Raw genomic sequence first — 114,391 nt, 5'->3', positions numbered from 1 at the left:
TTTCAAGCAAATTCGAAGGCAGGTTTGCAGATGGGAAAGCAAGGAAGAAAGCTCCGTTCTTGTCCATGTAAAAGGCTGCAGTTGACGAACAAAGCAGTTTCTGCCCAGTTTCGAACTGGGGACCTTTCGCGTGTTAGGCGAACGTGATGACCACGACACTACAGAAACCAGCCGTGGTCGCCGTGGAATTGATGACAATATATACACAATGATTTCGTCAATGTTTGGACCGTAGGGCGAGGTGGAATAAGCTGGGACGACTTTCCCTGCGTAACGGCTGCGATATGATCTTATGGAAGGGTTGTAAACTGAGTATTTCTGTGTTTTACCCAAATTGGGGTGAGTTGAAAACTCGAGAGCATAGGTTTAAGGTGAGTGGGCTGAAAGTGACAAACGACCTGAGGCACATTTCCCACACAGAAGGTTGTGCGTGTATGGAATGAGCTCCCAGAGGAAGTGGAGAAGGCTATTACACTCAGAAAATTGCAAAGGTAATCGGATGAGTTTCTGGACAGGATGGGTTTAGAGGGATTGGGGCCAAATGCTGGTGAACGGGACTTGTTTAATTTTGGTTATGTGGTGAGCATGGATGAGATACACCTAAATATCTGTTTCCACGCCGTGTACCCCCATAACGTCTTGTTGCTAACACTGGCTGTAAAGGATTACTTTTTAGCGGAGTTTTCCATCGCAGTCTGTGGCACAATCGTTTAGTCTGTTCGACTGCTCACGGGAAAGGTAGTATTGTGAAACACTGCAGATACGAACAACTTCCTTAATTTTGCCCCGACTGACCATACTCCGTGAAATTTTCCCAGACCTCAATTGAGGAGTTTTGCTGCTCGAAGTTACCTCAGAAACCCTGTTAACTCGTAATGTGCTGAGCGAATCGCAAAACAGAAAGCATTTTTCACGGAACACAAACAAAACTGGCATGCCGAATGCATTTTCAGACAGAGAGATGCATGAATGCTAAATGTGTCACAGTCCGAGGGCATGAGTCATAAAGTAATCTCACAACTAACAACAGGGCAATTCCAAACTACTCTTTCAAACATACTGCAGCGTTAGTGCACCACCACTTTCCAGACAATGCTGAAAAGAGAGATAGAAAGAACATCATAAGAACGGGCCATAAAAAGTGAATTTCACCATTCACAGTCTCGATTAGATTACCTTTTCCTTCTGATGTCTCCAGGACGGAAATGAAGGAAATGGGAGAAATTCAATAACATATGACACCGAAATTCATTGGAACGATTTTCCCATTGGACAGAAAACCAAATAACGACGAGTCGAGTCACCGCAGAACTTTGTTTCACAACAGCGATGAAATAATAGTCTCCATTCGGTTCCAGTAAAAGCACAAATCGCTTTGGAACAGCAGAGCTGTTTGCGATTTTCCGCGCGGGAGGCGAACGCGATCATGACAGCAGAGACACTTGGACACTTCGGTCAAATAACCATGAGCTGCTAGACATTACTACAATTTCGATTCTTGCTTTGCTAAATGATTTCACACATTGCTCGAAACAGGACGACTCTCACGTTTACACGGAACACGAAACACACCTGACTACAGGGAAAATGCACAAAGCTGAGCAGGCCGTGTTCCACATCAAACCGTGCAGCATTTATTCAGTCACTGTGTCTGTTTTGCAGAAGAAGGGTCCCAAAGAATGTTCTCCACCCTAAAACCAGAGGTCGCATTACAATCCGAGAACGACACATCACATTGTGAACATGCTCTGATTTCTGGGCCGGTTCGAGATGCCACTTTCCGTGCCTTTTACTTTAACCGTGCAATTTGCTGCAGAGATGTTCACTCCTGGACATGAGCCACGTGGATACCAACTGAGTCGGAAACCTGTGCGGGAATCGACGAGAAGCGATTCAATAAATTTTGCTAACTTCCATGGTGCTTATTGGAAATGCAGTTTCTGTTCAAGTCAATCGAAAAGGCAGTTTCTGAACATAGTAACAGAAGTCAAAAGGTAATTACCTCACCCCACCCCCACTCCGGAAGAGGTGCTAACTGCCCTTGAGTGCTTTTTGATCTCGATGTGAAGAGCTCACACGCCTCTGAGTCACCTTCAAGTCTCTGTTTGCGGAGTGAATCACAAAGAAGGACTTTTACCAGAGCTGCAACCGCCTCACTTCCCCACTCGCTCTCCCCTTTTACATTTTCCTGCTCGTCAGTGATTTAAAGAAAACCAAATGGATGCGATGTCATTCTGTAGCCTCTCTGTCGATTCCTCCGTTTCAGTTCCAACATGGCTTAGATCTCGGGGCGCACCTTAATATTAGCGGCGCTATGAAAGCACAAGTTCAAAGGTTCCTCTGAGAGTGTAAATTATTTCATTGCTGTTGCTGATTGAATGAGCCACTAACGTGCGAACTGCCCCAAAATATGATTCAGGAATCTGGTACCAACTCTCGCGCGTTGAATAACGACAGACAGCTTCCAAATGAGGCCTTTCAGAGACGACTTTGGGGTACATTTGACAGACAGACAAGTTCAGGAATCCGTGGTGCGCTGTGACACCAGCGCAGCAGCTTCTTCCCTGCCTTTGAACCGGGCCGCCTGCGCAAGGAATGCAAATGCGGTACTGCTTTTCGTGGAAGGATCAGAACGCGGCAAGGACACTCTCAAACAGAATGGCATATGCATCAGAACCAGGTTGGAGAAAAACTTTATAATGCTTTACACAGTAATTAAATGGAGTTGCCTTACATTTCACTACGAGAGCAGATTCTTTCAAGCAAATTCGAAGGCAGGTTTGCAGATGGGAAAGCAAGGAAGAAAGCTCCGTTCTTGTCCATGTAAAAGGCTGCAGTTGACGAACAAAGCAGTTTCTGCCCAGTTTCGAACTGGGGACCTTTCGCGTGTTAGGCGAACGTGATGACCACGACACTACAGAAACCAGCCGTGGTCGCCGTGGAATTGATGACAATATATACACAATGATTTCGTCAATGTTTGGACCGTAGGGCGAGGTGGAATAAGCTGGGACGACTTTCCCTGCGTAACGGCTGCGATATGATCTTATGGAAGGGTTGTAAACTGAGTATTTCTGTGTTTTACCCAAATTGGGGTGAGTTGAAAACTCGAGAGCATAGGTTTAAGGTGAGTGGGCTGAAATTGACAAACGACCTGAGGCACATTTCCCACACAGAAGGTTGTGCGTGTATGGAATGAGCTCCCAGAGGAAGTGGAGGAGGCTATTACACTCAGAAAATTGCAAAGGTAATCGGATGAGTTTCTGGACAGGATGGGTTTAGAGGGATTGGGGCCAAATGCTGGGGAACGGGACTTGTTTAATTTTGGTTATGTGGTGAGCATGGATGAGATACACCTAAATATCTGTTTCCACGCCGTGTACCCCCATAACGTCTTGTTGCTAACACTGGCTGTAAAGGATTACTTTTTAGCGGAGTTTTCCATCGCAGTCTGTGGCACAATCGTTTAGTCTGTTCGACTGCTCACGGGAAAGGTAGTATTGTGAAACACTGCAGATACGAACAACTTCCTTAATTTTGCCCCGACTGACCATACTCCGTGAAATTTTCCCAGACCTCAATTGAGGAGTTTTGCTGCTCGAAGTTACCTCAGAAACCCTGTTAACTCGTAATGTGCTGAGCGAATCGCAAAACAGAAAGCATTTTTCACGGAACACAAACAAAACTGGCATGCCGAATGCATTTTCAGACAGAGAGATGCATGAATGCTAAATGTGTCACAGTCCGAGGGCATGAGTCATAAAGTAATCTCACAACTAAAAACAGGGCAATTCCAAACTACTCTTTCAAACATACTGCAGCGTTAGTGCACCACCACTTTCCAGACAATGCTGAAAAGAGAGATAGAAAGAACATCATAAGAACGGGCCATAAAAAGTGAATTTCACCATTCACAGTCTAGATTAGATTACCTTTTCCTTCTGATGTCTCCAGGACGGAAATGAAGGAAATGGGAGAAATTCAATAACATATGACACCGAAATTCATTGGAACGATTTTCCCATTGGACAGAAAACCAAATAACGACGAGTCGAGTCACCGCAGGACTTTGTTTCACAACAGCGATGAAATAATAGTCTCCATTCGGTTCCAGTAAAAGCACAAATCGCTTTGGAACAGCAGAGCTGTTTGCGATTTTCCGCGCGGGAGGCGAACGCGATCATGACAGCAGAGACACTTGGACACTTCGGTCAAATAACCATGAGCTGCTAGACATTACTACAATTTCGATTCTTGCTTTGCTAAATGATTTCACACATTGCTCGAAACAGGACGACTCTCACGTTTACACGGAACACGAAACACACCTGACTACAGGGAAAATGCACAAAGCTGAGCAGGCCGTGTTCCACATCAAACCGTGCAGCATTTATTCAGTCACTGTGTCTGTTTTGCAGAAGAAGGGTCCCAAAGAATGTTCTCCACCCTAAAACCAGAGGTCGCATTACAATCCGAGAACGACACATCACATTGTGAGCATGCTCTGATTTCGGGGCCGGTTCGAGATGCCACTTTCCGTGCCTTTTACTTTAACCGTGCAATTTGCTGCAGAGATGTTCACTCCTGGACATGAGCCACGTGGATACCAACTGAGTCGGAAACCTGTGCGGGAATCGACGAGAAGCGATTCAATAAATTTTGCTAACTTCCATGGTGCTTATTGGAAATGCAGTTTCTGTTCAAGTCAATCGAAAAGGCAGTTTCTGAACATAGTAACAGAAGTCAAAAGGTAATTACCTCACCCCACCCCCACTCCGGAAGAGGTGCTAACTGCCCTTGAGTGCTTTTTGATCTCAATGTGAAGAGCTCACACGCCTCTGAGTCACCTTCAAGTCTCTGTTTGCGGAGTGAATCACAAAGAAGGACTTTTACCAGAGCTGCAACCGCCTCACTTCCCCACTCGCTCTCCCCTTTTACATTTTCCTGCTCGTCAGTGATTTAAAGAAAACCAAATGGATGCGATGTCATTCTGTAGCCTCTCTGTCGATTCCTCCGTTTCAGTTCCAACATGGCTTAGATCTCGGGGCGCACCTTAATATTAGCGGCGCTATGAAAGCACAAGTTCAAAGGTTCCTCTGAGAGTGTAAATTATTTCATTGCTGTTGCTGATTGAATGAGCCACTAACGTGCGAACTGCCCCAAAATATGATTCAGGAATCTGGTACCAACTCTCGCGCGTTGAATAACGACAGACAGCTTCCAAATGAGGCCTTTCAGAGACGACTTTGGGGTACATTTGACAGACAGACAAGTTCAGGAATCCGTGGTGCGCTGTGACACCAGCGCAGCAGCTTCTTCCCTGCCTTTGAACCGGGCCGCCTGCGCAAGGAATGCAAATGCGGTACTGCTTTTCGTGGAAGGATCAGAACGCGGCAAGGACACTCTCAAACAGAATGGCATATGCATCAGAACCAGGTTGGAGAAAAACTTTATAATGCTTTACACAGTAATTAAATGGAGTTGCCTCACATTTCACTACGAGAGCAGATTCTTTCAAGCAAATTCGAAGGCAGGTTTGCAGATGGGAAAGCAAGGAAGAAAGCTCCGTTCTTGTCCATGTAAAAGGCTGCAGTTGACGAACAAAGCAGTTTCTGCCCAGTTTCGAACGGGGGAGGTTTCGCGTGTTAGGCGAACGTGATGACCACTACACTACAGAAACCAGCCGTGGTCGCCGTGAAATTGATGACAATATATACACAATGATTTCGTCAATGTTTGGACCGTAGGGCGAGGTGGAATAAGCTGGGACGACTTTCCCTGCGTAACGGCTGCGATATGATCTTATGGAAGGGTTGTAAACTGAGTATTTCTGTGTTTTACCCAAATTGGGGTGAGTTGAAAACTCGAGAGCATAGGTTTAAGGTGAGTGGGCTGAAATTGACAAACGACCTGAGGCACATTTCCCACACAGAAGGTTGTGCGTGAATGGAATGAGCTCCCAGAGGAAGTGGAGGAGGCTATTACACTCAGAAAATTGCAAAGGTAATCGGATGAGTTTCTGGACAGGATGGGTTTAGAGGGATTGGGGCCAAATGCTGGGGAACGGGACTTGTTTAATTTTGGTTATGTGGTGAGCATGGATGAGATACACCTAAATATCTGTTTCCACGCCGTGTACCCCCATAACGTCTTGTTGCTAACACTGGCTTTAAAGGATTACTTTTTAGCGGAGTTTTCCATCGCAGTCTGTGGCACAATCGTTTAGTCTGTTCGACTGCTCACGGGAAAGGTAGTATTGTGAAACACTGCAGATACGAACGACTTCCTTAATTTTGCCCTGACTGACCATACTCCGTGAAATTTTCCCAGACCTCAATTGAGGAGTTTTGCTGCTCGAAGTTACCTCAGAAACCCTGTTAACTCGTAATGTGCTGAGCGAATCGCAAAACAGAAAGCATTTTTCACGGAACACAAACAAAACTGGCATGCCGAATGCATTTTCATACAGAGAGATGCATGAATGCTAAATGTGTCACAGTCCGAGGGCATGAGTCATAAAGTAATCTCACAACTAACAACAGGGCAATTCCAAACTACTCTTTCAAACATACTGCAGCGTTAGTGCACCACCACTTTCCAGACAATGCTGAAAAGAGAGATAGAAAGAACATCATAAGAACGGGCCATAAAAAGTGAATTTCACCATTCACAGTCTCGATTAGATTACCTTTTCCTTCTGATGACTCCAGGACGGAAATGAAGGAAATGGGAGAAATTCAATAACATATGACACCGAAATTCATTGGAACGATTTTCCCATTGGACAGAAAACCAAATAACGACGAGTCGAGTCACCGCAGGACTTTGTTTCACAACAGCGATGAAATAATAGTCTCCATTCGGTTCCAGTAAAAGCACAAATCGCTTTGGAACAGCAGAGCTGTTTGCGATTTTCCGCGCGGGAGGCGAACGCGATCATGACAGCAGAGACACTTGGACACTTCGGTCAAGTGACCATGAGCTGCTAGACATTACTACAATTTCGATTCTTGCTTTGCTAAATGATTTCACACATTGCTAGAAACAGGACGACTTTCACGTTTACACGGAACACGAAACACACCTGACTACAGGGAAAATGCACAAAGCTGAGCAGGCCGTGTTCCACATCAAACCGTGCAGCATTTATTCAGTCACTGTGTCTGTTTTGCAGAAGAAGGGTCCCAAAGAATGTTCTCCACCCTAAAACCGGAGGTCGCATTACAATCCGAGAACGACAGATCACATTGTGAGCATGCTCTGACCTCGGGGCCGGTTCGAGATGCCACTTTCCGTGCCTTTTACTTTAACCGTGCAATTTGCTGCAGAGATGTTCACTCCTGGACATGAGCCACGTGGATACCAACTGAGTCGGAAACCTGTGCGGGAATCGACGAGAAGCGATTCAATAAATTTTGCTAACTTCCATGGTGCTTATTGGAAATGCAGTTTCTGTTCAAGTCAATCGAAAAGGCAGTTTCTGAACATAGTAACAGAAGTCAAAAGGTAATTACCTCACCCCACCCCCACTCCGGAAGAGGTGCTAACTGCCCTTGAGTGCTTTTTGATCTCGATGTGAAGAGCTCACACGCCTCTGAGTCACCTTCAAGTCTCTGTTTGCGGAGTGAATCACAAAGAAGGACTTTTACCAGAGCTGCAACCGCCTCACTTCCCCACTCGCTCTCCCCTTTTACATTTTCCTGCTCGTCAGTGATTTAAAGAAAACCAAATGGATGCGATGTCATTCTGTAGCCTCTCTGTCGATTCCTCCGTTTCAGTTCCAACATGGCTTAGATCTCGGGGCGCACCTTAATATTAGCGGCGCTATGAAAGCACAAGTTCAAAGGTTCCTCTGAGAGTGTAAATTATTTCATTGCTGTTGCTGATTGAATGAGCCACTAACGTGCGAACTGCCCCAAAATATGATTCAGGAATCTGGTACCAACTCTCGCGCGTTGAATAACGACAGACAGCTTCCAAATGAGGCCTTTCAGAGACGACTTTGGGGTACATTTGACAGACAGACAAGTTCAGGAATCCGTGGTGCGCTGTGACACCAGCGCAGCAGCTTCTTCCCTGCCTTTGAACCGGGCCGCCTGCGCAAGGAATGCAAATGCGGTACTGCTTTTCGTGGAAGGATCAGAACGCGGCAAGGACACTCTCAAACAGAATGGCATATGCATCAGAACCAGGTTGGAGAAAAACGTTATAATGCTTTACACAGTAATTAAATGGAGTTGCCTTACATTTCACTACGAGAGCAGATTCTTTCAAGCAAATTCGAAGGCAGGTTTGCAGATGGGAAAGCAAGCAAGAAAGCTCCGTTCTTGTCCATGTAAAAGGCTGCAGTTGACGAACAAAGCAGTTTCTACCCAGTTTCGAACTAGGGACCTTTCGCGTGTTAGGCGAATGTGATGACCACTACACTACAGAAACCAGCCGCGGCCGCCGTGAGATTGATGACAATATATAGACAATGATTTCGTCAATGTTTGGACCGTAGGGCGAGGTGGAATAAGCTGGGACGACTTTCCCTGCGTAACGGCTGCGATATGATCTTATGGAAGGGTTGTAAACTGAGTATTTCTGTGTTTTACCCAAATTGGGGTGAGTTGAAAACTCGAGAGCATAGGTTTAAGGTGAGTGGGCTGAAATTGACAAACGACCTGAGGCACATTTCCCACACAGAAGGTTGTGCGTGTATGGAATGAGCTCCCAGAGGAAGTGGAGAAGGCTATTACACTCAGAAAATTGCAAAGGTAATCGGATGAGTTTCTGGACAGGATGGGTTTAGAGGGATTGGGGCCAAATGCTGGTGAACGGGACTTGTTTAATTTTGGTTATGTGGTGAGCATGGATGAGATACACCTAAATATCTGTTTCCACGCCGTGTACCCCCATAACGTCTTGTTGCTAACACTGGCTGAAAAGGATTACTTTTTAGCGGAGTTTTCCATCGCAGTCTGTGGCACAATCGTTTAGTCTGTTCGACTGCTCACGGGAAAGGTAGTATTGTGAAACACTGCAGATACGAACAACTTCCTTAATTTTGCCCCGACTGACCATACTCCGTGAAATTTTCCCAGACCTCAATTGAGGAGTTTTGCTGCTCGAAGTTACCTCAGAAACCCTGTTAACTCGTAATGTGCTGAGCGAATCGCAAAACAGAAAGCATTTTTCACGGAACACAAACAAAACTGGCATGCCGAATGCATTTTCAGACAGAGAGATGCATGAATGCTAAATGTGTCACAGTCCGAGGGCATGAGTCATAAAGTAATCTCACAACTAACAACAGGGCAATTCCAAACTACTCTTTCAAACATACTGCAGCGTTAGTGCACCACCACTTTCCAGACAATGCTGAAAAGAGAGATAGAAAGAACATCATAAGAACGGGCCATAAAAAGTGAATTTCACCATTCACAGTCTAGATTAGATTACCTTTTCCTTCTGATGTCTCCAGGACGGAAATGAAGGAAATGGGAGAAATTCAATAACATATGACACCGAAATTCATTGGAACGATTTTCCCATTGGACAGAAAACCAAATAACGACGAGTCGAGTCACCGCAGGACTTTGTTTCACAACAGCGATGAAATAATAGTCTCCATTCGGTTCCAGTAAAAGCACAAATCGCTTTGGAACAGCAGAGCTGTTTGCGATTTTCCGCGCGGGAGGCGAACGCGATCATGACAGCAGAGACACTTGGACACTTCGGTCAAATAACCATGAGCTGCTAGACATTACTACAATTTCGATTCTTGCTTTGCTAAATGATTTCACACATTGCTCGAAACAGGACGACTCTCACGTTTACACGGAACACGAAACACACCTGACTACAGGGAAAATGCACAAAGCTGAGCAGGCCGTGTTCCACATCAAACCGTGCAGCATTTATTCAGTCACTGTGTCTGTTTTGCAGAAGAAGGGTCCCAAAGAATGTTCTCCACCCTAAAACCAGAGGTCGCATTACAATCCGAGAACGACACATCACATTGTGAACATGCTCTGATTTCTGGGCCGGTTCGAGATGCCACTTTCCGTGCCTTTTACTTTAACCGTGCAATTTGCTGCAGAGATGTTCACTCCTGGACATGAGCCACGTGGATACCAACTGAGTCGGAAACCTGTGCGGGAATCGACGAGAAGCGATTCAATAAATTTTGCTAACTTCCATGGTGCTTATTGGAAATGCAGTTTCTGTTCAAGTCAATCGAAAAGGCAGTTTCTGAACATAGTAACAGAAGTCAAAAGGTAATTACCTCACCCCACCCCCACTCCGGAAGAGGTGCTAACTGCCCTTGAGTGCTTTTTGATCTCGATGTGAAGAGCTCACACGCCTCTGAGTCACCTTCAAGTCTCTGTTTGCGGAGTGAATCACAAAGAAGGACTTTTACCAGAGCTGCAACCGCCTCACTTCCCCACTCGCTCTCCCCTTTTACATTTTCCTGCTCGTCAGTGATTTAAAGAAAACCAAATGGATGCGATGTCATTCTGTAGCCTCTCTGTCGATTCCTCCGTTTCAGTTCCAACATGGCTTAGATCTCGGGGCGCACCTTAATATTAGCGGCGCTATGAAAGCACACGTTCAAAGGTTCCTCTGAGAGTGTAAATTATTTCATTGCTGTTGCTGATTGAATGAGCCACTAACGTGCGAACTGCCCCAAAATATGATTCAGGAATCTGGTACCAACTCTCGCGCGTTGAATAACGACAGACAGCTTCCAAATGAGGCCTTTCAGAGACGACTTTGGGGTACATTTGACAGACAGACAAGTTCAGGAATCCGTGGTGCGCTGTGACACCAGCGCAGCAGCTTCTTCCCTGCCTTTGAACCGGGCCGCCTGCGCAAGGAATGCAAATGCGGTACTGCTTTTCGTGGAAGGATCAGAACGCGGCAAGGACACTCTCAAACAGAATGGCATATGCATCAGAACCAGGTTGGAGAAAAACTTTATAATGCTTTACACAGTAATTAAATGGAGTTGCCTTACATTTCACTACGAGAGCAGATTCTTTCAAGCAAATTCGAAGGCAGGTTTGCAGATGGGAAAGCAAGGAAGAAAGCTCCGTTCTTGTCCATGTAAAAGGCTGCAGTTGACGAACAAAGCAGTTTCTGCCCAGTTTCGAACTGGGGACCTTTCGCGTGTTAGGCGAACGTGATGACCACTACACTACAGAAACCAGCCGTGGTCGCCGTGAAATTGATGACAATATATACACAATGATTTCGTCAATGTTTGGACCGTAGGGCGAGGTGGAATAAGCTGGGACGACTTTCCCTGCGTAACGGCTGCGATATGATCTTATGGAAGGGTTGTAAACTGAGTATTTCTGTGTTTTACCCAAATTGGGGTGAGTTGAAAACTCGAGAGCATAGGTTTAAGGTGAGTGGGCTGAAAGTGACAAACGACCTGAGGCACATTTCCCACACAGAAGGTTGTGCGTGTATGGAATGAGCTCCCAGAGGAAGTGGAGAAGGCTATTACACTCAGAAAATTGCAAAGGTAATCGGATGAGTTTCTGGACAGGATGGGTTTAGAGGGATTGGGGCCAAATGCTGGTGAACGGGACTTGTTTAATTTTGGTTATGTGGTGAGCATGGATGAGATACACCTAAATATCTGTTTCCACGCCGTGTACCCCCATAACGTCTTGTTGCTAACACTGGCTGTAAAGGATTACTTTTTAGCGGAGTTTTCCATCGCAGTCTGTGGCACAATCGTTTAGTCTGTTCGACTGCTCACGGGAAAGGTAGTATTGTGAAACACTGCAGATACGAACAACTTCCTTAATTTTGCCCCGACTGACCATACTCCGTGAAATTTTCCCAGACCTCAATTGAGGAGTTTTGCTGCTCGAAGTTACCTCAGAAACCCTGTTAACTCGTAATGTGCTGAGCGAATCGCAAAACAGAAAGCATTTTTCACGGAACACAAACAAAACTGGCATGCCGAATGCATTTTCAGACAGAGAGATGCATGAATGCTAAATGTGTCACAGTCCGAGGGCATGAGTCATAAAGTAATCTCACAACTAACAACAGGGCAATTCCAAACTACTCTTTCAAACATACTGCAGCGTTAGTGCACCACCACTTTCCAGACAATGCTGAAAAGAGAGATAGAAAGAACATCATAAGAACGGGCCATAAAAAGTGAATTTCACCATTCACAGTCTCGATTAGATTACCTTTTCCTTCTGATGTCTCCAGGACGGAAATGAAGGAAATGGGAGAAATTCAATAACATATGACACCGAAATTCATTGGAACGATTTTCCCATTGGACAGAAAACCAAATAACGACGAGTCGAGTCACCGCAGGACTTTGTTTCACAACAGCGATGAAATAATAGTCTCCATTCGGTTCCAGTAAAAGCACAAATCGCTTTGGAACAGCAGAGCTGTTTGCGATTTTCCGCGCGGGAGGCGAACGCGATCATGACAGCAGAGACACTTGGACACTTCGGTCAAATAACCATGAGCTGCTAGACATTACTACAATTTCGATTCTTGCTTTGCTAAATGATTTCACACATTGCTCGAAACAGGACGACTCTCACGTTTACACGGAACACGAAACACACCTGACTACAGGGAAAATGCACAAAGCTGAGCAGGCCGTGTTCCACATCAAACCGTGCAGCATTTATTCAGTCACTGTGTCTGTTTTGCAGAAGAAGGGTCCCAAAGAATGTTCTCCACCCTAAAACCAGAGGTCGCATTACAATCCGAGAACGACACATCACATTGTGAACATGCTCTGATTTCTGGGCCGGTTCGAGATGCCACTTTCCGTGCCTTTTACTTTAACCGTGCAATTTGCTGCAGAGATGTTCACTCCTGGACATGAGCCACGTGGATACCAACTGAGTCGGAAACCTGTGCGGGAATCGACGAGAAGCGATTCAATAAATTTTGCTAACTTCCATGGTGCTTATTGGAAATGCAGTTTCTGTTCAAGTCAATCGAAAAGGCAGTTTCTGAACATAGTAACAGAAGTCAAAAGGTAATTACCTCACCCCACCCCCACTCCGGAAGAGGTGCTAACTGCCCTTGAGTGCTTTTTGATCTCGATGTGAAGAGCTCACACGCCTCTGAGTCACCTTCAAGTCTCTGTTTGCGGAGTGAATCACAAAGAAGGACTTTTACCAGAGCTGCAACCGCCTCACTTCCCCACTCGCTCTCCCCTTTTACATTTTCCTGCTCGTCAGTGATTTAAAGAAAACCAAATGGATGCGATGTCATTCTGTAGCCTCTCTGTCGATTCCTCCGTTTCAGTTCCAACATGGCTTAGATCTCGGGGCGCACCTTAATATTAGCGGCGCTATGAAAGCACAAGTTCAAAGGTTCCTCTGAGAGTGTAAATTATTTCATTGCTGTTGCTGATTGAATGAGCCACTAACGTGCGAACTGCCCCAAAATATGATTCAGGAATCTGGTACCAACTCTCGCGCGTTGAATAACGACAGACAGCTTCCAAATGAGGCCTTTCAGAGACGACTTTGGGGTACATTTGACAGACAGACAAGTTCAGGAATCCGTGGTGCGCTGTGACACCAGCGCAGCAGCTTCTTCCCTGCCTTTGAACCGGGCCGCCTGCGCAAGGAATGCAAATGCGGTACTGCTTTTCGTGGAAGGATCAGAACGCGGCAAGGACACTCTCAAACAGAATGGCATATGCATCAGAACCAGGTTGGAGAAAAACTTTATAATGCTTTACACAGTAATTAAATGGAGTTGCCTTACATTTCACTACGAGAGCAGATTCTTTCAAGCAAATTCGAAGGCAGGTTTGCAGATGGGAAAGCAAGGAAGAAAGCTCCGTTCTTGTCCATGTAAAAGGCTGCAGTTGACGAACAAAGCAGTTTCTGCCCAGTTTCGAACTGGGGACCTTTCGCGTGTTAGGCGAACGTGATGACCACTACACTACAGAAACCAGCCGTGGTCGCCGTGAAATTGATGACAATATATACACAATGATTTCGTCAATGTTTGGACCGTAGGGCGAGGTGGAATAAGCTGGGACGACTTTCCCTGCGTAACGGCTGCGATATGATCTTATGGAAGGGTTGTAAACTGAGTATTTCTGTGTTTTACCCAAATTGGGGTGAGTTGAAAACTCGAGAGCATAGGTTTAAGGTGAGTGGGCTGAAATTGACAAACGACCTGAGGCACATTTCCCACACAGAAGGTTGTGCGTGTATGGAATGAGCTCCCAGAGGAAGTGGAGGAGGCTATTACACTCAGAAAATTGCAAAGGTAATCGGATGAGTTTCTGGACAGGATGGGTTTAGAGGGATTGGGGCCAAATGCTGGGGAACGGGACTTGTTTAATTTTGGTTATGTGGTGAGCATGGATGAGATACACCTAAATATCTGTTTCCACGCCGTGTACCCCCATAACGTCTTGTTGCTAACACTGGCTGTAAAGGATTACTTTTTAGCGGAGTTTTCCATCGCAGTCTGTGGCACAATCGTTTAGTCTGTTCGACTGCTCACGGGAAAGGTAGTATTGTGAAACACTGCAGATACGAACAACTTCCTTAATTTTGCCCCGACTGACCATACTCCGTGAAATTTTCCCAGACCTCAATTGAGGAGTTTTGCTGCTCGAAGTTACCTCAGAAACCCTGTTAACTCGTAATGTGCTGAGCGAATCGCAAAACAGAAAGCATTTTTCACGGAACACAAACAAAACTGGCATGCCGAATGCATTTTCAGACAGAGAGATGCATGAATGCTAAATGTGTCACAGTCCGAGGGCATGAGTCATAAAGTAATCTCACAACTAAAAACAGGGCAATTCCAAACTACTCTTTCAAACATACTGCAGCGTTAGTGCACCACCACTTTCCAGACAATGCTGAAAAGAGAGATAGAAAGAACATCATAAGAACGGGCCATAAAAAGTGAATTTCACCATTCACAGTCTAGATTAGATTACCTTTTCCTTCTGATGTCTCCAGGACGGAAATGAAGGAAATGGGAGAAATTCAATAACATATGACACCGAAATTCATTGGAACGATTTTCCCATTGGACAGAAAACCAAATAACGACGAGTCGAGTCACCGCAGGACTTTGTTTCACAACAGCGATGAAATAATAGTCTCCATTCGGTTCCAGTAAAAGCACAAATCGCTTTGGAACAGCAGAGCTGTTTGCGATTTTCCGCGCGGGAGGCGAACGCGATCATGACAGCAGAGACACTTGGACACTTCGGTCAAATAACCATGAGCTGCTAGACATTACTACAATTTCGATTCTTGCTTTGCTAAATGATTTCACACATTGCTCGAAACAGGACGACTCTCACGTTTACACGGAACACGAAACACACCTGACTACAGGGAAAATGCACAAAGCTGAGCAGGCCGTGTTCCACATCAAACCGTGCAGCATTTATTCAGTCACTGTGTCTGTTTTGCAGAAGAAGGGTCCCAAAGAATGTTCTCCACCCTAAAACCAGAGGTCGCATTACAATCCGAGAACGACACATCACATTGTGAGCATGCTCTGATTTCGGGGCCGGTTCGAGATGCCACTTTCCGTGCCTTTTACTTTAACCGTGCAATTTGCTGCAGAGATGTTCACTCCTGGACATGAGCCACGTGGATACCAACTGAGTCGGAAACCTGTGCGGGAATCGACGAGAAGCGATTCAATAAATTTTGCTAACTTCCATGGTGCTTATTGGAAATGCAGTTTCTGTTCAAGTCAATCGAAAAGGCAGTTTCTGAACATAGTAACAGAAGTCAAAAGGTAATTACCTCACCCCACCCCCACTCCGGAAGAGGTGCTAACTGCCCTTGAGTGCTTTTTGATCTCGATGTGAAGAGCTCACACGCCTCTGAGTCACCTTCAAGTCTCTGTTTGCGGAGTGAATCACAAAGAAGGACTTTTACCAGAGCTGCAACCGCCTCACTTCCCCACTCGCTCTCCCCTTTTACATTTTCCTGCTCGTCAGTGATTTAACGAAAACCAAATGGATGCGATGTCATTCTGTAGCCTCTCTGTCGATTCCTCCGTTTCAGTTCCAACATGGCTTAGATCTCGGGGCGCACCTTAATATTAGCGGCGCTATGAAAGCACAAGTTCAAAGGTTCCTCTGAGAGTGTAAATTATTTCATTGCTGTTGCTGATTGAATGAGCCACTAACGTGCGAACTGCCCCAAAATATGATTCAGGAATCTGGTACCAACTCTCGCGCGTTGAATAACGACAGACAGCTTCCAAATGAGGCCTTTCAGAGACGACTTTGGGGTACATTTGACAGACAGACAAGTTCAGGAATCCGTGGTGCGCTGTGACACCAGCGCAGCAGCTTCTTCCCTGCCTTTGAACCGGGCCGCCTGCGCAAGGAATGCAAATGCGGTACTGCTTTTCGTGGAAGGATCAGAACGCGGCAAGGACACTCTCAAACAGAATGGCATATGCATCAGAACCAGGTTGGAGAAAAACTTTATAATGCTTTACACAGTAATTAAATGGAGTTGCCTCACATTTCACTACGAGAGCAGATTCTTTCAAGCAAATTCGAAGGCAGGTTTGCAGATGGGAAAGCAAGGAAGAAAGCTCCGTTCTTGTCCATGTAAAAGGCTGCAGTTGACGAACAAAGCAGTTTCTGCCCAGTTTCGAACTGGGGAGGTTTCGCGTGTTAGGCGAACGTGATGACCACTACACTACAGAAACCAGCCGTGGTCGCCGTGAAATTGATGACAATATATACACAATGATTTCGTCAATGTTTGGACCGTAGGGCGAGGTGGAATAAGCTGGGACGACTTTCCCTGCGTAACGGCTGCGATATGATCTTATGGAAGGGTTGTAAACTGAGTATTTCTGTGTTTTACCCAAATTGGGGTGAGTTGAAAACTCGAGAGCATAGGTTTAAGGTGAGTGGGCTGAAATTGACAAACGACCTGAGGCACATTTCCCACACAGAAGGTTGTGCGTGAATGGAATGAGCTCCCAGAGGAAGTGGAGGAGGCTATTACACTCAGAAAATTGCAAAGGTAATCGGATGAGTTTCTGGACAGGATGGGTTTAGAGGGATTGGGGCCAAATGCTGGGGAACGGGACTTGTTTAATTTTGGTTATGTGGTGAGCATGGATGAGATACACCTAAATATCTGTTTCCACGCCGTGTACCCCCATAACGTCTTGTTGCTAACACTGGCTTTAAAGGATTACTTTTTAGCGGAGTTTTCCATCGCAGTCTGTGGCACAATCGTTTAGTCTGTTCGACTGCTCACGGGAAAGGTAGTATTGTGAAACACTGCAGATACGAACGACTTCCTTAATTTTGCCCTGACTGACCATACTCCGTGAAATTTTCCCAGACCTCAATTGAGGAGTTTTGCTGCTCGAAGTTACCTCAGAAACCCTGTTAACTCGTAATGTGCTGAGCGAATCGCAAAACAGAAAGCATTTTTCACGGAACACAAACAAAACTGGCATGCCGAATGCATTTTCAGACAGAGAGATGCATGAATGCTAAATGTGTCACAGTCCGAGGGCATGAGTCATAAAGTAATCTCACAACTAACAACAGGGCAATTCCAAACTACTCTTTCAAACATACTGCAGCGTTAGTGCACCACCACTTTCCAGACAATGCTGAAAAGAGAGATAGAAAGAACATCATAAGAACGGGCCATAAAAAGTGAATTTCACCATTCACAGTCTCGATTAGATTACCTTTTCCTTCTGATGACTCCAGGACGGAAATGAAGGAAATGGGAGAAATTCAATAACATATGACACCGAAATTCATTGGAACGATTTTCCCATTGGACAGAAAACCAAATAACGACGAGTCGAGTCACCGCAGGACTTTGTTTCACAACAGCGATGAAATAATAGTCTCCATTCGGTTCCAGTAAAAGCACAAATCGCTTTGGAACAGCAGAGCTGTTTGCGATTTTCCGCGCGGGAGGCGAACGCGATCATGACAGCAGAGACACTTGGACACTTCGGTCAAGTGACCATGAGCTGCTAGACATTACTACAATTTCGATTCTTGCTTTGCTAAATGATTTCACACATTGCTCGAAACAGGACGACTTTCACGTTTACACGGAACACGAAACACACCTGACTACAGGGAAAATGCACAAAGCTGAGCAGGCCGTGTTCCACATCAAACCGTGCAGCATTTATTCAGTCACTGTGTCTGTTTTGCAGAAGAAGGGTCCCAAAGAATGTTCTCCACCCTAAAACCGGAGGTCGCATTACAATCCGAGAACGACAGATCACATTGTGAGCATGCTCTGACCTCGGGGCCGGTTCGAGATGCCACTTTCCGTGCCTTTTACTTTAACCGTGCAATTTGCTGCAGAGATGTTCACTCCTGGACATGAGCCACGTGGATACCAACTGAGTCGGAAACCTGTGCGGGAATCGACGAGAAGCGATTCAATAAATTTTGCTAACTTCCATGGTGCTTATTGGAAATGCAGTTTCTGTTCAAGTCAATCGAAAAGGCAGTTTCTGAACATAGTAACAGAAGTCAAAAGGTAATTACCTCACCCCACCCCCACTCCGGAAGAGGTGCTAACTGCCCTTGAGTGCTTTTTGATCTCGATGTGAAGAGCTCACACGCCTCTGAGTCACCTTCAAGTCTCTGTTTGCGGAGTGAATCACAAAGAAGGACTTTTACCAGAGCTGCAACCGCCTCACTTCCCCACTCGCTCTCCCCTTTTACATTTTCCTGCTCGTCAGTGATTTAAAGAAAACCAAATGGATGCGATGTCATTCTGTAGCCTCTCTGTCGATTCCTCCGTTTCAGTTCCAACATGGCTTAGATCTCGGGGCGCACCTTAATATTAGCGGCGCTATGAAAGCACAAGTTCAAAGGTTCCTCTGAGAGTGTAAATTATTTCATTGCTGTTGCTGATTGAATGAGCCACTAACGTGCGAACTGCCCCAAAATATGATTCAGGAATCTGGTACCAACTCTCGCGCGTTGAATAACGACAGACAGCTTCCAAATGAGGCCTTTCAGAGACGACTTTGGGGTACATTTGACAGACAGACAAGTTCAGGAATCCGTGGTGCGCTGTGACACCAGCGCAGCAGCTTCTTCCCTGCCTTTGAACCGGGCCGCCTGCGCAAGGAATGCAAATGCGGTACTGCTTTTCGTGGAAGGATCAGAACGCGGCAAGGACACTCTCAAACAGAATGGCATATGCATCAGAACCAGGTTGGAGAAAAACTTTATAATGCTTTACACAGTAATTAAATGGAGTTGCCTTACATTTCACTACGAGAGCAGATTCTTTCAAGCAAATTCGAAGGCAGGTTTGCAGATGGGAAAGCAAGCAAGAAAGCTCCGTTCTTGTCCATGTAAAAGGCTGCAGTTGACGAACAAAGCAGTTTCTACCCAGTTTCGAACTAGGGACCTTTCGCGTGTTAGGCGAATGTGATGACCACTACACTACAGAAACCAGCCGCGGCCGCCGTGAGATTGATGACAATATATAGACAATGATTTCGTCAATGTTTGGACCGGAGGGCGAGGTGGAATAAGCTGGGACGACTTTCCCTGCAGCGGAACGGCTGCGATATGATCTTATGGAAGGGTTGTAAACTGAGTATTTCTGTGTTTTACCCAAATTGGGGTGAGTTGAAAACTCGAGAGCATAGGTTTAAGGTGAGTGGGCTGAAATTGACAAACGACCTGAGGCACATTTCCCACACAGAAGGTTGTGCGTGTATGGAATGAGCTCCCAGAGGAAGTGGAGAAGGCTATTACACTCAGAAAATTGCAAAGGTAATCGGATGAGTTTCTGGACAGGATGGGTTTAGAGGGATTGGGGCCAAATGCTGGGGAACGGGACTTGTTTAATTTTGGTTATGTGGTGAGCATGGATGAGATACACCTAAATATCTGTTTCCACGCCGTGTACCCCCATAACGTCTTGTTGCTAACACTGGCTGTAAAGGATTACTTTTTAGCGGAGTTTTCCATCGCAGTCTGTGGCACAATCGTTTAGTCTGTTCGACTGCTCACGGGAAAGGTAGTATTGTGAAACACTGCAGATACGAACAACTTCCTTAATTTTGCCCCGACTGACCATACTCCGTGAAATTTTCCCAGACCTCAATTGAGGAGTTTTGCTGCTCGAAGTTACCTCAGAAACCCTGTTAACTCGTAATGTGCTGAGCGAATCGCAAAACAGAAAGCATTTTTCACGGAACACAAACAAAACTGGCATGCCGAATGCATTTTCAGACAGAGAGATGCATGAATGCTAAATGTGTCACAGTCCGAGGGCATGAGTCATAAAGTAATCTCACAACTAACAACAGGGCAATTCCAAACTGCTCTTTCAAACATACTGCAGCGTTAGTGCACCACCACTTTCCAGACAATGCTGAAAAGAGAGATAGAAAGAACATCATAAGAACGGGCCATAAAAAGTGAATTTCACCATTCACAGTCTCGATTAGATTACCTTTTCCTTCTGATGTCTCCAGGACGGAAATGAAGGAAATGGGAGAAATTCAATAACATATGACACCGAAATTCATTGGAACGATTTTCCCATTGGACAGAAAACCAAATAACGACGAGTCGAGTCACCGCAGGACTTTGTTTCACAACGGCGATGAAATAATAGTCTCCATTCGGTTCCAGTAAAAGCACAAATCGCTTTGGAACAGCAGAGCTGTTTGCGATTTTCCGCGCGGGAGGCGAACGCGATCATGACAGCAGAGACACATGGACACTTCGGTCAAATAACCATGAGCTGCTAGACATTACTACAATTTCGATTCTTGCTTTGCTAAATGATTTCACACATTGCTCGAAACAGGACGACTTTCACGTTTACACGGAACACGAAACACACCTGACTACAGGGAAAATGCACAAAGCTGAGCAGGCCGTGTTCCACATCAAACCGTGCAGCATTTATTCAGTCACTGTGTCTGTTTTGCAGAAGAAGGGTCCCAAAGAATGTTCTCCACCCTAAAACCGGAGGTCGCATTACAATCCGAGAACGACAGATCACATTGTGAGCATGCTCTGACCTCGGGGCCGGTTCGAGATGCCACTTTCCGTGCCTTTTACTTTAACCGTGCAATTTGCTGCAGAGATGTTCACTCCTGGACATGAGCCACGTGGATACCAACTGAGTCGGAAACCTGTGCGGGAATCGACGAGAAGCGATTCAATAAATTTTGCTAACTTCCATGGTGCTTATTGGAAATGCAGTTTCTGTTCAAGTCAATCGAAAAGGCAGTTTCTGAACATAGTAACAGAAGTCAAAAGGTACCTCACCCCACCCCCACTCCGGAAGAGGTGCTAACTGCCCTTGAGTGCTTTTTGATCTCGATGTGAAGAGCTCACACGCCTCTGAGTCACCTTCAAGTCTCTGTTTGCGGAGTGAATCACAAAGAAGGACTTTTACCAGAGCTGCAACCGCCTCACTTCCCCACTCGCTCTCCCCGTTTACATTTTCCTTCTCGTCAGTGATTTAAAGAAAACCAAATGGATGCGATGTCATTCTGTAGCCTCTCTGTCGATTCCTCCGTTTCAGTTCCAACATGGCTTAGATCTCGGGGCGCACCTTAATATTAGCGGCGCTATGAAAGCACAAGTTCAAAGGTTCCTCTGAGAGTGTAAATTATTTCATTGCTGTTGCTGATTGAATGAGCCACTAACGTGCGAACTGCCCCAAAATATGATTCAGGAATCTGGTACCAACTCTCGCGCGTTGAATAACGACAGACAGCTTCCAAATGAGGCCTTTCAGAGACGACTTTGGGGTACATTTGACAGACAGACAAGTTCAGGAATCCGTGGTGCGCTGTGACACCAGCGCAGCAGCTTCTTCCCTGCCTTTGAACCGGGCCGCCTGCGCAAGGAATGCAAATGCGGTACTGCTTTTCGTGGAAGGATCAGAACGCGGCAAGGACACTCTCAAACAGAATGGCATATGCATCAGAACCAGGTTGGAGAAAAACTTTATAATGCTTTACACAGTAATTAAATGGAGTTGCCTTACATTTCACTACGAGAGCAGATTCTTTCAAGCAAATTCGAAGGCAGGTTTGCAGATGGGAAAGCAAGCAAGAAAGCTCCGTTCTTGTCCATGTAAAAGGCTGCAGTTGACGAACAAAGCAGTTTCTGCCCAGTTTCGAACTAGGGACCTTTCGCGTGTTAGGCGAACGTGATGACCACTACACTACAGAAACCAGCCGCGGCCGCCGTGAGATTGATGACAATATATAGACAATGATTTCGTCAATGTTTGGACCGTAGGGCGAGGTGGAATAAGCTGGGACGACTTTCCCTGCAGCGGAACGGCTGCGATACGATCTTATGGAAGGGTTGTAAACTGAGTATTTCTGTGTTTTACCCAAATTGGGGTGAGTTGAAAACTCGAGAGCATAGGTTTAAGGTGAGTGGGCTGAAATTGACAAACGACCTGAGGCACATTTCCCACACAGAAGGTTGTGCGTGTATGGAATGAGCTCCCAGAGGAAGTGGAGAAGGCTATTACACTCAGAAAATTGCAAAGGTAATCGGATGAGTTTCTGGACAGGATGGGTTTAGAGGGATTGGGGCCAAATGCTGGGGAACGGGACTTGTTTAATTTTGGTTATGTGGTGAGCATGGATGAGATACACCTAAATATCTGTTTCCACGCCGTGTACCCCCATAACGTCGTGTTGCTAACACCGGCTTTAAAGGATTACTTTTTAGCGGAGTTTTCCATCGCAGTCTGTGGCACAATCGTTTAGTCTGTTCGACTGCTCACGGGAAAGGTAGTATTGTGAAACACTGCAGATACGAACAACTTCCTTAATTTTGCCCCGACTGACCATACTCCGTGAAATTTTCCCAGACCTCAATTGAGGAGTTTTGCTGCTCGAAGTTACCTCAGAAACCCTGTTAACTCGTAATGTGCTGAGCGAATCGCAAAACAGAAAGCATTTTTCACGGAACACAAACAAAACTGGCATGCCGAATGCATTTTCAGACAGAGAGATGCATGAATGCTAAATGTGTCACAGTCCGAGGGCATGAGTCATAAAGTAATCTCACAACTAACAACAGGGCAATTCCAAACTGCTCTTTCAAACATACTGCAGCGTTAGTGCACCACCACTTTCCAGACAATGCTGAAAAGAGAGATAGAAAGAACATCATAAGAACGGGCCATAAAAAGTGAATTTCACCATTCACAGTCTCGATTAGATTACCTTTTCCTTCTGATGTCTCCAGGACGGAAATGAAGGAAATGGGAGAAATTCAATAACATATGACACCGAAATTCATTGGAACGATTTTCCCATTGGACAGAAAACCAAATAACGACGAGTCGAGTCACCGCAGGACTTTGTTTCACAACGGCGATGAAATAATAGTCTCCATTCGGTTCCAGTAAAAGCACAAATCGCTTTGGAACAGCAGAGCTGTTTGCGATTTTCCGCGCGGGAGGCGAACGCGATCATGACAGCAGAGACACTTGGACACTTCGGTCAAATAACCATGAGCTGCTAGACATTACTACAATTTCGATTCTTGCTTTGCTAAATGATTTCACACATTGCTCGAAACAGGACGACTTTCACGTTTACACGGAACACGAAACACACCTGACTACAGGGAAAATGCACAAAGCTGAGCAGGCCGTGTTCCACATCAAACCGTGCAGCATTTATTCAGTCACTGTGTCTGTTTTGCAGAAGAAGGGTCCCAAAGAATGTTCTCCACCCTAAAACCGGAGGTCGCATTACAATCCGAGAACGACAGATCACATTGTGAGCATGCTCTGACCTCGGGGCCGGTTCGAGATGCCACTTTCCGTGCCTTTTACTTTAACCGTGCAATTTGCTGCAGAGATGTTCACTCCTGGACATGAGCCACGTGGATACCAACTGAGTCGGAAACCTGTGCGGGAATCGACGAGAAGCGATTCAATAAATTTTGCTAACTTCCATGGTGCTTATTGGAAATGCAGTTTCTGTTCAAGTCAATCGAAAAGGCAGTTTCTGAACATAGTAACAGAAGTCAAAAGGTAATTACCTCACCCCACCCCCACTCCGGAAGAGGTGCTAACTGCCCTTGAGTGCTTTTTGATCTCGATGTGAAGAGCTCACACGCCTCTGAGTCACCTTCAAGTCTCTGTTTGCGGAGTGAATCACAAAGAAGGACTTTTACCAGAGCTGCAACCGCCTCACTTCCCCACTCGCTCTCCCCTTTTACATTTTCCTGCTCGTCAGTGATTTAAAGAAAACCAAATGGATGCGATGTCATTCTGTAGCCTCTCTGTCGATTCCTCCGTTTCAGTTCCAACATGGCTTAGATCTCGGGGCGCACCTTAATATTAGCGGCGCTATGAAAGCACAAGTTCAAAGGTTCCTCTGAGAGTGTAAATTATTTCATTGCTGTTGCTGATTGAATGAGCCACTAACGTGCGAACTGCCCCAAAATATGATTCAGGAATCTGGTACCAACTCTCGCGCGTTGAATAACGACAGACAGCTTCCAAATGAGGCCTTTCAGAGACGACTTTGGGGTACATTTGACAGACAGACAAGTTCAGGAATCCGTGGTGCGCTGTGACACCAGCGCAGCAGCTTCTTCCCTGCCTTTGAACCGGGCCGCCTGCGCAAGGAATGCAAATGCGGTACTGCTTTTCGTGGAAGGATCAGAACGCGGCAAGGACACTCTCAAACAGAATGGCATATGCATCAGAACCAGGTTGGAGAAAAACTTTATAATGCTTTACACAGTAATTAAATGGAGTTGCCTTACATTTCACTACGAGAGCAGATTCTTTCAAGCAAATTCGAAGGCAGGTTTGCAGATGGGAAAGCAAGCAAGAAAGCTCCGTTCTTGTCCATGTAAAAGGCTGCAGTTGACGAACAAAGCAGTTTCTGCCCAGTTTCGAACTAGGGACCTTTCGCGTGTTAGGCGAACGTGATGACCACTACACTACAGAAACCAGCCGCGGCCGCCATCAGATTGATGACAATATATAGACAATGATTTCGTCAATGTTTGGACCGTAGGGCGAGGTGGAATAAGCTGGGACGACTTTCCCTGCAGCGGAACGGCTGCGATATGATCTTATGGAAGGGTTGTAAACTGAGTATTTCTGTGTTTTACCCAAATTGGGGTGAGTTGAAAACTCGAGAGCATAGGTTTAAGGTGAGTGGGCTGAAATTGACAAACGACCTGAGGCACATTTCCCACACAGAAGGTTGTGCGTGTATGGAATGAGCTCCCAGAGGAAGTGGAGAAGGCTATTACACTCAGAAAATTGCAAAGGTAATCGGATGAGTTTCTGGACAGGATGGGTTTAGAGGGATTGTGGCCAAATGCTGGGGAACGGGACTTGTTTAATTTTGGTTATCTGGTGAGCATGGATGAGATACACCTAAATATCTGTTTCCACGCCGTGTACCCCCATAACGTCGTGTTGCTAACACCGGCTTTAAAGGATTACTTTTTAGCGGAGTTTTCCATCGCAGTCTGTGGCACAATCGTTTAGTCTGTTCGACTGCTCACGGGAAAGGTAGTATTGTGAAACACTGCAGATACGAACAACTTCCTTAATTTTGCCCCGACTGACCATACTCCGTGAAATTTTCCCAGACCTCAATTGAGGAGTTTTGCTGCTCGAAGTTACCTCAGAAACCCTGTTAACTCGTAATGTGCTGAGCGAATCGCAAAACAGAAAGCATTTTTCACGGAACACAAACAAAACTGGCATGCCGAATGCATTTTCAGACAGAGAGATGCATGAATGCTAAATGTGTCACAGTCCGAGGGCATGAGTCATAAAGTAATCTCACAACTAACAACAGGGCAATTCCAAACTGCTCTTTCAAACATACTGCAGCGTTAGTGCACCACCACTTTCCAGACAATGCTGAAAAGAGAGATAGAAAGAACATCATAAGAACGGGCCATAAAAAGTGAATTTCACCATTCACAGTCTCGATTAGATTACCTTTTCCTTCTGATGTCTCCAGGACGGAAATGAAGGAAATGGGAGAAATTCAATAACATATGACACCGAAATTCATTGGAACGATTTTCCCATTGGACAGAAAACCAAATAACGACGAGTCGAGTCACCGCAGGACTTTGTTTCACAACGGCGATGAAATAATAGTCTCCATTCGGTTCCAGTAAAAGCACAAATCGCTTTGGAACAGCAGAGCTGTTTGCGATTTTCCGCGCGGGAGGCGAACGCGATCATGACAGCAGAGACACTTGGACACTTCGGTCAAATAACCATGAGCTGCTAGATATTACTACAATTTCGATTCTTGCTTTGCTAAATGATTTCACACATTGCTCGAAACAGGACGACTTTCACGTTTACACGGAACACGAAACACACCTGACTACAGGGAAAATGCACAAAGCTGAGCAGGCCGTGTTCCACATCAAACCGTGCAGCATTTATTCAGTCACTGTGTCTGTTTTGCAGAAGAAGGGTCCCAAAGAATGTTCTCCACCCTAAAACCGGAGGTCGCATTACAATCCGAGAACGACAGATCACATTGTGAGCATGCTCTGACCTCGGGGCCGGTTCGAGATGCCACTTTCCGTGCCTTTTACTTTAACCGTGCAATTTGCTGCAGAGATGTTCACTCCTGGACATGAGCCACGTGGATACCAACTGAGTCGGAAACCTGTGCGGGAATCGACGAGAAGCGATTCAATAAATTTTGCTAACTTCCATGGTGCTTATTGGAAATGCAGTTTCTGTTCAAGTCAATCGAAAAGGCAGTTTCTGAACATAGTAACAGAAGTCAAAAGGTAATTACCTGACCCCACCCCCACTCCGGAAGAGGTGCTAACTGCCCTTGAGTGCTTTTTGATCTCGATGTGAAGAGCTCACACGCCTCTGAGTCACCTTCAAGTCTCTGTTTGCGGAGTGAATCACAAAGAAGGACTTTTACCAGAGCTGCAACCGCCTCACTTCCCCACTCGCTCTCCCCGTTTACATTTTCCTTCTCGTCAGTGATTTAAAGAAAACCAAATGGATGCGATGTCATTCTGTAGCCTCTCTGTCGATTCCTCCGTTTCAGTTCCAACATGGCTTAGATCTCGGGGCGCACCTTAATATTAGCGGCGCTATGAAAGCACAAGTTCAAAGGTTCCTCTGAGAGTGTAAATTATTTCATTGCTGTTGCTGATTGAATGAGCCACTAACGTGCGAACTGCCCCAAAATATGATTCAGGAATCTGGTACCAACTCTCGCGCGTTGAATAACGACAGACAGCTTCCAAATGAGGCCTTTCAGAGACGACTTTGGGGTACATTTGACAGACAGACAAGTTCAGGAATCCGTGGTGCGCTGTGACACCAGCGCAGCAGCTTCTTCCCTGCCTTTGAACCGGGCCGCCTGCGCAAGGAATGCAAATGCGGTACTGCTTTTCGTGGAAGGATCAGAACGCGGCAAGGACACTCTCAAACAGAATGGCATATGCATCAGAACCAGGTTGGAGAAAAACTTTATAATGCTTTACACAGTAATTAAATTGAGTTGCCTTACATTTCACTACGAGAGCAGATTCTTTCAAGCAAATTCGAAGGCAGGTTTGCAGATGGGAAAGCAAGCAAGAAAGCTCCGTTCTTGTCCATGTAAAAGGCTGCAGTTGACGAACAAAGCAGTTTCTGCCCAGTTTCGAACTAGGGACCTTTCGCGTGTTAGGCGAACGTGATGACCACTACACTACAGAAACCAGCCGCGGCCGCCGTGAGATTGATGACAATATATAGACAATGATTTCGTCAATGTTTGGACCGTAGGGCGAGGTGGAATAAGCTGGGACGACTTTCCCTGCAGCGGAACGGCTGCGATATGATCTTATGGAAGGGTTGTAAACTGAGTATTTCTGTGTTTTACCCAAATTGGGGTGAGTTGAAAACTCGAGAGCATAGGTTTAAGGTGAGTGGGCTGAAATTGACAAACGACCTGAGGCACATTTCCCACACAGAAGGTTGTGCGTGTATGGAATGAGCTCCCAGAGGAAGTGGAGAAGGCTATTACACTCAGAAAATTGCAAAGGTAATCGGATGAGTTTCTGGACAGGATGGGTTTAGAGGGATTGGGGCCAAATGCTGGGGAACGGGACTTGTTTAATTTTGGATATGTGGTGAGCATGGATGAGATACACCTAAATATCTGTTTCCACGCCGTGTACCCCCATAACGTCGTGTTGCTAACACCGGCTTTAAAGGATTACTTTTTAGCGGAGTTTTCCATCGCAGTCTGTGGCACAATCGTTTAGTCTGTTCGACTGCTCACGGGAAAGGTAGTATTGTGAAACACTGCAGATACGAACAACTTCCTTAATTTTGCCCCGACTGACCATACTCCGTGAAATTTTCCCAGACCTCAATTGAGGAGTTTTGCTGCTCGAAGTTACCTCAGAAACCCTGTTAACTCGTAATGTGCTGAGCGAATCGCAAAACAGAAAGCATTTTTCACGGAACACAAACAAAACTGGCATGCCGAATGCATTTTCAGACAGAGAGATGCATGAATGCTAAATGTGTCACAGTCCGAGGGCATGAGTCATAAAGTAATCTCACAACTAACAACAGGGCAATTCCAAACTGCTCTTTCAAACATACTGCAGCGTTAGTGCACCACCACTTTCCAGACAATGCTGAAAAGAGAGATAGAAAGAACATCATAAGAACGGGCCATAAAAAGTGAATTTCACCATTCACAGTCTCGATTAGATTACCTTTTCCTTCTGATGTCTCCAGGACGGAAATGAAGGAAATGGGAGAAATTCAATAACATATGACACCGAAATTCATTGGAACGATTTTCCCATTGGACAGAAAACCAAATAACGACGAGTCGAGTCACCGCAGGACTTTGTTTCACAACGGCGATGAAATAATAGTCTCCATTCGGTTCCAGTAAAAGCACAAATCGCTTTGGAACAGCAGAGCTGTTTGCGATTTTCCGCGCGGGAGGCGAACGCGATCATGACAGCAGAGACACTTGGACACTTCGGTCAAATAACCATGAGCTGCTAGACATTACTACAATTTCGATTCTTGCTTTGCTAAATGATTTCACACATTGCTCGAAACAGGACGACTTTCACGTTTACACGGAACACGAAACACACCTGACTACAGGGAAAATGCACAAAGCTGAGCAGGCCGTGTTCCACATCAAACCGTGCAGCATTTATTCAGTCACTGTGTCTGTTTTGCAGAAGAAGGGTCCCAAAGAATGTTCTCCACCCTAAAACCGGAGGTCGCATTACAATCCGAGAACGACAGATCACATTGTGAGCATGCTCTGACCTCGGGGCCGGTTCGAGATGCCACTTTCCGTGCCTTTTACTTTAACCGTGCAATTTGCTGCAGAGATGTTCACTCCTGGACATGAGCCACGTGGATACCAACTGAGTCGGAAACCTGTGCGGGAATCGACGAGAAGCGATTCAATAAATTTTGCTAACTTCCATGGTGCTTATTGGAAATGCAGTTTCTGTTCAAGTCAATCGAAAAGGCAGTTTCTGAACATAGTAACAGAAGTCAAAAGGTAATTACCTCACCCCACCCCCACTCCGGAAGAGGTGCTAACTGCCCTTGAGTGCTTTTTGATCTCGATGTGAAGAGCTCACACGCCTCTGAGTCACCTTCAAGTCTCTGTTTGCGGAGTGAATCACAAAGAAGGACTTTTACCAGAGCTGCAACCGCCTCACTTCCCCACTCGCTCTCCCCGTTTACATTTTCCTTCTCGTCAGTGATTTAAAGAAAACCAAATGGATGCGATGTCATTCTGTAGCCTCTCTGTCGATTCCTCCGTTTCAGTTCCAACATGGCTTAGATCTCGGGGCGCACCTTAATATTAGCGGCGCTATGAAAGCACAAGTTCAAAGGTTCCTCTGAGAGTGTAAATTATTTCATTGCTGTTGCTGATTGAATGAGCCACTAACGTGCGAACTGCCCCAAAATATGATTCAGGAATCTGGTACCAACTCTCGCGCGTTGAATAACGACAGACAGCTTCCAAATGAGGCCTTTCAGAGACGACTTTGGGGTACATTTGACAGACAGACAAGTTCAGGAATCCGTGGTGCGCTGTGACACCAGCGCAGCAGCTTCTTCCCTGCCTTTGAACCGGGCCGCCTGCGCAAGGAATGCAAATGCGGTACTGCTTTTCGTGGAAGGATCAGAACGCGGCAAGGACACTCTCAAACAGAATGGCATATGCATCAGAACCAGGTTGGAGAAAAACTTTATAATGCTTTACACAGTAATTAAATGGAGTTGCCTTACATTTCACGACGAGAGCATATTCTTTCAAGCAAATTCGAAGGCAGGTTTGCAGATGGGAAAGCAAGCAAGAAAGCTCCGTTCTTGTCCATGTAAAAGGCTGCAGTTGACGAACAAAGCAGTTTCTGCCCAGTTTCGAACTAGGGACCTTTCGCGTGTTAGGCGAACGTGATGACCACTACACTACAGAAACCAGCCGCGGCCGCCGTGAGATTGATGACAATATATAGACAATGATTTCGTCAATGTTTGGACAGTAGGGCGAGGTGGAATAAGCTGGGACGACTTTCCCTGCAGCGGAACGGCTGCGATACGATCTTATGGAAGGGTTGTAAACTGAGTATTTCTGTGTTTTACCCAAATTGGGGTGAGTTGAAAACTCGAGAGCATAGGTTTAAGGTGAGTGGGCTGAAATTGACAAACGACCTGAGGCACATTTCCCACACAGAAGGTTGTGCGTGTATGGAATGAGCTCCCAGAGGAAGTGGAGAAGGCTATTACACTCAGAAAATTGCAAAGGTAATCGGATGAGTTTCTGGACAGGATGGGTTTAGAGTGATTGGGGCCAAATGCTGGGGAACGGGACTTGTTTAATTTTGGTTATGTGGTGAGCATGGATGAGATACACCTAAATATCTGTTTCCACGCCGTGTACCCCCATAACGTCTTGTTGCTAACACTGGCTGTAAAGGATTACTTTTTAGCGGAGTTTTCCATCGCAGTCTGTGGCACAATCGTTTAGTCTGTTCGACTGCTCACGGGAAAGGTAGTATTGTGAAACACTGCAGATACGAACAACTTCCTTAATTTTGCCCCGACTGACCATACTCCGTGAAATTTTCCCAGACCTCAATTGAGGAGTTTTGCTGCTCGAAGTTACCTCAGAAACCCTGTTAACTCGTAATGTGCTGAGCGAATCGCAAAACAGAAAGCATTTTTCACGGAACACAAACAAAACTGGCATGCCGAATGCATGTTCAGACAGAGAGATGCATGAATGCTAAATGTGTCACAGTCCGAGGGCATGAGTCATAAAGTAATCTCACAACTAAAAACAGGGCAATTCCAAACTACTCTTTCAAACATACTGCAGCGTTAGTGCACCACCACTTTCCAGACAATGCTGAAAAGAGAGATAGAAAGAACATCATAAGAACGGGCCATAAAAAGTGAATTTCACCATTCACAGTCTCGATTAGATTACCTTTTCCTTCTGATGACTCCAGGACGGAAATGAAGGAAATGGGAGAAATTCAATAACATATGACACCGAAATTCATTGGAACGATTTTCCCATTGGACAGAAAACCAAATAACGACGAGTCGAGTCACCGCAGGACTTTGTTTCACAACAGCGATGAAATAATAGTCTCCATTCGGTTCCAGTAAAAGCACAAATCGCTTTGGAACAGCAGAGCTGTTTGCGATTTTCCGCGCGGGAGGCGAACGCGATCATGACAGCAGAGACACTTGGACACTTCGGTCAAATAACCATGAGCTGCTAGACATTACTACAATTTCGATTCTTGCTTTGCTAAATGATTTCACACATTGCTCGAAACAGGACGACTTTCACGTTTACACGGAACACGAAACACACCTGACTACAGGGAAAATGCACAAAGCTGAGCAGGCCGTGTTCCACATCAAACCGTGCAGCATTTATTCAGTCACTGTGTCTGTTTTGCAGAAGAAGGGTCCCAAAGAATGTTCTCCACCCTAAAACCGGAGGTCGCATTACAATCCGAGAACGACAGATCACATTGTGAGCATGCTCTGACCTCGGGGCCGGTTCGAGATGCCACTTTCCGTGCCTTTTACTTTAACCGTGCAATTTGCTGCAGAGATGTTCACTCCTGGACATGAGCCACGTGGATACCAACTGAGTCGGAAACCTGTGCGGGAATCGACGAGAAGCGATTCAATAAATTTTGCTAACTTCCATGGTGCTTATTGGAAATGCAGTTTCTGTTCAAGTCAATCGAAAAGGCAGTTTCTGAACATAGTAACAGAAGTCAAAAGGTAATTACCTCACCCCACCCCCACTCCGGAAGAGGTGCTAACTGCCCTTGAGTGCTTTTTGATCTCGATGTGAAGAGCTCACACGCCTCTGAGTCACCTTCAAGTCTCTGTTTGCGGAGTGAATCACAAAGAAGGACTTTTACCAGAGCTGCAACCGCCTCACTTCCCCACTCGCTCTCCCCTTTTACATTTTCCTGCTCGTCAGTGATTTAAAGAAAACCAAATGGATGCGATGTCATTCTGTAGCCTCTCTGTCGATTCCTCCGTTTCAGTTCCAACATGGCTTAGATCTCGGGGCGCACCTTAATATTAGCGGCGCTATGAAAGCACAAGTTCAAAGGTTCCTCTGAGAGTGTAAATTATTTCATTGCTGTTGCTGATTGAATGAGCCACTAACGTGCGAACTGCCCCAAAATATGATTCAGGAATCTGGTACCAACTCTCGCGCGTTGAATAACGACAGACAGCTTCCAAATGAGGCCTTTCAGAGACGACTTTGGGGTACATTTGACAGACAGGCAAGTTCAGGAATCCGTGGTGCGCTGTGACACCAGCGCAGCAGCTTCTTCCCTGCCTTTGAACCGGGCCGCCTGCGCAAGGAATGCAAATGCGGTACTGCTTTTCGTGGAAGGATCAGAACGCGGCAAGGACACTCTCAAACAGAATGGCATATGCATCAGAACCAGGTTGGAGAAAAACTTTATAATGCTTTACACAGTAATTAAATGGAGTTGCCTTACATTTCACGACGAGAGCATATTCTTTCAAGCAAATTCGAAGGCAGGTTTGCAGATGGGAAAGCAAGCAAGAAAGCTCCGTTCTTGTCCATGTAAAAGGCTGCAGTTGACGAACAAAGCAGTTTCTGCCCAGTTTCGAACTAGGGACCTTTCGCGTGTTAGGCGAACGTGATGACCACTACACTACAGAAACCAGCCGCGGCCGCCGTGAGATTGATGACAATATATAGACAATGATTTCGTCAATGTTTGGACAGTAGGGCGAGGTGGAATAAGCTGGGACGACTTTCCCTGCAGCGGAACGGCTGCGATACGATCTTATGGAAGGGTTGTAAACTGAGTATTTCTGTGTTTTACCCAAATTGGGGTGAGTTGAAAACTCGAGAGCATAGGTTTAAGGTGAGTGGGCTGAAATTGACAAACGACCTGAGGCACATTTCCCACACAGAAGGTTGTGCGTGTATGGAATGAGCTCCCAGAGGAAGTGGAGAAGGCTATTACACTCAGAAAATTGCAAAGGTAATCGGATGAGTTTCTGGACAGGATGGGTTTAGAGGGATTGGGGCCAAATGCTGGGGAACGGGACTTGTTTAATTTTGGTTATGTGGTGAGCATGGATGAGATACACCTAAATATCTGTTTCTACGCCGTGTACCCCCATAACGTCTTGTTGCTAACACTGGCTGTAAAGGATTACTTTTTAGCGGAGTTTTCCATCGCAGTCTGTGGCACAATCGTTTAGTCTGTTCGACTGCTCACGGGAAAGGTAGTATTGTGAAACACTGCAGATACGAACAACTTCCTTAATTTTGCCCCGACTGACCATACTCCGTGAAATTTTCCCAGACCTCAATTGAGGAGTTTTGCTGCTCGAAGTTACCTCAGAAACCCTGTTAACTCGTAATGTGCTGAGCGAATCGCAAAACAGAAAGCATTTTTCACGGAACACAAACAAAACTGGCATGCCGAATGCATGTTCAGACAGAGAGATGCATGAATGCTAAATGTGTCACAGTCCGAGGGCATGAGTCATAAAGTAATCTCACAACTAAAAACAGGGCAATTCCAAACTACTCTTTCAAACATACTGCAGCGTTAGTGCACCACCACTTTCCAGACAATGCTGAAAAGAGAGATAGAAAGAACATCATAAGAACGGGCCATAAAAAGTGAATTTCACCATTCACAGTCTCGATTAGATTACCTTTTCCTTCTGATGACTCCAGGACGGAAATGAAGGAAATGGGAGAAATTCAATAACATATGACACCGAAATTCATTGGAACGATTTTCCCATTGGACAGAAAACCAAATAACGACGAGTCGAGTCACCGCAGGACTTTGTTTCACAACAGCGATGAAATAATAGTCTCCATTCGGTTCCAGTAAAAGCACAAATCGCTTTGGAACAGCAGAGCTGTTTGCGATTTTCCGCGCGGGAGGCGAACGCGATCATGACAGCAGAGACACTTGGACACTTCGGTCAAATAACCATGAGCTGCTAGACATTACTACAATTTCGATTCTTGCTTTGCTAAATGATTTCACACATTGCTCGAAACAGGACGACTTTCACGTTTACACGGAACACGAAACACACCTGACTACAGGGAAAATGCACAAAGCTGAGCAGGCCGTGTTCCACATCAAACCGTGCAGCATTTATTCAGTCACTGTGTCTGTTTTGCAGAAGAAGGGTCCCAAAGAATGTTCTCCACCCTAAAACCGGAGGTCGCATTACAATCCGAGAACGACAGATCACATTGTGAGCATGCTCTGACCTCGGGGCCGGTTCGAGATGCCACTTTCCGTGCCTTTTACTTTAACCGTGCAATTTGCTGCAGAGATGTTCACTCCTGGACATGAGCCACGTGGATACCAACTGAGTCGGAAACCTGTGCGGGAATCGACGAGAAGCGATTCAATAAATTTTGCTAACTTCCATGGTGCTTATTGGAAATGCAGTTTCTGTTCAAGTCAATCGAAAAGGCAGTTTCTGAACATAGTAACAGAAGTCAAAAGGTAATTACCTCACCCCACCCCCACTCCGGAAGAGGTGCTAACTGCCCTTGAGTGCTTTTTGATCTCGATGTGAAGAGCTCACACGCCTCTGAGTCACCTTCAAGTCTCTGTTTGCGGAGTGAATCACAAAGAAGGACTTTTACCAGAGCTGCAACCGCCTCACTTCCCCACTCGCTCTCCCCTTTTACATTTTCCTGCTCGTCAGTGATTTAAAGAAAACCAAATGGATGCGATGTCATTCTGTAGCCTCTCTGTCGATTCCTCCGTTTCAGTTCCAACATGGCTTAGATCTCGGGGCGCACCTTAATATTAGCGGCGCTATGAAAGCACAAGTTCAAAGGTTCCTCTGAGAGTGTAAATTATTTCATTGCTGTTGCTGATTGAATGAGCCACTAACGTGCGAACTGCCCCAAAATATGATTCAGGAATCTGGTACCAACTCTCGCGCGTTGAATAACGACAGACAGCTTCCAAATGAGGCCTTTCAGAGACGACTTTGGGGTACATTTGACAGACAGGCAAGTTCAGGAATCCGTGGTGCGCTGTGACACCAGCGCAGCAGCTTCTTCCCTGCCTTTGAACCGGGCCGCCTGCGCAAGGAATGCAAATGCGGTACTGCTTTTCGTGGAAGGATCAGAACGCGGCAAGGACACTCTCAAACAGAATGGCATATGCATCAGAACCAGGTTGGAGAAAAACTTTATAATGCTTTACACAGTAATTAAATGGAGTTGCCTTACATTTCACTACGAGAGCAGATTCTTTCAAGCAAATTCGAAGGCAGGTTTGCAGATGGGAAAGCAAGCAAGAAAGCTCCGTTCTTGTCCATGTAAAAGGCTGCAGTTGACGAACAAAGCAGTTTCTGCCCAGTTTCGAACTAGGGACCTTGCGCGTGTTAGGCGAACGTGATGACCACTACACTACAGAAACCAGCCGCGGCCGCCGTGAGATTGATGACAATATATAGACAATGATTTCGTCAATGTTTGGACCGTAGGGCGAGGTGGAATAAGCTGGGACGACTTTCCCTGCAGCGGAACGGCTGCGATACGATCTTATGGAAGGGTTGTAAACTGAGTATTTCTGTGTTTTACCCAAATTGGGGTGAGTTGAAAACTCGAGAGCATAGGTTTAAGGTGAGTGGGCTGAAAGTGACAAACGACCTGAGGCACATTTCCCACACAGAAGGTTGTGCGTGTATGGAATGAGCTCCCAGAGGAAGTGGAGAAGGCTATTACACTCAGAAAATTGCAAAGGTAATCGGATGAGTTTCTGGACAGGATGGGTTTAGAGGGATTGGGGCCAAATGCTGGGGAACGGGACTTGTTTAATTTTGGTTATGTGGTGAGCATGGATGAGATACACCTAAATATCTGTTTCCACGCCGTGTACCCCCATAACGTCTTGTTGCTAACACTGGCTGTAAAGGATTACTTTTTAGCGGAGTTTTCCATCGCAGTCTGTGGCACAATCGTTTAGTCTGTTCGACTGCTCACGGGAAAGGTAGTATTGTGAAACACTGCAGATACGAACAACTTCCTTAATTTTGCCCCGACTGACCATACTCCGTGAAATTTTCCCAGACCTCAATTGAGGAGTTTTGCTGCTCGAAGTTACCTCAGAAACCCTGTTAACTCGTAATGTGCTGAGCGAATCGCAAAACAGAAAGCATTTTTCACGGAACACAAACAAAACTGGCATGCCGAATGCATTTTCAGACAGAGAGATGCATGAATGCTAAATGTGTCACAGTCCGAGGGCATGAGTCATAAAGTAATCTCACAACTAAAAACAGGGCAATTCCAAACTACTCTTTCAAACATACTGCAGCGTTAGTGCACCACCACTTTCCAGACAATGCTGAAAAGAGAGATAGAAAGAACATCATAAGAACGGGCCATAAAAAGTGAATTTCACCATTCACAGTCTCGATTAGATTACCTTTTCCTTCTGATGACTCCAGGACGGAAATGAAGGAAATGGGAGAAATTCAATAACATATGACACCGAAATTCATTGGAACGATTTTCCCATTGGACAGAAAACCAAATAACGACGAGTCGAGTCACCGCAGGACTTTATTTCACAACAGCGATGAAATAATAGTCTCCATTCGGTTCCAGTAAAAGCACAAATCGCTTTGGAACAGCAGAGCTGTTTGCGATTTTCCGCGCGGGAGGCGAACGCGATCATGACAGCAGAGACACTTGGACACTTCGGTCAAATAACCATGAGCTGCTAGACATTACTACAATTTCGATTCTTGCTTTGCTAAATGATTTCACACATTGCTCGAAACAGGACGACTTTCACGTTTACACGGAACACGAAACACACCTGACTACAGGGAAAATGCACAAAGCTGAGCAGGCCGTGTTCCACATCAAACCGTGCAGCATTTATTCAGTCACTGTGTCTGTTTTGCAGAAGAAGGGTCCCAAAGAATGTTCTCCACCCTAAAACCGGAGGTCGCATTACAATCCGAGAACGACACATCACATTGTGAGCATGCTCTGACCTCGGGGCCGGTTCGAGATGCCACTTTCCGTGCCTTTTACTTTAACCGTGCAATTTGCTGCAGAGATGTTCACTCCTGGACATGAGCCACGTGGATACCAACTGAGTCGGAAACCTGTGCGGGAATCGACGAGAAGCGATTCAATAAATTTTGCTAACTTCCATGGTGCTTATTGGAAATGCAGTTTCTGTTCAAGTCAATCGAAAAGGCAGTTTCTGAACATAGTAACAGAAGTCAAAAGGTAATTACCTCACCCCACCCCCACTCCGGAAGAGGTGCTAACTGCCCTTGAGTGCTTTTTGATCTCGATGTGAAGAGCTCACACGCCTCTGAGTCACCTTCAAGTCTCTGTTTGCGGAGTGAATCACAAAGAAGGACTTTTACCAGAGCTGCAACCGCCTCACTTCCCCACTCGCTCTCCCCTTTTACATTTTCCTGCTCGTCAGTGATTTAAAGAAAACCAAATGGATGCGATGTCATTCTGTAGCCTCTCTGTCGATTCCTCCGTTTCAGTTCCAACATGGCTTAGATCTCGGGGCGCACCTTAATATTAGCGGCGCTATGAAAGCACAAGTTCAAAGGTTCCTCTGAGAGTGTAAATTATTTCATTGCTGTTGCTGATTGAATGAGCCACTAACGTGCGAACTGCCCCAAAATATGATTCAGGAATCTGGTACCAACTCTCGCGCGTTGAATAACGACAGACAGCTTCCAAATGAGGCCTTTCAGAGACGACTTTGGGGTACATTTGACAGACAGGCAAGTTCAGGAATCCGTGGTGCGCTGTGACACCAGCGCAGCAGCTTCTTCCCTGCCTTTGAACCGGGCCGCCTGCGCAAGGAATGCAAATGCGGTACTGCTTTTCGTGGAAGGATCAGAACGCGGCAAGGACACTCTCAAACAGAATGGCATATGCATCAGAACCAGGTTGGAGAAAAACTTTATAATGCTTTACACAGTAATTAAATGGAGTTGCCTTACATTTCACTACGAGAGCAGATTCTTTCAAGCAAATTCGAAGGCAGGTTTGCAGATGGGAAAGCAAGCAAGAAAGCTCCGTTCTTGTCCATGTAAAAGGCTGCAGTTGACGAACAAAGCAGTTTCTGCCCAGTTTCGAACTAGGGACCTTGCGCGTGTTAGGCGAACGTGATGACCACTACACTACAGAAACCAGCCGCGGCCGCCGTGAGATTGATGACAATATATAGACAATGATTTCGTCAATGTTTGGACCGTAGGGCGAGGTGGAATAAGCTGGGACGACTTTCCCTGCAGCGGAACGGCTGCGATACGATCTTATGGAAGGGTTGTAAACTGAGTATTTCTGTGTTTTACCCAAATTGGGGTGAGTTGAAAACTCGAGAGCATAGGTTTAAGGTGAGTGGGCTGAAAGTGACAAACGACCTGAGGCACATTTCCCACACAGAAGGTTGTGCGTGTATGGAATGAGCTCCCAGAGGAAGTGGAGAAGGCTATTACACTCAGAAAATTGCAAAGGTAATCGGATGAGTTTCTGGACAGGATGGGTTTAGAGGGATTGGGGCCAAATGCTGGGGAACGGGACTTGTTTAATTTTGGTTATGTGGTGAGCATGGATGAGATACACCTAAATATCTGTTTCCACGCCGTGTACCCCCATAACGTCTTGTTGCTAACACTGGCTGTAAAGGATTACTTTTTAGCGGAGTTTTCCATCGCAGTCTGTGGCACAATCGTTTAGTCTGTTCGACTGCTCACGGGAAAGGTAGTATTGTGAAACACTGCAGATACGAACAACTTCCTTAATTTTGCCCCGACTGACCATACTCCGTGAAATTTTCCCAGACCTCAATTGAGGAGTTTTGCTGCTCGAAGTTACCTCAGAAACCCTGTTAACTCGTAATGTGCTGAGCGAATCGCAAAACAGAAAGCATTTTTCACGGAACACAAACAAAACTGGCATGCCGAATGCATTTTCAGACAGAGAGATGCATGAATGCTAAATGTGTCACAGTCCGAGGGCATGAGTCATAAAGTAATCTCACAACTAAAAACAGGGCAATTCCAAACTACTCTTTCAAACATACTGCAGCGTTAGTGCACCACCACTTTCCAGACAATGCTGAAAAGAGAGATAGAAAGAACATCATAAGAACGGGCCATAAAAAGTGAATTTCACCATTCACAGTCTCGATTAGATTACCTTTTCCTTCTGATGACTCCAGGACGGAAATGAAGGAAATGGGAGAAATTCAATAACATATGACACCGAAATTCATTGGAACGATTTTCCCATTGGACAGAAAACCAAATAACGACGAGTCGAGTCACCGCAGGACTTTATTTCACAACAGCGATGAAATAATAGTCTCCATTCGGTTCCAGTAAAAGCACAAATCGCTTTGGAACAGCAGAGCTGTTTGCGATTTTCCGCGCGGGAGGCGAACGCGATCATGACAGCAGAGACACTTGGACACTTCGGTCAAATAACCATGAGCTGCTAGACATTACTACAATTTCGATTCTTGCTTTGCTAAATGATTTCACACATTGCTCGAAACAGGACGACTTTCACGTTTACACGGAACACGAAACACACCTGACTACAGGGAAAATGCACAAAGCTGAGCAGGCCGTGTTCCACATCAAACCGTGCAGCATTTATTCAGTCACTGTGTCTGTTTTGCAGAAGAAGGGTCCCAAAGAATGTTCTCCACCCTAAAACCGGAGGTCGCATTACAATCCGAGAACGACACATCACATTGTGAGCATGCTCTGACCTCGGGGCCGGTTCGAGATGCCACTTTCCGTGCCTTTTACTTTAACCGTGCAATTTGCTGCAGAGATGTTCACTCCTGGACATGAGCCACGTGGATACCAACTGAGTCGGAAACCTGTGCGGGAATCGACGAGAAGCGATTCAATAAATTTTGCTAACTTCCATGGTGCTTATTGGAAATGCAGTTTCTGTTCAAGTCAATCGAAAAGGCAGTTTCTGAACATAGTAACAGAAGTCAAAAGGTAATTACCTCACCCCACCCCCACTCCGGAAGAGGTGCTAACTGCCCTTGAGTGCTTTTTGATCTCGATGTGAAGAGCTCACACGCCTCTGAGTCACCTTCAAGTCTCTGTTTGCGGAGTGAATCACAAAGAAGGACTTTTACCAGAGCTGCAACCGCCTCACTTCCCCACTCGCTCTCCCCTTTTACATTTTCCTGCTCGTCAGTGATTTAAAGAAAACCAAATGGATGCGATGTCATTCTGTAGCCTCTCTGTCGATTCCTCCGTTTCAGTTCCAACATGGCTTAGATCTCGGGGCGCACCTTAATATTAGCGGCGCTATGAAAGCACAAGTTCAAAGGTTCCTCTGAGAGTGTAAATTATTTCATTGCTGTTGCTGATTGAATGAGCCACTAACGTGCGAACTGCCCCAAATTATGATTCAGGAATCTGGTACCAACTCTCGCGCGTTGAATAACGACAGACAGCTTCCAAATGAGGCCTTTCAGAGACGACTTTGGGGTACATTTGACAGACAGACAAGTTCAGGAATCCGTGGTGCGCTGTGACACCAGCGCAGCAGCTTCTTCCCTGCCTTTGAACCGGGCCGCCTGCGCAAGGAATGCAAATGCGGTACTGCTTTTCGTGGAAGGATCAGAACGCGGCAAGGACACTCTCAAACAGAATGGCATATGCATCAGAACCAGGTTGGAGAAAAACTTTATAATGCTTTACACAGTAATTAAATGGAGTTGCCTTACATTTCACTACGAGAGCAGATTCTTTCAAGCAAATTCGAAGGCAGGTTTGCAGATGGGAAAGCAAGCAAGAAAGCTCCGTTCTTGTCCATGTAAAAGGCTGCAGTTGACGAACAAAGCAGTTTCTGCCCAGTTTTGAACTGGGGACCTTTCGCGTATTAGGCGAACGTGATAGCCACTACACTACAGAAACCAGCCCTGGTCGCCGTGAAATTGATGACAATATATAGACAATGATTTCGTCAATGTTTGGACCGTAGGGCGAGGTGGAATAAGCTGGGACGACTTTCCCTGCGTAACGGCTGCGATATGATCTTATGGAAGGGTTGTAAACTGAGTATTTCTGTGTTTTACCCAAATTGGGGTGAGTTGAAAACTCGAGAGCATAGGTTTAAGGTGAGTGGGCTGAAATTGACAAACGACCTGAGGCACATTTCCCACACAGAAGGTTGTGCGTGAATGGAATGAGCTCCCAGAGGAAGTGGAGGAGGCTATTACACTCAGAAAATTGCAAAGGTAATCGGATGAGTTTCTGGACAGGATGGGTTTAGAGGGATTGGGGCCAAATGCTGGGGAACGGGACTTGTTTAATTTTGGTTATGTGGTGAGCATGGATGAGATACACCTAAATATCTGTTTCCACGCCGTGTACCCCCATAACGTCTTGTTGCTAACACTGGCTTTAAAGGATTACTTTTTAGCGGAGTTTTCCATCGCAGTCTGTGGCACAATCGTTTAGTCTGTTCGACTGCTCACGGGAAAGGTAGTATTGTGAAACACTGCAGATACGAACAACTTCCTTAATTTTGCCCCGACTGACCATACTCCGTGAAATTTTCCCAGACCTCAATTGAGGAGTTTTGCTGCTCGAAGTTACCTCAGAAACCCTGTTAACTCGTAATGTGCTGAGCGAATCGCAAAACAGAAAGCATTTTTCACGGAACACAAACAAAACTGGCATGCCGAATGCATTTTCAGACAGAGAGATGCATGAATGCTAAATGTTTCACAGTCCGAGGGCATGAGTCATAAAGTAATCTCACAACTAACAACAGGGCAATTCCAAACTACTCTTTCAAACATACTGCAGCGTTAGTGCACCACCACTTTCCAGACAATGCTGAAAAGAGAGATAGAAAGAACATCATAAGAACGGGCCATAAAAAGTGAATTTCACCATTCACAGTCTCGATTAGATTACCTTTTCCTTCTGATGACTCCAGGACGGAAATGAAGGAAATGGGAGAAATTCAATAACATATGACACCGAAATTCATTGGAACGATTTTCCCATTGGACAGAAAACCAAATAACGACGAGTCGAGTCACCGCAGGACTTTGTTTCACAACAGCGATGAAATAATAGTCTCCATTCGGTTCCAGTAAAAGCACAAATCGCTTTGGAACAGCAGAGCTGTTTGCGATTTTCCGCGCGGGAGGCGAACGCGATCATGACAGCAGAGACACTTGGACACTTCGGTCAAATAACCATGAGCTGCTAGACATTACTACAATTTCGATTCTTGCTTTGCTAAATGATTTCACACATTGCTCGAAACAGGACGACTTTCACGTTTACACGGAACACGAAACACACCTGACTACAGGGAAAATGCACAAAGCTGAGCAGGCCGTGTTCCACATCAAACCGTGCAGCATTTATTCAGTCACTGTGTCTGTTTTGCAGAAGAAGGGTCCCAAAGAATGTTCTCCACCCTAAAACCGGAGGTCGCATTACAATCCGAGAACGACACATCACATTGTGAGCATGCTCTGACCTCGGGGCCGGTTCGAGATGCCACTTTCCGTGCCTTTTACTTTAACCGTGCAATTTGCTGCAGAGATGTTCACTCCTGGACATGAGCCACGTGGATACCAACTGAGTCGGAAACCTGTGCGGGAATCGACGAGAAGCGATTCAATAAATTTTGCTAACTTCCATGGTGCTTATTGGAAATGCAGTTTCTGTTCAAGTCAATCGAAAAGGCAGTTTCTGAACATAGTAACAGAAGTCAAAAGGTAATTACCTCACCCCACCCCCACTCCGGAAGAGGTGCTAACTGCCCTTGAGTGCTTTTTGATCTCGATGTGAAGAGCTCACACGCCTCTGAGTCACCTTCAAGTCTCTGTTTGCGGAGTGAATCACAAAGAAGGACTTTTACCAGAGCTGCAACCGCCTCACTTCCCCACTCGCTCTCCCCTTTTACATTTTCCTGCTCGTCAGTGATTTAAAGAAAACCAAATGGATGCGATGTCATTCTGTAGCCTCTCTGTCGATTCCTCCGTTTCAGTTCCAACATGGCTTAGATCTCGGGGCGCACCTTAATATTAGCGGCGCTATGAAAGCACAAGTTCAAAGGTTCCTCTGAGAGTGTAAATTATTTCATTGCTGTTGCTGATTGAATGAGCCACTAACGTGCGAACTGCCCCAAAATATGATTCAGGAATCTGGTACCAACTCTCGCGCGTTGAATAACGACAGACAGCTTCCAAATGAGGCCTTTCAGAGACGACTTTGGGGTACATTTGACAGACAGACAAGTTCAGGAATCCGTGGTGCGCTGTGACACCAGCGCAGCAGCTTCTTCCCTGCCTTTGAACCGGGCCGCCTGCGCAAGGAATGCAAATGCGGTACTGCTTTTCGTGGAAGGATCAGAACGCGGCAAGGACACTCTCAAACAGAATGGCATATGCATCAGAACCAGGTTGGAGAAAAACTTTATAATGCTTTACACAGTAATTAAATGGAGTTGCCTTACATTTCACTACGAGAGCAGATTCTTTCAAGCAAATTCGAAGGCAGGTTTGCAGATGGGAAAGCAAGCAAGAAAGCTCCGTTCTTGTCCATGTAAAAGGCTGCAGTTGACGAACAAAGCAGTTTCTGCCCAGTTTCGAACTAGGGACCTTGCGCGTGTTAGGCGAACGTGATGACCACTACACTACAGAAACCAGCCGCGGCCGCCGTGAGATTGATGACAATATATAGACAATGATTTCGTCAATGTTTGGACCGTCGGGCGAGGTGGAATAAGCTGGGACGACTTTCCCTGCAGCGGAACGGCTGCGATACGATCTTATGGAAGGGTTGTAAACTGAGTATTTCTGTGTTTTACCCAAATTGGGGTGATTTGAAAACTCGAGAGCATAGGTTTAAGTTGATTGGGCTGAAAGTGACAAACGACCTGAGGCACATTTCCCACACAGAAGGTTGTGCGTGTATGGAATGAGCTCCCAGAGGAAGTGGAGAAGGCTATTACACTCAGAAAATTGCAAAGGTAATCGGATGAGTTTCTGGACAGGATGGGTTTAGAGGGATTGGGGCCAAATGCTGGGGAACGGGACTTGTTTAATTTTGGTTATGTGGTGAGCATGGATGAGATACACCTAAATATCTGTTTCCACGCCGTGTACCCCCATAACGTCTTGTTGCTAACACTGGCTGTAAAGGATTACTTTTTAGCGGAGTTTTCCATCGCAGTCTGTGGCACAATCGTTTAGTCTGTTCGACTGCTCACGGGAAAGGTAGTATTGTGAAACACTGCAGATACGAACAACTTCCTTAATTTTGCCCCGACTGACCATACTCCGTGAAATTTTCCCAGACCTCAATTGAGGAGTTTTGCTGCTCGAAGTTACCTCAGAAACCCTGTTAACTCGTAATGTGCTGAGCGAATCGCAAAACAGAAAGCATTTTTCACGGAACACAAACAAAACTGGCATGCCGAATGCATTTTCAGACAGAGAGATGCATGAATGCTAAATGTGTCACAGTCCGAGGGCATGAGTCATAAAGTAATCTCACAACTAAAAACAGGGCAATTCCAAACTACTCTTTCAAACATACTGCAGCGTTAGTGCACCACCACTTTCCAGACAATGCTGAAAAGAGAGATAGAAAGAACATCATAAGAACGGGCCATAAAAAGTGAATTTCACCATTCACAGTCTCGATTAGATTACCTTTTCCTTCTGATGACTCCAGGACGGAAATGAAGGAAATGGGAGAAATTCAATAACATATGACACCGAAATTCATTGGAACGATTTTCCCATTGGACAGAAAACCAAATAACGACGAGTCGAGTCACCGCAGGACTTTGTTTCACAACAGCGATGAAATAATAGTCTCCATTCGGTTCCAGTAAAAGCACAAATCGCTTTGGAACAGCAGAGCTGTTTGCGATTTTCCGCGCGGGAGGCGAACGCGATCATGACAGCAGAGACACTTGGACACTTCGGTCAAATAACCATGAGCTGCTAGACATTACTACAATTTCGATTCTTGCTTTGCTAAATGATTTCACACATTGCTCGAAACAGGACGACTTTCACGTTTACACGGAACACGAAACACACCTGACAACAGGGAAAATGCACAAAGCTGAGCAGGCCGTGTTCCACATCAAACCGTGCAGCATTTATTCAGTCACTGTGTCTGTTTTGCAGAAGAAGGGTCCCAAAGAATGTTCTCCACCCTAATAACGGAGGTCGCATTACAATCCGAGAACGACAGATCACATTGTGAGCATGCTCTGACCTCGGGGCCGGTTCGAGATGCCACTTTCCGTGCCTTTTACTTTAACCGTGCAATTTGCTGCAGAGATGTTCACTCCTGGACATGAGCCACGTGGATACCAACTGAGTCGGAAACCTGTGCGGGAATCGACGAGAAGGGATTCAATAAATTTTGCTAACTTCCATGGTGCTTATTGGAAATGCAGTTTCTGTTCAAGTCAATCGAAAAGGCAGTTTCTGAACATAGTAACAGAAGTCAAAAGGTAATTACCTCACCCCACCCCCACTCCGGAAGAGGTGCTAACTGCCCTTGAGTGCTTTTTGATCTCGATGTGAAGAGCTCACACGCCTCTGAGTCACCTTCAAGTCTCTGTTTGCGGAGTGAATCACAAAGAAGGACTTTTACCAGAGCTGCAACCGCCTCACTTCCCCACTCGCTCTCCCCTTTTACATTTTCCTGCTCGTCAGTGATTTAAAGAAAACCAAATGGATGCGATGTCATTCTGTAGCCTCTCTGTCGATTCCTCCGTTTCAGTTCCAACATGGCTTAGATCTCGGGGCGCACCTTAATATTAGCGGCGCTATGAAAGCACAAGTTCAAAGGTTCCTCTGAGAGTGTAAATTATTTCATTGCTGTTGCTGATTGAATGAGCCACTAACGTGCGAACTGCCCCAAAATATGATTCAGGAATCTGGTACCAACTCTCGCGCGTTGAATAACGACAGACAGCTTCCAAATGAGGCCTTTCAGAGACGACTTTGGGGTACATTTGACAGACAGACAAGTTCAGGAATCCGTGGTGCGCTGTGACACCAGCGCAGCAGCTTCTTCCCTGCCTTTGAACCGGGCCGCCTGCGCAAGGAATGCAAATGCGGTACTGCTTTTCGTGGAAGGATCAGAACGCGGCAAGGACACTCTCAAACAGAATGGCATATGCATCAGAACCAGGTTGGAGAAAAACTTTATAATGCTTTACACAGTAATTAAATGGAGTTGCCTTACATTTCACTACGAGAGCAGATTCTTTCAAGCAAATTCGAAGGCAGGTTTGCAGATGGGAAAGCAAGCAAGAAAGCTCCGTTCTTGTCCATGTAAAAGGCTGCAGTTGACGAACAAAGCAGTTTCTGCCCAGTTTCGAACTAGGAACCTTGCGCGTGTTAGGCGAACGTGATGACCACTACACTACAGAAACCAGCCGCGGCCGCCGTGAGATTGATGACAATATATAGACAATGATTTCGTCAATGTTTGGACCGTAGGGCGAGGTGGAATAAGCTGGGACGACTTTCCCTGCAGCGGAACGGCTGCGATACGATCTTATGGAAGGGTTGTAAACTGAGTATTTCTGTGTTTTACCCAAATTGGGGTGAGTTGAAAACTCGAGAGCATAGGTTTAAGGTGAGTGGGCTGAAAGTGACAAACGACCTGAGGCACATTTCCCACACAGAAGGTTGTGCGTGTATGGAATGAGCTCCCAGAGGAAGTGGAGAAGGCTATTACACTCAGAAAATTGCAAAGGTAATCGGATGAGTTTCTGGACAGGATGGGTTTAGAGGGATTGGGGCCAAATGCTGGGGAACGGGACTTGTTTAATTTTGGTTATGTGGTGAGCATGGATGAGATACACCTAAATATCTGTTTCCACGCCGTGTACCCCCATAACGTCTTGTTGCTAACACTGGCTGTAAAGGATTACTTTTTAGCGGAGTTTTCCATCGCAGTCTGTGGCACAATCGTTTAGTCTGTTCGACTGCTCACGGGAAAGGTAGTATTGTGAAACACTGCAGATACGAACAACTTCCTTAATTTTGCCCCGACTGACCATACTCCGTGAAATTTTCCCAGACCTCAATTGAGGAGTTTTGCTGCTCGAAGTTACCTCAGAAACCCTGTTAACTCGTAATGTGCTGAGCGAATCGCAAAACAGAAAGCATTTTTCACGGAACACAAACAAAACTGGCATGCCGAATGCATTTTCAGACAGAGAGATGCATGAATGCTAAATGTGTCACAGTCCGAGGGCATGAGTCATAAAGTAATCTCACAACTAAAAACAGGGCAATTCCAAACTACTCTTTCAAACATACTGCAGCGTTAGTGCACCACCACTTTCCAGACAATGCTGAAAAGAGAGATAGAAAGAACATCATAAGAACGGGCCATAAAAAGTGAATTTCACCATTCACAGTCTCGATTAGATTACCTTTTCCTTCTGATGACTCCAGGACGGAAATGAAGGAAATGGGAGAAATTCAATAACATATGACACCGAAATTCATTGGAACGATTTTCCCATTGGACAGAAAACCAAATAACGACGAGTCGAGTCACCGCAGGACTTTGTTTCACAACAGCGATGAAATAATAGTCTCCATTCGGTTCCAGTAAAAGCACAAATCGCTTTGGAACAGCAGAGCTGTTTGCGATTTTCCGCGCGGGAGGCGAACGCGATCATGACAGCAGAGACACTTGGACACTTCGGTCAAATAACCATGAGCTGCTAGACATTACTACAATTTCGATTCTTGCTTTGCTAAATGATTTCACACATTGCTCGAAACAGGACGACTTTCACGTTTACACGGAACACGAAACACACCTGACTACAGGGAAAATGCACAAAGCTGAGCAGGCCGTGTTCCACATCAAACCGTGCAGCATTTATTCAGTCACTGTGTCTGTTTTGCAGAAGAAGGGTCCCAAAGAATGTTCTCCACCCTAAAACCGGAGGTCGCATTACAATCCGAGAACGACAGATCACATTGTGAGCATGCTCTGACCTCGGGGCCGGTTCGAGATGCCACTTTCCGTGCCTTTTACTTTAACCGTGCAATTTGCTGCAGAGATGTTCACTCCTGGACATGAGCCACGTGGATACCAACTGAGTCGGAAACCTGTGCGGGAATCGACGAGAAGGGATTCAATAAATTTTGCTAACTTCCATGGTGCTTATTGGAAATGCAGTTTCTGTTCAAGTCAATCGAAAAGGCAGTTTCTGAACATAGTAACAGAAGTCAAAAGGTAATTACCTCACCCCACCCCCACTCCGGAAGAGGTGCTAACTGCCCTTGAGTGCTTTTTGATCTCGATGTGAAGAGCTCACACGCCTCTGAGTCACCTTCAAGTCTCTGTTTGCGGAGTGAATCACAAAGAAGGACTTTTACCAGAGCTGCAACCGCCTCACTTCCCCACTCGCTCTCCCCTTTTACATTTTCCTGCTCGTCAGTGATTTAAAGAAAACCAAATGGATGCGATGTCATTCTGTAGCCTCTCTGTCGATTCCTCCGTTTCAGTTCCAACATGGCTTAGATCTCGGGGCGCACCTTAATATTAGCGGCGCTATGAAAGCACAAGTTCAAAGGTTCCTCTGAGAGTGTAAATTATTTCATTGCTGTTGCTGATTGAATGAGCCACTAACGTGCGAACTGCCCCAAATTATGATTCAGGAATCTGGTACCAACTCTCGCGCGTTGAATAACGACAGACAGCTTCCAAATGAGGCCTTTCAGAGACGACTTTGGGGTACATTTGACAGACAGACAAGTTCAGGAATCCGTGGTGCGCTGTGACACCAGCGCAGCAGCTTCTTCCCTGCCTTTGAACCGGGCCGCCTGCGCAAGGAATGCAAATGCGGTACTGCTTTTCGTGGAAGGATCAGAACGCGGCAAGGACACTCTCAAACAGAATGGCATATGCATCAGAACCAGGTTGGAGAAAAACTTTATAATGCTTTACACAGTAATTAAATGGAGTTGCCTTACATTTCACTACGAGAGCAGATTCTTTCAAGCAAATTCGAAGGCAGGTTTGCAGATGGGAAAGCAAGCAAGAAAGCTCCGTTCTTGTCCATGTAAAAGGCTGCAGTTGACGAACAAAGCAGTTTCTGCCCAGTTTCGAACTGGGGACCTTTCGCGTGTTAGGCGAACGTGATAGCCACTACACTACAGAAACCAGCCGTGGTCGCCGTGAAATTGATGACAATATATACACAATGATTTCGTCAATGTTTGGACCGTAGGGCGAGGTGGAATAAGCTGGGACGACTTTCCCTGCGTAACGGCTGCGATATGATCTTATGGAAGGGTTGTAAACTGAGTATTTCTGTGTTTTACCCAAATTGGGGTGAGTTGAAAACTCGAGAGCATAGGTTTAAGGTGAGTGGGCTGAAAGTGACAAACGACCTGAGGCACATTTCCCACACAGAAGGTTGTGCGTGAATGGAATGAGCTCCCAGAGGAAGTGGAGGAGGCTATTACACTCAGAAAATTGCAAAGGTAATCGGATGAGTTTCTGGACAGGATGGGTTTAGAGGGATTGGGGCCAAATGCTGGGGAACGGGACTTGTTTAATTTTGGTTATGTGGTGAGCATGGATGAGATACACCTAAATATCTGTTTCCACGCCGTGTACCCCCATAACGTCTTGTTGCTAACACTGGCTTTAAAGGATTACTTTTTAGCGGAGTTTTCCATCGCAGTCTGTGGCACAATCGTTTAGTCTGTTCGACTGCTCACGGGAAAGGTAGTATTGTGAAACACTGCAGATACGAACAACTTCCTTAATTTTGCCCCGACTGACCATACTCCGTGAAATTTTCCCAGACCTCAATTGAGGAGTTTTGCTGCTCGAAGTTACCTCAGAAACCCTGTTAACTCGTAATGTGCTGAGCGAATCGCAAAACAGAAAGCATTTTTCACGGAACACAAACAAAACTGGCATGCCGAATGCATTTTCAGACAGAGAGATGCATGAATGCTAAATGTGTCACAGTCCGAGGGCATGAGTCATAAAGTAATCTCACAACTAACAACAGGGCAATTCCAAACTACTCTTTCAAACATACTGCAGCGTTAGTGCACCACCACTTTCCAGACAATGCTGAAAAGAGAGATAGAAAGAACATCATAAGAACGGGCCATAAAAAGTGAATTTCACCATTCACAGTCTCGATTAGATTACCTTTTCCTTCTGATGACTCCAGGACGGAAATGAAGGAAATGGGAGAAATTCAATAACATATGACACCGAAATTCATTGGAACGATTTTCCCATTGGACAGAAAACCAAATAACGACGAGTCGAGTCACCGCAGGACTTTGTTTCACAACAGCGATGAAATAATAGTCTCCATTCGGTTCCAGTAAAAGCACAAATCGCTTTGGAACAGCAGAGCTGTTTGCGATTTTCCGCGCGGGAGGCGAACGCGATCATGACAGCAGAGACACTTGGACACTTGGGTCAAATAACCATGAGCTGCTAGACATTACTACAATTTCGATTCTTGCTTTGCTAAATGATTTCACACATTGCTCGAAACAGGACGACTTTCACGTTTACACGGAACACGAAACACACCTGACTACAGGGAAAATGCACAAAGCTGAGCAGGCCGTGTTCCACATCAAACCGTGCAGCATTTATTCAGTCACTGTGTCTGTTTTGCAGAAGAAGGGTCCCAAAGAATGTTCTCCACCCTAAAACCGGAGGTCGCATTACAATCCGAGAACGACACATCACATTGTGAGCATGCTCTGACCTCGGGGCCGGTTCGAGATGCCACTTTCCGTGCCTTTTACTTTAACCGTGCAATTTGCTGCAGAGATGTTCACTCCTGGACATGAGCCACGTGGATACCAACTGAGTCGGAAACCTGTGCGGGAATCGACGAGAAGGGATTCAATAAATTTTGCTAACTTCCATGGTGCTTATTGGAAATGCAGTTTCTGTTCAAGTCAATCGAAAAGGCAGTTTCTGAACATAGTAACAGAAGTCAAAAGGTAATTACCTCACCCCACCCCCACTCCGGAAGAGGTGCTAACTGCCCTTGAGTGCTTTTTGATCTCGATGTGAAGAGCTCACACGCCTCTGAGTCACCTTCAAGTCTCTGTTTGCGGAGTGAATCACAAAGAAGGACTTTTACCAGAGCTGCAACCGCCTCACTTCCCCACTCGCTCTCCCCTTTTACATTTTCCTGCTCGTCAGTGATTTAAAGAAAACCAAATGGATGCGATGTCATTCTGTAGCCTCTCTGTCGATTCCTCCGTTTCAGTTCCAACATGGCTTAGATCTCGGGGCGCACCTTAATATTAGCGGCGCTATGAAAGCACAAGTTCAAAGGTTCCTCTGAGAGTGTAAATTATTTCATTGCTGTTGCTGATTGAATGAGCCACTAACGTGCGAACTGCCCCAAAATATGATTCAGGAATCTGGTACCAACTCTCGCGCGTTGAATAACGACAGACAGCTTCCAAATGAGGCCTTTCAGAGACGACTTTGGGGTACATTTGACAGACAGACAAGTTCAGGAATCCGTGGTGCGCTGTGACACCAGCGCAGCAGCTTCTTCCCTGCCTTTGAACCGGGCCGCCTGCGCAAGGAATGCAAATGCGGTACTGCTTTTCGTGGAAGGATCAGAACGCGGCAAGGACACTCTCAAACAGAATGGCATATGCATCAGAACCAGGTTGGAGAAAAACTTTATAATGCTTTACACAGTAATTAAATGGAGTTGCCTTACATTTCACTACGAGAGCAGATTCTTTCAAGCAAATTCGAAGGCAGGTTTGCAGATGGGAAAGCAAGCAAGAAAGCTCCGTTCTTGTCCATGTAAAAGGCTGCAGTTGACGAACAAAGCAGTTTCTGCCCAGTTTCGAACTAGGGACCTTTCGCGTGTTAGGCGAACGTGATGACCACTACACTACAGAAACCAGCCGCGGTCGCCGTGAAATTGATGACAATATATAGACAATGATTTCGTCAATGTTTGGACAGTAGGGCGAGGTGGAATAAGCTGGGACGACTTTCCCTGCAGCGGAACGGCTGCGATACGATCTTATGGAAGGGTTGTAAACTGAGTATTTCTGTGTTTTACCCAAATTGGGGTGAGTTGAAAACTCGAGAGCATAGGTTTAAGGTGAGTGGGCTGAAATTGACAAACGACCTGAGGCACATTTCCCACACAGAAGGTTGTGCGTGTATGGAATGAGCTCCCAGAGGAAGTGGAGAAGGCTATTACACTCAGAAAATTGCAAAGGTAATCGGATGAGTTTCTGGACAGGATGGGTTTAGAGGGATTGGGGCCAAATGCTGGGGAACGGGACTTGTTTAATTTTGGTTATGTGGTGAGAATGGATGAGATACACCTAAATATCTGTTTCCACGCCGTGTACCCCCATAACGTCTTGTTGCTAACACTGGCTGTAAAGGATTACTTTTTAGCGGAGTTTTCCATCGCAGTCTGTGGCACAATCGTTTAGTCTGTTCGACTGCTCACGGGAAAGGTAGTATTGTGAAACACTGCAGATACGAACAACTTCCTTAATTTTGCCCCGACTGACCATACTCCGTGAAATTTTCCCAGACCTCAATTGAGGAGTTTTGCTGCTCGAAGTTACCTCAGAAACCCTGTTAACTCGTAATGTGCTGAGCGAATCGCAAAACAGAAAGCATTTTTCACGGAACACAAACAAAACTGGCATGCCGAATGCATGTTCAGACAGAGAGATGCATGAATGCTAAATGTGTCACAGTCCGAGGGCATGAGTCATAAAGTAATCTCACAACTAAAAACAGGGCAATTCCAAACTACTCTTTCAAACATACTGCAGCGTTAGTGCACCACCACTTTCCAGACAATGCTGAAAAGAGAGATAGAAAGAACATCATAAGAACGGGCCATAAAAAGTGAATTTCACCATTCACAGTCTCGATTAGATTACCTTTTCCTTCTGATGACTCCAGGACGGAAATGAAGGAAATGGGAGAAATTCAATAACATATGACACCGAAATTCATTGGAACGATTTTCCCATTGGACAGAAAACCAAATAACGACGAGTCGAGTCACCGCAGGACTTTGTTTCACAACAGCGATGAAATAATAGTCTCCATTCGGTTCCAGTAAAAGCACAAATCGCTTTGGAACAGCAGAGCTGTTTGCGATTTTCCGCGCGGGAGGCGAACGCGATCATGACAGCAGAGACACTTGGACACTTGGGTCAAATAACCATGAGCTGCTAGACATTACTACAATTTCGATTCTTGCTTTGCTAAATGATTTCACACATTGCTCGAAACAGGACGACTTTCACGTTTACACGGAACACGAAACACACCTGACTACAGGGAAAATGCACAAAGCTGAGCAGGCCGTGTTCCACATCAAACCGTGCAGCATTTATTCAGTCACTGTGTCTGTTTTGCAGAAGAAGGGTCCCAAAGAATGTTCTCCACCCTAAAACCGGAGGTCGCATTACAATCCGAGAACGACAGATCACATTGTGAGCATGCTCTGACCTCGGGGCCGGTTCGAGATGCCACTTTCCGTGCCTTTTACTTTAACCGTGCAATTTGCTGCAGAGATGTTCACTCCTGGACATGAGCCACGTGGATACCAACTGAGTCGGAAACCTGTGCGGGAATCGACGAGAAGGGATTCAATAAATTTTGCTAACTTCCATGGTGCTTATTGGAAATGCAGTTTCTGTTCAAGTCAATCGAAAAGGCAGTTTCTGAACATAGTAACAGAAGTCAAAAGGTAATTACCTCACCCCACCCCCACTCCGGAAGAGGTGCTAACTGCCCTTGAGTGCTTTTTGATCTCGATGTGAAGAGCTCACACGCCTCTGAGTCACCTTCAAGTCTCTGTTTGCGGAGTGAATCACAAAGAAGGACTTTTACCAGAGCTGCAACCGCCTCACTTCCCCACTCGCTCTCCCCTTTTACATTTTCCTGCTCGTCAGTGATTTAAAGAAAACCAAATGGATGCGATGTCATTCTGTAGCCTCTCTGTCGATTCCTCCGTTTCAGTTCCAACATGGCTTAGATCTCGGGGCGCACCTTAATATTAGCGGCGCTATGAAAGCACAAGTTCAAAGGTTCCTCTGAGAGTGTAAATTATTTCATTGCTGTTGCTGATTGAATGAGCCACTAACGTGCGAACTGCCCCAAATTATGATTCAGGAATCTGGTACCAACTCTCGCGCGTTGAATAACGACAGACAGCTTCCAAATGAGGCCTTTCAGAGACGACTTTGGGGTACATTTGACAGACAGACAAGTTCAGGAATCCGTGGTGCGCTGTGACACCAGCGCAGCAGCTTCTTCCCTGCCTTTGAACCGGGCCGCCTGCGCAAGGAATGCAAATGCGGTACTGCTTTTCGTGGAAGGATCAGAACGCGGCAAGGACACTCTCAAACAGAATGGCATATGCATCAGAACCAGGTTGGAGAAAAACTTAATAATGCTTTACACAGTAATTAAATGGAGTTGCCTTACATTTCACTACGAGAGCAGATTCTTTCAAGCAAATTCGAAGGCAGGTTTGCAGATGGGAAAGCAAGCAAGAAAGCTCCGTTCTTGTCCATGTAAAAGGCTGCAGATGACGAACAAAGCAGTTTCTGCCCAGTTTCGAACCGGGGACCTTTCGCGTGTTAGGCGAACGTGATAGCCACTACACTACAGAAACCAGCCGTGGTCGCCGTGAAATTGATGACAATATATAGACAATGATTTCGTCAATGTTTGGACCGGAGGGCGAGGTGGAATAAGCTGGGACGACTTTCCCTGCGTAACGGCTGCGATATGATCTTATGGAAGGGTTGTAAACTGAGTATTTCTGTGTTTTACCCAAATTGGGGTGAGTTGAAAACTCGAGAGCATAGGTTTAAGGTGAGTGGGCTGAAATTGACAAACGACCTGAGGCACATTTCCCACACAGAAGGTTGTGCGTGAATGGAATGAGCTCCCAGAGGAAGTGGAGGAGGCTATTACACTCAGAAAATTGCAAAGGTAATCGGATGAGTTTCTGGACAGGATGGGTTTAGAGGGATTGGGGCCAAATGCTGGGGAACGGGACTTGTTTAATTTTGGTTATGTGGTGAGCATGGATGAGATACACCTAAATATCTGTTTCCACGCCGTGTACCCCCATAACGTCTTGTTGCTAACACTGGCTTTAAAGGATTACTTTTTAGCGGAGTTTTCCATCGCAGTCTGTGGCACAATCGTTTAGTCTGTTCGACTGCTCACGGGAAAGGTAGTATTGTGAAACACTGCAGATACGAACAACTTCCTTAATTTTGCCCCGACTGACCATACTCCGTGAAATTTTCCCAGACCTCAATTGAGGAGTTTTGCTGCTCGAAGTTACCTCAGAAACCCTGTTAACTCGTAATGTGCTGAGCGAATCGCAAAACAGAAAGCATTTTTCACGGAACACAAACAAAACTGGCATGCCGAATGCATTTTCAGACAGAGAGATGCATGAATGCTAAATGTGTCACAGTCCGAGGGCATGAGTCATAAAGTAATCTCACAACTAACAACAGGGCAATTCCAAACTACTCTTTCAAACATACTGCAGCGTTAGTGCACCACCACTTTCCAGACAATGCTGAAAAGAGAGATAGAAAGAACATCATAAGAACGGGCCATAAAAAGTGAATTTCACCATTCACAGTCTCGATTAGATTACCTTTTCCTTCTGATGACTCCAGGACGGAAATGAAGGAAATGGGAGAAATTCAATAACATATGACACCGAAATTCATTGGAACGATTTTCCCATTGGACAGAAAACCAAATAACGACGAGTCGAGTCACCGCAGGACTTTGTTTCACAACAGCGATGAAATAATAGTCTCCATTCGGTTCCAGTAAAAGCACAAATCGCTTTGGAACAGCAGAGCTGTTTGCGATTTTCCGCGCGGGAGGCGAACGCGATCATGACAGCAGAGACACTTGGACACTTCGGTCAAATAACCATGAGCTGCCAGACATTACTACAATTTCGATTCTTGCTTTGCTAAATGATTTCACACATTGCTCGAAACAGGACGACTTTCACGTTTACACGGAACACGAAACACACCTGACTACAGGGAAAATGCACAAAGCTGAGCAGGCCGTGTTCCACATCAAACCGTGCAGCATTTATTCAGTCACTGTGTCTGTTTTGCAGAAGAAGGGTCCCAAAGAATGTTCTCCACCCTAAAACCGGAGTCGCATTACAATCCGAGAACGACACATCACATTGTGAGCATGCTCTGACCTCGGGGCCGGTTCGAGATGCCACTTTCCGTGCCTTTTACTTTAACCGTGCAATTTGCTGCAGAGATGTTCACTCCTGGACATGAGCCACGTGGATACCAACTGAGTCGTAAACCTGTGCGGGAATCGACGAGAAGCGATTCAATAAATTTTGCTAACTTCCATGGTGCTTACTGGAAATGCAGTTTCTGTTCAAGTCAATCGAAAAGGCAGTTTCTGAACATAGTAACAGAAGTCAAAAGGTAATTACCTCACCCCACCCCCACTCCGGAAGAGGTGCTAACTGCCCTTGAGTGCTTTTTGATCTCGATGTGAAGAGCTCACACGCCTCTGAGTCACCTTCAAGTCTCTGTTTGCGGAGTGAATCACAAAGAAGGACTTTTACCAGAGCTGCAACCGCCTCACTTCCCCACTCGCTCTCCCCTTTTACATTTTCCTGCTCGTCAGTGATTTAAAGAAAACCAAATGGATGCGATGTCATTCTGTAGCCTCTCTGTCGATTCCTCCGTTTCAGTTCCAACATGGCTTAGATCTCGGGGCGCACCTTAATATTAGCGGCGCTATGAAAGCACAAGTTCAAAGGTTCCTCTGAGAGTGTAAATTATTTCATTGCTGTTGCTGATTGAATGAGCCACTAACGTGCGAACTGCCCCAAAATATGATTCAGGAATCTGGTACCAACTCTCGCGCGTTGAATAACGACAGACAGCTTCCAAATGAGGCCTTTCAGAGACGACTTTGGGGTACATTTGACAGACAGACAAGTTCAGGAATCCGTGGTGCGCTGTGACACCAGCGCAGCAGCTTCTTCCCTGCCTTTGAACCGGGCCGCCTGCGCAAGGAATGCAAATGCGGTACTGCTTTTCGTGGAAGGATCAGAACGCGGCAAGGACACTCTCAAACAGAATGGCATATGCATCAGAACCAGGTTGGAGAAAAACTTTATAATGCTTTACACAGTAATTAAATGGAGTTGCCTTACATTTCACTACGAGAGCAGATTCTTTCAAGCAAATTCGAAGGCAGGTTTGCAGATGGGAAAGCAAGCAAGAAAGCTCCGTTCTTGTCCATGTAAAAGGCTGCAGTTGACGAACAAAGCAGTTTCTGCCCAGTTTCGAACTAGGGACCTTTCGCGTGTTAGGCGAACGTGATGACCACTACACTACAGAAACCAGCCGCGGTCGCCGTGAAATTGATGACAATATATAGACAATGATTTCGTCAATGTTTGGACCGTAGGGCGAGGTGGAATAAGCTGGGACGACTTTCCCTGCAGCGGAACGGCTGCGATATGATCTTATGGAAGGGTTGTAAACTGAGTATTTCTGTGTTTTACCCAAATTGGGGTGAGTTGAAAACTCGAGAGCATAGGTTTAAGGTGAGTGGGCTGAAATTGACAAACGACCTGAGGCACATTTCCCACACAGAAGGTTGTGCGTGTATGGAATGAGCTCCCAGAGGAAGTGGAGGAGGCTATTACACTCAGAAAATTGCAAAGGTAATCGGATGAGTTTCTGGACAGGATGGGTTTAGAGGGATTGGGGCCAAATGCTGGGGAACGGGACTTGTTTAATTTTGGTTATGTGGTGAGCATGGATGAGATACACCTAAATATCTGTTTCCACGCCGTGTACCCCCATAACGTCTTGTTGCTAACACTGGCTGTAAAGGATTACTTTTTAGCGGAGTTTTCCATCGCAGTCTGTGGCACAATCGTTTAGTCTGTTCGACTGCTCACGGGAAAGGTAGTATTGTGAAACACTGCAGATACGAACAACTTCCTTAATTTTGCCCCGACTGACCATACTCCGTGAAATTTTCCCAGACCTCAATTGAGGAGTTTTGCTGCTCGAAGTTACCTCAGAAACCCTGTTAACTCGTAATGTGCTGAGCGAATCGCAAAACAGAAAGCATTTTTCACGGAACACAAACAAAACTGGCATGCCGAATGCATTTTCAGACAGAGAGATGCATGAATGCTAAATGTGTCACAGTCCGAGGGCATGAGTCATAAAGTAATCTCACAACTAAAAACAGGGCAATTCCAAACTACTCTTTCAAACATACTGCAGCGTTAGTGCACCACCACTTTCCAGACAATGCTGAAAAGAGAGATAGAAAGAACATCATAAGAACGGGCCATAAAAAGTGAATTTCACCATTCACAGTCTCGATTAGATTACCTTTTCCTTCTGATGACTCCAGGACGGAAATGAAGGAAATGGGAGAAATTCAATAACATATGACACCGAAATTCATTGGAACGATTTTCCCATTGGACAGAAAACCAAATAACGACGAGTCGAGTCACCGCAGGACTTTGTTTCACAACAGCGATGAAATAATAGTCTCCATTCGGTTCCAGTAAAAGCACAAATCGCTTTGGAACAGCAGAGCTGTTTGCGATTTTCCGCGCGGGAGGCGAACGCGATCATGACAGCAGAGACACTTGGACACTTGGGTCAAATAACCATGAGCTGCTAGACATTACTACAATTTCGATTCTTGCTTTGCTAAATGATTTCACACATTGCTCGAAACAGGACGACTTTCACGTTTACACGGAACACGAAACACACCTGACTACAGGGAAAATGCACAAAGCTGAGCAGGCCGTGTTCCACATCAAACCGTGCAGCATTTATTCAGTCACTGTGTCTGTTTTGCAGAAGAAGGGTCCCAAAGAATGTTCTCCACCCTAAAACCGGAGGTCGCATTACAATCCGAGAACGACAGATCACATTGTGAGCATGCTCTGATTTCGGGGCCGGTTCGAGATGCCACTTTCCGTGCCTTTTACTTTAACCGTGCAATTTGCTGCAGAGATGTTCACTCCTGGACATGAGCCACGTGGATACCAACTGAGTCGGAAACCTGTGCGGGAATCGACGAGAAGGGATTCAATAAATTTTGCTAACTTCCATGGTGCTTATTGGAAATGCAGTTTCTGTTCAAGTCAATCGAAAAGGCAGTTTCTGAACATAGTAACAGAAGTCAAAAGGTAATTACCTCACCCCACCCCCACTCCGGAAGAGGTGCTAACTGCCCTTGAGTGCTTTTTGATCTCGATGTGAAGAGCTCACACGCCTCTGAGTCACCTTCAAGTCTCTGTTTGCGGAGTGAATCACAAAGAAGGACTTTTACCAGAGCTGCAACCGCCTCACTTCCCCACTCGCTCTCCCCTTTTACATTTTCCTGCTCGTCAGTGATTTAAAGAAAACCAAATGGATGCGATGTCATTCTGTAGCCTCTCTGTCGATTCCTCCGTTTCAGTTCCAACATGGCTTAGATCTCGGGGCGCACCTTAATATTAGCGGCGCTATGAAAGCACAAGTTCAAAGGTTCCTCTGAGAGTGTAAATTATTTCATTGCTGTTGCTGATTGAATGAGCCACTAACGTGCGAACTGCCCCAAATTATGATTCAGGAATCTGGTACCAACTCTCGCGCGTTGAATAACGACAGACAGCTTCCAAATGAGGCCTTTCAGAGACGACTTTGGGGTACATTTGACAGACAGACAAGTTCAGGAATCCGTGGTGCGCTGTGACACCAGCGCAGCAGCTTCTTCCCTGCCTTTGAACCGGGCCGCCTGCGCAAGGAATGCAAATGCGGTACTGCTTTTCGTGGAAGGATCAGAACGCGGCAAGGACACTCTCAAACAGAATGGCATATGCATCAGAACCAGGTTGGAGAAAAACTTTATAATGCTTTACACAGTAATTAAATGGAGTTGCCTTACATTTCACTACGAGAGCAGATTCTTTCAAGCAAATTCGAAGGCAGGTTTGCAGATGGGAAAGCAAGCAAGAAAGCTCCGTTCTTGTCCATGTAAAAGGCTGCAGATGACGAACAAAGCAGTTTCTGCCCAGTTTCGAACCGGGGACCTTTCGCGTGTTAGGCGAACGTGATAGCCACTACACTACAGAAACCAGCCGTGGTCGCCGTGAAATTGATGACAATATATAGACAATGATTTCGTCAATGTTTGGACCGGAGGGCGAGGTGGAATAAGCTGGGACGACTTTCCCTGCGTAACGGCTGCGATATGATCTTATGGAAGGGTTGTAAACTGAGTATTTCTGTGTTTTACCCAAATTGGGGTGAGTTGAAAACTCGAGAGCATAGGTTTAAGGTGAGTGGGCTGAAATTGACAAACGACCTGAGGCACATTTCCCACACAGAAGGTTGTGCGTGAATGGAATGAGCTCCCAGAGGAAGTGGAGGAGGCTATTACACTCAGAAAATTGCAAAGGTAATCGGATGAGTTTCTGGACAGGATGGGTTTAGAGGGATTGGGGCCAAATGCTGGGGAACGGGACTTGTTTAATTTTGGTTATGTGGTGAGCATGGATGAGATACACCTAAATATCTGTTTCCACGCCGTGTACCCCCATAACGTCTTGTTGCTAACACTGGCTTTAAAGGATTACTTTTTAGCGGAGTTTTCCATCGCAGTCTGTGGCACAATCGTTTAGTCTGTTCGACTGCTCACGGGAAAGGTAGTATTGTGAAACACTGCAGATACGAACAACTTCCTTAATTTTGCCCCGACTGACCATACTCCGTGAAATTTTCCCAGACCTCAATTGAGGAGTTTTGCTGCTCGAAGTTACCTCAGAAACCCTGTTAACTCGTAATGTGCTGAGCGAATCGCAAAACAGAAAGCATTTTTCACGGAACACAAACAAAACTGGCATGCCGAATGCATTTTCAGACAGAGAGATGCATGAATGCTAAATGTGTCACAGTCCGAGGGCATGAGTCATAAAGTAATCTCACAACTAACAACAGGGCAATTCCAAACTACTCTTTCAAACATACTGCAGCGTTAGTGCACCACCACTTTCCAGACAATGCTGAAAAGAGAGATAGAAAGAACATCATAAGAACGGGCCATAAAAAGTGAATTTCACCATTCACAGTCTCGATTAGATTACCTTTTCCTTCTGATGACTCCAGGACGGAAATGAAGGAAATGGGAGAAATTCAATAACATATGACACCGAAATTCATTGGAACGATTTTCCCATTGGACAGAAAACCAAATAACGACGAGTCGAGTCACCGCAGGACTTTGTTTCACAACAGCGATGAAATAATAGTCTCCATTCGGTTCCAGTAAAAGCACAAATCGCTTTGGAACAGCAGAGCTGTTTGCGATTTTCCGCGCGGGAGGCGAACGCGATCATGACAGCAGAGACACTTGGACACTTCGGTCAAATAACCATGAGCTGCCAGACATTACTACAATTTCGATTCTTGCTTTGCTAAATGATTTCACACATTGCTCGAAACAGGACGACTTTCACGTTTACACGGAACACGAAACACACCTGACTACAGGGAAAATGCACAAAGCTGAGCAGGCCGTGTTCCACATCAAACCGTGCAGCATTTATTCAGTCACTGTGTCTGTTTTGCAGAAGAAGGGTCCCAAAGAATGTTCTCCACCCTAAAACCGGAGTCGCATTACAATCCGAGAACGACACATCACATTGTGAGCATGCTCTGACCTCGGGGCCGGTTCGAGATGCCACTTTCCGTGCCTTTTACTTTAACCGTGCAATTTGCTGCAGAGATGTTCACTCCTGGACATGAGCCACGTGGATACCAACTGAGTCGGAAACCTGTGCGGGAATCGACGAGAAGCGATTCAATAAATTTTGCTAACTTCCATGGTGCTTACTGGAAATGCAGTTTCTGTTCAAGTCAATCGAAAAGGCAGTTTCTGAACATAGTAACAGAAGTCAAAAGGTAATTACCTCACCCCACCCCCACTCCGGAAGAGGTGCTAACTGCCCTTGAGTGCTTTTTGATCTCGATGTGAAGAGCTCACACGCCTCTGAGTCACCTTCAAGTCTCTGTTTGCGGAGTGAATCACAAAGAAGGACTTTTACCAGAGCTGCAACCGCCTCACTTCCCCACTCGCTCTCCCCTTTTACATTTTCCTGCTCGTCAGTGATTTAAAGAAAACCAAATGGATGCGATGTCATTCTGTAGCCTCTCTGTCGATTCCTCCGTTTCAGTTCCAACATGGCTTAGATCTCGGGGCGCACCTTAATATTAGCGGCGCTATGAAAGCACAAGTTCAAAGGTTCCTCTGAGAGTGTAAATTATTTCATTGCTGTTGCTGATTGAATGAGCCACTAACGTGCGAACTGCCCCAAAATATGATTCAGGAATCTGGTACCAACTCTCGCGCGTTGAATAACGACAGACAGCTTCCAAATGAGGCCTTTCAGAGACGACTTTGGGGTACATTTGACAGACAGACAAGTTCAGGAATCCGTGGTGCGCTGTGACACCAGCGCAGCAGCTTCTTCCCTGCCTTTGAACCGGGCCGCCTGCGCAAGGAATGCAAATGCGGTACTGCTTTTCGTGGAAGGATCAGAACGCGGCAAGGACACTCTCAAACAGAATGGCATATGCATCAGAACCAGGTTGGAGAAAAACTTTATAATGCTTTACACAGTAATTAAATGGAGTTGCCTTACATTTCACTACGAGAGCAGATTCTTTCAAGCAAATTCGAAGGCAGGTTTGCAGATGGGAAAGCAAGCAAGAAAGCTCCGTTCTTGTCCATGTAAAAGGCTGCAGTTGACGAACAAAGCAGTTTCTGCCCAGTTTCGAACTAGGGACCTTTCGCGTGTTAGGCGAACGTGATGACCACTACACTACAGAAACCAGCCGCGGTCGCCGTGAAATTGATGACAATATATAGACAATGATTTCGTCAATGTTTGGACCGTAGGGCGAGGTGGAATAAGCTGGGACGACTTTCCCTGCAGCGGAACGGCTGCGATATGATCTTATGGAAGGGTTGTAAACTGAGTATTTCTGTGTTTTACCCAAATTGGGGTGAGTTGAAAACTCGAGAGCATAGGTTTAAGGTGAGTGGGCTGAAATTGACAAACGACCTGAGGCACATTTCCCACACAGAAGGTTGTGCGTGTATGGAATGAGCTCCCAGAGGAAGTGGAGGAGGCTATTACACTCAGAAAATTGCAAAGGTAATCGGATGAGTTTCTGGGCAGGATAGGTTTAGAGGGATTGGGGCCAAATGCTGGGGAACGGGACTTGTTTAATTTTGGTTATGTGGTGAGCATGGATGAGATACACCTAAATATCTGTTTCCACGCCGTGTACCCCCATAACGTCTTGTTGCTAACACTGGCTTTAAAGGATTACTTTTTAGCGGAGTTTTCCATCGCAGTCTGTGGCACAATCGTTTAGTCTGTTCGACTGCTCACGGGAAAGGTAGTACTGTGAAACACTGCAGATACGAACAACTTCCTTAATTTTGCCCCGACTGACCATACTCCGTGAAATTTTCCCAGACCTCAATTGAGGAGTTTTGCTGCTCGAAGTTACCTCAGAAACCCTGTTAACTCGTAATGTGCTGAGCGAATCGCAAAACAGAAAGCATTTTTCACGGAACACAAACAAAACTGGCATGCCGAATGCATTTTCAGACAGAGAGATGCATGAATGCTAAATGTGTCACAGTCCGAGGGCATGAGTCATAAAGTAATCTCACAACTAACAACAGGGCAATTCCAAACTACTCTTTCAAACATACTGCAGCGTTAGTGCACCACCACTTTCCAGACAATGCTGAAAAGAGAGATAGAAAGAACATCATAAGAACGGGCCATAAAAAGTGAATTTCACCATTCACAGTCTCGATTAGATTACCTTTTCCTTCTGATGACTCCAGGACGGAAATGAAGGAAATGGGAGAAATTCAATAACATATGACACCGAAATTCATTGGAACGATTTTCCCATTGGACAGAAAACCAAATAACGACGAGTCGAGTCACCGCAGGACTTTGTTTCACAACAGCGATGAAATAATAGTCTCCATTCGGTTCCAGTAAAAGCACAAATCGCTTTGGAACAGCAGAGCTGTTTGCGATTTTCCGCGCGGGAGGCGAATGCGATCATGACAGCAGAGACACTTGGACACTTCGGTCAAATAACCATGAGCTGCTAGACATTACTACAATTTCGATTATTGCTTTGCTAAATGATTTCACACATTGCTCGAAACAGGACGACTTTCACGTTTACACGGAACACGAAACACACCTGACTACAGGGAAAATGCACAAAGCTGAGCAGGCCGTGTTCCACATCAAACCGTGCAACATTTATTCAGTCACTGTGTCTGTTTTGCAGAAGAAGGGTCCCAAAGAATGTTCTCCACCCTAAAACCGGAGGTCGCATTACAATCCGAGAACGACACATCACATTGTGAGCATGCTCTGACCTCGGGGCCGGTTCGAGATGCCACTTTCCGTGCCTTTTACTTTAACCGTGCAATTTGCTGCAGAGATGTTCACTCCTGGACATGAGCCACGTGGATACCAACTGAGTCGGAAACCTGTGCGGGAATCGACGAGAAGCGATTCAATAAATTTTGCTAACTTCCATGGTGCTTACTGGAAATGCAGTTTCTGTTCAAGTCAATCGAAAAGGCAGTTTCTGAACATAGTAACAGAAGTCAAAAGGTAATTACCTCACCCCACCCCCACTCCGGAAGAGGTGCTAACTGCCCTTGAGTGCTTTTTGATCTCGATGTGAAGAGCTCACACGCCTCTGAGTCACCTTCAAGTCTCTGTTTGCGGAGTGAATCACAAAGAAGGACTTTTACCAGAGCTGCAACCGCCTCACTTCCCCACTCGCTCTCCCCTTTTACATTTTCCTGCTCGTCAGTGATTTAAAGAAAACCAAATGGATGCGATGTCATTCTGTAGCCTCTCTGTCGATTCCTCCGTTTCAGTTCCAACATGGCTTAGATCTCGGGGCGCACCTTAATATTAGCGGCGCTATGAAAGCACAAGTTCAAAGGTTCCTCTGAGAGTGTAAATTATTTCATTGCTGTTGCTGATTGAATGAGCCACTAACGTGCGAACTGCCCCAAAATATGATTCAGGAATCTGGTACCAACTCTCGCGCGTTGAATAACGACAGACAGCTTCCAAATGAGGCCTTTCAGAGACGACTTTGGGGTACATTTGACAGACAGACAAGTTCAGGAATCCGTGGTGCGCTGTGACACCAGCGCAGCAGCTTCTTCCCTGCCTTTGAACCGGGCCGCCTGCGCAAGGAATGCAAATGCGGTACTGCTTTTCGTGGAAGGATCAGAACGCGGCAAGGACACTCTCAAACAGAATGGCATATGCATCAGAACCAGGTTGGAGAAAAACTTTATAATGCTTTACACAGTAATTAAATGGAGTTGCCTTACATTTCACTACGAGAGCATATTCTTTCAAGCAAATTCGAAGGCAGGTTTGCAGATGGGAAAGCAAGCAAGAAAGCTCCGTTCTTGTCCATGTAAAAGGCTGCAGATGACGAACAAAGCAGTTTCTGCCCAGTTTCGAACTAGGGACCTTTCGCGTGTTAGGCGAACGTGATGACCACTTCACTACAGAAACCAGCCGCGGTCGCCGTGAAATTGATGACAATATATAGACAATGATTTCGTCAATGTTTGGACCGTAGGGCGAGGTGGAATAAGCTGGGACGACTTTCCCTGCAGCGGAACGGCTGCGATACGATCTTATGGAAGGGTTGTAAACTGAGTATTTCTGTGTTTTACCCAAATTGGGGTGAGTTGAAAACTCGAGAGCATAGGTTTAAGGTGAGTGGGCTGAAAGTGACAAACGACCTGAGGCACATTTCCCACACAGAAGGTTGTGCGTGTATGGAATGAGCTCCCAGAGGAAGTGGAGAAGGCTATTACACTCAGAAAATTGCAAAGGTAATCGGATGAGTTTCTGGACAGGATGGGTTTAGAGGGATTGGGGCCAAATGCTGGGGAACGGGACTTGTTTAATTTTGGTTATGTGGTGAGCATGGATGAGATACACCTAAATATCTGTTTCCACGCCGTGTACCCCCATAACGTCTTGTTGCTAACACTGGCTGTAAAGGATTACTTTTTAGCGGAGTTTTCCATCGCAGTCTGTGGCACAATCGTTTAGTCTGTTCGACTGCTCACGGGAAAGGTAGTATTGTGAAACACTGCAGATACGAACAACTTCCTTAATTTTGCCCCGACTGACCATACTCCGTGAAATTTTCCCAGACCTCAATTGAGGAGTTTTGCTGCTCGAAGTTACCTCAGAAACCCTGTTAACTCGTAATGTGCTGAGCGAATCGCAAAACAGAAAGCATTTTTCACGGAACACAAACAAAACTGGCATGCCGAATGCATTTTCAGACAGAGAGATGCATGAATGCTAAATGTGTCACAGTCCGAGGGCATGAGTCATAAAGTAATCTCACAACTAAAAACAGGGCAATTCCAAACTACTCTTTCAAACATACTGCAGCGTTAGTGCACCACCACTTTCCAGACAATGCTGAAAAGAGAGATAGAAAGAACATCATAAGAACGGGCCATAAAAAGTGAATTTCACCATTCACAGTCTCGATTAGATTACCTTTTCCTTCTGATGACTCCAGGACGGAAATGAAGGAAATGGGAGAAATTCAATAACATATGACACCGAAATTCATTGGAACGATTTTCCCATTGGACAGAAAACCAAATAACGACGAGTCGAGTCACCGCAGGACTTTGTTTCACAACAGCGATGAAATAATAGTCTCCATTCGGTTCCAGTAAAAGCACAAATCGCTTTGGAACAGCAGAGCTGTTTGCGATTTTCCGCGCGGGAGGCGAACGCGATCATGACAGCAGAGACACTTGGACACTTCGGTCAAATAACCATGAGCTGCTAGACATTACTACAATTTCGATTCTTGCTTTGCTAAATGATTTCACACATTGCTCGAAACAGGACGACTTTCACGTTTACACGGAACACGAATCACACCTGACTACAGGGAAAATGCACAAAGCTGAGCAGGCCGTGTTCCACATCAAACCGTGCAGCATTTATTCAGTCACTGTGTCTGTTTTGCAGAAGAAGGGTCCCAAAGAATGTTCTCCACCCTAAAACCGGAGGTCGCATTACAATCCGAGAACGACAGATCACATTGTGAGCATGCTCTGACCTCGGGGCCGGTTCGAGATGCCACTTTCCGTGCCTTTTACTTTAACCGTGCAATTTGCTGCAGAGATGTTCACTCCTGGACATGAGCCACGTGGATACCAACTGAGTAGGAAACCTGTGCGGGAATCGACGAGAAGGGATTCAATAAATTTTGCTAACTTCCATGGTGCTTACTGGAAATGCAGTTTCTGTTCAAGTCAATCGAAAAGGCAGTTTCAGAACATAGTAACAGAAGTCAAAAGGTAATTACCTCACCCCACCCCCACTCCGGAAGAGGTGCTAACTGCCCTTGAGTGCTTTTTGATCTCGATGTGAAGAGCTCACACGCCTCTGAGTCACCTTCAAGTCTCTGTTTGCGGAGTGAATCACAAAGAAGGACTTTTACCAGAGCTGCAACCGCCTCACTTCCCCACTCGCTCTCCCCTTTTACATTTTCCTGCTCGTCAGTGATTTAAAGAAAACCAAATGGATGCGATGTCATTCTGTAGCCTCTCTGTCGATTCCTCCGTTTCAGTTCCAACATGGCTTAGATCTCGGGGCGCACCTTAATATTAGCGGCGCTATGAAAGCACAAGTTCAAAGGTTCCTCTGAGAGTGTAAATTATTTCATTGCTGTTGCTGATTGAATGAGCCACTAACGTGCGAACTGCCCCAAAATATGATTCAGGAATCTGGTACCAACTCTCGCGCGTTGAATAACGACAGACAGCTTCCAAATGAGGCCTTTCAGAGACGACTTTGGGGTACATTTGACAGACAGACAAGTTCAGGAATCCGTGGTGCGCTGTGACACCAGCGCAGCAGCTTCTTCCCTGCCTTTGAACCGGGCCGCCTGCGCAAGGAATGCAAATGCGGTCCTGCTTTTCGTGGAAGGATCAGAACGCGGCAAGGACACTCTCAAACAGAATGGCATATGCATCAGAACCAGGTTGGAGAAAAACTTTATAATGCTTTACACAGTAATTAAATGGAGTTGCCTTACATTTCACTACGAGAGCAGATTCTTTCAAGCAAATTCGAAGGCAGGTTTGCAGATGGGAAAGCAAGCAAGAAAGCTCCGTTCTTGTCCATGTAAAAGGCTGCAGTTGACGAACAAAGCAGTTTCTGCCCAGTTTCGAACTAGGGACCTTTCGCGTGTTAGGCGAACGTGATGACCACTACACTACAGAAACCAGCCGCGGTCGCCCTGAAATTGATGACAATATATAGACAATGATTTCGTCAATGTTTGGACCGTAGGGCGAGGTGGAATAAGCTGGGACGACTTTCCCTGCAGCGGAACGGCTGCGATATGATCTTATGGAAGGGTTGTAAACTGAGTATTTCTGTGTTTTACCCAAATTGGGGTGAGTTGAAAACTCGAGAGCATAGGTTTAAGGTGAGTGGGCTGAAATTGACAAACGACCTGAGGCACATTTCCCACACAGAAGGTTGTGCGTGTATGGAATGAGCTCCCAGAGGAAGTGGAGGAGGCTATTACACTCAGAAAATTGCAAAGGTTATCGGATGAGTTTCTGGGCAGGATAGGTTTAGAGGGATTGGGGCCAAATGCTGGGGAACGGGACTTGTTTAATTTTGGTTATGTGGTGAGCATGGATGAGATACACCTAAATATCTGTTTCCACGCCGTGTACCCCCATAACGTCTTGTTGCTAACACTGGCTTTAAAGGATTACTTTTTAGCGGAGTTTTCCATCGCAGTCTGTGGCACAATCGTTTAGTCTGTTCGACTGCTCACGGGAAAGGTAGTACTGTGAAACACTGCAGATACGAACAACTTCCTTAATTTTGCCCCGACTGACCATACTCCGTGAAATTTTCCCAGACCTCAATTGAGGAGTTTTGCTGCTCGAAGTTACCTCAGAAACCCTGTTAACTCGTAATGTGCTGAGCGAATCGCAAAACAGAAAGCATTTTTCACGGAACACAAACAAAACTGGCATGCCGAATGCATTTTCAGACAGAGAGATGCATGAATGCTAAATGTGTCACAGTCCGAGGGCATGAGTCATAAAGTAATCTCACAACTAACAACAGGGCAATTCCAAACTACTCTTTCAAACATACTGCAGCGTTAGTGCACCACCACTTTCCAGACAATGCTGAAAAGAGAGATAGAAAGAACATCATAAGAACGGGCCATAAAAAGTGAATTTCACCATTCACAGTCTCGATTAGATTACCTTTTCCTTCTGATGACTCCAGGACAGAAATGAAGGAAATGGGAGAAATTCAATAACATATGACACCGAAATTCATTGGAACGATTTTCCCATTGGACAGAAAACCAAATAACGACGAGTCGAGTCACCGCAGGACTTTGTTTCACAACAGCGATGAAATAATAGTCTCCATTCGGTTCCAGTAAAAGCACAAATCGCTTTGGAACAGCAGAGCTGTTTGCGATTTTCCGCGCGGGAGGCGAATGCGATCATGACAGCAGAGACACTTGGACACTTCGGTCAAATAACCATGAGCTGCTAGACATTACTACAATTTCGATTATTGCTTTGCTAAATGATTTCACACATTGCTCGAAACAGGACGACTTTCACGTTTACACGGAACACGAAACACACCTGACTACAGGGAAAATGCACAAAGCTGAGCAGGCCGTGTTCCACATCAAACCGTGCAGCATTTATTCAGTCACTGTGTCTGTTTTGCAGAAGAAGGGTCCCAAAGAATGTTCTCCACCCTAAAACCGGAGGTCGCATTACAATCCGAGAACGACACATCACATTGTGAGCATGCTCTGACCTCGGGGCCGGTTCGAGATGCCACTTTCCGTGCCTTTTACTTTAACCGTGCAATTTGCTGCAGAGATGTTCACTCCTGGACATGAGCCACGTGGATACCAACTGAGTCGGAAACCTGTGCGGGAATCGACGAGAAGCGATTCAATAAATTTTGCTAACTTCCATGGTGCTTACTGGAAATGCAGTTTCTGTTCAAGTCAATCGAAAAGGCAGTTTCTGAACATAGTAACAGAAGTCAAAAGGTAATTACCTCACCCCACCCCCACTCCGGAAGAGGTGCTAACTGCCCTTGAGTGCTTTTTGATCTCGATGTGAAGAGCTCACACGCCTCTGAGTCACCTTCAAGTCTCTGTTTGCGGAGTGAATCACAAAGAAGGACTTTTACCAGAGCTGCAACCGCCTCACTTCCCCACTCGCTCTCCCCTTTTACATTTTCCTGCTCGTCAGTGATTTAAAGAAAACCAAATGGATGCGATGTCATTCTGTAGCCTCTCTGTCGATTCCTCCGTTTCAGTTCCAACATGGCTTAGATCTCGGGGCGCACCTTAATATTAGCGGCGCTATGAAAGCACAAGTTCAAAGGTTCCTCTGAGAGTGTAAATTATTTCATTGCTGTTGCTGATTGAATGAGCCACTAACGTGCGAACTGCCCCAAAATATGATTCAGGAATCTGGTACCAACTCTCGCGCGTTGAATAACGACAGACAGCTTCCAAATGAGGCCTTTCAGAGACGACTTTGGGGTACATTTGACAGACAGACAAGTTCAGGAATCCGTGGTGCGCTGTGACACCAGCGCAGCAGCTTCTTCCCTGCCTTTGAACCGGGCCGCCTGCGCAAGGAATGCAAATGCGGTACTGCTTTTCGTGGAAGGATCAGAACGCGGCAAGGACACTCTCAAACAGAATGGCATATGCATCAGAACCAGGTTGGAGAAAAACTTTATAATGCTTTACACAGTAATTAAATGGAGTTGCCTTACATTTCACTACGAGAGCAGATTCTTTCAAGCAAATTCGAAGGCAGGTTTGCAGATGGGAAAGCAAGCAAGAAAGCTCCGTTCTTGTCCATGTAAAAGGCTGCAGGTGACGAACAAAGCAGTTTCTGCCCAGTTTCGAACTAGGGACCTTTCGCGTGTTAGGCGAACGTGATGACCACTACACTACAGAAACCAGCCGCGGCCGCCGTGAAATTGATGACAATATATAGACAATGATTTCGTCAATGTTTGGACCGTAGGGCGAGGTGGAATAAGCTGGGACGACTTTCCCTGCAGCGGAACGGCTGCGATATGATCTTATGGAAGGGTTGTAAACTGAGTATTTCTGTGTTTTACCCAAATTGGGGTGAGTTGAAAACTCGAGAGCATAGGTTTAAGGTGAGTGGGCTGAAATTGACAAACGACCTGAGGCACATTTCCCACACAGAAGGTTGTGCGTGTATGGAATGAGCTCCCAGAGGAAGTGGAGGAGGCTATTACACTCAGAAAATTGCAAAGGTAATCGGATGAGTTTCTGGGCAGGATAGGTTTAGAGGGATTGGGGCCAAATGCTGGGGAACGGGACTTGTTTAATTTTGGTTATGTGGTGAGCATGGATGAGATACACCTAAATATCTGTTTCCACGCCGTGTACCCCCATAACGTCTTGTTGCTAACACTGGCTTTAAAGGATTACTTTTTAGCGGAGTTTTCCATCGCAGTCTGTGGCACAATCGTTTAGTCTGTTCGACTGCTCACGGGAAAGGTAGTACTGTGAAACACTGCAGATACGAACACCTTCCTTAATTTTGCCCCGACTGACCATACTCCGTGAAATTTTCCCAGACCTCAATTGAGGAGTTTTGCTGCTCGAAGTTACCTCAGAAACCCTGTTAACTCGTAATGTGCTGAGCGAATCGCAAAACAGAAAGCATTTTTCATGGAACACAAACAAAACTGGCATGCCGAATGCATTTTCAGACAGAGAGATGCATGAATGCTAAATGTGTCACAGTCCGAGGGCATGAGTCATAAAGTAATCTCACAACTAACAACAGGGCAATTCCAAACTACTCTTTCAAACATACTGCAGCGGAAGTGCACCACCACTTTCCAGACAATGCTGAAAAGAGAGATAGAAAGAACATCATAAGAACGGGCCATAAAAAGAGAATTTCACCATTCACAGTCTCGATTAGATTACCTTTTCCTTCTGATGTCTCCAGGACGGAAATGAAGGAAATGGGAGAAATTCAATAACATATGACACCGAAATTCATTGGAACGATTTTCCCATTGGACAGAAAACCAAATAACGACGAGTCGAGTCACCGCAGGACTTTGTTTCACAACAGCGATGAAATAATAGTCTCCATTCGGTTCCAGTAAAAGCACAAATCGCTTTGGAACAGCAGAGCTGTTTGCGATTTTCCGCGCGGGAGGCGAACGCGATCATGACAGCAGAGACACTTGGACACTTCGGTCAAATAACCATGAGCTGCTAGACATTACTACAATTTCGATTCTTGCTTTGCTAAATGATTTCACACATTGCTCGAAACTGGACGACTTTCACGTTTACACGGAACACGAAACACACCTGACTACAGGGAAAATGCACAAAGCTGAGCAGGCCGTGTTCCACATCAAACCGTGCAGCATTTATTCAGTCACTGTGTCTGTTTTGCAGAAGAAGGGTCCCAAAGAATGTTCTCCACCCTAAAACCGGAGGTCGCATTACAATCCGAGAACGACAGATCACATTGTGAGCATGCTCTGACCTCGGGGCCGGTTCGAGACGCCACTTTCCGTGCCTTTTACTTTAACCGTGCAATTTGCTGCAGAGATGTTCACTCCTGGACATGAGCCACGTGGATACCAACTGAGTCGGAAACCTGTGCGGGAATCGACGAGAAGCGATTCAATAAATTTTGCTAACTTCCATGGTGCTTATTGGAAATGCAGTTTCTGTTCAAGTCAATCGAAAAGGCAGTTTCTGAACATAGTAACAGAAGTCAAAAGGTAATTACCTGACCCCACCCCCACTCCGGAAGAGGTGCTAACTGCCCTTGAGTGCTTTTTGATCTCGATGTGAAGAGCTCACACGCCTCTGAGTCACCTTCAAGTCTCTGTTTGCGGAGTGAATCACAAAGAAGGACTTTTACCAGAGCTGCAACCGCCTCACTTCCCCACTCGCTCTCCCCTTTTACATTTTCCTGCTCGTCAGTGATTTAAAGAAAACCAAATGGATGCGATGTCATTCTGTAGCCTCTCTGTCGATTCCTCCGTTTCAGTTCCAACATGGCTTAGATCTCGGGGCGCACCTTAATATTAGCGGCGCTATGAAAGCACAAGTTCAAAGGTTCCTCTGAGAGTGTAAATTATTTCATTGCTGTTGCTGATTGAATGAGCCACTAACGTGCGAACTGCCCCAAAATATGATTCAGGAATCTGGTACCAACTCTCGCGCGTTGAATAACGACAGACAGCTTCCAAATGAGGCCTTTCAGAGACGACTTTGGGGTACATTTGACAGACAGACAAGTTCAGGAATCCGTGGTGCGCTGTGACACCAGCGCAGCAGCTTCTTCCCTGCCTTTGAACCGGGCCGCCTGCGCAAGGAATGCAAATGCGGTACTGCTTTTCGTGGAAGGATCAGAACGCGGCAAGGACACTCTCAAACAGAATGGCATATGCATCAGAACCAGGTTGGAGAAAAACTTTATAATGCTTTACACAGTAATTAAATGGAGTTGCCTTACATTTCACTACGAGAGCAGATTCTTTCAAGCAAATTCGAAGGCAGGTTTGCAGATGGGAAAGCAAGCAAGAAAGCTCCGTTCTTGACCATGTAAAAGGCTGCAGTTGACGAACAAAGCAGTTTCTGCCCAGTTTCGAACTAGGGACCTTTCGCGTGTTAGGCGAACGTGATGACCACTACACTACAGAAACCAGCCGCGGTCGCCGTGAAATTGATGACAATATATAGACAATGATTTCGTCAATGTTTGGACCGTAGGGCGAGTTGGAATAAGCTGGGACGACTTTCCCTGCAGCGGAACGGCTGCGATATGATCTTATGGAAGGGTTGTAAACTGAGTATTTCTGTGTTTTACCCAAATTGGGGTGAGTTGAAAACTCGAGAGCATAGGTTTAAGGTGAGTGGGCTGAAATTGACAAACGACCTGAGGCACATTTCCCACACAGAAGGTTGTGCGTGTATGGAATGAGCTCCCAGAGGAAGTGGAGGAGGCTATTACACTCAGAAAATTGCAAAGGTAATCGGATGAGTTTCTGGACAGGATGGGTATAGAGGGATTGGGGCCAAATGCTGAGGAACGGGACTTGTTTAATTTTGGTTACGTGGTGAGCATGGATGAGATACACCTAAATATCTGTTTCCACGCCGTGTACCCCCATAACGTCTTGTTGCTAACACTGGCTTTAAAGGATTACTTTTTAGCGGAGTTTTCCATCGCTGTCTGTGGCACAATCGTTTAGTCTGTTCGACTGCTCACGGGAAAGGTAGTATTGTGAAACACTGCAGATACGAACAACTTCCTTAATTTTGCCCCGACTGACCATATGAAATTTTCCAACACCTCAATTGAGGAGTTTTGATGCTCGAAGTTACCTCAGAAACCCTGTTAACTCGTAATGTGCTGAGCGAATCGCAAAACAGAAAGCATTTTTCACGGAACACAAACAAAACTGGCATGCCGAATGCATTTTCAGACAGAGAGATGCATGAATGCTAAATGTGTCACAGTCCGAGGGCATGAGTCATAAAGTAATCTCACAACTAACAACAGGGCAATTCCATACTGCTCTTTCAAACATACTGCAGCGTTAGTGCACCACCACTTTCCAGACAATGCTGAAAAGAGAGATAGAAAGAACATCATAAGAACGGGCCATAAAAAGAGAATTTCACCATTCACAGTCTCGATTAGATTACCTTTTCCTTCTGATGTCTCCAGGACGGAAATGAAGGAAATGGGAGAAATTCAATAACATATGACACCGAAATTCATTGGAACGATTTTCCCATTGGACAGAAAACCAAATAACGACGAGTCGAGTCACCGCAGGACTTTGTTTCACAACGGCGATGAAATAATAGTCTCCATTCGGTTCCAGTAAAAGCACAAATCGCTTTGGAACAGCAGAGCTGTTTGCGATTTTCCGCGCGGGAGGCGAACGCGATCATGACAGTAGAGACACTTGGACACTTCGGTCAAATAACCATGAGCTGCTAGACATTACTACAATTTCGATTCTTGCTTTGCTAAATGATTTCACACATTGCTCGAAACAGGACGACTTTCACGTTTACACGGAACACGAAACACACCTGACTACAGGGAAAATGCACAAAGCTGAGCAGGCCGTGTTCCACATCAAACCGTGCAGCATTTATTCAGTCACTGTGTCTGTTTTGCAGAAGAAGGGTCCCAAAGAATGTTCTCCACCCTAAAACCGGAGGTCGCATTACAATCCGAGAACGACACATCACATTGTGAGCATGCTCTGACCTCGGGGCCGGTTCGAGATGCCACTTTCCGTGCCTTTTACTTTATCCGTGGAATTTGCTGCAGAGATGTTCACTCCTGGACATGAGCCACGTGGATACCAACTGAGTCGGAAACCTGTGCGGGAATCGACGAGAAGCGATTCAATAAATTGTGCTAACTTCCATGGTGCTTATTGGAAATGCAGTTTCTGTTCAAGTCAATCGAAAAGGCAGTTTCTGAACATAGTAACAGAAGTCAAAAGGTAATTACCTCACCCCACCCCCACTCCGGAAGAGGTGCTAACTGCCCTTGAGTGCTTTTTGATCTCGATGTGAAGAGCTCACACGCCTCTGAGTCACCTTCAAGTCTCTGTTTGCGGAGTGAATCACAAAGAAGGACTTTTACCAGAGCTGCAACCGCCTCACTTCCCCACTCGCTCTCCCCTTTTACATTTTCCTGCTCGTCAGTGATTTAAAGAAAACCAAATGGATGCGATGTCATTCTGTAGCCTCTCTGTCGATTCCTCCGTTTCAGTTCCAACATGGCTTAGATCTCGGGGCGCACCTTAATATTAGCGGCGCTATGAAAGCACAAGTTCAAAGGTTCCTCTGAGAGTGTAAATTATTTCATTGCTGTTGCTGATTGAATGAGCCACTAACGTGCGAACTGCCCCAAAATATGATTCAGGAATCTGGTACCAACTCTCGCGCGTTGAATAACGACAGACAGCTTCCAAATGAGGCCTTTCAGAGACGACTTTGGGGTACATTTGACAGACAGACAAGTTCAGGAATCCGTGGTGCGCTGTGACACCAGCGCAGCAGCTTCTTCCCTGCCTTTGAACCGGGCCGCCTGCGCAAGGAATGCAAATGCGGTACTGCTTTTCGTGGAAGGATCAGAACGCGGCAAGGACGCTCTCAAACAGAATGGCATATGCATCAGAACCAGGTTGGAGAAAAACTTTATAATGCTTTACACAGTAATTAAATGGAGTTGCCTTACATTTCACTACGAGACCAGATTCTTTCAAGCAAATTCGAAGGCAGGTTTGCAGATGGGAAAGCAAGCAAGAAAGCTCCGTTCTTGACCATGTAAAAGGCTGCAGTTGACGAACAAAGCAGTTTCTGCCCAGTTTCGAACTAGGGACCTTTCGCGTGTTAGGCGAACGTGATGACCACTACACTACAGAAACCAGCCGCGGTCGCCGTGAAATTGATGACAATATATACACAATGATTTCGTCAATGTTTGGACCGTAGGGCGAGTTGGAATAAGCTGGGACGACTTTCCCTGCAGCGGAACGGCTGCGATATGATCTTATGGAAGGGTTGTAAACTGAGTATTTCTGTGTTTTACCCAAATTGGGGTGAGTTGAAAACTCGAGAGCATAGGTTTAAGGTGAGTGGGCTGAAATTGACAAACGACCTGAGGCACATTTCCCACACAGAAGGTTGTGCGTGTATGGAATGAGCTCCCAGAGGAAGTGGAGGAGGCTATTACACTCAGAAAATTGCAAAGGTAATCGGATGAGTTTCTGGGCAGGATAGGTTTAGAGGGATTGGGGCCAAATGCTGGGGAACGGGACTTGTTTAATTTTGGTTATGTGGTGAGCATGGATGAGATACACCTAAATATCTGTTTCCACGCCGTGTACCCCCATAACGTCTTGTTGCTAACACTGGCTTTAAAGGATTACTTTTTAGCGGAGTTTTCCATCGCAGTCTGTGGCACAATCGTTTAGTCTGTTCGACTGCTCACGGGAAAGGTAGTACTGTGAAACACTGCAGATACGAACAACTTCCTTAATTTTGCCCCGACTGACCATACTCCGTGAAATTTTCCCAGACCTCAATTGAGGAGTTTTGCTGCTCGAAGTTACCTCAGAAACCCTGTTAACTCGTAATGTGCTGAGCGAATCGCAAAACAGAAAGCATTTTTCACGGAACACAAACAAAACTGGCATGCCGAATGCATTTTCAGACAGAGAGATGCATGAATGCTAAATGTGTCACAGTCCGAGGGCATGAGTCATAAAGTAATCTCACAACTAACAACAGGGCAATTCCAAACTACTCTTTCAAACATACTGCAGCGTTAGTGCACCACCACTTTCCAGACAATGCTGAAAAGAGAGATAGAAAGAACATCATAAGAACGGGCCATAAAAAGAGAATTTCACCATTCACAGTCTCGATTAGATTACCTTTTCCTTCTGATGTCTCCAGGACGGAAATGAAGGAAATGGGAGAAATTCAATAACATATGACACCGAAATTCATTGGAACGATTTTCCCATTGGACAGAAAACCAAATAACGACGAGTCGAGTCACCGCAGGACTTTGTTTCACAACAGCGATGAAATAATAGTCTCCATTCGGTTCCAGTAAAAGCACAAATCGCTTTGGAACAGCAGAGCTGTTTGCGATTTTCCGCGCGGGAGGCGAACGCGATCATGACAGCAGAGACACTTGGACACTTCGGTCAAATAACCATGAGCTGCTAGACATTACTACAATTTCGATTCTTGCTTTGCTAAATGATTTCACACATTGCTCGAAACAGGACAACTTTCACGTTTACACGGAACACGAAACGCACCTGACTACAGGGAAAATGCACAAAGCTGAGCAGGCCGTGTTCCACATCAAACCGTGCAGCATTTATTCAGTCACTGTGTCTGTTTTGCAGAAGAAGGGTCCCAAAGAATGTTCTCCACCCTAAAACCGGAGGTCGCATTACAATCCGAGAACGACAGATCACATTGTGAGCATGCTCTGACCTCGGGGCCGGTTCGAGACGCCACTTTCCGTGCCTTTTACTTTAACCGTGCAATTTGCTGCAGAGATGTTCACTCCTGGACATGAGCCACGTGGATACCAACTGAGTCGGAAACCTGTGCGGGAATCGACGAGAAGCGATTCAATAAATTTTGCTAACTTCCATGGTGCTTATTGGAAATGCAGTTTCTGTTCAAGTCAATCGAAAAGGCAGTTTCTGAACATAGTAACAGAAGTCAAAAGGTAATTACCTGACCCCACCCCCACTCCGGAAGAGGTGCTAACTGCCCTTGAGTGCTTTTTGATCTCGATGTGAAGAGCTCACACGCCTCTGAGTCACCTTCAAGTCTCTGTTTGCGGAGTGAATCACAAAGAAGGACTTTTACCAGAGCTGCAACCGCCTCACTTCCCCACTCGCTCTCCCCTTTTACATTTTCCTGCTCGTCAGTGATTTAAAGAAAACCAAATGGATGCGATGTCATTCTGTAGCCTCTCTGTCGATTCCTCCGTTTCAGTTCCAACATGGCTTAGATCTCGGGGCGCACCTTAATATTAGCGGCGCTATGAAAGCACAAGTTCAAAGGTTCCTCTGAGAGTGTAAATTATTTCATTGCTGTTGCTGATTGAATGAGCCACTAACGTGCGAACTGCCCCAAAATATGATTCAGGAATCTGGTACCAACTCTCGCGCGTTGAATAACGACAGACAGCTTCCAAATGAGGCCTTTCAGAGACGACTTTGGGGTACATTTGACAGACAGACAAGTTCAGGAATCCGTGGTGCGCTGTGACACCAGCGCAGCAGCTTCTTCCCTGCCTTTGAACCGGGCCGCCTGCGCAAGGAATGCAAATGCGGTACTGCTTTTCGTGGAAGGATCAGAACGCGGCAAGGACACTCTCAAACAGAATGGCATATGCATCAGAACCAGGTTGGAGAAAAACTTTATAATGCTTTACACAGTAATTAAATGGAGTTGCCTTACATTTCACTACGAGAGCAGATTCTTTCAAGCAAATTCGAAGGCAGGTTTGCAGATGGGAAAGCAAGCAAGAAAGCTCCGTTCTTGACCATGTAAAAGGCTGCAGTTGACGAACAAAGCAGTTTCTGCCCAGTTTCGAACTAGGGACCTTTCGCGTGTTAGGCGAACGTGATGACCACTACACTACAGAAACCAGCCGCGGTCGCCGTGAAATTGATGACAATATATAGACAATGATGTCGTCAATGTTTGGACCGTAGGGCGAGTTGGAATAAGCTGGGACGACTTTCCCTGCAGCGGAACGGCTGCGATATGATCTTATGGAAGGGTTGTAAACTGAGTATTTCTGTGTTTTACCCAAATTGGGGTGAGTTGAAAACTCGAGAGCATAGGTTTAAGGTGAGTGGGCTGAAATTGACAAACGACCTGAGGCACATTTCCCACACAGAAGGTTGTGCGTGTATGGAATGAGCTCCCAGAGGAAGTGGAGGAGGCTATTACACTCAGAAAATTGCAAAGGTAATCGGATGAGTTTCTGGACAGGATGGGTTTAGAGGGATTGGGGCCAAATGCTGGGGAACGGGACTTGTTTAATTTTGGTTATGTGGTGAGCATGGATGAGATACACCTAAATATCTGTTTCCACGCCGTGTACCCCCATAACGTCTTGTTGCTAACACTGGCTTTAAAGGATTACTTTTTAGCGGAGTTTTCCATCGCAGTCTGTGGCACAATCGTTTAGTCTGTTCGACTGCTCACGGGAAAGGTAGTACTGTGAAACACTGCAGATACGAACAACTTCCTTAATTTTGCCCCGACTGACCATACTCCGTGAAATTTTCCCAGACCTCAATTGAGGAGTTTTGCTGCTCGAAGTTACCTCAGAAACCCTGTTAACTCGTAATGTGCTGAGCGAATCGCAAAACAGAAAGCATTTTTCACGGAACACAAACAAAACTGGCATGCCGAATGCATTTTCAGACAGAGAGATGCATGAATGCTATATGTGTCACAGTCCGAGGGCATGAGTCATCAAGTAATCTCACAACTAACAACAGGGCAATTCCAAACTACTCTTTCAAACATACTGCAGCGTTAGTGCACCACCACTTTCCAGACAATGCTGAAAAGAGAGATAGAAAGAACATCATAAGAACGGGCCATAAAAAGAGAATTTCACCATTCACAGTCTCGATTAGATTACCTTTTCCTTCTGATGTCTCCAGGACGGAAATGAAGGAAATGGGAGAAATTCAATAACATATGACACCGAAATTCATTGGAACGATTTTCCCATTGGACAGAAAACCAAATAACGACGAGTCGAGTCACCGCAGGACTTTGTTTCACAACAGCGATGAAATAATAGTCTCCATTCGGTTCCAGTAAAAGCACAAATCGCTTTGGAACAGCAGAGCTGTTTGCGATTTTCCGCGCGGGAGGCGAACGCGATCATGACAGCAGAGACACTTGGACACTTCGGTCAAATAACCATGAGCTGCTAGACATTACTACAATTTCGATTCTTGCTTTGCTAAATGATTTCACACATTGCTCGAAACAGGACGACTTTCACGTTTACAGGGAACACGAAACACACCTGACTACAGGGAAAATGCACAAAGCTGAGCAGGCCGTGTTCCACATCAAACCGTGCAGCATTTATTCAGTCACTGTGTCTGTTTTGCAGAAGAAGGGTCCCAAAGAATGTTCTCCACCCTAAAACCGGAGGTCGCATTACAATCCGAGAACGACAGATCACATTGTGAGCATGCTCTGACCTCGGGGCCGGTTCGAGATGCCACTTTCCGTGCCTTTTACTTTAACCGTGCAATTTGCTGCAGAGATGTTCACTCCTGGACATGAGCCACGTGGATACCAACTGAGTCGGAAACCTGTGCGGGAATCGACGAGAAGCGATTCAATAAATTTTGCTAACTTCCATGGTGCTTATTGGAAATGCAGTTTCTGTTCAAGTCAATCGAAAAGGCAGTTTCTGAACATAGTAACAGAAGTCAAAAGGTAATTACCTCACCCCACCCCCACTCCGGAAGAGGTGCTAACTGCCCTTGAGTGCTTTTTGATCTCGATGTGAAGAGCTCACACGCCTCTGAGTCACCTTCAAGTCTCTGTTTGCGGAGTGAATCACAAAGAAGGACTTTTACCAGAGCTGCAACCGCCTCACTTCCCCACTCGCTCTCCCCTTTTACATTTTCCTGCTCGTCAGTGATTTAAAGAAAACCAAATGGATGCGATGTCATTCTGTAGCCTCTCTGTCGATTCCTCCGTTTCAGTTCCAACATGGCTTAGATCTCGGGGCGCACCTTAATATTAGCGGCGCTATGAAAGCACAAGTTCAAAGGTTCCTCTGAGAGTGTAAATTATTTCATTGCTGTTGCTGATTGAATGAGCCACTAACGTGCGAACTGCCCCAAAATATGATTCAGGAATCTGGTACCAACTCTCGCGCGTTGAATAACGACAGACAGCTTCCAAATGAGGCCTTTCAGAGACGACTTTGGGGTACATTTGACAGACAGACAAGTTCAGGAATCCGTGGTGCGCTGTGACACCAGCGCAGCAGCTTCTTCCCTGCCTTTGAACCGGGCCGCCTGCGCAAGGAATGCAAATGCGGTACTGCTTTTCGTGGAAGGATCAGAACGCGGCAAGGACGCTCTCAAACAGAATGGCATATGCATCAGAACCAGGTTGGAGAAAAACTTTATAATGCTTTACACAGTAATTAAATGGAGTTGCCTTACATTTCACTACGAGACCAGATTCTTTCAAGCAAATTCGAAGGCAGGTTTGCAGATGGGAAAGCAAGCAAGAAAGCTCCGTTCTTGACCATGTAAAAGGCTGCAGTTGACGAACAAAGCAGTTTCTGCCCAGTTTCGAACTGGGGACCTTTCGCGTGTTAGGCGAACGTGATGACCACTACACTACAGAAACCAGCCGCGGTCGCCGTGAAATTGATGACAATATATAGACAATGATGTCGTCAATGTTTGGACCGTAGGGCGAGTTGGAATAAGCTGGGACGACTTTCCCTGCAGCGGAACGGCTGCGATATGATCTTATGGAAGGGTTGTAAACTGAGTATTTCTGTGTTTTACCCAAATTGGGGTGAGTTGAAAACTCGAGAGCATAGGTTTAAGGTGAGTGGGCTGAAATTGACAAACGACCTGAGGCACATTTCCCACACAGAAGGTTGTGCGTGTATGGAATGAGCTCCCAGAGGAAGTGGAGGAGGCTATTACACTCAGAAAATTGCAAAGGTAATCGGATGAGTTTCTGGACAGGATGGGTTTAGAGGGATTGGGGCCAAATGCTGGGGAACGGGACTTGTTTAATTTTGGTTATGTGGTGAGCATGGATGAGATACACCTAAATATCTGTTTCCACGCCGTGTACCCCCATAACGTCTTGTTGCTAACACTGGCTTTAAAGGATTACTTTTTAGCGGAGTTTTCCATCGCAGTCTGTGGCACAATCGTTTAGTCTGTTCGACTGCTCACGGGAAAGGTAGTACTGTGAAACACTGCAGATACGAACAACTTCCTTAATTTTGCCCCGACTGACCATACTCCGTGAAATTTTCCCAGACCTCAATTGAGGAGTTTTGCTGCTCGAAGTTACCTCAGAAACCCTGTTAACTCGTAATGTGCTGAGCGAATCGCAAAACAGAAAGCATTTTTCACGGAACACAAACAAAACTGGCATGCCGAATGCATTTTCAGACAGAGAGATGCATGAATGCTATATGTGTCACAGTCCGAGGGCATGAGTCATAAAGTAATCTCACAACTAACAACAGGGCAATTCCAAACTACTCTTTCAAACATACTGCAGCGTTAGTGCACCACCACTTTCCAGACAATGCTGAAAAGAGAGATAGAAAGAACATCATAAGAACGGGCCATAAAAAGAGAATTTCACCATTCACAGTCTCGATTAGATTACCTTTTCCTTCTGATGTCTCCAGGACGGAAATGAAGGAAATGGGAGAAATTCAATAACATATGACACCGAAATTCATTGGAACGATTTTCCCATTGGACAGAAAACCAAATAACGACGAGTCGAGTCACCGCAGGACTTTGTTTCACAACAGCGATGAAATAATAGTCTCCATTCGGTTCCAGTAAAAGCACAAATCGCTTTGGAACAGCAGAGCTGTTTGCGATTTTCCGCGCGGGAGGCGAACGCGATCATGACAGCAGAGACACTTGGACACTTCGGTCAAATAACCATGAGCTGCTAGACATTACTACAATTTCGATTCTTGCTTTGCTAAATGATTTCACACATTGCTCGAAACAGGACGACTTTCACGTTTACACGGAACACGAAACACACCTGACTACAGGGAAAATGCACAAAGCTGAGCAGGCCGTGTTCCACATCAAACCGTGCAGCATTTATTCAGTCACTGTGTCTGTTTTGCAGAAGAAGGGTCCCAAAGAATGTTCTCCACCCTAAAACCGGAGGTCGCATTACAATCCGAGAACGACAGATCACATTGTGAGCATGCTCTGACCTCGGGGCCGGTTCGAGATGCCACTTTCCGTGCCTTTTACTTTAACCGTGCAATTTGCTGCAGAGATGTTCACTCCTGGACATGAGCCACGTGGATACCAACTGAGTCGGAAACCTGTGCGGGAATCGACGAGAAGCGATTCAATAAATTTTGCTAACTTCCATGGTGCTTATTGGAAATGCAGTTTCTGTTCAAGTCAATCGAAAAGGCAGTTTCTGAACATAGTAACAGAAGTCAAAAGGTAATTACCTCACCCCACCCCCACTCCGGAAGAGGTGCTAACTGCCCTTGAGTGCTTTTTGATCTCGATGTGAAGAGCTCACACGCCTCTGAGTCACCTTCAAGTCTCTGTTTGCGGAGTGAATCACAAAGAAGGACTTTTACCAGAGCTGCAACCGCCTCACTTCCCCACTCGCTCTCCCCTTTTACATTTTCCTGCTCGTCAGTGATTTAAAGAAAACCAAATGGATGCGATGTTATTCTGTAGCCTCTCTGTCGATTCCTCCGTTTCAGTTCCAACATGGCTTAGATCTCGGGGCGCACCTTAATATTAGCGGCGCTATGAAAGCACAAGTTCAAAGGTTCCTCTGAGAGTGTAAATTATTTCATTGCTGTTGCTGATTGAATGAGCCACTAACGTGCGAACTGCCCCAAAATATGATTCAGGAATCTGGTACCAACTCTCGCGCGTTGAATAACGACAGACAGCTTCCAAATGAGGCCTTTCAGAGACGACTTTGGGGTACATTTGACAGACAGACAAGTTCAGGAATCCGTGGTGCGCTGTGACACCAGCGCAGCAGCTTCTTCCCTGCCTTTGAACCGGGCCGCCTGCGCAAGGAATGCAAATGCGGTACTGCTTTTCGTGGAAGGATCAGAACGCGGCAAGGACGCTCTCAAACAGAATGGCATATGCATCAGAACCAGGTTGGAGAAAAACTTTATAATGCTTTACACAGTAATTAAATGGAGTTGCCTTACATTTCACTACGAGAGCAGATTCTTTCAAGCAAATTCGAAGGCAGGTTTGCAGATGGGAAAGCAAGCAAGAAAGCTCCGTTCTTGACCATGTAAAAGGCTGCAGTTGACGAACAAAGCAGTTTCTGCCCAGTTTCGAACTAGGGACCTTTCGCGTGTTAGGCGAACGTGATGACCACTACACTACAGAAACCAGCCGCCGTCGCCGTGAAATTGATGACAATATATACACAATGATTTCGTCAATGTTTGGACCGTAGGGCGAGTTGGAATAAGCTGGGACGACTTTCCCTGCAGCGGAACGGCTGCGATATGATCTTATGGAAGGGTTGTAAACTGAGTATTTCTGTGTTTTACCGAAATTGGGGTGAGTTGAAAACTCGAGAGCATAGGTTTAAGGTGAGTGGGCTGAAATTGACAAACGACCTGAGGCACATTTCCCACACAGAAGGTTGTGCGTGTATGGAATGAGCTCCCAGAGGAAGTGGAGGAGGCTATTACACTCAGAAAATTGCAAAGGTAATCGGATGAGTTTCTGGACAGGATGGGTTTAGAGGGATTGGGGCCAAATGCTGGGGAACGGGACTTGTTTAATTTTGGTTATGTGGTGAGCATGGATGAGATACACCTAAATATCTGTTTCCACGCCGTGTACCCCCATAACGTCTTGTTGCTAACACTGGCTTTAAAGGATTACTTTTTAGCGGAGTTTTCCATCGCTGTCTGTGGCACAATCGTTTAGTCTGTTCGACTGCTCACGGGAAAGGTAGTATTGTGAAACACTGCAGATACGAACAACTTCCTTAATTTTGCCCCGACTGACCATATGAAATTTTCCAAGACCTCAATTGAGGAGTTTTGATGCTCGAAGTTACCTCAGAAACCCTGTTAACTCGTAATGTGCTGAGCGAATCGCAAAACAGAAAGCATTTTTCACGGAACACAAACAAAACTGGCATGCCGAATGCATTTTCAGACAGAGAGATGCATGAATGCTAAATGTGTCACAGTCCGAGGGCATGAGTCATAAAGTAATCTCACAACTAACAACAGGGCAATTCCATACTGCTCTTTCAAACATACTGCAGCGTTAGTGCACCACCACTTTCCAGACAATGCTGAAAAGAGAGATAGAAAGAACATCATAAGAACGGGCCATAAAAAGTGAATTTCACCATTCACAGTCTCGATTAGATTACCTTTTCCTTCTGATGTCTCCAGGACGGAAATGAAGGAAATGGGAGAAATTCAATAACATATGACACCGAAATTCATTGGAACGATTTTCCCATTGGACAGAAAACCAAATAACGACGAGTCGAGTCACCGCAGGACTTTGTTTCACAACGGCGATGAAATAATAGTCTCCATTCGGTTCCAGTAAAAGCACAAATCGCTTTGGAACAGCAGAGCTGTTTGCGATTTTCCGCGCGGGAGGCGAACGCGATCATGACAGCAGAGACACTTGGACACTTCGGTCAAATAACCATGAGCTGCTAGACATTACTACAATTTCGATTCTTGCTTTGCTAAATGATTTCACACATTGCTCGAAACAGGACGACTTTCACGTTTACACGGAACACGAAACACACCTGACTACAGGGAAAATGCACAAAGCTGAGCAGGCCGTGTTCCACATCAAACCGTGCAGCATTTATTCAGTCACTGTGTCTGTTTTGCAGAAGAAGGGTCCCAAAGAATGTTCTCCACCCTAAAACCGGAGGTCGCATTACAATCCGAGAACGACACATCACATTGTGATCATGCTCTGACCTCGGGGCCGGTTCGAGATGCCACTTTCCGTGCCTTTTACTTTAACCGTGCAATTTGCTGCAGAGATGTTCACTCCTGGACATGAGCCACGTGGATACCAACTGAGTCGGAAACCTGTGCGGGAATCGACGAGAAGCGATTCAATAAATTGTGCTAACTTCCATGGTGCTTATTGGAAATGCAGTTTCTGTTCAAGTCAATCGAAAAGGCAGTTTCTGAACATAGTAACAGAAGTCAAAAGGTAATTACCTGACCCCACCCCCACTCCGGAAGAGGTGCTAACTGCCCTTGAGTGCTTTTTGATCTCGATGTGAAGAGCTCACACGCCTCTGAGTCACCTTCAAGTCTCTGTTTGCGGAGTGAATCACAAAGAAGGACTTTTACCAGAGCTGCAACCGCCTCACTTCCCCACTCGCTCTCCCCTTTTACATTTTCCTGCTCGTCAGTGATTTAAAGAAAACCAAATGGATGCGATGTCATTCTGTAGCCTCTCTGTCGATTCCTCCGTTTCAGTTCCAACATGGCTTAGATCTCGGGGCGCACCTTAATATTAGCGGCGCTATGAAAGCACAAGTTCAAAGGTTCCTCTGAGAGTGTAAATTATTTCATTGCTGTTGCTGATTGAATGAGCCACTAACGTGCGAACTGCCCCAAAATATGATTCAGGAATCTGGTACCAACTCTCGCGCGTTGAATAACGACAGACAGCTTCCAAATGAGGCCTTTCAGAGACGACATTGGGGTACATTTGACAGACAGACAAGTTCAGGAATCCGTGGTGCGCTGTGACACCAGCGCAGCAGCTTCTTCCCTGCCTTTGAACCGGGCCGCCTGCGCAAGGAATGCAAATGCGGTACTGCTTTTCGTGGAAGGATCAGAACGCGGCAAGGACACTCTCAAACAGAATGGCATATGCATCAGAACCAGGTTGGAGAAAAACTTTATAATGCTTTACACAGTAATTAAATGGAGTTGCCTTACATTTCACTACGAGAGCAGATTCTTTCAAGCAAATTCGAAGGCAGGTTTGCAGATGGGAAAGCAAGCAAGAAAGCTCCGTTCTTGTCCATGTAAAAGGCTGCAGTTGACGAACAAAGCAGTTTCTGCCCAGTTTCGAACTAGGTACCTTTCGCGTGTTAGGCGAACGTGATGACCACTACACTACAGAAACCAGCCGCGGTCGCCGTGAAATTGATGACAATATATAGACAATGATTTCGTCAATGTTTGGACCGTAGGGCGAGGTGGAATAAGCTGGGACGACTTTCCCTGCAGCGGAACGGCTGCGATATGATCTTATGGAAGGGTTGTAAACTGAGTATTTCTGTGTTTTACCCAAATTGGGGTGAGTTGAAAACTCGAGAGCATAGGTTTAAGGTGAGTGGGCTGAAATTGACAAACGACCTGAGGCACATTTCCCACACAGAAGGTTGTGCGTGTATGGAATGAGCTCCCAGAGGAAGTGGAGGAGGCTATTACACTCAGAAAATTGCAAAGGTAATCGGATGAGTTTCTGGACAGGATGGGTTTAGAGGGATTGGGGCCAAATGCTGGGGAACGGGACTTGTTTAATTTTGGTTATGTGGTGAGCATGGATGAGATACACCTAAATATCTGTTTCCACGCCGTGTACCCCCATAACGTCTTGTTGCTAACACTGGCTTTAAAGGATTACTTTTTAGCGGAGTTTTCCATCGCTGTCTGTGGCACAATCGTTTAGTCTGTTCGACTGCTCACGGGAAAGGTAGTATTGTGAAACACTGCAGATACGAACAACTTCCTTAATTTTGCCCCGACTGACCATATGAAATTTTCCAAGACCTCAATTGAGGAGTTTTGATGCTCGAAGTTACCTCAGAAACCCTGTTAACTCGTAATGTGCTGAGCGAATCGCAAAACAGAAAGCATTTTTCACGGAACACAAACAAAACTGGCATGCCGAATGCATTTTCAGACAGAGAGATGCATGAATGCTAAATGTGTCACAGTCCGAGGGCATGAGTCATAAAGTAATCTCACAACTAACAACAGGGCAATTCCGTACTGCTCTTTCAAACATACTGCAGCGTTAGTGCACCACCACTTTCCAGACAATGCTGAAAAGAGAGATAGAAAGAACATCATAAGAACGGGCCATAAAAAGTGAATTTCACCATTCACAGTCTCGATTAGATTACCTTTTCCTTCTGATGTCTCCAGGACGGAAATGAAGGAAATGGGAGAAATTCAATAACATATGACACCGAAATTCATTGGAACGATTTTCCCATTGGACAGAAAACCAAATAACGACGAGTCGAGTCACCGCAGGACTTTGTTTCACAACGGCGATGAAATAATAGTCTCCATTCGGTTCCAGTAAAAGCACAAATCGCTTTGGAACAGCAGAGCTGTTTGCGATTTTCCGCGCGGGAGGCGAACGCGATCATGACAGCAGAGACACTTGGACACTTCGGTCAAATAACCATGAGCTGCTAGACATTACTACAATTTCGATTCTTGCTTTGCTAAATGATTTCACACATTGCTCGAAACAGGACGACTTTCACGTTTACACGGAACACGAAACACACCTGACTACAGGGAAAATGCACAAAGCTGAGCAGGCCGTGTTCCACATCAAACCGTGCAGCATTTATTCAGTCACTGTGTCTGTTTTGCAGAAGAAGGGTCCCAAAGAATGTTCTCCACCCTAAAACCGGAGGTCGCATTACAATCCGAGAACGACACATCACATTGTGAGCATGCTCTGACCTCGGGGCCGGTTCGAGATGCCACTTTCCGTGCCTTTTACTTTAACCGTGCAATTTGCTGCAGAGATGTTCACTCCTGGACATGAGCCACGTGGATACCAACTGAGTCGGAAACCTGTGCGGGAATCGACGAGAAGCGATTCAATAAATTGTGCTAACTTCCATGGTGCTTATTGGAAATGCAGTTTCTGTTCAAGTCAATCGAAAAGGCAGTTTCTGAACATAGTAACAGAAGTCAAAAGGTAATTACCTGACCCCACCCCCACTCCGGAAGAGGTGCTAACTGCCCTTGAGTGCTTTTTGATCTCGATGTGAAGAGCTCACACGCCTCTGAGTCACCTTCAAGTCTCTGTTTGCGGAGTGAATCACAAAGAAGGACTTTTACCAGAGCTGCAACCGCCTCACTTCCCCACTCGCTCTCCCCTTTTACATTTTCCTGCTCGTCAGTGATTTAAAGAAAACCAAATGGATGCGATGTCATTCTGTAGCCTCTCTGTCGATTCCTCCGTTTCAGTTCCAACATGGCTTAGATCTCGGGGCGCACCTTAATATTAGCGGCGCTATGAAAGCACAAGTTCAAAGGTTCCTCTGAGAGTGTAAATTATTTCATTGCTGTTGCTGATTGAATGAGCCACTAACGTGCGAACTGCCCCAAAATATGATTCAGGAATCTGGTACCAACTCTCGCGCGTTGAATAACGACAGACAGCTTCCAAATGAGGCCTTTCAGAGACGACATTGGGGTACATTTGACAGACAGACAAGTTCAGGAATCCGTGGTGCGCTGTGACACCAGCGCAGCAGCTTCTTCCCTGCCTTTGAACCGGGCCGCCTGCGCAAGGAATGCAAATGCGGTACTGCTTTTCGTGGAAGGATCAGAACGCGGCAAGGACACTCTCAAACAGAATGGCATATGCATCAGAACCAGGTTGGAGAAAAACTTTATAATGCTTTACACAGTAATTAAATGGAGTTGCCTTACATTTCACTACGAGAGCAGATTCTTTCAAGCAAATTCGAAGGCAGGTTTGCAGATGGGAAAGCAAGCAAGAAAGCTCCGTTCTTGTCCATGTAAAAGGCTGCAGTTGACGAACAAAGCAGTTTCTGCCCAGTTTCGAACTAGGGACCTTTCGCGTGTTAGGCGAACGTGATGACCACTACACTACAGAAACCAGCCGCGGTCGCCGTGAAATTGATGACAATATATAGACAATGATTTCGTCAATGTTTGGACCGTAGGGCGAGGTGGAATAAGCTGGGACGACTTTCCCTGCAGCGGAACGGCTGCGATATGATCTTATGGAAGGGTTGTAAACTGAGTATGTCTGTGTTTTACCCAAATTGGGGTGAGTTGAAAACTCGAGAGCATAGGTTTAAGGTGAGTGGGCTGAAATTGACAAACGACCTGAGGCACATTTCCCACACAGAAGGTTGTGCGTGTATGGAATGAGCTCCCAGAGGAAGTGGAGGAGGCTATTACACTCAGAAAATTGCAAAGGTAATCGGATGAGTTTCTGGGCAGGATAGGTTTAGAGGGATTGGGGCCAAATGCTGGGGAACGGGACTTGTTTAATTTTGGTTATGTGGTGAGCATGGATGAGATACACCTAAATATCTGTTTCCACGCCGTGTACCCCCATAACGTCTTGTTGCTAACACTGGCTTTAAAGGATTACTTTTTAGCGGAGTTTTCCATCGCAGTCTGTGGCACAATCGTTTAGTCTGTTCGACTGCTCACGGGAAAGGTAGTACTGTGAAACACTGCAGATACGAACAACTTCCTTAATTTTGCCCCGACTGACCATACTCCGTGAAATTTTCCCAGACCTCAATTGAGGAGTTTTGCTGCTCGAAGTTACCTCAGAAACCCTGTTAACTCGTAATGTGCTGAGCGAATCGCAAAACAGAAAGCATTTTTCACGGAACACAAACAAAACTGGCATGCCGAATGCATTTTCAGACAGAGAGATGCATGAATGCTAAATGTGTCACAGTCCGAGGGCATGAGTCATAAAGTAATCTCACAACTAACAACAGGGCAATTCCAAACTACTCTTTCAAACATACTGCAGCGTTAGTGCACCACCACTTTCCAGACAATGCTGAAAAGAGAGATAGAAAGAACATCATAAGAACGGGCCATAAAAAGAGAATTTCACCATTCACAGTCTCGATTAGATTACCTTTTCCTTCTGATGTCTCCAGGACGGAAATGAAGGAAATGGGAGAAATTCAATAACATATGACACCGAAATTCATTGGAACGATTTTCCCATTGGACAGAAAACCAAATAACGACGAGTCGAGTCACCGCAGGACTTTGTTTCACAACGGCGATGAAATAATAGTCTCCATTCGGTTCCAGTAAAAGCACAAATCGCTTTGGAACAGCAGAGCTGTTTGCGATTTTCCGCGCGGGAGGCGAACGCGATCATGACAGCAGAGACACTTGGATACTTCGGTCAAATAACCATGAGCTGCTAGACATTACTACAATTTCGATTCTTGCTTTGCTAAATGATTTCACACATTGCTCGAAACAGGACGACTTTCACGTTTACACGGAACACGAAACACACCTGACTACAGGGAAAATGCACAAAGCTGAGCAGGCCGTGTTCCACATCAAACCGTGCAGCATTTATTCAGTCACTGTGTCTGTTTTGCAGAAGAAGGGTCCCAAAGAATGTTCTCCACCCTAAAACCGGAGGTCGCATTACAATCCGAGAACGACAGATCACATTGTGAGCATGCTCTGACCTCGGGGCCGGTTCGAGATGCCACTTTCCGTGCCTTTTACTTTAACCGTGCAATTTGCTGCAGAGATGTTCACTCCTGGACATGAGCCACGTGGATACCAACTGAGTCGGAAACCTGTGCGGGAATCGACGAGAAGCGATTCAATAAATTTTGCTAACTTCCATGGTGCTTATTGGAAATGCAGTTTCTGTTCAAGTCAATCGAAAAGGCAGTTTCTGAACATAGTAACAGAAGTCAAAAGGTAATTACCTCACCCCACCCCCACTCCGGAAGAGGTGCTAACTGCCCTTGAGTGCTTTTTGATCTCGATGTGAAGAGCTCACACGCCTCTGAGTCACCTTCAAGTCTCTGTTTGCGGAGTGAATCACAAAGAAGGACTTTTACCAGAGCTGCAACCGCCTCACTTCCCCACTCGCTCTCCCCTTTTACATTTTCCTGCTCGTCAGTGATTTAAAGAAAACCAAATGGATGCGATGTCATTCTGTAGCCTCTCTGTCGATTCCTCCGTTTCAGTTCCAACATGGCTTAGATCTCGGGGCGCACCTTAATATTAGCGGCGCTATGAAAGCACAAGTTCAAAGGTTCCTCTGAGAGTGTAAATTATTTCATTGCTGTTGCTGATTGAATGAGCCACTAACGTGCGAACTGCCCCAAAATATGATTCAGGAATCTGGTACCAACTCTCGCGCGTTGAATAACGACAGACAGCTTCCAAATGAGGCCTTTCAGAGACGACTTTGGGGTACATTTGACAGACAGACAAGTTCAGGAATCCGTGGTGCGCTGTGACACCAGCGCAGCAGCTTCTTCCCTGCCTTTGAACCGGGCCGCCTGCGCAAGGAATGCAAATGCGGTACTGCTTTTCGTGGAAGGATCAGAACGCGGCAAGGACACTCTCAAACAGAATGGCATATGCATCAGAACCAGGTTGGAGGAAAACTTTATAATGCTTTACACAGTAATTAAATGGAGTTGCCTTACATTTCACTACGAGAGCAGATTCTTTCAAGCAAATTCGAAGGCAGGTTTGCAGATGGGAAAGCAAGCAAGAAAGCTCCGTTCTTGACCATGTAAAAGGCTGCAGTTGACGAACAAAGCAGTTTCTGCCCAGTTTCGAACTAGGGACCTTTCGCGTGTTAGGCGAACGTGATGACCACTACACTACAGAAACCAGCCGCGGTCGCCGTGAAATTGATGACAATATATAGACAATGATTTCGTCAATGTTTGGACCGTAGGGCGAGTTGGAATAAGCTGGGACGACTTTCCCTGCAGCGGAACGGCTGCGATATGATCTTATGGAAGGGTTGTAAACTGAGTATTTCTGTGTTTTACCCAAATTGGGGTGAGTTGAAAACTCGAGAGCATAGGTTTAAGGTGAGTGGGCTGAAATTGACAAACGACCTGAGGCACATTTCCCACACAGAAGGTTGTGCGTGTATGGAATGAGCTCCCAGAGGAAGTGGAGGAGGCTATTACACTCAGAAAATTGCAAAGGTAATCGGATGAGTTTCTGGACAGGATGGGTTTAGAGGGATTGGGGCCAAATGCTGGGGAACGGGACTTGTTTAATTTTGGTTATGTGGTGAGCATGGATGAGATACACCTAAATATCTGTTTCCACGCCGTGTACCCCCATAACGTCTTGTTGCTAACACTGGCTTTAAAGGATTACTTTTTAGCGGAGTTTTCCATCGCTGTCTGTGGCACAATCGTTTAGTCTGTTCGACTGCTCACGGGAAAGGTAGTATTGTGAAACACTGCAGATACGAACAACTTCCTTAATTTTGCCCCGACTGACCATATGAAATTTTCCAAGACCTCAATTGAGGAGTTTTGATGCTCGAAGTTACCTCAGAAACCCTGTTAACTCGTAATGTGCTGAGCGAATCGCAAAACAGAAAGCATTTTTCACGGAACACAAACAAAACTGGCATGCCGAATGCATTTTCAGACAGAGAGATGCATGAATGCTAAATGTGTCACAGTCCGAGGGCATGAGTCATAAAGTAATCTCACAACTAACAACAGGGCAATTCCATACTGCTCTTTCAAACATACTGCAGCGTTAGTGCACCACCACTTTCCAGACAATGCTGAAAAGAGAGATAGAAAGAACATCATAAGAACGGGCCATAAAAAGTGAATTTCACCATTCACAGTCTCGATTAGATTACCTTTTCCTTCTGATGTCTCCAGGACGAAAATGAAGGAAATGGGAGAAATTCAATAACATATGACACCGAAATTCATTGGAACGATTTTCCCATTGGACACAAAACCAAATAACGACGAGTCGAGTCACCGCAGGACTTTGTTTCACAACGGCGATGAAATAATAGTCTCCATTCGGTTCCAGTAAAAGCACAAATCGCTTTGGAACAGCAGAGCTGTTTGCGATTTTCCGCGCGGGAGGCGAACGCGATCATGACAGCAGAGACACTTGGACACTTCGGTCAAATACCCATGAGCTGCTAGACATTACTACAATTTCGATTCTTGCTTTGCTAAATGATTTCACACATTGCTCGAAACAGGACGACTTTCACGTTTACACGGAACACGAAACACACCTGACTACAGGGAAAATGCACAAAGCTGAGCAGGCCGTGTTCCACATCAAACCGTGCAGCATTTATTCAGTCACTGTGTCTGTTTTGCAGAAGAAGGGTCCCAAAGAATGTTCTCCACCCTAAAACCGGAGGTCGCATTACAATCCGAGAACGACAGATCACATTGTGAGCATGCTCTGACCTCGGGGCCGGTTCGAGATGCCACTTTCCGTGCCTTTTACTTTAACCGTGCAATTTGCTGCAGAGATGTTCACTCCTGGACATGAGCCACGTGGATACCAACTGAGTCGGAAACCTGTGCGGGAATCGACGAGAAGCGATTCAATAAATTTTGCTAACTTCCATGGTGCTTATTGGAAATGCAGTTTCTGTTCAAGTCAATCGAAAAGGCAGTTTCTGAACATAGTAACAGAAGTCAAAAGGTAATTACCTCACCCCACCCCCACTCCGGAAGAGGTGCTAACTGCCCTTGAGTGCTTTTTGATCTCGATGTGAAGAGCTCACACGCCTCTGAGTCACCTTCAAGTCTCTGTTTGCGGAGTGAATCACAAAGAAGGACTTTTACCAGAGCTGCAACCGCCTCACTTCCCCACTCGCTCTCCCCTTTTACATTTTCCTGCTCGTCAGTGATTTAAAGAAAACCAAATGGATGCGATGTCATTCTGTAGCCTCTCTGTCGATTCCTCCGTTTCAGTTCCAACATGGCTTAGATCTCGGGGCGCACCTTAATATTAGCGGCGCTATGAAAGCACAAGTTCAAAGGTTCCTATGAGAGTGTAAATTATTTCATTGCTGTTGCTGATTGAATGAGCCACTAACGTGCGAACTGCCCCAAAATATGATTCAGGAATCTGGTACCAACTCTCGCGCGTTGAATAACGACAGACAGCTTCCAAATGAGGCCTTTCAGACACGACATTGGGGTACATTTGACAGACAGACAAGTTCAGGAATCCGTGGTGCGCTGTGACACCAGCGCAGCAGCTTCTTCCCTGCCTTTGAACCGGGCCGCCTGCGCAAGGAATGCAAATGCGGTACTGCTTTTCGTGGAAGGATCAGAACGCGGCAAGGACACTCTCAAACAGAATGGCATATGCATCAGAACCAGGTTGGAGAAAATCTTTATAATGCTTTACACAGTAATTAAATGGAGTTGCCTTACATTTCACTACGAGAGCAGATTCTTTCAAGCAAATTCGAAGGCAGGTTTGCAGATGGGAAAGCAAGCAAGAAAGCTCCGTTCTTGTCCATGTAAAAGGCTGCAGTTGACGAACAAAGCAGTTTCTGCCCAGTTTCGAACTAGGGACCTTTCGCGTGTTAGGCGAACGTGATGACCACTACACTACAGAAACCAGCCGCGGCCGCCGTGAGATTGATGACAATATATAGACAATGATTTCGTCAATGTTTGGACCGTAGGGCGAGGTGGAATAAGCTGGGACGACTTTCCCTGCAGCGGAACGGCTGCGATACGATCTTATGGAAGGGTTGTAAACTGAGTATTTCTGTGTTTTACCCAAATTGGGGTGAGTTGAAAACTCGAGAGCATAGGTTTAAGGTGAGTGGGCTGAAATTGACAAACGACCTGAGGCACATTTCCCACACAGAAGGTTGTGCGTGTATGGAATGAGCTCCCAGAGGAAGTGGAGAAGGCTATTACACTCAGAAAATTGCAAAGGTAATCGGATGAGTTTCTGGACAGGATGGGTTTAGAGGGATTGGGGCCAAATGCTGGGGAACGGGACTTGTTTAATTTTGGTTATGTGGTGAGCATGGATGAGATACACCTAAATATCTGTTTCCACGCCGTGTACCCCCATAACGTCGTGTTGCTAACACCGGCTTTAAAGGATTACTTTTTAGCGGAGTTTTCCATCGCAGTCTGTGGCACAATCGTTTAGTCTGTTCGACTGCTCACGGGAAAGGTAGTATTGTGAAACACTGCAGATACGAACAACTTCCTTAATTTTGCCCCGACTGACCATACTCCGTGAAATTTTCCAAGACCTCAATTGAGGAGTTTTGCTGCTCGAAGTTACCTCAGAAACCCTGTTAACTCGTAATGTGCTGAGCGAATCGCAAAACAGAAAGCATTTTTCACGGAACACAAACAAAACTGGCATGCCGAATGCATTTTCAGACAGAGAGATGCATGAATGCTAAATGTGTCACAGTCCGAGGGCATGAGTCATAAAGTAATCTCACAACTAACAACAGGGCAATTCCAAACTGCTCTTTCAAACATACTGCAGCGTTAGTGCACCACCACTTTCCAGACAATGCTGAAAAGAGAGATAGAAAGAACATCATAAGAACGGGCCATAAAAAGTGAATTTCACCATTCACAGTCTCGATTAGATTACCTTTTCCTTCTGATGTCTCCAGGACGGAAATGAAGGAAATGGGAGAAATTCAATAACATATGACACCGAAATTCATTGGAACGATTTTCCCATTGGACAGAAAACCAAATAACGACGAGTCGAGTCACCGCAGGACTTTGTTTCACAACGGCGATGAAATAATAGTCTCCATTCGGTTCCAGTAAAAGCACAAATCGCTTTGGAACAGCAGAGCTGTTTGCGATTTTCCGCGCGGGAGGCGAACGCGATCATGACAGCAGAGACACTTGGACACTTCGGTCAAATAACCATGAGCTGCTAGACATTACTACAATTTCGATTCTTGCTTTGCTAAATGATTTCACACATTGCTCGAAACAGGACGACTTTCACGTTTACACGGAACACGAATCACACCTGACTACAGGGAAAATGCACAAAGCTGAGCAGGCCGTGTTCCACATCAAACCGTGCAGCATTTATTCAGTCACTGTGTCTGTTTTGCAGAAGAAGGGTCCCAAAGAATGTTCTCCACCCTAAAACCGGAGGTCGCATTACAATCCGAGAACGACAGATCACATTGTGAGCATGCTCTGACCTCGGGGCCGGTTCGAGATGCCACTTTCCGTGCCTTTTACTTTAACCGTGCAATTTGCTGCAGAGATGTTCACTCCTGGACATGAGCCACGTGGATACCAACTGAGTCGGAAACCTGTGCGGGAATCGACGAGAAGCGATTCAATAAATTTTGCTAACTTCCATGGTGCTTATTGGAAATGCAGTTTCTGTTCAAGTCAATCGAAAAGGCAGTTTCTGAACATAGTAACAGAAGTCAAAAGGTAATTACCTCACCCCACCCCCACTCCGGAAGAGGTGCTAACTGCCCTTGAGTGCTTTTTGATCTCGATGTGAAGAGCTCACACGCCTCTGAGTCACCTTCAAGTCTCTGTTTGCGGAGTGAATCACAAAGAAGGACTTTTACCAGAGCTGCAACCGCCTCACTTCCCCACTCGCTCTCCCCTTTTACATTTTCCTGCTCGTCAGTGATTTAAAGAAAACCAAATGGATGCGATGTCATTCTGTAGCCTCTCTGTCGATTCCTCCGTTTCAGTTCCAACATGGCTTAGATCTCGGGGCGCACCTTAATATTAGCGGCGCTATGAAAGCACAAGTTCAAAGGTTCCTCTGAGAGTGTAAATTATTTCATTGCTGTTGCTGATTGAATGAGCCACTAACGTGCGAACTGCCCCAAAATATGATTCAGGAATCTGGTACCAACTCTCGCGCGTTGAATAACGACAGACAGCTTCCAAATGAGGCCTTTCAGAGACGACTTTGGGGTACATTTGACAGACAGACAAGTTCAGGAATCCGTGGTGCGCTGTGACACCAGCGCAGCAGCTTCTTCCCTGCCTTTGAACCGGGCCGCCTGCGCAAGGAATGCAAATGCGATACTGCTTTTCGTGGAAGGATCAGAACGCGGCAAGGACACTCTCAAACAGAATGGCATATGCATCAGAACCAGGTTGGAGAAAAACTTTATAATGCTTTACACAGTAATTAAATGGAGTTGCCTTACATTTCACTACGAGAGCAGATTCTTTCAAGCAAATTCGAAGGCAGGTTTGCAGATGGGAAAGCAAGCAAGAAAGCTCCGTTCTTGTCCATGTGAAAGGCTGCAGTTGACGAACAAAGCAGTTTCTGCCCAGTTTCAAACTAGGGACCTTTCGCGTGTTAGGCGAACGTGATGACCACTACACTACAGAAACCAGCCGCGGTCGCCGTGAATTTGATGACAATATATAGACAATGATTTCGTCAATGTTTGGACCGTAGGGCGAGGTGGAATAAGCTGGGACGACTTTCCCTGCAGCGGAACGGCTGCGATATGATCTTATGGAAGGGTTGTAAACTGAGTATTTCTGTGTTTTACCCAAATTGGGGTGAGTTGAAAACTCGAGAGCATAGGTTTAAGGTGAGTGGGCTGAAATTGACAAACGACCTGAGGCACATTTCCCACACAGAAGGTTGTGCTTGTATGGAATGAGCTCCCAGAGGAAGTGGAGGAGGCTATTACACTCAGAAAATTGCAAAGGTAATCGGATGAGTTTCTGGACAGGATGGGTTTAGAGGGATTGGGGCCAAATGCTGGGGAACGGGACTTGTTTAATTTTGGTTATGTGGTGAGCATGGATGAGATACACCTAAATATCTGTTTCCACGCCGTGTACCCCCATAACGTCTTGTTGCTAACACTGGCTTTAAAGGATTACTTTTTAGCGGAGTTTTCCATCGCAGTCTGTGGCACAATCGTTTAGTCTGTTCGACTGCTCACGGGAAAGGTAGTACTGTGAAACACTGCAGATACGAACAACTTCCTTAATTTTGCCCCGACTGACCATACTCCGTGAAATTTTCCCAGACCTCAATTGAGGAGTTTTGCTGCTCGAAGTTACCTCAGAACCCCTGTTAACTCGTAATGTGCTGAGCGAATCGCAAAACAGAAAGCATTTTTCACGGAACACAAACAAAACTGGCATGCCGAATGCATTTTCAGACAGAGAGATGCATGAATGCTAAATGTGTCACAGTCCGAGGGCATGAGTCATAAAGTAATCTCACAACTAACAACAGGGCAATTCCAAACTACTCTTTCAAACATACTGCAGCGTTAGTGCACCACCACTTTCCAGACAATGCTGAAAAGAGAGATACAAAGAACATCATAAGAACGGGCCATAAAAAGTGAATTTCACCATTCACAGTCTCGATTAGATTACCTTTTCCTTCTGATGTCTCCAGGACGGAAATGAAGGAAATGGGAGAAATTCAATAACATATGACACCGAAATTCATTGGAACGATTTTCCCATTGGACAGAAAACCAAATAACGACGAGTCGAGTCACCGCAGGACTTTGTTTCACAACGGCGATGAAATAATAGTCTCCATTCGGTTCCAGTAAAAGCACAAATCGCTTTGGAACAGCAGAGCTGTTTGCGATTTTCCGCGCGGGAGGCGAACGCGATCATGACAGCAGAGACACTTGGACACTTCGGTCAAATAACCATGAGCTGCTAGACATTAATACAATTTCGATTCTTGCTTTGCTAAATGATTTCACACATTGCTCGAAACAGGACGACTTTCACGTTTACACGGAACACGAAACACACCTGACTACAGGGAAAATGCACAAAGCTGAGCAGGCCGTGTTCCACATCAAACCGTGCAGCATTTATTCAGTCACTGTGTCTGTTTTGCAGAAGAAGGGTCCCAAAGAATGTTCTCCACCCTAAAACCGGAGGTCGCATTACAATCCGAGAACGACACATCACATTGTGAGCATGCTCTGACCTCGGGGCCGGTTCGAGATGCCACTTTCCGTGCCTTTTACTTTAACCGTGCAATTTGCTGCAGAGATGTTCACTCCTGGACATGAGCCACGTGGATACCAACTGAGTCGGAAACCTGTGCGGGAATCGACGAGAAGCGATTCAATAAATTGTGCTAACTTCCATGTTGCTTATTGGAAATGCAGTTTCTGTTCAAGTCAATCGAAAAGGCAGTTTCTGAACATAGTAACAGAAGTCAAAAGGTAATTACCTGACCCCACCCCCACTCCGGAAGAGGTGCTAACTGCCCTTGAGTGCTTTTTGATCTCGATGTGAAGAGCTCACACGCCTCTGAGTCACCTTCAAGTCTCTGTTTGCGGAGTGAATCACAAAGAAGGACTTTTACCAGAGCTGCAACCGCCTCACTTCCCCACTCGCTCTCCCCTTTTACATTTTCCTGCTCGTCAGTGATTTAAAGAAAACCAAATGGATGCGATGTCATTCTGTAGCCTCTCTGTCGATTCCTCCGTTTCAGTTCCAACATGGCTTAGATCTCTGGGCGCACCTTAATATTAGCGGCGCTATGACAGCACAAGTTCAAAGGTTCCTCTGAGAGTGTAAATTATTTCATTGCTGTTGCTGATTGAATGAGCCACTAACGTGCGAACTGCCCCAAAATATGATTCAGGAATCTGGTACCAACTCTCGCGCGTTGAATAACGACAGACAGCTTCCAAATGAGGCCTTTCAGAGACGACTTTGGGGTACATTTGACAGACAGACAAGTTCAGGAATCCGTGGTGCGCTGTGACACCAGCGCAGCAGCTTCTTCCCTGCCTTTGAACCGGGCCGCCTGCGCAAGGAATGCAAATGCGGTACTGCTTTTCGTGGAAGGATCAGAACGCGGCAAGGACACTCTCAAACAGAATGGCATATGCATCAGAACCAGGTTGGAGAAAAACTTTATAATGCTTTACACAGTAATTAAATGGAGTTGCCTTACATTTCACTACGAGAGCAGATTCTTTCAAGCAATTTCGAAGGCAGGTTTGCAGATGGGAAAGCAAGCAAGAAAGCTCCGTTCTTGTCCATGTAAAAGGCTGCAGTTGACGAACAAAGCAGTTTCTGCCCAGTTTCGAACTAGGGACCTTTCGCGTGTTAGGCGAACGTGATGACCACTACACTACAGAAACCAGCCGCGGTCGCCGTGAAATTGATGACAATATATAGACAATGATTTCGTCAATGTTTAGACCGTAGGGCGAGGTGGAATAAGCTGGGACGACTTTCCCTGCAGCGGAACGGCTGCGATATGATCTTATGGAAGGGTTGTAAACTGAGTATGTCTGTGTTTTACCCAAATTGGGGTGAGTTGAAAACTCGAGAGCATAGGTTTGAGGTGAGTGGGCTGAAATTGACAAACGACCTGAGGCACATTTCCCACACAGAAGGTTGTGCGTGTATGGAATGAGCTCCCAGAGGAAGTGGAGGAGGCTATTACACTCAGAAAATTGCAAAGGTAATCGGATGAGTTTCTGGACAGGATGGGTTTAGAGGGATTGGGGCCAAATGCTGGGGAACGGGACTTGTTTAATTTTGCTTATGTGGTGAGCATGGTTGAGATACACCTAAATATCTGTTTCCACGCCGTGTACCCCCACAACGTCTTGTTGCTAACACTGGCTTTAAAGGATTACTTTTTAGCGGAGTTTTCCATCGCAGTCTGTGGCACAATCGTTTAGTCTGTTCGACTGCTCACGGGAAAGGTAGTACTGTGAAACACTGCAGATACGAACAACTTCCTTAATTTTGCCCCGACTGACCATACTCCGTGAAATTTTCCCAGACCTCAATTGAGGACTTTTGCTGCTCGAAGTTACCTCAGAAACCCTGTTAACTCGTGATGTGCTGAGCGAATCGCAAAACAGAAAGCATTTTTCACGGAACACAAACAAAACTGGCATGCCGAATGCATTTTCAGACAGAGAGATGCATGAATGCTAAATGTGTCACAGTCCGAGGGCATGAGTCATAAAGTAATCTCACAACTAACAACAGGGCAATTCCAAACTACTCTTTCAAACATACTGCAGCGTTAGTGCACCACCACTTTCCAGACAATGCTGAAAAGAGAGATAGAAAGAACATCATAAGAACGGGCCATAAAAAGAGAATTTCACCAATCACAGTCTCGATTAGATTACCTTTTCCTTCTGATGTCTCCAGGACGGAAATGAAGGAAATGGGAGAAATTCAATAACATATGACACCGAAATTCATTGGAACGATTTTCCCATTGGACAGAAAACCAAATAACGACGAGTCGAGTCACCGCAGGACTTTGTTTCACAACAGCGATGAAATAATAGTCTCCATTCGGTTCCAGTAAAAGCACAAATCGCTTTGGAACAGTAGAGCTGTTTGCGATTTTCCGCGCGGGAGGCGAACGCGATCATGACAGCAGAGACACTTGGACACTTGGCTCAAATAACCATGAGCTGCTAGACATTACTACAATTTCGATTCTTGCTTTGCTAAATGATTTCACACATTGCTCGAAACAGGACGACTTTCACGTTTACACGGAACACGAAACACACCTGACTACAGGGAAAATGCACAAAGCTGAGCAGGCCGTGTTCCACATCAAACCGTGCAGCATTTATTCAGTCACTGTGTCTGTTTTGCAGAAGAAGGGTCCCAAAGAATGTTCTCCACCCTAAAACCGGAGGTCGCATTACAATCCGAGAACGACACATCACATTGTGAGCATGCTCTGACCTCGGGGCCGGTTCGAGATGCCACTTTCCGTGCCTTTTACTTTAACCGTGCAATTTGCTGCAGAGATGTTCACTCCTGGACATGAGCCACGTGGATACCAACTGAGTCGGAAACCTGTGCGGGAATCGACGAGAAGCGATTCAATAAATTTTGCTAACTTCCATGGTGCTTATTGGAAATGCAGTTTCTGTTCAAGTCAATCGAAAAGGCAGTTTCTGAACATAGTAACAGAAGTCAAAAGGTAATTACCTCACCCTACCCCCACTCCGGAAGAGGTGCTAACTGCCCTTGAGTGCTTTTTGATCTCGATGTGAAGAGCTCACACGCCTCTGAGTCACCTTCAAGTCTCTGTTTGCGGAGTGAATCACAAAGAAGGACTTTTACCAGAGCTGCAACCGCCTCACTTCCCCACTCGCTCTCCCCTTTTACATTTTCCTGCTCGTCAGTGATTTAAAGAAAACCAAATGGATGCGATGTCATTCTGTAGCCTCTCTGTCGATTCCTCCGTTTCAGTTCCAACATGGCTTAGATCTCGGGGCGCACCTTAATATTAGCGGCGCTATGAAAGCACAAGTTCAAAGGTTCCTCTGAGAGTGTAAATTCTTTCATTGCTGTTGCTGATTGAATGAGCCACTAACGTGCGAACTGCCCCAAAATATGATTCAGGAATCTGGTACTAACTCTCGCGCGTTGAATAACGACAGACAGCTTCCAAATGAGGCCTTTCAGAGACGACTTTGGGGTACATTTAACAGACAGACAAGTTCAGGAATCCGTGGTGCGCTGTGACACCAGCGCAGCAGCTTCTTCCCTGCCTTTGAACCGGGCCGCCTGCGCAAGGAATGCAAATGCGGTACTGCTTTTCGTGGAAGGATCAGAACGCGGCAAGGACACTCTCAAACATAATGGCATATGCATCAGAACCAGGTTGGAGAAAAACTTTATAATGCTTTACACAGTAATTAAATGGAGTTGCCTTACATTTCACTATGAGAGCAGATTCTTTCAAGCAAATTCGAAGGCAGGTTTGCAGATGGGAAAGCAAGCAAGAAAGCTCCGTTCTTGTCCATGTAAAAGGCTGCAGTTGACGAACAAAGCAGTTTCTGCCCAGTTTCGAACTAGGGACCTTTCGCGTGTTAGGCGAACGTGATGACCACTACACTACAGAAACCAGCCGCAGTCGCCGTGAAATTGATGACAATATATAGACAATGATTTCGTCAATGTTTGGACCGGAGGGCGAGGTGGAATAAGCTGGGACGACTTTCCCTGCAGCGGAACGGCTGCGATATGATCTTATGGAAGGGTTGTAAACTGAGTATTTCTGTGTTTTACCCAAATTGGGGTGAGTTGAAAACTCGAGAGCATAGGTTTAAGGTGAGTGGGCTGAAATTGACAAACGACCTGAGGCACATTTCCCACACAGAAGGTTGTGCGTGTATGGAATGAGCTCCCAGAGGAAGTGGAGGAGGCTATTACACTCAGAAAATTGCAAAGGTAATCGGATGAGTTTCTGGACAGGATGGGTTTAGAGGGATTGGGGCCAAATGCTGGGGAACGGGACTTGTTTAATTTTGGTTATGTGGTGAGCATGGATGAGATACACCTAAATATCTGTTTCCACGCCGTGTACCCCCATAACGTCTTGTTGCTAACACTGGCTTTAAAGGATTACTTTTTAGCGGAGTTTTCCATCGCAGTCTGTGGCACAATCGTTTAGTCTGTTCGACTGCTCACGGGAAAGGTAGTACTGTGAAACACTGCAGATACGAACAACTTCCTTAATTTTGCCCCGACTGACCATACTCCGTGAAATTTTCCCAGACCTCAATTGAGGAGTTTTGCTGCTCGAAGTTACCTCAGAAACCCTGTTAACTCGTAATGTGCTGAGCGAATCGCAAAACAGAAAGCATTTTTCACGGAACACAAACAAAACTGGCATGCAGAATGCATTTTCAGACAGAGAGATGCATGAATGCTAAATGTGTCACAGTCCGAGGGCATGAGTCATAAAGTAATCTCACAACTAACAACAGGGCAATTCCAAACTACTCTTTCAAACATACTGCAGCGTTAGTGCACCACCACTTTCCAGACAATGCTGAAAAGAGAGATAGAAAGAACATCATAAGAACGGGCCATAAAAAGTGAATTTCACCATTCACAGTCTCGATTAGATTACCTTTTCCTTCTGATGACTCCAGGACGGAAATGAAGGAAATGGGAGAAATTCAATAACATATGACACCGAAATTCATTGGAACGATTTTCCCATTGGACAGAAAACCAAATAACGACGAGTCGAGTCACCGCAGGACTTTGTTTCACAACAGCGATGAAATAATAGTCTCCATTCGGTTCCAGTAAAAGCACAAATCGCTTTGGAACAGCAGAGCTGTTTTCGATTTTCCGCGCGGGAGGCGAACGCGATCATGACAGCAGAGACACTTGGACACTTCGGTCAAATAACCATGAGCTGCTAGACATTACTACAATTTCGATTCTTGCTTTGCTAAATGATTTCACACATTGCTCGAAACAGGACGACTTTCACGTTTACACGGAACACGAAACACACCTGACTACAGGGAAAATGCACAAAGCTGAGCAGGCCGTGTTCCACATCAAACCGTGCAGCATTTATTCAGTCACTGTGTCTGTTTTGCAGAAGAAGGGTCCCAAAGAATGTTCTCCACCCTAAAACCGGAGGTCGCATTACAATCCGAGAACGACACATCACATTGTGAGCATGCTCTGATCTCGGGGCCGGTTCGAGATGCCACTTTCCGTGCCTTTTACTTTAACCGTGCAATTTGCTGCAGAGATGTTCACTCCTGGACATGAGCCACGTGGATACCAACTGAGTCGGAAACCTGTGCGGGAATCGACGAGAAGCGATTCAATAAATTTTGCTAACTTCCATGGTGCTTATTGGAAATGCAGTTTCTGTTCAAGTCAATCGAAAAGGCAGTTTCTGAACATAGTAACAGAAGTCAAAAGGTAATTACCTCACCCCACCCCCACTCCGGAAGAGGTGCTAACTGCCCTTGAGTGCTTTTTGATCTCGATGTGAAGAGCTCACACGCCTCTGAGTCACCTTCAAGTCTCTGTTTGCGGAGTGAATCACAAAGAAGGACTTTTACCAGAGCTGCAACCGCCTCACTTCCCCACTCGCTCTCCCCTTTTACATTTTCCTGCTCGTCAGTGATTTAAAGAAAACCAAATGGATGCGATGTCATTCTGTAGCCTCTCTGTCGATTCCTCCGTTTCAGTTCCAACATGGCTTAGATCTCGGGGCGCACCTTAATATTAGCGGCGCTATGAAAGCACAAGTTCAAAGGTTCCTCTGAGAGTGTAAATTATTTCATTGCTGTTGCTGATTGAATGAGCCACTAACGTGCGAACTGCCCCAAAATATGATTCAGGAATCTGGTACCAACTCTCGCGCGTTGAATAACGACAGACAGCTTCCAAATGAGGCCTTTCAGAGACGACTTTGGGGTACATTTGACAGACAGACAAGTTCAGGAATCCGTGGTGCGCTGTGACACCAGCGCAGCAGCTTCTTCCCTGCCTTTGAACCGGGCCGCCTGCGCAAGGAATGCAAATGCGGTACTGCTTTTCGTGGAAGGATCAGAACGCGGCAAGGACACTCTCAAACAGAATGGCATATGCATCAGAACCAGGTTGCAGAAAAACTTTATAATGCTTTACACAGTAATTAAATGGAGTTGCCTTACATTTCACTACGAGAGCAGATTCTTTCAAGCAAATTCGAAGGCAGGTTTGCAGATGGGAAAGCAAGCAAGAAAGCTCCGTTCTTGTCCATGTAAAAGGCTGCAGTTGACGAACAAAGCAGTTTCTGCCCAGTTTCGAACTAGGGACCTTTCGCGTGTTAGGCGAACGTGATGACCACTACACTACAGAAACCAGCCGCGGCCGCCGTGAGATTGATGACAATATATAGACAATGATTTCGTCAATGTTTGGACCGTCGGGCGAGGTGGAATAAGCTGGGACGACTTTCCCTGCAGCGGAACGGCTGCGATACGATCTTATGGAAGGGTTGTAAACTGAGTATTTCTGTGTTTTACCCAAATTGGGGTGAGTTGAAAACTCGAGAGCATAGGTTTAAGGTGAGTGGGCTGAAATTGACAAACGACCTGAGGCACATTTCCCACACAGAAGGTTGTGCGTGTATGGAATGAGCTCCCAGAGGAAGTGGAGAAGGCTATTACACTCAGATAATTGCAAAGGTAATCGGATGAGTTTCTGGACAGGATGGGTTTAGAGGGATTGGGGCCAAATGCTGGGGAACGGGACTTGTTTAATTTTGGTTATGTGGTGAGCATGGATGAGATACACCTAAATATCTGTTTCCACGCCGTGTACCCCCATAACGTCTTGTTGCTAACACTGGCTGTAAAGGATTACTTTTTAGCGGAGTTTTCCATCGCAGTCTGTGGCACAATCGTTTAGTCTGTTCGACTGCTCACGGGAAAGGTAGTATTGTGAAACACTGCAGATACGAACAACTTCCTTAATTTTGCCCCGACTGACCATACTCCGTGAAATTTTCCCAGACCTCAATTGAGGAGTTTTGCTGCTCGAAGTTACCTCAGAAACCCTGTTAACTCGTAATGTGCTGAGCGAATCGCAAAACAGAAAGCATTTTTCACGGAACACAAACAAAACTGGCATGCCGAATGCATTTTCAGACAGAGAGATGCATGAATGCTAAATGTGTCACAGTCCGAGGGCATGAGTCATAAAGTAATCTCACAACTAACAACAGGGCAATTCCAAACTACTCTTTCAAACATACTGCAGCGTTAGTGCACCACCACTTTCCAGACAATGCTGAAAAGAGAGATAGAAAGAACATCATAAGAACGGGCCATAAAAAGTGAATTTCACCATTCACAGTCTCGATTAGATTACCTTTTCCTTCTGATGACTCCAGGACGGAAATGAAGGAAATGGGAGAAATTCAATAACATATGACACCGAAATTCATTGGAACGATTTTCCCATTGGACAGAAAACCAAATAACGACGAGTCGAGTCACCGCAGGACTTTGTTTCACAACAGCGATGAAATAATAGTCTCCATTCGGTTCCAGTAAAAGCACAAATCGCTTTGGAACAGCAGAGCTGTTTTCGATTTTCCGCGCGGGAGGCGAACGCGATCATGACAGCAGAGACACTTGGACACTTCGGTCAAATAACCATGAGCTGCTAGACATTACTACAATTTCGATTCTTGCTTTGCTAAATGATTTCACACATTGCTCGAAACAGGACGACTTTCACGTTTACACGGAACACGAAACACACCTGACTACAGGGAAAATGCACAAAGCTGAGCAGGCCGTGTTCCACATCAAACCGTGCAGCATTTATTCAGTCACTGTGTCTCTTTTGCAGAAGAAGGGTCCCAAAGAATGTTCTCCACCCTAAAACCGGAGGTCGCATTACAATCCGAGAACGACACATCACATTGTGAGCATGCTCTGATCTCGGGGCCGGTTCGAGATGCCACTTTCCGTGCCTTTTACTTTAACCGTGCAATTTGCTGCAGAGATGTTCACTCCTGGACATGAGCCACGTGGATACCAACTGAGTCGGAAACCTGTGCGGGAATCGACGAGAAGCGATTCAATAAATTTTGCTAACTTCCATGGTGCTTATTGGAAATGCAGTTTCTGTTCAAGTCAATCGAAAAGGCAGTTTCTGAACATAGTAACAGAAGTCAAAAGGTAATTACCTCACCCCACCCCCACTCCGGAAGAGGTGCTAACTGCCCTTGAGTGCTTTTTGATCTCGATGTGAAGAGCTCACACGCCTCTGAGTCACCTTCAAGTCTCTGTTTGCGGAGTGAATCACAAAGAAGGACTTTTACCAGAGCTGCAACCGCCTCACTTCCCCACTCGCTCTCCCCTTTTACATTTTCCTGCTCGTCAGTGATTTAAAGAAAACCAAATGGATGCGATGTCATTCTGTAGCCTCTCTGTCGATTCCTCCGTTTCAGTTCCAACATGGCTTAGATCTCGGGGCGCACCTTAATATTAGCGGCGCTATGAAAGCACAAGTTCAAAGGTTCCTCTGAGAGTGTAAATTATTTCATTGCTGTTGCTGATTGAATGAGCCACTAACGTGCGAACTGCCCCAAAATATGATTCAGGAATCTGGTACCAACTCTCGCGCGTTGAATAACGACAGACAGCTTCCAAATGAGGCCTTTCAGAGACGACTTTGGGGTACATTTGACAGACAGACAAGTTCAGGAATCCGTGGTGCGCTGTGACACCAGCGCAGCAGCTTCTTCCCTGCCTTTGAACCGGGCCGCCTGCGCAAGGAATGCAAATGCGGTACTGCTTTTCGTGGAAGGATCAGAACGCGGCAAGGACACTCTCAAACAGAATGGCATATGCATCAGAACCAGGTTGGAGAAAAACTTTATAATGCTTTACACAGTAATTAAATGGAGTTGCCTTACATTTCACTACGAGAGCAGATTCTTTCAAGCAAATTCGAAGGCAGGTTTGCAGATGGGAAAGCAAGCAAGAAAGCTCCGTTCTTGTCCATGTAAAAGGCTGCAGTTGACGAACAAAGAGGTTCTGCCCAGTTTCGAACTAGGGACCTTTCGCGTGTTAGGCGAACGTGATGACCACTACACTACAGAAACCAGCCGCGGCCGCCGTGAGATTGATGACAATATATAGACAATGATTTCGTCAATGTTTGGACCGTCGGGCGAGGTGGAATAAGCTGGGACGACTTTCCCTGCAGCGGAACGGCTGCGATACGATCTTATGGAAGGGTTGTAAACTGAGTATTTCTGTGTTTTACCCAAATTGGGGTGAGTTGAAAACTCGAGAGCATAGGTTTAAGGTGAGTGGGCTGAAATTGACAAACGACCTGAGGCACATTTCCCACACAGAAGGTTGTGCGTGTATGGAATGAGCTCCCAGAGGAAGTGGAGAAGGCTATTACACTCAGAAAATTGCAAAGGTAATCGGATGAGTTTCTGGACAGGATGGGTTTAGAGGGATTGGGGCCAAATGCTGGGGAACGGGACTTGTTTAATTTTGGTTATGTGGTGAGCATGGATGAGATACACCTAAATATCTGTTTCCACGCCGTGTACCCCCATAACGTCTTGTTGCTAACACTGGCTGTAAAGGATTACTTTTTAGCGGAGTTTTCCATCGCAGTCTGTGGCACAATCGTTTAGTCTGTTCGACTGCTCACGGGAAAGGTAGTATTGTGAAACACTGCAGATACGAACAACTTCCTTAATTTTGCCCCGACTGACCATACTCCGTGAAATTTTCCCAGACCTCAATTGAGGAGTTTTGCTGCTCGAAGTTACCTCAGAAACCCTGTTAACTCGTAATGTGCTGAGCGAATCGCAAAACAGAAAGCATTTTTCACGGAACACAAACAAAACTGGCATGCCGAATGCATTTTCAGACAGAGAGATGCATGAATGCTAAATGTGTCACAGTCCGAGGGCATGAGTCATAAAGTAATCTCACAACTAACAACAGGGCAATTCCAAACTACTCTTTCAAACATACTGCAGCGTTAGTGCACCACCACTTTCCAGACAATGCTGAAAAGAGAGATAGAAAGAACATCATAAGAACGGGCCATAAAAAGTGAATTTCACCATTCACAGTCTCGATTAGATTACCTTTTCCTTCTGATGACTCCAGGACGGAAATGAAGGAAATGGGAGAAATTCAATAACATATGACACCGAAATTCATTGGAACGATTTTCCCATTGGACAGAAAACCAAATAACGACGAGTCGAGTCACCGCAGGACTTTGTTTCACAACAGCGATGAAATAATAGTCTCCATTCGGTTCCAGTAAAAGCACAAATCGCTTTGGAACAGCAGAGCTGTTTTCGATTTTCCGCGCGGGAGGCGAACGCGATCATGACAGCAGAGACACTTGGACACTTCGGTCAAATAACCATGAGCTGCTAGACATTACTACAATTTCGATTCTTGCTTTGCTAAATGATTTCACACATTGCTCGAAACAGGACGACTTTCACGTTTACACGGAACACGAAACACACCTGACTACAGGGAAAATGCACAAAGCTGAGCAGGCCGTGTTCCACATCAAACCGTGCAGCATTTATTCAGTCACTGTGTCTGTTTTGCAGAAGAAGGGTCCCAAAGAATGTTCTCCACCCTAAAACCGGAGGTCGCATTACAATCCGAGAACGACACATCACATTGTGAGCATGCTCTGATCTCGGGGCCGGTTCGAGATGCCACTTTCCGTGCCTTTTACTTTAACCGTGCAATTTGCTGCAGAGATGTTCACTCCTGGACATGAGCCACGTGGATACCAACTGAGTCGGAAACCTGTGCGGGAATCGACGAGAAGCGATTCAATAAATTTTGCTAACTTCCATGGTGCTTATTGGAAATGCAGTTTCTGTTCAAGTCAATCGAAAAGGCAGTTTCTGAACATAGTAACAGAAGTCAAAAGGTAATTACCTCACCCCACCCCCACTCCGGAAGAGGTGCTAACTGCCCTTGAGTGCTTTTTGATCTCGATGTGAAGAGCTCACACGCCTCTGAGTCACCTTCAAGTCTCTGTTTGCGGAGTGAATCACAAAGAAGGACTTTTACCAGAGCTGCAACCGCCTCACTTCCCCACTCGCTCTCCCCTTTTACATTTTCCTGCTCGTCAGTGATTTAAAGAAAACCAAATGGATGCGATGTCATTCTGTAGCCTCTCTGTCGATTCCTCCGTTTCAGTTCCAACATGGCTTAGATCTCGGGGCGCACCTTAATATTAGCGGCGCTATGAAAGCACAAGTTCAAAGGTTCCTCTGAGAGTGTAAATTATTTCATTGCTGTTGCTGATTGAATGAGCCACTAACGTGCGAACTGCCCCAAAATATGATTCAGGAATCTGGTACCAACTCTCGCGCGTTGAATAACGACAGACAGCTTCCAAATGAGGCCTTTCAGAGACGACTTTGGGGTACATTTGACAGACAGACAAGTTCAGGAATCCGTGGTGCGCTGTGACACCAGCGCAGCAGCTTCTTCCCTGCCTTTGAACCGGGCCGCCTGCGCAAGGAATGCAAATGCGGTACTGCTTTTCGTGGAAGGATCAGAACGCGGCAAGGACACTCTCAAACAGAATGGCATATGCATCAGAACCAGGTTGGAGAAAAACTTTATAATGCTTTACACAGTAATTAAATGGAGTTGCCTTACATTTCACTACGAGAGCAGATTCTTTCAAGCAAATTCGAAGGCAGGTTTGCAGATGGGAAAGCAAGCAAGAAAGCTCCGTTCTTGTCCATGTAAAAGGCTGCAGTTGACGAACAAAGCAGTTTCTGCCCAGTTTCGAACTAGGGACCTTTCGCGTGTTAGGCGAACGTGATGACCACTACACTACAGAAACCAGCCGCGGCCGCCGTGAGATTGATGACAATATATAGACAATGATTTCGTCAATGTTTGGACCGTCGGGCGAGGTGGAATAAGCTGGGACGACTTTCCCTGCAGCGGAACGGCTGCGATACGATCTTATGGAAGGGTTGTAAACTGAGTATTTCTGTGTTTTACCCAAATTGGGGTGAGTTGAAAACTCGAGAGCATAGGTTTAAGGTGAGTGGGCTGAAATTGACAAACGACCTGAGGCACATTTCCCACACAGAAGGTTGTGCGTGTATGGAATGAGCTCCCAGAGGAAGTGGAGAAGGCTATTACACTCAGATAATTGCAAAGGTAATCGGATGAGTTTCTGGACAGGATGGGTTTAGAGGGATTGGGGCCAAATGCTGGGGAACGGGACTTGTTTAATTTTGGTTATGTGGTGAGCATGGATGAGATACACCTAAATATCTGTTTCCACGCCGTGTACCCCCATAACGTCTTGTTGCTAACACTGGCTGTAAAGGATTACTTTTTAGCGGAGTTTTCCATCGCAGTCTGTGGCACAATCGTTTAGTCTGTTCGACTGCTCACGGGAAAGGTAGTATTGTGAAACACTGCAGATACGAACAACTTCCTTAATTTTGCCCCGACTGACCATACTCCGTGAAATTTTCCCAGACCTCAATTGAGGAGTTTTGCTGCTCGAAGTTACCTCAGAAACCCTGTTAACTCGTAATGTGCTGAGCGAATCGCAAAACAGAAAGCATTTTTCACGGAACACAAACAAAACTGGCATGCCGAATGCATTTTCAGACAGAGAGATGCATGAATGCTAAATGTGTCACAGTCCGAGGGCATGAGTCATAAAGTAATCTCACAACTAACAACAGGGCAATTCCAAACTACTCTTTCAAACATACTGCAGCGTTAGTGCACCACCACTTTCCAGACAATGCTGAAAAGAGAGATAGAAAGAACATCATAAGAACGGGCCATAAAAAGTGAATTTCACCATTCACAGTCTCGATTAGATTACCTTTTCCTTCTGATGACTCCAGGACGGAAATGAAGGAAATGGGAGAAATTCAATAACATATGACACCGAAATTCATTGGAACGATTTTCCCATTGGACAGAAAACCAAATAACGACGAGTCGAGTCACCGCAGGACTTTGTTTCACAACAGCG

General features: G+C 45.7%; 24 non-coding genes across 24 annotated transcripts; all 24 read right to left on the bottom strand.

Moving 5' to 3' along the window:
• Positions 1-11,119: 11,119 nt before the first annotated feature.
• On the bottom strand, positions 11,120-11,192 carry trnav-aac (transfer RNA valine (anticodon AAC)). Its single transcript has one exon. It is a non-coding gene; the product is annotated as a tRNA-Val (tRNA).
• A 2,683-nt stretch (positions 11,193-13,875) lies between these two features.
• On the bottom strand, positions 13,876-13,948 carry trnav-aac (transfer RNA valine (anticodon AAC)). Its single transcript has one exon. It is a non-coding gene; the product is annotated as a tRNA-Val (tRNA).
• Positions 13,949-22,142: 8,194 nt separating this feature from the next.
• trnav-aac (transfer RNA valine (anticodon AAC)) lies at positions 22,143-22,215 on the bottom strand. The gene has a single exon. It is a non-coding gene; the product is annotated as a tRNA-Val (tRNA).
• A 2,686-nt stretch (positions 22,216-24,901) lies between these two features.
• On the bottom strand, positions 24,902-24,974 carry trnav-aac (transfer RNA valine (anticodon AAC)). The gene has a single exon. It is a non-coding gene; the product is annotated as a tRNA-Val (tRNA).
• Positions 24,975-27,660: 2,686 nt separating this feature from the next.
• Positions 27,661-27,733, bottom strand: trnav-aac (transfer RNA valine (anticodon AAC)). The gene has a single exon. It is a non-coding gene; the product is annotated as a tRNA-Val (tRNA).
• A 2,686-nt stretch (positions 27,734-30,419) lies between these two features.
• On the bottom strand, positions 30,420-30,492 carry trnav-aac (transfer RNA valine (anticodon AAC)). Its single transcript has one exon. It is a non-coding gene; the product is annotated as a tRNA-Val (tRNA).
• Positions 30,493-33,178: 2,686 nt separating this feature from the next.
• Positions 33,179-33,251, bottom strand: trnav-aac (transfer RNA valine (anticodon AAC)). Its single transcript has one exon. It is a non-coding gene; the product is annotated as a tRNA-Val (tRNA).
• Positions 33,252-52,485: 19,234 nt separating this feature from the next.
• On the bottom strand, positions 52,486-52,558 carry trnav-aac (transfer RNA valine (anticodon AAC)). The gene has a single exon. It is a non-coding gene; the product is annotated as a tRNA-Val (tRNA).
• A 5,441-nt stretch (positions 52,559-57,999) lies between these two features.
• On the bottom strand, positions 58,000-58,072 carry trnav-aac (transfer RNA valine (anticodon AAC)). Its single transcript has one exon. It is a non-coding gene; the product is annotated as a tRNA-Val (tRNA).
• A 5,441-nt stretch (positions 58,073-63,513) lies between these two features.
• trnav-aac (transfer RNA valine (anticodon AAC)) lies at positions 63,514-63,586 on the bottom strand. The gene has a single exon. It is a non-coding gene; the product is annotated as a tRNA-Val (tRNA).
• Positions 63,587-69,031: 5,445 nt separating this feature from the next.
• On the bottom strand, positions 69,032-69,104 carry trnav-aac (transfer RNA valine (anticodon AAC)). Its single transcript has one exon. It is a non-coding gene; the product is annotated as a tRNA-Val (tRNA).
• Positions 69,105-71,790: 2,686 nt separating this feature from the next.
• Positions 71,791-71,863, bottom strand: trnav-aac (transfer RNA valine (anticodon AAC)). The gene has a single exon. It is a non-coding gene; the product is annotated as a tRNA-Val (tRNA).
• Positions 71,864-74,549: 2,686 nt separating this feature from the next.
• On the bottom strand, positions 74,550-74,622 carry trnav-aac (transfer RNA valine (anticodon AAC)). The gene has a single exon. It is a non-coding gene; the product is annotated as a tRNA-Val (tRNA).
• A 2,681-nt stretch (positions 74,623-77,303) lies between these two features.
• On the bottom strand, positions 77,304-77,376 carry trnav-aac (transfer RNA valine (anticodon AAC)). Its single transcript has one exon. It is a non-coding gene; the product is annotated as a tRNA-Val (tRNA).
• A 2,686-nt stretch (positions 77,377-80,062) lies between these two features.
• Positions 80,063-80,135, bottom strand: trnav-aac (transfer RNA valine (anticodon AAC)). Its single transcript has one exon. It is a non-coding gene; the product is annotated as a tRNA-Val (tRNA).
• A 2,686-nt stretch (positions 80,136-82,821) lies between these two features.
• Positions 82,822-82,894, bottom strand: trnav-aac (transfer RNA valine (anticodon AAC)). Its single transcript has one exon. It is a non-coding gene; the product is annotated as a tRNA-Val (tRNA).
• Positions 82,895-85,580: 2,686 nt separating this feature from the next.
• Positions 85,581-85,653, bottom strand: trnav-aac (transfer RNA valine (anticodon AAC)). The gene has a single exon. It is a non-coding gene; the product is annotated as a tRNA-Val (tRNA).
• A 5,435-nt stretch (positions 85,654-91,088) lies between these two features.
• On the bottom strand, positions 91,089-91,161 carry trnav-aac (transfer RNA valine (anticodon AAC)). The gene has a single exon. It is a non-coding gene; the product is annotated as a tRNA-Val (tRNA).
• A 2,686-nt stretch (positions 91,162-93,847) lies between these two features.
• On the bottom strand, positions 93,848-93,920 carry trnav-aac (transfer RNA valine (anticodon AAC)). The gene has a single exon. It is a non-coding gene; the product is annotated as a tRNA-Val (tRNA).
• A 2,681-nt stretch (positions 93,921-96,601) lies between these two features.
• Positions 96,602-96,674, bottom strand: trnav-aac (transfer RNA valine (anticodon AAC)). The gene has a single exon. It is a non-coding gene; the product is annotated as a tRNA-Val (tRNA).
• A 5,445-nt stretch (positions 96,675-102,119) lies between these two features.
• trnav-aac (transfer RNA valine (anticodon AAC)) lies at positions 102,120-102,192 on the bottom strand. Its single transcript has one exon. It is a non-coding gene; the product is annotated as a tRNA-Val (tRNA).
• Positions 102,193-104,878: 2,686 nt separating this feature from the next.
• On the bottom strand, positions 104,879-104,951 carry trnav-aac (transfer RNA valine (anticodon AAC)). The gene has a single exon. It is a non-coding gene; the product is annotated as a tRNA-Val (tRNA).
• Positions 104,952-107,637: 2,686 nt separating this feature from the next.
• trnav-aac (transfer RNA valine (anticodon AAC)) lies at positions 107,638-107,710 on the bottom strand. The gene has a single exon. It is a non-coding gene; the product is annotated as a tRNA-Val (tRNA).
• Positions 107,711-113,154: 5,444 nt separating this feature from the next.
• trnav-aac (transfer RNA valine (anticodon AAC)) lies at positions 113,155-113,227 on the bottom strand. Its single transcript has one exon. It is a non-coding gene; the product is annotated as a tRNA-Val (tRNA).
• Positions 113,228-114,391: the final 1,164 nt, after the last annotated feature.

This window comes from Chiloscyllium punctatum, chromosome 50 (assembly GCF_047496795.1).
Source record: "Chiloscyllium punctatum isolate Juve2018m chromosome 50, sChiPun1.3, whole genome shotgun sequence".
NCBI classification, from domain to species: Eukaryota; Metazoa; Chordata; class Chondrichthyes; order Orectolobiformes; family Hemiscylliidae; genus Chiloscyllium; species Chiloscyllium punctatum.
Note: the sequence above shows the minus strand (reverse complement) of the source record. Positions and strands in the feature narration are given on the sequence as shown.